Source organism: Mauremys reevesii, linkage group 14 (assembly GCF_016161935.1).
Source record: "Mauremys reevesii isolate NIE-2019 linkage group 14, ASM1616193v1, whole genome shotgun sequence".
NCBI classification, from domain to species: Eukaryota; Metazoa; Chordata; order Testudines; family Geoemydidae; genus Mauremys; species Mauremys reevesii.
The window spans coordinates 3524070-3630786 of record NC_052636.1 but is presented as its reverse complement, the minus strand read 5'-3'; the positions used below and the strand labels follow the sequence as shown (position 1 = coordinate 3630786).

Sequence of the window (106717 nt, the reverse complement as noted above, 5' to 3'; positions counted from 1 at the left end):
ACTGATTCCCGCTATGTGTTTGTCTCTGTTCAATGAATACATGGGGGCTTTTGCAAGAGCTAACACCTCATCTGCCAGTGTCACGGGCAGGGATGGTGTCTCTAGCCTCTGTTTGCCAGAAGCTGGGAATGGGTGACAGGGGATGGATCAGTTGATCGTTACCTGTTCTGTTCATTCCCTCTGAAGCACGTGACATTGGCCACTGATCTGGATGGACCATTGATCTGACGCAGTGGGCCCTTCTTATGTTCACAGTCTCTCTGAGGCATATCTACTCATTTGGACTCACTGGGGAGACACAGAAAGGAACAAGATGTGCTGAGGCAAGAAGGCCCAGTCTCAGAGCCCCCGGGGTCATGCTTGTCAAAAGCTAAAACTAGGCCCAGCCCATGAAAGGGGACACTCCCAGGAGAGACTGTATAAAGGCTGGAGCATCAAACAACTTTGTAAACCTGAGACAGCTGCCTTGGGGACAGTGACAGGGAGAATCCCCCAGAGTGACTCCTTTGATTCTGCTCTTCTCTCCTTTGGTTCATAGAATCATAGAACTGGAAGGTACCTCGAGAGGTGGTCTAGTCTAGTCCCCTGCACTCAAGGCAGGACTAAGTGTAATCTAGACCATCCCTGACAGGTGTTTGTCCATCTTGCTCTTAAATATCCCCAATGATGGAGATTCCACAACCTCCCTAGGCAATTTATTCTGGTGCTTAACCACTCTGACAATTAGGGAGTTTTTCCCTAATGTCCAACCTAAACCTCCCTTGCTGCAATTTAAGCCCATTACCTCTTGTCCTATCCTCAGTGGTTAAAAAGAACTATTTTTCTCCTTCCTCCTTGTAACAACCTTTTATGTACTTGAAAACTGTTATCTTGTCCCCTTTCAGTCTTCTCTTCTCCAGACTAAACAAACCCAGTTTTTTCAATCTTGCCTCATAGGTCATGTTTCCTAGACCTTCAGTCATTTTTGTTGCTCTTCTTTGGACTTTCACCAATTTGTCTTTCCTGAAATGTGGCACCCTGAACTGGACACAGTACTCCAGTTGAGGCCTAATCAGCATGGAGTAGAGCGGAAGAATTTCTTCTTGTGCCTTGCTTAAAATACTCCTGCTAATACATCCCAGAATGATGTTTGCTTTTTTTGCAACAGTTTTACACTGTTAACTCATATTTAGCTTGTGATCCACTATGACCCCCAGATCCCTTTCCACAGCACTCCTTCCTAGGCAGTCATTTCCCACTTGTATGTGTGCAACTGATGGTTGTACTCCTAAGTGGAGTACTTTGCATTTGTCCTTATTGAATTTCATCCTAACTACTTCAGACCATTTCTCCAGTTTATTTTCCAAAGCACTTGTAACCCTCCAGCTTGGTATCGTCCGGAAACTTGATAAGTGTAACAGAGAGACTTTGTTACTGGGAGGGTTTCACCATGTCTCAGAGGGTCCCACCCTGGTGGGAGGGGGCTAGGCCTGTACTGGGATAAGGTCACTCTGTGCTTCACAGTGTGGCAGAACCTAGAATGTCCATTAGCAGGGAAAAATCCTGGGTGGAATCGGCTTGTGGAATGGACAAAAGCCCATCTGAATTCTCTCATGTTGCCCTTCTCGCCCTGGTAGGCTACAGAATAATGTTCAGGTTTCACTCCAGATCCACCCGGGGGAAGGAAATGGCTGCAATGGAGCTGGCTCAGGTAAGGGATTATCAGGAGCTGGTGATGGGCTCTGCTTGGAAGAAGAGTGCTTTCCCTAAGCCACTTAAGGAGAGAGAGAAGACAACAGCCAATTTCCCAGCTCCCGAACCTTGCACACCTGCTGTAGTATAAATCCAGAATTATACCATCTTATAGAGCACAGGGATCTGCATAATGTCAGCTCATTAATATAGTTCGCCTTCCCCTCGATATGGGAAAGATATGCACAACGAGCTTGGGCTAACCAAGCTAAGTGTTTTTCCCCAGACACTTCACTCAAAATACACTGGAATACACTAGTTAAAATAAAGCATAAAACAAGTTTATTAACTACAGAAAGATAGATTTTAAGTGCTTATAAGTGATGATAAACAGATCAAAGCAGATTACTTAGCAAATAACCAAAACCTCAAACTAAGCCTAAGATACTAGATGGATAGAATTTGAATTAGCAATTTCTCACCCTGACTGATGGTACAAGCAGTCCACCAAGTTTCCATACACAAGCTAGAAATCCCTTTACCCTGGGACCAGCACTTCTCCCACTTCAGTTTTTGTTCCTCAGGTGTTTCCAGGAGTTCTCTTGTGTGGAGAGTGAGGCCAAGAGATGCCGTCACACCCCACCTTATGTACCTTTTCCATATGTTGGGACCCCTTTGTTTGAAACTGAGTTCCCACTCCAGTTCGTGGGAAAAATACAGGTACCAAAATGGAGTTCAGTATCATGTGGTCTGGTCACATGCCCTAGCATGCCCTGCTGAGTGCTAAGCTCTTGCATGGTCCATTGTCTTTGTTGATGAGTCATCAGCACTGTCTGGCTTCTTCATTGTTCTACCTGAAAGACTAGTTGTGGGTGTTACCCAGAGTAAGCACATTTGAAATACAGATACATAGTCAATATCCATAACTTCAGATACGAACATGATACATGCACACAAATAGGACAATCATATTCAGCAAATCGTAACTTTTCCAATGACACTGCACATGATGCATCTTGCACAAAATGCATCATAATTACCGTATGTCCTAATAATATTATAATCATACCACTATGCTGAATATGGGCTGTAGTGTCAGATAGGTCCTAATTTCAAGGCATAGGAGTTGGGAATGGAACTTCCCCTCTTTGTGGAACAGGAAATAACCCCCCAGCCAGGGCTGGGACAACTTCCCAGACTCCCAGTGCTGGAGCCTGAATCTACTGACACTTCATTAGTTACTACCACCCCCAATCTTTGTGGCAACTGCCAACTTCATCAGTGACAATTTTATATTCTCTTCTAGGTCATGGATAAGAATGTTAAATAACAAAGGGCCAAGAACCAATCCCTGCGGGAACCTGCTAGAAAGAAATCCACTCGACCATGGTTCCCCATTTACAATCCCAGTTTTTAATCTATTTCATGTATGCCGTGTTTATTTTGTATCATTCTAGTTTTTTAGTCAAAATGTTGTGCTGGACCAAGTCGTATGCCTTACAGAAGTCTAGGTATATTACGTCAATACTATTAGCTGCAACCAAACTTTTCATCTCCTCCAATAAGGATGTCCAGTTAGTTTGATAGGATCTATTTTCCCTAAACCTTTAATGGGTACTAATTATATTACCCTCCTTTAATTCTTTATTAATGAAATCCAGTATCGGCTGCTCGATTTATCTTGCCCAGTATCGATGTCAGACTGACACTCTTGTAATTAGCTGGGGCATCTCTTTTACACTTTTTATACTGGCACAGCATTAGCTTTATTCCAGTCTTCTGGAATTTCCCCAGTGTTCCAAGTCCTAAATAAAATCATTATTAACAGTCCACCACGCTCCTCCACCAGCTCTTTTAAAAGTCTTGGATACAAGTTATCTGGACCTGCTGATTTAAACATGTCTAACTTTAATAGCTGCTGTTTAACGTCCTCGTGAGGTCCTGTTGGAATGGAAAGACTGTTTTCGTCAGCATCTTATGATATGAGTACATCATCTGTTTTTCTCCAAATCCAGGAGAGAAATATTTATTGAAGACTTTTACCTCTTCTGCATTATTTTTGATAATTCTGCCATTTCCATCTAGTAATGGACCACTACCATTGTTAGGATTCATATACTTTCGAAAACTTCCTTCTTATTGTCATTGATTGGTCATTGATTTCTGATAGCTTCCCTTACCAATTTTCTACAGTTCTGACCTTCTAACTTATATTCTTTACTACTGACTTCCCCTTTCTTCCATATATTTTATTTGGAGAGTGTTGGGATTCCTACCAGGGAGCCACCAGCAGGGTCCAGAGACAGCCTCATCTCCTATATCAAGCTCTGGCTAGTAGGTATCTGATAAATGTGAAGACCCTGTCCCCCTGTCAGCTGGGAGACACAAGTTTCACTCTTGCTATCCTCTGATGCCTCCTGGCTGCTCAAAGCAAGGTGGGGTGGGACTCTGTTAACATGTGCCTCCCATGGCTTCCATTTACCTGGTGTTGCTGTTCCATGAATAGTGGGGTTGTGACTGGGGCACCAGGTACTGAGTGTTGGACTCTTGCTCTTTCAGGGGCTGGTGGCTTTCGAGGAGGTGGCTGTGTATTTCACCAGGGAAGAGGGGGCTCTGCTGGACCTCACTCAGAGAGCCCTCTACAGGGAAGTCATGCAGGAGAACTATGAGTCAGTAGTCTTGCTGGGTAAGGAGTGCTGTCACCTTGGTTATTAGAAGCTGTGGGGTCTCTAAAGAACCTGAGCAGTAATAACTTTATACCTTTATTCGTCATACAAGTTTTGACAGATTTCCTTGTCCCCCTTTATTTAGTTTATCTCCCAGCCATTAGAATAATATTTGGACATGTGCCTTTTTGGTGCCATCAGTCATTTTAAAATTGCATTGAATGTATCCTTATTGACTACATTAATAACTGCATTAATAACTGTAGCTTTCATGCCTTTTCCTCATTTTAAGAGGAAAATATGCCGTCTGTAGAATTCTAAATTAAGTAAATAGGTGTATGACTCATGCATGGCTTGTGTGACAGTCAGATGAGCTCCTCTTTTGATAGGAGAGCGTATAATGTTGCCATTTAGGACCCCACGGGTGAAGGGAGAACAGAGCCGTGGGAGGGGAGGAGAAGGGGGGAGTAGATAATTCTAGGGTGCCCAGATATGGGGAGGGTGTGTGCAGGCTAATAGCTAAGAAGCAGCAGGGAGGGAGGAAGTAGTGAGAGATGAGGAGGGAATAGAAGTTGTTCCCAAGGTGCCGGGAGGTGGTGCCGGCTGAGAGTAATGGGAAGAAGGGGAGGGGAGTGTGGAGGAAGGGCACCCAGGAAGTGGGCTGGGTGGGTCAGTGGGAGGGAGGAGAGGTTTGGGGGTCTGGAGCTGTGGAGGATCCCAGACCTTTAACCCCAAATCCCTACCGAAGCCTTGTTGCTTTAGAGCCTCCACTCCAGTTTTATTTCTGTTCAGTTTCACTTTATTATACATTTTTTCCCCAAATATTATTATTTTAACTCTTGACCTCCCTCTCCCCCTCATTACCCCCCTCCCCGTATAACCTCCCTGTCTCTGTGCACAGAGACCCTGGCCACCGATCCTGACTCCTTGCTGCATCCTCCCTCCCAGAACAGGGCCCCTTCCCAGGCACAAACGGGCACTTTGTTGATGATGTCACAGGGTGGTGGTGTAGCCTGGACAGTTTTTACACCTATAAGATGACGTATTGGGGCACAACTTGCCCTTGTACATGGCTACTCACAGTTAATTGAGAAGATGAAAATTGGTGAAACACACAGAAACTTGATTTAATACAGTTAGAATTAAAATGATAGGCAAGGATCAATACACATAACGATTAGACTAAGGTAAGTATAGTAAAGAGGGACACCATTGGAAAGATCGAGGGGCAAGGGAGACCATCAGAATGGAGGCCCTGCTTCACTTTACTTGGGGACCTGACAAAATGAAAAAATGGTAACTAGGAGAGGTAACTAGGAAAGGTATTTTATCTGCTTCCTTATGGTAAGAGGATGGCTATATGCCATATCTGCTCCATTACTCTCATTACAAGAATGTCAATAGCTGCCCCAGCCCATATGTGGCCTTTGGGAAGTCCATAATTAAGCATCAAGCATTAATACTCATGATTTACGTCACTTATTTATTAATAATTCCAATATACGAATGCATCCAACTGCTGAGAACCTGCATAGCAACCTAATTGCTAAAGCCTGCCTCAAACTTCCTTCTTTCAGAATCCTGTGGCATATTGCACCTGTTAGTGGTTCCTCGTTAGTCTCTCAAAATCAAGGTGCAAAATATCTGACCTGGGATTCTCTCCTTAGACCTATTCCGATAAATCCCAGACTTCAGCATAACTACTCCCACAAAGCCTCCACCTAATATAAGGTCCTTAACTGTAGCAAGCTTAATAACCCATTTATTTATGTTCACCTCCTTGCCCCTCCATGCATGTTCCAAGCTAATAAGCAATACTCTGATAATGACATTTTACCTCTGGTGAATATAAAATTTCCCACAAGACATGAAACTAGGTCATAAAATCAGGTCAGGGTCAACAGGAGTGAGAGTTTGGAGAGAGTCTTATCTACCCTGTCCCCATCTGCAGCAGCCACAAGCAGTCTTCCCTACAGGCTCCTTTGATCTTTTGAGCCTGTCCCGCCTGAGGTTGCGTGGCCCAGTTCTTGTTTCTTACCCTCTCCTTTTCTGGAAGAATTAGAGGCTGTTGCTCCTGAATTTTAGTCTTTAATTCCCCAGCCTTCCCCACACACTGGGGGAGTTTAATTCTCCCTCCCATTACACCTGAGTCACTAGATTTCCTAATACCTCAAAATGTGCTTTTGCAGTGTCACAGTTCTGGGGTAGCTAAGCCTTTGACCTGCCTCCGTGGTCTGCTCAAGGAATGTCCATGGGAGGATCTCAGCTTGGCTGAGTGATGCATACACGGACTCGTTATGTTTTTGGGAGCAGGAAGAACTGGGCTCCTAGATGCAGGGAGCTCTACTGGAGTGAAGACAAATGGACAGGCACAGGGAAAGGAAACTAAACTGTTTTCTACAGCAGCCTGGCTCAAGGGCATTGGCCAGTATGGACTATACTGTCGTCTTTGCTTCTCTGTCCTAATCTAAGGACTTTCCAATGCTGTGTTTCAGTTCACTAATAAACCCTGCTATGTTTTAAAAGTCTGCCCAGTGTCACAGCAAAATATTGCTGTGCGCATTGAATGAGGAACAGTCTCTGAAGAGGAATGTAGTTGAGCTGGACTTGCTGCCAGAGTTCACAGATTGAAGTAGGAGTGTTGAAGCCAGAGGCTTTGCAAGCACTGTTTAAAAGCCCAGGCATTACACAGATCCTATGGATCCATGACAGTGTGCTTAATGGGGAAAGGATATAAAACAAGAAAAGGATCTCAATTTGTATTTACCATGACCCCCTCATCAGTCCTCATAGGAATCCCTGATCAGCTCTAAAGTGTATTAAAACCTTCCTTAAAAGCTTACCTCTTATTTATCAGGTCATGTCAGTTTTGTTAGAGGGCCTCCTACTTCCCTGGTTCTTGTCACGCAGACAGCAAAAGAATATAATGCCATAATGCCATGTTTATTGGGGTTAGTTTCCAAACAAGCTTATTTCTAAGGGCTTGGCTACACTTGAAAGTTGCAGTGCTGGTGGAGGCTTTCCAGCATTGCAATTAGTAACTGTCCACACCTACAAGGCACATCCAGCGCTGCAACTCCCTGGCTGCAGCGCTGGCTGTACACCTGGTCTGCTTGGGGTATAACGAGTGCAGCGCTGGTGATGCAGTGCTGCTCGTCAAGTGTGGCCACACACCAGCGCTGTTGTTGTCCTCCAGGATATTAGCAGATATCCCAGAATGCTTTTAACTAAATTACTCTTTGTTTTGTTATGCAGCCTGTCTTTGTTTTGTTGTGAACTCGGAGCTCCGGAGCGCCGTTGCTCCCGGAGCTGCTTATCTAAAAAACAAACACAGCTCCTGTTTGCTGTGATCAATCTGTACCTGGCTGTGAACAATCAAATGAGATAATCCCTGTGAATGAGGCAGGCAGGCAGGGAGTGTTTGCTTGACAGAGAAAGGGAGTCCGTTTGGATGCAGGCTGTTTGCAATTAAGAGTTAAGACTAAGGGGTCGGGAACATTTTCTGATTTTTCAAGGCAGGAAGCTAACACAGAGTGTTGGCTCCAAAAATCCACTCTCTCTCTCTCTCCCCTGCTCCCTGTCACACTACACCCCACCCCACCCCCCTCTTTTGAAAAGCACGTTGCTGTCACTTGAACGCTGGGATAGCTGCCCATAATGCATCACTCCCAACAGCGCTGTAAATTCTGCAAATGTGGCCACACACCAGCGCTGGTAGCTGTGAGTGTGGCCACACACCAGCGCTGTCCCTACACAGCTGCACAACCAGCGCTGTAACTCCCAGCGCTGCAACTTTCAAGTGTAGCCAAGCCCTAAGCCCTTCACACCAGTCGGGCTTATCTTGATACGCCAATAGTCTGTTCCCCTGTGTTCCCTTCCCAGCTCTGATGCTCCAGAGCCTTGCCTGTGTTCCTGTTTCCCCCCCCCTTAAGAAACATGATTTCAATTTCCCTTCCCCCTCTATTTTATATAGTAATATTCTGAGCTATACCTTAACCAATCATTTTACTGAAATTTAACTAACCAATCCTAACATATTGTAACAATTCTCTAACCAATTATATCCCACTACCCTAATTAACTTACACCTAGGAAAATTAACTATACATTAGACAAACAATTAGAGAACCAGACAGATTAACACTAGAAAATTGGTGGCCATAAAGATAAAACAATACAGAAATGAGGGTTTCAAAACCACAACCATTGATAAGTGATTTCTTGCCAGACAGGCTGCTGTCAAACTAAGTTTTCTTTAACCATCTTCAGATGTGTTTCTTTATCTGGTGGTGATGGGCACTATCAGGACAGGATCATCTTCCTAACAGCCCAGTAGCACCTTATTTCAGTGTGACTGGTTTGGTATGTGAGGATGTGTATGTATGCTTCCCAGCTTATGGCTTCTTCTGCTGTTTAGCCAAAGGCCTTAGCCTAAGAACAAGGCCTCAGACTATCCTGGTGAGAGAAGGCCCATACACAGGCAGACTGTGATTTTGATTCTTTGTTTTTATACCCTGGTAACTAGCTAAGTGATAAAAATACACCTAAGTTCTTAAAGTCTAGGCTTTCCAGCCAAGGAAGCTGGTCTTTGGATGTTACTGACTAAAAAGGATGTTTACTTTCATGTCTACATATTCCTGGGACACAGGCGTTTCCTGCGTTTCATGCTGGCTGGGCGCCACTTCCAGTTCACAGCACTTCCCTTTGGCCTGTCCTCGGCTCCCAGAATGTTCACAAAAAGCATGATGCCAGTGGCAGCTTGATCATCGAGGAGGGATCCATCCCTTCTCTATCTCACTGGCTCTCATCAGGCAGGTCTCCAGGCAGGGCAGGGGGAAGCTCGATCTGGCGCTCTCACCTGCTCCCCTGCTGGGCTGCTAATAATAACAAAACATAAGTCCACGCGTCCAGCGCGCGCCGAGCATTTATTATTTTTCTCGGCGGCGACGCGACGGGCAGCTTTGCTTGCTGCATTTGGAGGCCATTATAGGCCATTTTTGATTTCTGATCACATGTAAAGAGCCACACACACACCATGGCGCACGATGGGGGCCACATGGCGGGCCATGCATCATACGCCATGAGCAGCCTTCATTTCTCTGCATCTGCTCTGCCTCTGTGGCTGGGGCCTCGCTCCATCAGCCAGCCCAGCACGCCAGCCTGTGTGTTGTGTGTTGTGTGTGTTGTCCCTGGACTGGACTGGGATCTGTGGTCGGTGCTGCAAGGGTGAGTTCCCATCCCTTCCCCCCCCCCCGCCCCCCCGTCTCTCTGACACTTTGGACACACAAATCCCACCAAAATGTATTACATCAATGGACAGGGCGGTGCCAGATCTTCAGCCCTTTGCTGGGAGGCGCTCAGCCTCTGGGACTTTTGTGTGCAGCATGCCAGTGATCTAGTATCCGCCCACCTGCCAGGAACCAAGAACATCCTGGCAGATCACCTCAGCAGGACCTTCTAGTCTCGCCATGAATGGTCACTCCATCCAGAGGCGGACAACCTAATCCTGCACAGGTGGGGGACGCTGCAGGTGGACCTGTTTGCATCCAGGCAGAACAGAAAGTGCCACGTGTTCGGTTCTCTGCAGGGAAGGGACAAAAGTTCCCTGTCAGATGCCTTCTTGATTCAGTGGTCGGGAGCGCTGATGTCTGCCTTCATGCCGGTGCCTTTAATCCACAAGATCCTGCTAAAGATGATGCAAAACAAAGCAAATGTCATCCTCATAGCCCCCACATGGCCTCACCATCGCTGGTTTGGCATGCTGTTGAGTCTTTCAGTGGCCACCCCACTGCAACTGCCTCTTCGGCCAGATCTGCTGTCCCAGAACTACAGCAATCTGCTGCATCTGTATCTGGCGAAGCTGCACCTGACAGCTTGGCTTCTGCGTGGATAAGCATGGACGAATGGCAGTGTTCTGATGCTGTCCAGCAGGTTCTGCTGGGCAGCAGGAAACCCTCCACCGTGGCTACCTATATGGCAAAGTGGAAGCGGTTCACGTGTTGGGCCTCTGACACATTTGCGCTGAAAAGGCCCCACTGCAGCACATCCTGGACCTTTGCTGCACCTTAAGCTCCTGGGCCTGTCGCTGTCTTTCTTCAGGGTACACCTGGCAGCCATTTTGTCGTTCCACACTCTGTTTCAAGGAAGACCTGGGGAGTATAGTGGATGAGATGCTGGATATGAGTCAGCAGTGTGCCCTTGTTGCCAAGAAGGCTAATGGCATATTGGGCTGCATTAGTAGGAGCATTGCCAGCAGATCGAGGGAACTATTTATTCCCCTCTATTTGGCACTGGTGAGGCCACATCTGGAGTATTGCGTCCAGTTTTGGGTGCCCCACTACAGAAAGGATGTGGACAAATTGGAGAGAGTCCAGCAGAGGGTAATGAAAATGATTAGGGAGCTGGGGCATGTGACTTATGAGGAGAGGCTGAGGGAACTGGGATTGTTTAGTCTGCAGAAGAGAAGAGTGAGGGGGATTTGATAGCAGCCTTCAACTACCTGAGGGGGGGTTCCAAAAAGGATGGAGCTCGGCTGTTCTCAGTGGTGGCAAATGACAGAACAAGGAGCAATCGTGTCTAGTTGCAGTGAGGGAGGTCTATGTTGAACTACAAGGGTGGTTCAAAAAAGGGGGGCAGAACAAAAATTCTTCTTCAAGTGCTGTCCCTGTGGGTGCTCCACTCTAGGTGGCGGTGCGTCCCGGCACCGTTGATCGGAGATTTTCGGTAGCAGTGCCTGGTTGGGGCGCACGCACCCAGATGGTATCTCCCGTCTAATTGGAATCTTCCTGAGTGTGTGCGCCCCACACCCTCCTCAGTTCCTTCTCAACCGTCCTTGGCCGAAGACGGAACTTGGGGCAGTGCTGCCTTTTCTTCCCTGGTCTCTATAGGAAACAGTAACAAAGAACATAGAAATAATTATTAGTTACATCCCAGTTGTTTCCCTTCCTTTAGTGTAGTTACATAGTTACTTAGTTTAAAAAAAAAATCCCTCAGGCTTGTCTCCCCTTGAGACTCTCTCCTCGGCCATCTCTAATTCATAATGCCAGGAGCTTTGGGATTCAAAAGGTGTATTTCCTGCCAGGACTCCATGCCACAGACAGATGGGCACTCACGCTGTGTGAAGTGCCTCCATTGCGCGAGCCTCAAGTCAAGAGCTCGTTGCGACAGGGATCTGCGGCTCAAAATGCTGATGATGGAAAACCCCTTACAGCCGCTTTCGGAGACTGGAAAGGTTAAACCCGCTCCCACACGCTCCCCAGCCAGATCGGAACCGGTGGGCAGCGTTGCTTCACCCTCCCTGGATCGGAGGCAAGAAGCAGAACAGTCTCACAGGAGAGACTTTAACAAGGGTAGGGGGTCTCCCGCGAGATCCCTACCCTCTGTGCTGACAGCACCAAAGGCAGGTGCCTCAGCTTTTTCTAATGCCTCAGCCGTGGCTCGGACAGAGCGCAGAGGCAGGGACCCGACCTCCCGTGTCAGGAAGGTCCTTGTGGCTCCGGTCCCCTGGGCAGCGCGAACGGCCGCGGTGCCGGCAGCGCGCGCCTCCTGGGCAGCGCGAATGGCCGTGATGCCGGCAGCACAATCCTCCCCTGCAGGGAGAAAGGCTCGGTGCCAACGTTCATCTTCCACCCGGGCACCAGTAGCAAACCCCTGCAGGGCACCTCCAAGCAGTCTGTAGCACTACTGTCACTTTCATTTTCTCCTGCTAATGAGCTAGAGCAGAGAGCAGGCTCAGCTCAGCCCAGGGAGCAGGAGCAACAGTTTCTCACTCAATGTGACCTTTCAGTGCCACCTGAGCCTCACTCTCCGCTCCTAGATACACAGGGCTCATTTTTTGAACCACCACTCTCTCCACCTGCACTGGTTTTCACTGACGGTGAACTTGATTTACAGCGGCAAGCGGAGTTCTTCCCTCCTGCTTCTCCTCCACAGGCACCTCTGCCACCTCAGGTCACGGCTCAAGGCCACCAGCCTCAGTTTCCCTACTTCGCCCTCCCATGGGCGACACCTGGATTCTCCTACCCTATGCCTTCGCCTCAGTGGTACCCTTGGCAACATCCTCCTACCAATCATCCTCCTTCTGTGCCTCAATCTCCTGCTCCATCCACTTCTAAGGTGCCTGAGCCCCCTCCTGAGTATGCAAGTTACGCACCATATCCTGACTCACCGACTCCTAACTCTCCATTAGCCCTGGACGGAGCCCTCTTCCCTCCACCTCCACGGGCCGTGGACGACTGTAAACAATTTCAAGAACTTTTCAGGAGGGTGGCACTCAGTCAAGATATCCCCTTTCAAGAGGTTCAGGAGACGCAACACAGACTCCTCAGAATCCTTCAACCATCTGCGCCCTCAAAAATCACGCTCCCTATAAACGAAGCACTCCTGGAGCCGGCTGACACTCTCTGGCAAACCCCAGTGTCTTTAGTACCAACTGACAAAAAGGCCGAACGTAAATACTATGTCCATGCTAAAGACGCTGACTTCCTATTTTCTCATCCACCACCAAACTCCCTTGTCATGGATGCAGTTGCACAGAGGACGAAACAGTCACAATATCGACCCACCCAGCAAGACAAGGACCTTAGACGCCTTGATGTCTTGGGCCGCAAGATTTATACGTCCTCCACACTACAATTCAGAATTGCAAACTATTCTGCTCCCCTCGCCAGTTACGACTTTGGTAATTACAATAAACGTTGAATTTGCCTCCTACTTTCCAGAGGATAGGAGAGCAGACCTCAAATCAATCCTGATTGAAGGCCAACTGATTTCCAGAATGGCCCTACAGGCAACTCTAGACACGGCAGACACAGCAGCCCATACAACTGCAACTGCTGTGGTTATGCGCAGATCCTCATGGCTCTCTGCATCTGGCATCCCCAAAGAACTGCAAACCAAAGTGGAGGATCTCCCTTTTGATAAGGACAAACTTTCTCCTACCCTCCTAACCTTCCCCGTCCCTCTTCAGGGACCCTTCTCATGACCACTTACTTCGCACAGAAGTGGCGCATCTTCTACAACTAGGTGCAGTGGAACCTGTGCCGACGCAAAATCAAGGGACAGGTTTTACTCCCATTACTTTCTAACTCAGAAAAAGACTGGAGGATGGAGGCCTATACTATCTATATGAACAAATTCAAAATTCGAGGATAAGATTCAAAATGGTCACACACACAACAATAATACCTGCACTGGATCAAGGGGACTGGGACATAGCCCTAGCCCTGACCTACAGGATGCTTACTTTATCAATTCATCCCATCCAGCTCACAGACGCCAGCTGCGATTCACAGAGTTCTTCCTTTCGGACCCACACATTTTTTTTTTTTTTTTGAACATTCCTAGGGCTGGTCGTGGGCTCAACAACATGGGGTGGGGCTGTCTATCTCTACGGCTGACGCCTCTCATCATCAACCCCTCCTATGAGACACTTCAAGCTACCCGTTTTTGCCCCCTCCTCTTTCACAGCCTAGCCTCCAAATCCAAAATCCAAAAAAAAACCCTGACACCTAAACAGATCAAGTTCACATCTCATCATCTCGACTCAATCAGAACAGCTCCCCGCTCCCATATCATCTCGCACGCAGCTCAATCACTCAACATGCTTCGCTTTTTCCAGTCCCAGCTCAACAGCTCCTTCTACAGCTCACATGGCAGCCACCACCTTCACCACCACACCTGGTACACACCACCACAGGCTACACATGAGATGTCCTCCAGCTGCTCACCCCCCATTCAAACCCACCACCAGACACCACCTTGATGCAACTCCCTCTCCCCTCCCAATATCCCAATCAACATTGGTAAACAAAAACAGAAACTCCTTTCAGTCCCTTCCTCCTCCTTTCCCTCTCTCTCTCTCTCAACTCTCGCACGGCTTTCCTGGGAGCTGGGGGCGCACTATACCAGGGCACACACAGGGCACAAGACGTCCATCGCATCAAAACATTAAACATCAATCTCCTCAAGCATAGAGCAAGCATGCAAGCATCTTCTCATTCCCATCCCTCTTCTCTCTAAAGAACAAAAGACAAAATCAGATACAATAGATGACAACATAAGTATGCATGTACTACATGCAGGAGAGCCGGAGCCATTCTGGAAGCCATTCCCATTCAAGCCATGGAATTGGTACATATGACATGAAATCACTCATCTACCTGCCAGGCTCTACTACTACACAGGCCTCCACAGCGCACTTGAGACAACACTCAGCACAACTGCAACTGCAGTACCTCAACAGTGCAGTCTTCTCTCCATCCTCTCTCCCTTCCCCCAGCATCACGACTCAGAAATCTTGCCATCCAGATGTCAAATGTTCATTTGCTTTTGCTCTGCACTGCATCCCTCCCTAGGGCATCCCTTCCCCCATATCCTCTCCAACCCTCCTGTGTTCCACCAATCCACCTCTCTCTTCTAGGTTTCTCTTGAAGATTGCGACAAAAAAGGCCCCTGTCCTCCTTATTGCCCCATTGATATTATTTTGATATAATATATATATATTAGAACCATGGCAAAACCAAAAGTCCTAGTGGGCACAAATCTGTGAAAAGGGGTGGTATAGGTAGGGTCTGAAGAGTTTGTTCTTGTTTGTTTGCTATGATTGCTGTGTGTATGTCTGTGTATATTTTTGTAGTTAGTTATTGTATTGTGTGTATTTATGTACTGTCTGTTGTATTTTGGTCTGTATGCTGTGCTTCTGGTGTATCTGTGACAGCTGTTGGCTTGCCCTGCCAGTCTGGCCATCAGTTACACATTGACATCCCCACAACCAGACCCAGCCATGGAGAGGCAAAGCATGCAGTGACTTCAGCAAAGCATGTGACTCCTTGTCCATTGTGCTGCATCCATCCCATGCCGTAATTTTTTTTCCTACAGGAGTAAAGTCTATATACACCTGGAAAATGACTTTGCTACAAACTGAAGCTCTACACAAGGGACTGAATGACCCATCCCAGCGGGGGATGTATTCCAGAGACTTAATTTGAACCTGCAGTTTACTCCATCACTGCTGCAAGCCTGAACTAAGAACTTTGCCATTACTGTATGTAATTGATTCCATTTAACCAATTCTACCTCTCATCTCTACCTTTTTCCCTTTGTAAATAAACCTTTAGATTTTAGATTCTAAAGGATTGGCAACAGCGTGATTTGTGGGTAAGATCTGATGTGTATATTGACCTGGGTCTGGGGCTTGGTCCTTTGGGATCGAGGGAACCTTTTTCTTTTATTGGGGTGTTGGTTTTCATAACCATTCATCCCCAGGACGAGTGCACTGGTGGTGATGCTGGGAGACTGGAGTGTCTAAGGAAATTGCTTGTGTGACTTGTGGTTAGCCAGTGGGGTGAGACCAAAGTCCTTTTTGTCTGGCTGGTTTGGTTTGCCTTAGAGGTGGAAAAACCCCAGCCTAGGGCTGTGACTGCCCAGTTTAAGCAATTGGTCCTGATTTGGCACTCTCAGTTGGGTCCCGCCAGAATCGCACTGTCACAGCCCCGGCTTGGCCAAGACAGATGTGGTATCTCTACCTACTCCGTATGTCCTCCCGTCACCCACGGGCTCTCTCAGTCCAGACCACGTTTCCCAGGACAACAGATGGGTTCTTCACCTCACAGCCTGGTTCCTTCATGGTTCCAAACCCATGAACTAGCCTGTTCCGAGCAAGTCCAATATGTCCTCCTGCACAGTAGGAAAGACTCCACTCATAAAACCTACCTGCAGAAGTGGAAGCGTTTCGCCCTCTGGTGCTCACGTAATCATTTGCACCCAATAACGTGACCCTCCCTAACATTCTAGACTACCTCCTGAAACTAAAACAGGATGGACTTTCGCTCAGCTCCATCAAAGTGCACCTGGCGGCGCTTACCACCTTCCATGACCTCTTAGACGGTTATTCATTCTTTACCACCCCATCATAAAACATTTTACCCAACAGCGGCTGCATGGAATCTTAACCTCGTTCTTCATGCTCTCATGAAACCTCCATTTGAGTCCTTGTCTACCTCTCATCTCCATATGTTCATGAAGGTGGCTTTCTTAGTTGCCATAACATCAGCAGGGAGAGTTGGTGAAATGAGCGCCCTAATGGCTCACCCTCCCTACACAATCTTCTCCAAAGACAGTCACTTTGAGACCACACCCCAAATTTCTTCCTAAGGTGGTATTGACCTTCCATCTCAACCAACCTATATACTTACCTACTTTCTATCCCAAACCTCACAAGACTCCGTGAGAGGCAACCCTGTATACTCTCGACGTCAGGCGAGCAATCGCCTTTTATTTAGACAGGACTAAACCATTTCCCAAGTCCCCACGACTCTTTGTTTCCATTACCGAAAAATCAAAGGGCATGGCTATCTCTAAACAACGTCTGTCCAAGTGGATCTCTGACTGCATCAGATCCTGTTACCATGTGCAAAATCTTCAACCGCCCAAAGACATTAGAACTCATTTCACTCGAGCCATGTCGACATCCTTTGCCTTCCTACACAATGTTCCCATTCCTGACATCTGCAAAGCGGCTATGGGGTCATCTGAACGCAAGTTTGCAAAATGCTACGCTCTCACACAAGACACCACGGCAGACACCATAGTAGACCATACAGTACTGTCTACAGTACTCACTGCCGCATCTCCAAAGTCCCACCAACCATAGTGGGTACTGCTACACATTCACCTAGAGTGGAGCATCCACAGGGACAGCACTCGAAGAAGAGAAAGTTACTCACCTTGCAGTAACTGAGGTTCTTCGAGATGTGTGTCCCTTTGGGTGCTGCACTTCCCGCCCTCCTCCCCTCTATTTTGGAGTACTACTATGATTCTCCACGGTAGAGAAGGAACTGAGGAGGGTGTAGGGCGCGCACACTCAGGAAGATTCCAACGAGACGGGAGATACCAACTGAGTACGTGCATCCCAACCAGGCACTGCTACCGAAAATCTCTGATCAACGGCGCCGGGACGCACCATCACCTAGAGTGGAGCACCCACAGGGACACACATCTCGAAGAACCTCAGTTACTGCAAGGCAAGTAACTTTCTCTTCAGGACCAGACTTCAAAGAGAAACGGCTGCGCTTCAGTTCATCTGCAAATTTGACACCATCAGCTCAGGATTAAACAAAGACTGTGAATGGCTCGCCAACTACAAAACCAGTTTCTCCTCCCTTGGTGTTCACACCTCCACTGCTATAAGAGAGCCTCATCCTCCCTGATTGAACTAACCTTGTTATCTCTAGCCTGCTTCTTGCTTGCAAATATAAACCTGCCCCTGGAAATATCCACTACATGCATCTGATGAAGGGGGTATTCATAGAATCATAGAATTCAAGATCAGAAGGGACCATTATGATCATCTAGTCTGACCTCCCGCAAGATGCAGGCCACAAAAGCTGACCCACCCACTCCTGAAATAATTCGCTCCCTTGACTCAGCTGTTGAAGTCCCCAAATCCTGATTTAAAGACTTCAAGTAGCAGATAATCCACCAGCAAGTGACCCCTGCCCCATGCTGCGGAGGAAGGCGAAAAACCTCCAGGGCCACTGCCAATCTACCCTGGAGGAAAATTCCTTCCCGACCCCAAATATGGCGATCAGCTGAACCCCGAGCATGTGGGCAAGACTCTCCAGCCAGACACTCAGGAAAAAGACTTTCAATATCCCAACATTGACCATGAAAGCTCATGCTCCAATATGTCTGTTAGTCTATAACGTGCCACAGGACTCTTTGCAGCTCTTACAGATCCAGACTAACACGGCTACCCCTCTGATACAAGGGTGGTGAAGCACTGGAATGGGTTCTGTAGGGAGGTGGTGGAATGTCCATCCTTAGGGGTTTTTAAGGCCCAGCTTGACAACCCTGGTAAGGATGATTTAGTTGATGTTGGACTAGATGACCTCCTGAAGTCTTTTCCAACCCTTAAAAAAAGACAGTCTTCGCCCATTCCATGATGGCGCATGGTTCTTGAAAGGTCTGGAGTACCTCTTCCCTCATGTCTGGGACCTGGTCTCCCCTTGAGACCTGAATCGTGTGCTGTCAAAGCTCATGTGTCCCCGCTTTGAACTCTTTGCTTCCTGCTCCCTCCTGCTTCTCTCCTGGAAAGTCTCCTTTTTGGTCACTATATCTTTGGCCCACAGGGTGTCTGACATCAGGGCACTCACATCAGAGCTGCCTTATACAGTTTTCTATAAGGACAAGGTCCAGCTGCGTCTGCACCCGGCTTTTTGCCCAAGCTCGTCTCCCAGTTTCATACTGGTCAAGACATATACTGACTGGTTTTTTGTCCAAAGCCTCATGCGATGGATGAGAAACGCAGGCTCCATACCCTGGACGTCAGATGGGCGCTGGACTTCTACATAGATGGAATGAAGCTGTTCTGAAAGTCAACGCAGTTGTTTGTTACTGTCGCAGACAGGATGAAGGGTTGCCCAGTGTCTGCCCAGGGAATCTCGTCTTGGATCATGGCCTGCATCCGCTACTCTGATGAACTGGCGAAGGTGCCCCTGTCGACTAAAATGATGGCTCACTCCACTAGGGTGCAGGCATCAGCAGCCTTCTTGGCGCAGGTGCCTATCCAAGAAATCTGTCTGGCTGCAACCTGGTGAGATAATGAGATGTTAATTAGGGTTAGTTTCCAAGCAAGTATATTCTGAAGCTCTTCACACCAGTCGGGCTTATCTCGATACACCAATAGAGTCTGTTCCCCAGTGTTCCATTCCCAGCTCTGACGCCGCAGAGCATTTACCCCGTAACCCTCTTCCCAGCTCTGATGCTGCAGAACTTTGCCTGTGTCCCTGTTCCCGTTCCCTATTCCCATTCCCCCCGTTAACAAACATTCCAATTTCCCTTCCCCCCTGTTCAACACCAGTTTATATAATAATATTCTCAGCTATACCTTAACCAATCATTTTACTGAAATTTAACTAACCAATCCTAATATGTTGTAACATAATTCCCTAACCAATTATATCCCACTACCCTAATTAACTTATACCTAGCAAAATTAACTATACATCAGACAGAAACAGTTAGAGAACCAGACAGGTTAACAATAGAAAAGTGGGGGACATAAAGATAAAACAATACAGAAATGAGGGTTTCACAACTACAACCATTGAGAAGTGATTTCTTGCCAGACAGAAACTATCAAACTTTTCTTTAACCATCTTCAGATGTGTTTCTTTATCTGGTGGTGATGGGCACTATCAGGACAGGATCATCTTCCTGCCAACCCAGTACCACCGTATTTCAGTGTGACTGGTTTGGGATGTGAGGATGTGACCCTTCGCTTCCCAGTTTATGGCTGTCCCTGCTGCTTAGCCAAAGGCCTTAGCCTAAGAACAAGGCCTCGGACTATCCTGGTGAGGGAAGGCCCAGACACAGGCACACTGTGATTTTGATTATTTCTTTTTATACCCCGGTAACTAGCTAAGTCATAAAAATACACCTAAGTTCTTAAAGTATAGGCTTTACAGCCAAGGAAGCTGGTCTTTGGATGTTAATGACTAAAAATGAGCTGGGGGTAAAACCATGGAATATTCTTTGTGACAAGTATCTGACAAATTCCACTGACCTCCCTTGTTTTCTTTGCTTTGAGCAGGGTTTCCAGTTTCCAAACCTGATGTGATCTCACAGCTGGAACGAGGGGAAGAACCGTGGGTCCCAGACCTCCAGGGCTCTGAGAAAGAAGTGCTTCCAAGAGCTGCCTGCACAGGTGAGGAATTGGTTAAACCAGGGGTCGGCAACCTTTCAGAAGTGCTGTGCCGAGTCTTCATTTATTCACTCTAATTTAAGGTTTTGCGTGCCAGTAATACATTTTAACGTTTTTAGAAGGTCTCTTTCTATAAGTCTATAATATAGAACTAAACTATGTTGTATGTAAAGTAAATAAGGTTTTTAAAATGTTTAAGAAGCTTCATTTAAAATGAAATTAAAATGCAAAGCCCCCAGGATTGGTGTCCAAGACCCAGGCAGTGTGAGTGCCACTGAAACTCAGCGCTCACGCCTGCCATAGGTTGCCTACCCCTGGGTTAAACCAACTCAAAAACTGTCTGTGAATACAAGAAACATTTGGGATGCTCTACAAAGACCTTGTGAGCTCTCCAAGTTCAGGATTGTTCCCTGCAGATGTGGAATCATTATGGCAGATGTCACTCATGGCTTCCCTCCTATTCTGACTGACAACTGGCAGCAGGTCCCTCCCTGATCTCACTTTCCTCTGAATGTTCTGGGGAGATGCAGACCAAAACTGATCCCTTCCGCTGTCTTCTGGGGAAGGGTTTGGGGAAAATCAGCTCCTGATAGGTTTGATCTCTCCCACACATATTTTGGATTGTCCATCCCTTTTACCATTACTCTCTCTGAGATTTTCTTTCTTTCCGGTGCAGGTAGTGATCTATGTCTGGATTCTCTCTGTCTCCCATCAGGTGATGGGATGGTGAGTGAGAATGAGGAGGAGAAACTCTGGCAGGAAGATGCTGAGCAAGTAGAACCACATGGGATGTTATCAGGAAGATCCAAAGGGAATGTTTCTGGGATTTGTGCACTCCCAGAAAAAGCAAAAGCCTTTGAGACTCCGCAGATGCCAGAGGAAAACTTGAGTAGCCACTCAGACCTTATTACTTGTGAGAGCATCAACGTGGAAGAGACACAGTACACATGCCATGAGTGTGGGAAAGGCTTAAGTGGGCGCTCAGACCTTTTCACACATCAGAGACTCCACAGCGGAGAGAGACCGTACATGTGTTCTGAGTGTGGGAAAAGCTTCAATCAGAGCTATACCCTTATCAGACATTGGAGAACCCACACTGGAGAGAAACCCTACACGTGCTCTGAGTGTGGGAAAAGCTTCAATCAGAGCTCAACCCTTATCAGACATAAGAAAATCCACACAGGTGAGAAACCTTATGGATGCTCTGAGTGTGGGAAACGCTTCAATGATAGTTTAGCCCTCATCTCACATCAGAAAATCCACACAGGAGAGATGCCCTATACATGCTCTGAGTGTGGGAAAAGTTTCAGTAATAGCTCTGACCTCATCAAACATCGTAGAATCCACACAGGAGAGAGACCCTACATGTGTTCTGAGTGCGGGAAAAGCTTCAATCAGAGCTCAATCCTTGTTAGACATCAGAAAATCCACATGAGAGAGAACTGGAACAAATGCCTTGTCTAGGGCAGGCCAAAAAAATCATATTTGCTAATTCCCACATAGTGATCTTTGTACAATTTTCACCATGGTCTCTTGGCTCCCCCAGATGAGTTGCCTGCTTCTGCCTTTTGCAGCTCACCCTTCTTCGGGGTCAGTTCTGTGATCTTTTCTGTCAGCTGCTTTCCTTTCAGTCGAAGGAGTGTGTGTCCCTCCTGCCAGGAATGTTCATCAGCTCCAGGTGGGAGAGAGGTTTGATCCCAACAAGCTACACTGAGGCAAAAACTACCTGTGCCTGACATCCACAAGGGCTGTACATGGTGTTGGCTGCTCAAGTTAGTGATCTTGGGATAAAAAGACAATTATAGTTGTAGAGCAGAAGCAGCCCAGATGCAGTGGCTGGCATTAGCTCCCCCCTTGACCTGACCTAAACTCCATCACTTTTCCTAGTCTAAACAAACCCTGAGCATCACGGTTATACTGTTCCCCCATTTCACAGCAATTCTTAGTCATCGAGTTCCCCCTTCAGCAACAAATTGTTTCATTCCCAGTTGCTCTGATGTTGCTTCAGGTTGTGCTGGAGAGCAGATATTTTTACTTCCTTTTTCCTCACTTAAAATATATTGAACTATAACAAAGAGCAGGAACAGGGCAGGGATAGGGGAAAATGTCATTTCACCCTCTGGAACAACAGAAGAAGATGGGGTAAATCAGAGGGATTCCCTTATTCCCCGTCACCATCCCAATCCCCCTGTTGTGCAGTTGGTTAGGTCAATATTTTTTCTCAAGGGCTGGGAAGACTCCCAAAGCAGTTGTGGCCCAGGCCGTGCAGGAGGTCGCTCCTGAAGAGATCTCCTTCCTAATCAGGTTTTCTATTATTTGGGAAATGCAATTCCTATCTAGGTAGAGATCAGAAAAATGGAAGTGACATTTCTCTTCAGCTCACCCCTGGGAGATGCTGCTGCAAATGTGTAGAAAATGAAATCCATGTTGAATGTGATATAGCTGCAGAAAGAAACCTATTTTTAATAGATACCGGACATTTGGTGTTTTACAGGGATTCTAAGCCGCACCTGAATTTAGTCCCTAATTTAATCTGTGCCACCAGATTAAAGAAATAAAAGGACATTTTGGGGGAGTTATACCTCACTATTGTTACTGATCTGTTGTGTGGTTGGTGAAGAATTCTACGTCAGAGAAGTGTAAAATTACTCCAAGGAAGATCAAAGATTTGACAAGAACTCAGGTAGAAATTGCAGGTGGTAGTGGTTGATTTTCACCCTGGAGATGGTGACCCGTGGCCCAGGTAAACTATTTTTAGAACACTACTCATTAGTTAAGTGGCATTGATCACGCTCCTAAAGGATGCCATGATTAAATTGGGCACAACTGTCTTTTTCAGCTGATTCCTTCAGAGCCATTCCATGCCTATGGGTCCCAATCTGGCTGCCTTGTTGGACAAGAAGCACTTCCCTGCTGGGCAAATGATTTGTAGCTAATGAGGGAATGTATCCAAGCCCAAGTTCATACTGCAGGATATATGAATACTGCGTCCAGCGTCTGTGGTTTGGTCTCTTAGTTTACTCTTGAATCTAATGCATTTGTATCACTTCTCCACTTCCTGCTACTCTGAAAGATTAGAAAGTGTGAAAATAGAGCACAGGTGTTTTTTCTCATGATACAACCTTCCCACATAGTGTGAGACCCCTTCCACCCACACTTACGGGAGAAGCCCCAGGAAGAAATGAACTCACAGAAATGGTAGGCTCCTTGGTTATTGTAGAATGTGACTTCACACAGAGCTCACTGGGTGGAAATGGGAATTAAGAGAAAACTGCCCTTTCAGTTTATATTTTGTAATCTTTGAATAAGTTGTTTCCAGCGACAGTGAAATCAAACATGAAGTTAATTAGTGTAAGAGGCTGATTCTGTGATAACTTTCAGTGTTACACTATGATTCGGGTTTTCTTCTAGTTCTCTCCCTGCCCCCTCCTACTATATCGGAAATGGTGGTTAATCCTGAAATTAAAACCTCACTCCAAAGGAATTAGAGTGGGGGAATATGTGAAAGAAATAGCCTGTATGAGAAGAGAGACCCAGTATGGACTGTAATTATTTCTGTTTAAAATGGAATTTATTTTGATAAATTTTAAAATCTTCTGTTAAGAGGAAAATTACTTGAGACAAGATGTGTAACCTTTTACCCATTCCCCACAGTGCTGGTGTGTTTTTGTTTGTTTGTTTGTCTCTCCTCCAGTTGTTGTTTTTTAATAAAAGAATAGTTTTGGTTTGAAAGCAATCTTTATTCCATTAGTTGAAAGCAAACAGATCCCTACGAAGCAACAGGCAATTTTCTTATACCTTCATAGTGCATTGTCTGCACCAATCCCCTCCTAGCATCACAAACACTGCACTTCTGTACATAGCAACAAATATTAATAGCTTTCAGCTTCAAATTGCTGCCTCAAGGTATCCCTGATCCTCCAGGTGCTAAGCCTCAGTGGTTCAGCCCTGAGTGAAGCTTTCACCCTTCCTCATGGTGCTTAAAATAGAATCATAGACTTTAAGGTCGACAGGGACCATTATGATCATCTAGTTTGATCTCCTGCACAATGCAAGCCACAGAATCTCACCCACCCACTCATGTATCAGACCTTTGTCTGAACCATTAAAGTCCTCAAATCATGGTTTAAAGACTTCAAGATGCAGAGAATCAGCTAAACCCTGAGCATGTGGGCAAGACTCACCAGCCAGACTCCCAGGAAAGAATTCTCTGTAGTAACTCCAATCCCACCCCATCTAACATCCCATCACAGGCCATTGGGCATATTTACTGCTAATAGTCAAAGACCAATTAATTGTCAGAAATTATCCTATTTATCCTATTAAACCATCCCCTCCATAAAGTTATCAAGCTTAGTCTTGAAGCCAGATGTCTCTTTTGCCCCCACTACTCCCCTTGGAAGGCTGTTCCAGAACTTCACTCCTCTGATGGTTAGAAACCTTCATCTAATTTCAAGTCTAAACTTCCTGATGGCCAGTTTATATCCATTTGTTCTTGTGTCCACATTGGTACTGAGCTTAAATAATTCCTCTCTCTCCCTGGTATTTATTCCTCTGATATATTTATAGAGAGCAAATGTATCTCCGCTCAGGCTTCTTTTTGTTAGGCTAAACAAGCCAAGCTCTTTGAGTCTCCTTTCATAAGACAAGTTTTCCATGCCCCGGATCATCCTAGTAGCCCTTCTCTGTCTCTGTTCCAGTTTGAATTCATTCTTCTTAAACGTGGGAGACCAGAACTGCACACAGTATTCCAGATGAGGTCTCACCAGTGCCTTGTAGAACGGTACTAACACCTCCTTATCTCTACTGGAAATACCTCGCCTGATGCATCCCAAGACCATATTAGCTTTTTTCACGGCCATATCACATTGGCGGCTCATAGTCTTCCTGTTATCAACCAATACTCTGAGGTCCTTCTCCTCCTCTGTTACTTCCAACTGACGCATCCCCAACTTATAACAATAATTCTTGTTATTAATCCCTAAGTGCATGACCCTACACTTTTCGCTATTAAATTTCATCCTATTACTATTACTCCAGTTTACAAGGTCATCCAGATCTTCCTGTATGATATCCCAGTTCTTCTCTGTATTGGCAATACCTCCCAGCTTTGTGTCATCCGCAAACTTTATTAGCACATTCCCACTTTTTGTGCCAAGGTCAGTAATAAAAAGATTAAATAAGACTATGGCTACACTTGCAAATTTGCAGCGCTGCAGCAGGGTGTGAAAAAACACCCCCTGCAGCGCTGCAAATTGCAGCGCTACAAAGCGCCAGTGTAGTCAAAGCCCCAGCGCTGGGAGCCGCGCTCCCAGCGCTGTCCGTTATTCCCCACAGGGAGGTGGAGTACGGACAGCGCTGGGAGAGCTCTCTCCCAGCGCTGGGGCTTTGACTACACTTAGCGCTTTGTAGCGCTGCCACGGCAGCGCTTTGAAGCGCTAATGTAGCCATAGCCTAAGATTGGTCCCAAAACCGATCCCTGAGGAACTCCGCTAGTAACCTCCCTCCAGCCTGACAGTTCACCTTTCAGTACGACCTGCTGTAGTTTCCCCTTTAACCAGTTCCTTATACACCTTTCCATTTTCATATTTATCCCCATCTTTTCCAATTTAGCTAATTCCCCATGTGGAACCGTATTAAATGCCTTACTGAAATTGAGGTAAATTAGATCCACTGCATTTCCTTTGTCTAAAAAAAATCTGTTACCTTCTCAAAGAAGGAGATCAGGTTGGTTTGGTACGATCTACCTTTTGTAAAACCATGTTGTACATGTTCCCTTCACAAATAAATGGCCAAAAGCACACTCAACAGTCATTCTGCACTGGCTCAGCCTGTGCTTGAACCGCTCCTTGCTGCTGTCAAGGTCCCCCATGTATGGCTTCATAAGCCATGGCATTAAGGGGTAGGCAGGGTCTCAGGATCACAATGGGCATTTTGACTTTCCCTACAGTGATCTTCTGCTCCAGGAAGAATGTCCCTGCTTCCAGCTTCCTGAACAGGCCAGTGTTCTGAAAGATGTGTGTGTCATGCACCTTACCGGGCCATCCTGCATTAATGTCCGTGAAATGCCCACGGTGATCCACAAGTGCCTGGAGAACCATAGAGAAGTACCCCTTCTGATTAATGTACGCCGTGACTAGGTGGCATGTGCCAGAATTGGAATATGCGTGCCATCTACCACACCGCTGCAATTAGGTAAGCCCATTTGTGCAAAGCCATCCACAATGTCACACACGTTGCCAAGAGGCACAGTCTTTTGGAATAGGATGCAATTAATGGTCCTGCACACTTTTGTCAACACATGTTCAATGGTCGACTTTCCAACCTCAAACTGGTTAGCGACTGATTGGTAGCAGTCTGGAGTAGCCAGCTTCCACCGTGCAATTGTCACCCACTTCTCCAATAGCAGGGCAGCTCTCATTTTCGTGTCCTTGCACTGCAGGGTTGTGGCAAGCTCATCACAGAGTCCCATTAATGTGACTTTGCTCACCTGAAAGTTCTGCAGCGCTGCTTGTCATCCAAGATGTGCATGATGATGTGATCCCACCACTCAGTGCTTGTTTCCTGAGCCCAAAAGTAGCATTCCGCTGTGATCAGCACCTCCATGAATGACACAAGCAATCTCATGTGATAGCTACTACACATAGTGAGATCAATGTTGAACTCCTCTTGCCTTTGTAGTTTAAGGAATAACTCCACTGCCACTTGTGATCTGTTAATAAGAGCGAGCAGCATGTTGGTCAAAAGTGCGGGATCCATTCCTGCAGGGATTGCTGGGCTGCAAAGCAATGCATCATGGGGCATTGGGACCTGCCTTCCCACAAGTCTTAGCGGCAGAAGAGGAAGAGATGCACCGCTCGGAATACTGCTGCAAGTGCCGCAAGTGTGAACATGCAGCTGACAGTGTGAACGTACAATAGCCCTCCCAGAGCTTGCACCCTACATCCCCACCACTTGCCCCAGCCCAGAGCCTACACCTAAACTCCATCCTATAGCCCTTGCCCACTTCTGCATCCCCATTCCCTGTCCCAGCCCAGAGTCTGCACCAGCACCCGAACTCCATCGCAGAGCCTGCACCTCAGACCCCCTCCCCCACCCAAACTCCCTCCCAGTGCCTGCACCCCTCCTGCACCCCAATCCCTTGCCCCAGCCCAGGGTCTGCACCCTAGATGACCTTCCCTCACCCAAAGTCCCTCCCAGAGTCGTAGGCAGGTATGGAGTGGAAATTGGGGGGGTGGGGGGTGGGCTCTGAGCATTCTTACAAACCTGCTGCCCCTGAAATTTTTACAAACCTGCTGCCCCTGTTGTCCACTGCACTCTTTGGTTCTCTCCAGCTGCTTCCTCTCTAGAGACTTTTTTCTACCACATCTTTCCTCTTCTCTTCTGTGCTCTCTTTCCCTGCTCCCATTTGTTTTCTGTGGGACCTGTCCCCATGGTTCTGTGTTGTGCAATATCATGTTTAACTTTCCAAATCAGCTGGGGCCTGGAAAATATTTCCAGGTGGTTGTTCCCTATGTAGAGTGCAGTGATCTCTGGTGTGTCCTCCAGGGAACCAGTTCAAAAAAAGAGCCACAAGCTGGTCCCAGTGCATCCCCCATCTGCTGTGTGGAGAGAAAATAACCTCCAGCCCAAGGCCCAGCTGCAAACCCCTTGCTGAATTACAGGCTGTCGTGGAAGCCCACTGCACAATGCTGTGCCCACAAATTCGTATTCCCAGCCATAGGTATACTTCCATAGAATCTGAGTAAAAGACATGGGGAAGGAAGCACAAAGTTAAAACCTGTGATGCTTATGGCCCACTACATGCATTGGTCTCTCCACAGGAAGGGGATTTATAGGCCCCTCTGCCAGTTGGTGTCAGCAGCAGCAAGGGCTGGGTTCAATGTCTAGGAGAGGAGAGCAGCAGAGAGAGAGAGTCCCGAGAGAAGGGAAGCTGGAGGGAAGCACTAAGGAGAGGGATAGCGATAGCGATAGCTCAGTGGTTTGCGCATTGGCCTGCTAAACCCAGGGTGGTGAGTTCAATCCTTGAGGGGGCCATTTAGGGATCTGGGGCAACAATCTGTCTGGGGATTGGTCCTGCTTTGAGCAGGGGGTTGGATTAGATACCTTCTGAGGTCCCTTCCAACCCTGATATTCTATGATTCTAATGAGTGCAGAGTGCAAACCAACCAGCTGAGGGTCTCACAGGAGTCCTGAAATGACAGTAGCTGCAGGTCCCATGGTGTAATGGTTCAGCCCTCTGGACTCTGACTTCTGCCATGTGAGTTCAAATCCCAGCAGGACCTCCTGGTGCTGTGTTGGTTTGCTGTAAAGCCTTACAGCTCAATGTGCTTGATTTCCTTGTTCCTAGGTGCATCAGGGTGAATTTTTTCCTTCCTGCTGGGTCACTGATGCCCACTAGAGCTAGGGCTTTGGTCTGGCTGGTTCACCAGGCAGCTGCTATAGGTTGGGGCCCTAGAACTTAACAGTCTGGTGAGAGATTCCTGCAAGTTGACCTGATGGTTGTTTTTCTTGCTGCTTCACCTGATGCCCACAAGTTTGGTCCTTGTATCTGCAGCTGCCACACGCTTCCTCTTGCCCACATGGCACTTAAGGGGAGCAGTACCAGGGTCAGTCTTAATAGTCAGGGAAAGGCGGGAGGGAGAGAGAGTCCCAGGCTAGAGCCCCGCACACCTTTCCTCCTCTGGGCCCTAGAGCAGGGGCATCTGGTGCTGACAGCTCTAAGGGAAGGCTTAAATGCCACAGAGCAACGGAGGGCAGGGCAAGAGGAGGGGAGGGCCATGCTCATGCGTGAATTCAGAGAGTAGTTGATATCCACTCTGCATACATATTGATAGAAGTGAGCAGATACTATGTTGCTGAATATGATAAATTTGATAGACTATTAACAGACACATCTTTATATAAATGATACCCAGAAATGGTTGATCTCAATATCAACTGTCAATTTCCTTGTTTAAGGAGACATCCATAGAAATATCAATATTTGGCCTTATAGGAATGAGGCTTCCCTCTACTGCAAATAAAGGAGAAATGTTCTCGTGTTTTACATAAATTTTCACCTTACAGCTGACTTACATGTTTCTCACTGTCCTGAGTTCCGCGGGTATACGGAGAAGCTCTAAGAGATGGTTCCCCTTGGGATCACGTGTTACGTGGATCCAAAGGCTGGGGGAAGCCAGACCCAACCTGTAGCCAAGAATACCAATCCCTAGAAGCTCCCTCCTATAGAGGACTCAACTGAAGGGTGGTGAAGAAGCTGGATGTTAGGTAATTTTGGATGAGTGCTTAACGTGATGGATCCGAAATTCATTGGGGTGTCCCCACACTGGTGGAAATGCTGCTGACTATGAAACTTCATGTCTCTTTTGTTTTTAGTGCTGTAATATTAGTGGCCAAATATGCTACTCACAAACATCCTCTCTCATGCACACAAACACTTTTAAAGAAAATCCTTGCAAGTCGTCAAAAGTGCTTGCTGGATCTCACTGCTCTGTTTGATAGAATGAGAAGAACACTCATATCAAGACTTCAGATCAAGCTTTTGGTTCCAAGCTATAGACAGAGGGACTACGAAGCAGAAATGAATAGTAAGTGCCTTTAGTGCCCATGCTGATGTGCACAGACAAAGTGTGAAGGAATAGCTGCAAATGCTTTTGCTTCATGGGCAATGATGAACTAATTGACAACCTGAAAAATGTTGAATGTGTGTCACTGTTGGTGCATTGAATTACAGATATGTGAAATTGCTTCCTCTCTTGGATCGCAATTTCAAGGCTTATGAAGGCAGTTTGTTCTGCAAACTAAACCTGTGGAGTCAAGTATCAGAGGGGTAGCCGTGTTAGTCTGGTTCTGTAGAAGCAGCAAAGAATCCTGTGGCACCTTATAGACTAACAGACGTTTTGCAGCATGAGCTGTTAGTTCAATCAGGAGGATGAGGCCCTGTTCTAGCAGTTGAGTGAAAACCAAGGGAGGAGAAACTGGTTCTGTAGTTGGCAAGCCATTCACAGTCTTTGTTTAATCCTGAGCTGATGGTGTCAAATTTGCAGATGAACTGGAGCTCAGCAGTTTCTCTTTGAAGTCTGGTCCTGAAGTTTTTTTGCTGCAGGATGGCCACCTTAAGATCTGCTATTGTGTGGCCAGGGAGGTTGAAGTGTTCTCCTACAGGTTTTTGTATATTGCCATTCCTAATATCTGATTTGTGTCCATTTATCCTTTTCCTTAGAGACTGTCCAGTTTGGCCGATGTAGGGGCATTGCTGGCATATATTACATTGGTGGACGTGCAGGTGAATGAACCGGTGATGGTGTGGCTGATCTGGTTAGGTCCTGTGATGGTGTCGCTGGTGTAGATATGTGGGCAGAGTTGGCATCGAGGTTTGTTGCATGGGTTGGTTCCTGAGCTAGAGTTACTATGGTGCGGTGTGCAGTTACTGGTGAGAATATGCTTCAAGTTGGCAGGTTGTCTGTGGGCGAGGACTGGCCTGCCAAGAACCAGTTTCTCCTCCCTTGGTTTTCACTCAACTGCTAGAACAGGGCCTCATCCTCCCTGATTGAACTAACCTCGTTATCTCTAGCTTGCTTCTTGCTTGCCTAAATAAACCTGCTCATGCTGCAAAACGTCTGTTAGTCTATAAGGTGCCACAGGATTCTAAAACTGTGGATTTTGTCAAACTTAAAGAAGAAACATCAGAACTTATTGCAGCTGAGATAAAAAATGTTCTGAATATGTATGGAAGCAGATAATACAAAGACAAACTTTGGTGGTCGATACAGACATGGAAGAGAACATTTGCCACCGAAGTGAAGATGAGCTTATAAAAGGGAAGTGATAGGCCTTGGATGTCCTGCTCACATCGTGCACAAGTATACTGAATTACAGGGGATACTATCCTGGTAGACGTTTAGAGCATTCTAATTAACATTTTTTGATATTTTCATATATTCTCTGTTTGTGTGGAAATACTGCAAAGTTTTTATGAGTATGTGGGACAAGAATATTGAAATATACTGGGATACATATCTGTTGGAAGATTATTACAACAAAATGTAATATGGCCTGAAAATTCTTAGCATGCGTAGAGGACAACTTTCTAATTCATAAAGTTAAGGAAACAACCAGGGGGGTATCCATTTTGGATCTGGTTTTGATTAACAGAGGGAATCTGTTAATCAAATTGAGAATGTGAGGGTGGTGGGGAACTTGGGAGAGAAGTGATCATGATCTGATAGAATTCAAGATCCTGTGGAAAGGAGGATATGAGAACAGCAAAACAAGATCACTGGACTTCAGAGAGGCGGATTTCAACCAACTCAGAGAAATAGTAGGCAAAGTTATCTGCATATTTGATCAATATGCTCTCTATTCCTACATCAAGGTGATTAAGGAAAATGTTAACATCAGGCTGAGAAGAGAAGGTTAGACTAGATGACTTTTGTGGTCCCTTCTAATCCTATGATTCTATCATTCTATGACCACCTCTGCTCATGTTTTCCTATCTCTCTCTAGAAAACACACAAGACCACCATTGGTAATCCAATTAATATATTGTTAAGGGAAAGGCTTCTTTGCAGAGGAGCACTGGAAAAAAATCAAACCACAAGTCTGGAGTTGATGAAAAGGCTGCTGTGAGTAGCATTGGCAAGGCGGTTGCTTGGACTACAATTGCTGCAACACAAAAGCCTGTGCCACACGTCCTTGTGATTTGCTGGGGATGTCTGCTCACAGAGACCCTGATAGTGTAATCTCTGCAGGTCTTGCAGGAAATAGAGTTACGATCCTTTCACCTTCCTTTAATTGTCATAGATGAAAAATGAAACAGTTAGAAGAAAAGTCTCAGAGAGCAGCAATGTGGCTAATCTGGCCAAGGCCCTGTTAGTATATAGGCCTGTGTGTTAGCCTGAGATAGAATTTTGAGTTTGATTTTGGATACTCTTATATCCTTACTAATATGTGTGAACAAAGAACAAAGCCAGATGGGCTTGTTAGTATAATGGAAAAGTGAAGGGATAGAGCTAAAGTGTTACTAGTGGGAGTGTAATATACAAGCATACGCCGTAAAGCTGCCTGGCTCCTCTCTCAAACCAAGATAAAGCAACTAGTTGGGAGGGGCAAGAACGGGGATGGGGGGGGGAGGAATAAGACACTAAAAGCCAAAGAAAAGCCTGGCCTTGACCATTACACAATCTCACTTCTTACCCCTCCCATGGGATACAAAAGAGGTGGCACCGAGCCCCCAGACTCATGACCAGGGGCATGCACTGCAGGTATATTTGGGGCTGCTAAGAAAGAGGCGGGGTAAAGGGGACATGGATAAAGGCTCTGCGGTGTCAGGGCTGTGAACAGAACACTGGGAAACAGACTCTGCTGGCATGTGGAGCTGTGGATATTCTTGCTTGAAACTAACCCTGTCAAGGTTCCTTCCCCACTCTGAACCTTAGGATACAGATGTGGGGCCCTGCATGAGAACCCCTAAGCTTAATTACCAGCTTATATCTGGTTGCTGCCACCACCCAAATTGTTAATGAGTCATTTGGGACACTCTGTCTACCTCCCCGCCAGAATATCTCCCTCCCAAATACTATAAAACTCTTCCCTGGGTAGCCTTGAGAGATTCCTCCACCAATTCCCTGGTGAACACTGATCCAAACCCTTGGATCTTAAAACAAAGAGAAATTAACCGTTCTCCCTCCTTTCCCCCCAACCCGTTCCTGGTGGGTCCAGCTCCAACCCCCTTGGATCTTAAAACAAGGAAAAATCAATCAGGTTCTTAAAAAGAAGGCTTTTAATTAAAGAAAGAAAGGTAAAAATCATCTCTGTAAAATCAGGATGGAAAATAACTTTACAGGGTAATCAGATTCATAGAGCCCAGAGGAACCCCCTCTAGCCTTAGGTTCAAAGTTACAGCAAACAGAGATAAACTCTTTAGCAAAAGGAACATTTACAAGTTGAGAAAACAAAGATAAAACTAACACGCCTTGCCTGGTTGTTACTTACAAGTTTGAAATATGAGAGACTGGTTCAGAAAGATTTGGAGAGCCTGGATTGATGTCTGGTCCCTCTTAGTCCCAAGAGCAAACAACCCCGAAAACAAAGAGCTCACAAACACAAGCCTTCCCCCCACCAAGATTTGAAAGTATCTTGTTCCCTTATTGGTCCTTTGGGTCAGGTGTCAGCCAGGTTACCTGAGCTTCTCAACCCTTTACAGGGAAAAGGATTTTGGTGTGTCTGGCCAGTCTCTGGCCAGGAGGGATTTTATAGTATTGTACACAGGAGGGCTGTTACCTTTCCCTTTATAGTTATGACAAACCTCAATAAACATCACATTGCCTGCACTTCGGATTGCTGGTCTCTTGATTTCTGCCTGAGTGACAAGAACCAGGGGAGGGAGTGAAGGGAAAGCCCCCAAACAGACATCTGCTGAGTAAAGAGGCGATTCAGGATCAAGCACCCAGTGGTCCCTGGCTGAATGTGTCTCCTCTCCCCATGGCTTGGTTGATCTTTTCAGGAAATGGAGAAGCCTTTGCTTAGCTGTACATTGCTTGCAAAAGAAACAGGCCTTTTTGGTGACAAGTGTTGAAAGGAGCCACTAGACAAATGGGGAGACAAGAAAAATGTCCCCATAACTGAACTTCTGTGGATGTTGACGCCACAGCACAGAGTGCTAACCACTATATGACCACGGCTGGTGTCAGAAAAGTCTCTACCAAAGCGTCTTTCCACCAGCAGAGGCCTCTCTGTGCACAGAACTCCTGGTAGCTTGATGTCTGCAAGCAGTGGAGAACTCTATTGCGGCAGCTCTTTGTCTGTTTTGTGGTGAACATCTGTAGTGGCTGTTAATAGGCGTCTAGATAGTGATTTTTGGAAACAGCTGGCTGAAGAGCCTTCCTACTAACCAGGAGATCCTGGCTTGGCCTCTCAGTTCTTCCTTACTGAACCTAATGTCTCCGTTGGCTCCTTTTTTGTATCTCTTTTCATAAAAAGAAAAGATCTGTCAGCACAATCCTTCTACGTGCTTGTTCAAGACAGAGAAAGCCTTCCTTGCAGCTATGTCTTGGTGTAATGGAGCATGCCTCACCACTGCAGTGCCTCCTGCTGGCCATCCTGGGAATTATATGGGCTACTCCAACAAGCCATCTCCTGAGTGGGTCTCCCAATAGGTCCTTTCCTGATTGGTTGGGTTCTGCACAGCCTCTCCAAGGCTGCCTTATCTTTTCAACTGCCTGTGTGGGCACCTCACCACACTTGGAAAGTGGCAAATGAAGTCTGGAGCTGATGGAAAGGTTACCATGACTCAGAACTGAGCTGAGGTTACCGCAACTGATATGCAGAGCACTAACCACTAAAGGATCACAGTGACTGGTGGGAGAAGCACATGTTAGAAGCCCACTGTCAACTCAGCTATGGCTTTCTGTGCACAGAGAGGCAGACACCTCAAGGTCTGCAAGTCTTGAGGGAAATGGGGAACATCTGTACTTCGGAATTTGCAGGCGTTGTCCTGGACCATCAAGTAGAACAGTTGAAAGCAGTTTCTTGAGGCAGGCACCATGGCTTAGCTGGCTAAAGCACCTGTCTAGTAAACAGGAGATCCTGGGTTCAACTCCCAGTGGTGCCTTGGTCTCCTTATGGCTTTCAACTGTTCCACTTTCTAGGAAAAAGAAGAGACCTCTCCCTTGGCAATCCCAGTAATTGCTTACTAAGGAAAAGGCTTCTTTAGAGAGAAGCATTGAAAAAAATCAAATCACAAGCCTGGAGTTGATGAAAAGGCTGCTGTCACTGGCATTGGCAAAGTGGTTGCTTCAACTGCAACTGCTGCAACGCAAGAGCCTGTGCCACATCCTTGGGATTCGCTGGGCATCTCTATGCACAGAGATCCTTATAGGCAATACTCTTCTGACACCTTCCTTTTCATTCTCATTAATGAAAAATGGAGCAGTTGGGAGAAAAGTCCCAGAGAGTGGCACCGTGGCTAAGCTGGCCAAGGCACCTGCCAGGTAAAGTGGAGGTTAGGGATGCAGCATCCAGTGGTGCCTTGCCAAACGTGTCCACTCTTTGCACCTTTTGGTCAATCTTTTGAGGAAACAGAGAAGACTGCTCCTGCCTCTGCCTTGCAATGCAAATGCTTGCAAAAGAAACCGGTTGTTTTTTCTGACAAGTGTTTAGGTCAGGTCAAGGGGGAAGCTAATGCCAACCACTGAAATTGGGCTGCATCTGCACTACAACTATAATTGTCTTTTTACCCCAAGTTCACTAACTTGAGCAGCCAACGCCGTGTACAGCCCTAGTGGATGTCAGGCACAGGTAGTTTTTGCCTCAGTGTAGCTTCTTGGGATCTCGCTCCCACCTGCGGCTGATGAACATTCCTGGCAGGAGGGACACACACTCCTACGACTCAAAAGGAAAGGAGTCAATAGAAAAGATCACAGGACTGACCCCAAAGAAGGATGAGCTGCAAAAGGCAGAAGCAGGCAACTTATCTGGGGGAGCTGAGAGACTACAGAGAAGATGGTGCAAAGATCACTGTGTGCGAATTAGGAAATAGAATTTATATATATATATATATTTGGCCAGACCTAGTTAAGGCATTTATTACAGTTCTCTCTCAGATGGATTCTCTGATGTCTAATAAGGTTTGAGCTGTGATTGAAGCTTTTCCCACATTCAGAGCACGTGTAGGGCGTCTCCCCTGTGTGGATTCTCCGATGTCTGATAAGGTCCGCGTTCTGATTGAAGCTTTTCCCACACTCAGCGCATGTGTAGGGTGTGTCTCCTGTGTGGATTCTCCGATGTGTGATAAGGTTTGAGCTGTGATTGAAGCTTTTCCCACATTCAGAGCATGTGTAGGGCGTCTCTCCTGTATGGATTCTCCGATGTTTGATAAGGTCCGCGTTCTGATTGAAGCTTTTCCCACATTCAGAGCATGTGTAGGGCATCTCACCTGTGTGGATTCTACAATGTGTCATAAGGCTTGAGCTCTGACTGAAGCTTTTTCCGCACTCAGAGCATGTGTAGGGTGTCTCTCCCGTGTGGATTTTCTGATGTCTATTAAGGTTTGAGCGCTGATTGAAGCTTTTCCCGCACTCAGAGCACGTGTAGGGCGTCTCTCCTATGTGGATTCGCTGATGTGAGATGAGGGTTGAACGAGCAGTGAAGTGTTTCCCACACTCAGTGCATCCATAAGGTTTCTCACCTGTGTGGATTCTCTGATGTTTGAAAAGGTTTGAGCTCCAACTGAAGCGCTTCCCGCACTCAGTGCACGTGTAGGGTTTCTCTCCTGTGTGGATTCTACAATGTGTGATAAGGTCCGCGTTCTGATTGAAGCACTTCCCGCACTCAGTGCACGTGTAGGGTTTCTCTCCTTTGTGGATTCTCTGATGTGTGAAAAGGTCTGAGCTCCCATTGAAGCTTTTCCCACACTCATGGCATGTGTACTGTGTCTCTTCCATGTTGATGCTCTCACAAGTAATAAGGTCTGAGTGGCTACTCATGTTTTCCTCTGGTATGGGCTGAGTCTCACAGGCTCTCTCTTTTTCTGGGAGTGCACAACTCCCAGAAACATTCCCTTTGGATCTTCCTGATAATGTCCCAGGTGGTTCTACTTGCTCAACATCCTCCTGCCGGGGTTTCTCCTCCTCATTCTCACTCACCATCCCATCACCTGATGGGTGACAGAGAGAATCCAGACGTAGGTCACTCCCTGTGCCGGAGAGAAAGGAAATCTTAGAGACAGGAATGGTAAAAGCGATGAACAAACCAAAATATGTGTGGGAGAGATCAAACCTATCAGGAGCAGATTTTCCATTAACCCTTCCCCAGAGGAGAAAGGGATCAGTTTTGGTCCGCATTTCACCAGGACACTCAGGGGAAAGCGAGATCAGGGAGGGACGTGTTGCCAGTTGTCAGTCAGGATAGGTGGGAAGCCATGAGTGACATCTGCCATAATGATTCCACATCTGCAGGGAACAATCCTGAGCTTGAAGAGCTCACAAGGTCTTTGAAAAGCATCCCAAATGTTTCCTGTATTCACAGACAGTTTTTTAGTTGGTTTATCTAATTTCTTACCTGTGCAGGCAGCTCTTGCAAGCACTTCTTTCTCAGAGCCCTGGAGGTCTGGGACCCACAGCTCTTCCCCTCGTTCCAGGTGTGACATCACATCAGGTTTGGAAACTGGAAACCCTACTCCAGGGAAAGAAAACAAGGGAGGTCAGTGGAATTATTGGGATACTTGGCACAAAGAATATTCCATGGTTTTAACCCCAGCTCATTTTTAAGCAGTAACATCCCAAGGCCAGCTTCCTTGGCTCAAAGTGGCAGGAGAGTTATTATGATTATAAATCATATTCATTACCTTAGTGCCTAGGAGCAACTAACAATGGGTCCCCATTGTGCTAGGCACAGTACAAACACAGAATAGTAGATGGCCCATGCCCTGAAGAACTTATGATCTAAATAGACAAGACAGACACAAAATGTGGGAAGGGGTAGAACCCACTGTTAGAATAGAGATATTCAGGCCTGCCTGTAAAGCCTATACTTTAAGAACTTAAGTGTATTTTTACCACTAAGATTCTTTTTTTTTATAGCCCTGTAACTAGCTAAATCACAGTCTGCCTGTGTATGGGCCTTCTCTCACTAGGATAGGCTGAGGCCTTGTTCTTAGGCTAAGGAGTTTGGCTAAGCAGCAGGAGAAGCCATAAGCTGGGAAGCGAAGGTTCACATCCTCACATCTCAAACCAGTCACACTGAAATAAGGTGCTATTGGGTTGTTAGGAAGTCGATCCTCTCCTGATAGTGCCCATCACCACCAGATAAAGAAACAGATCTTAAGATGGTTAAAGAAAACTTAGTCTGACAGCAGCCTGTCTGGCAAGAAATCACTTCTCAATGGTTGTGGTTGTGAAATCCTCATTTCTGTATTGTTTTATCTTTATGTCCCCCACTTTTCTATTGTTAACCTGTCTGGTTCTCCAATTGTTTCTGTCTGCTGTACAATTAATTTTGCTAGGTATAAGTTAATTAGGGTAGTGGGATATAATTGGTTAGGGAATTATGTTACAACATGTTAGGATTGGTTCGTTAAATTTCAGTAAAATGATTGGTTAAGGTATAGCTGAGAATATTACTATATAAACTGGGGTCAAACAGGAGGGGGAAGGGAAATTGGAATCATGTTTGTTAAGGGGGGAATGGAGAACTGGGACACAGGTAGGGCTCTGCAGCATCAGAGCTGGGAAGAGGGTTATGGGGTAAACGCTCTGCGGCGTCAGACCTGGGAATGGAACACTGGGGAACAGACTCTATTGGCGTATCGAGATAAGCCCGACTGGTGTGAAGAGCTTCGGAATATGCTTGCTTGGAAACTAACCCTCATCAACATCGCATTATCTCACCAGGTTGCAGCTAGACAGATTTCTTGGATCGGCACCTGCACCAGGAAGACTACTGATGCCTGCACCCTAGTGGAGTGAGCCATCATTTTAGTCGACAGGGGCACCTTCGCCAGTTCATCAGAGTAGTGGATGCAGGCCATGATCCAAGACGAGATTCTCTGGGCGGACACTGGGCAACCCTTCATCCTGTCTGCGACAGTAACCAACAACTGCGTTGACTTTCAGAACAGCTTCATTCTATCTATGTAGAAGTCCAGCGCCCATCTGACGTCCAGGGTATGTGGCCTGCATTCCTCATCCATTGCATGAGGCTTTGGACAAAAAACCAGTCAGTATATGTCTTGACCAGTATGAAACTGGGAGAAGAGCTTGGGCAAAAAAGCTGGGTGCAGACACAGCTGGACCTTGTCCTTATAGAAGACTATATAAGGCGGCTCCGACGTGAGTGTCCTGATGTCAGACATCCTATGGGCCAAAGATATAGTGACCAAAAAGGAGACCTTCCAGGAGAGAAGCAGGAGGGAGCAAAAAGCAAAGGGTTCAAAGTGGGGACCCATGAGCCTTGACAGGTCCCAAGGTGAGACCAGGTCCCAGACATGAGGGCAGAGGTACTCCAGACCTTTCAAGAACTGTGCGCCATCGTGGAATGGGCGAAGACAGTTTTTTGTTTTTTTTAAAGGGTTGGAAGAGACTTCAGGAGGTCATCTAGTCCAATATCAACTTAAATCATCCCAGCCAGGGCTTTGTCAAGCTGGGCCTTAAAAATCTCTAAGGATGGACAGTCCACCACCTCCCTACGGAACCCATTCCAGTGCCTCACCACCCTTGTAGTTCAACATAGACCTCCCTCACTGCAACTAGAGACCATTGGCTCCTTGTTCTGTCATCTGCCACCGCTGAGAACAGCCGAGCTCCATCCTCTTTGGAACCCACCTTCAGGTAGTTGAAGGCTGCTATCAAATCCCCCCTCACTATTCTCTTCTGCAGACTAAACAATCCCAATTCCCTCAGCCTCTCCTCATAAGTCATGTGCCCCAGCCCCCTAATAATTTTCACTGCCCTTTGCTGGACTCTCTCCAATTTGTCCACATCCTTTCCATAGTGGGGTATCCAAAACGGGATGCAATACTCCAGATGTGGCCTCACCAGTGCCGAATAGAGGGGAATAATTAGTTCCCTTGATCTGCTGGCATTGGGCTGCATTAGTAGAAGCATTATGCCATTAGCCTTCTTGGCAACAAGGGCACACTGCTGACTCATATCCAGCATCTCATCCACTATACTCCCCAGGTCTTCCTTGAAACAGAGTGTGGAACGACAAAATGGCTGCCAGGTGTACCCTGAAGAAAGACAGCGACAGGCCCAGGAGCTTAAGGTGCAGCAAAGGTCCAGGATGTGCTGTAGTGAGGCCTTTTCAGCACAAATGTGTCAGAGGCCCAACACATGAACCACTTCTACTTTGCCATGTCGGTAACCATGGTGGAGGGTTTCCTGCTGCCCAGCAGGACCTGTTGGACACCATCAGAGCACTGCCATTCGTTCATGCTTATCCACGCAGAAGCCAAGCTGTCAGGTGCAGTGTTGCCAGATACAGATGCAGCAGATCCGGCCGAAGAGGCAGTTGCAGTGAGGTGGCCGCCGAAAGACTCAACAGCATGCCAAACCAGTGTTGGTGAGGCCATGCAGGGGCTATGAGGATGACATTTGCTTTGTTTTGCATCATCTTTAGCAGGATCTTGTGGATTAAAGGCACCGGCACGAAGGCAGACATCAGTGCTCCCGACCACTGAATCAAGAAGGCTTCTGACAGGGAGCTTTTGTCCCTTCCCTGCAGAGAACCGAACACGTGGCACTTTCTGTTCTGCCTGGATGCAAACAGGTCCACCTGCGGCGTCCCCCACCTGTGCAGGATTAGGTTGTCCACCTCCGGATGGAGTTACCATTCATGGCGAGACTAGAAGGTCCTGCTGAGGTGATTTGCCAGGACGTTCTTGGTTCCTGGCAGGTGGGCGGATACTAGATCACTGGCATGCTGCACACAAAAGTCCCAGAGGCTGAGCGCCTCCCAGTAAAGGGCTGAAGATCTGGCACCGCCCTGTCCGTTGATGTAATACATTGTGGCAGTATTATCTGTCAGGACCTGCATGTCCAAGAGGAGGGCGAGCGACGGGGATAGGGTCATGAAGGGAACTCCTTGCAGCACCGACTTGGGATCCAGCCACCAGTCCAGGGATGAGAGGATGTGGCTGGGCACCGTGACGACTCAGTCCAGGGCGTGCCTGCTGGGGATATAGACCGAGGCCAGCCATGCTTGCAGAGGCCGCAGATGAAGTCGAGCATGGCTGACCATGTACGTGCATGCGGCCATGTGGCCCATCAGTCGCAGGCACGTGTGGGCCATGGTGAGCAGGTGGCTCTTTACGTGGGAAATCAGGTCCAATATGGCCTATAAATGCACCTCCGGAAAGCAGGCCCTGGCCCGCGAGTCGTCGAGACCCGCTCTAATAAATTCTATGCGCTCGACTGGCGTCAACGTGGACTTATATGTGTTTATTAGCAGGCCCAGGTCACTGCAGGTGGAGGGCACCAGATCGAGGCTCCTTTGCACCTGCCCCGGAGACCTGCCCTTGATGAGCCAGTCATTGAGATATGGGAAGATCTGGATCCCTCGATGTGTCAGATAAGCTGCCACTGGCATCATGCTTTTTGTGAACATTCTGGGAGCCGAGGACAGGCCAAAGGGAAGCGCTGTGAACTGGAAGTGGCGCCCAGCCACCATGAAGCACAGGAAACGCCTGTGTCCCAGGAATATGTAGACATGAAAGTAAACATCCTTGAAGTTGAGAGTGGCATACCAGTCTCCCAGATCCAGGGAAGGGATGATGGAGGCTAGATAGACCAAGCAAAAAAGACGGTTACTCACCTTTGTAACTGTTGTTCTTCGAGATGTGTTGCTCATATCCATTCCAGTTAGGTGCGCGCGCGCCGCGTGCACGTTCGTCAGAAGACTTTTACCCTAGCAACACTCGGTGGGTCGGCTGGGTGCCCCCTGGAGTGGCGCCGCTATGGCACCAGATATATACCCCGGCCGACCCATCCGCTCCTCAGTTCCTTCTTGCTGGCTACTCCGACAGTGGGGAAGGAGGGTGGGTGTGGAATGGATATGAGCAACACATCTTGAAGAACAACAGTTACAAAGGTGAGTAACCGTCTTTTCTTCTTCGAGTGCTTGCTCATATCCATTTCAGTTAGGTGATTCCCAAGCCTTACCTAGGCGGTGAGGTCGGAGTGAGATGTGGCGGAGTGCAGAACCGCCAAGCCAAAGGCTGCATCATCTCTAGATTGTTAGACCAGAGCATAGTGCGAAGCAAAAGTGTGGACTGATGACCAGGTAGCTGCGCGACATATTTCCTGGATTGGTACGTGGGCCAGGAAGGCGGCTGATGAAGCCTGAGCTCTGGTGGAATGGGCAGTGAGATGTCCCAAAGGAACATGAGCCAAGTCATAGCACGTGCGTATGCACGCCGTCAACCACGAGGAGATCCTCTGTGAGGAGACGGGCAGCCCTTTCATCCGGTTGGTCACTGCAACGAATAGTTGGGGGGACTTGCGGAACGGCTTTGTCCGATCAATGTAAAAAGCGAGCGCCCTATGGACATCTAGGGAGTGTAACTGCGGCTCCCGTGGGGATGAATGAGGCTTTGGGAAGAAAACCGGGAGGAAAATGTCCTGATTGGTATAGAAGGCCGATACCACCTTCGGGAGAAATGCCGGATGTGGTCGCAACTGTACCTTGTCCTTGTGAAAAACAGTATACGGTGGGTCTACCGTAAGAGCTCGAAGTTCGGAGACTCTCCTAGCCAATGTAATGGCTACTAGGAAAACTGTCTTCCAGGACAGGTATAGTAGTGAGCAAGTGGCCAGTGGTTCAAATGGCGGAATCATAAGCCTATTGAGGACTAGGTTGAGGTCCCAAGTAGGGGTAGGGTGGCGTACCTGGGGGTAGAGGCGCTCAAGTCCCTTACGAAACTGAGTAACTAAGGGGTGTGAAAACACTGAGTGACCACTTTCCCCTGGGTGGAATGTGCAGATGGCCGCCAAGTGCACCCGCAAGGAGGACAACGCCAGGCCCTGCTGCTTGAGGGACCAGAGGTAGTCCAAGATAGTAGGGATGGAGACCTCTGAAGGAGAAGCATTCCGCACCTCACACCAGCAAGAGAAGCGCTTCCACTTGGCCAGATATGTGGAGTGAGTGGAAGGTTTTCTGCTACTCAAGAGGATATGCTGTACCGGAGCGGAGCAGCATAACTCTGATTCGTCTAGCCACGCAGGAGCCACGCCATGAGATGGAGTGCCTGCAGGTCCGGGTGGCGGAGATTGCCGTGATCTTGTGTTATGAGGTCCGGGTGGAGTGGCAGAGTAATTGGGCTGGCTATGGAAAGGTTGAGCAGTGTGGTGTACCAGTGCTGTCTGGGCTACGCTGGCGCGATCATGATGAAATGAGCTTTGTCCTGGCGGAGTTTTAACAGGACTCTGTGAACCAGGGGGAACGGTGGGAAGGTATAGAGCAGTCGGTGTTTCCAGGACATGAGGAACGCGTCCGATATCGATCCCAGTGAATGACCTTGGAAGGAGCAGAACACTTGGCATTTCCTGTTCATGTGAGACGCAAACAGGTCTATGTGGGGAAAGCCCCACTTCTGGAAAATTGCATGAATAATGTCTGGTCTCAGCGACCACTCGTGACACAGGAAGGATCTGCTCAGGCGATCCGCTAGGGTGTTCCGAACCCCTGGGAGAAAGGACCAGGTCTATCGAGTGGGCTATGCAGAATTCCCAAAGTTGGATGGTCTCCTGACAGAGGGGGGAAGATCGAGTCCCTCCCTGCTTGTTTATATAATACATGGCCGTTGTGTTGTCTGTAAACACCGAGACACAACGGCCGTGCAGGCGGTTCTGGAATGCCTGGCACGCAAGGCGGATCGCTCTTAGCTCTCTGACATTGATGTGAAGCGCTAACTCCTGCGATGACCAAAGGCCCTGAGTGCAATGGTGTCCGAGGTGAGCTCCCCATCCGAGGGACGACACGTCTGTCGTCAGGGATAGTGAGGGTTGGGGTGGATGGAACGGTAACCCTGCACAGACTTGGGATGGGGATAGCCACCAGTCCAGGGAGCGTAGCGCACTCAGTGGAATGGTGAGTATTGTGTCCAATGGGTCCATGCCCGGATGATACACCGAATTCAGCCACGTTTGGAGGGGGCGAAGGCAGAGCCTGGCGTATTTGGTCACATAAGTGCAGGCCGCCATGTGACCTAGAAGGCTGAGACAGGTACGAACCGAGGTCGTGGGGAAGTTCTGCAGACCTCGTATGATTGCTGCCATCGCCTGGAATCAAGGGTGAGGCAGGTAGGCCTTGGCTAGAGTGGAGTCCAGGGTAGCTCCTATGAAGTCTAGCTGCTGAGTGGGGACCAGAGTGGACTTTTCGGTATTGAGCATCAGGCCTAGATGTGTAAATGGGTCCCTGACGATGCCTACGTGCTGCCCAACTTGCGCCTCGGAGGTCCCCCTGATGAGCCAGTCGTCCAGATACGGGAACACGTGAATCCCCTGTCGGCGGAGGTGTGCAGCGACGACGGCCATGCACTTTGTGAACACCCTTGGGGCCATGGAGAGGCCAAACAGAAGGACCGCAAATTGGAAATGTCGATGGCTGGCTACAAAACGAAGATACCTCCTGTGCAGAGGAAAAATGGCGATGTGAAAGTACGCGTCCTTCATATCAAGGGCAGCATACCAGTCTCCAGGATCCAAGGACAGGATAATGGTCCCTAGGGAGACCATGCGGAACTTCAACTTTACCATGAATTTATTGAGGCCTCGCAGGTCTAGGATAGGTCTGAGGCCCCCTTTTGACTTGGGGATCAAGAAGTAGTGGGAATAAAACCCCTTGCCCCTTTCCTCTTTTGGTACCTCCTCTATCGTTCCGATGGTGAGGAGCGTCTGCACCTCCTGTAAGAGGAATTGCTCGTGAGAGGGGTCCCTGAAGAGGGACCGGGATGGGAGGTGGAAAGGCGGGGGTGAAACGAATTGGAGGTGGTATCCATGTTCCACTGTGCGTAGGACCCAGACGTCTGAGGTCAGTTGGGACCACGCCGGGAGGAAGTAGGAAAGGCGGTTGGAAAAAGGAGGCAAAGGATCCTGTGTAGAAACTGGGACGCCGTCCTCGGGCAAACCTTCAAAAGGTAGATTTCGGCCCCGCTGGTGGCTTGGAGGGACCGTGGTTCTGGCCCACCTGGGGTCCTGACTGTCGTCTACGCCCACCTCGACCATGTCGCCTACCGGAGTCTTGCCTGTGTCTGGGCATAAAGTACGGGCGGTAAGGTTGGGGGCGGAAAGGTCTGCGTTGGGTCACCGGTGTGTGCATTCCCAAGGTACGCATGATGACCCTATTGTCTTTCAAGCTTTGAAGCCTGGGGTCCGTTTTCTCCGAGAACAGGCCCTTGCAGTCGAAGGGCAAGTCCTGGATTGTGTATTGTAACTCTGGCGGGAGATTGGAGACCTGCAGCCAGGAGATGCGCCTCATGGTGATGCCGGAGGCCAGAGTCCTGGCTGCCGAATCGGCCGCATCCAAGGAGGCCTGCAGGGAGGTTCGAGCCACCTTCTTCCCTTCCTCCAGGAAAGCAGCAAATTCCTGGCGTGAGTCCTGCGGGAGCAGCTCTTGAAACTTGCCAACCTCCGTCCAGGTGTTGTGGCTGTAACGGCTCAGCAGTGCCTGCTGGTTTGCTGCCCGGAGTTGTAGGGCGCCCGCAGAGTATACCTTGCGACCGAGCAGGTCCATCCGCCTAGCCTCCTTAGACTTTGGGGCTGGCGCTTGTTGGCCGTGACGTTCCCTTTCGGGACAACCAGGGAGGAGGGGGGAGGGTGAACGTATAGGTATTCTTACCCCCGAGAGGGCACCATGTATTTACATTCCACTCCCTTCGCTGTAGGGGGGATGGAGGCGGGGGACTGCCATAGAGTGTCAGCGTTAGCCTGTATTGTTCTGATGAATTGCAGAGCTACTCTGGTGAGAGTGTCTGCAGACAAGATGCTGACTACTGGGTCTTCCACCTCGGGTACTTCTTCTACCTGCAGGTTCATATTTAATGCCACCCTCCTGAGGAGGTCCTGATGGGCTCTTAGATCTATTGGCGGTGGACCCGAGGAGGAGGTCCCTGCCACCGCCTCATCCGGCGAGGAAGAAGATGAAATGCCGGGGACGAGTGGGTCCTGTACAGCCTCCGGGTCCTGAGCAGGCTCGTGCTCGAGAGGTGTCGGTGAGGTCGGAGGATGGGTTTGCGGGTCCTCCGTCTCAGTTGGAGGGGGACGGCTTACTGTGGCCTCTGGCGCACGTGGCTCCGACGACACAGTGTGAGCGGGAGGCAGCGGAGCACCTTGGGCCTGGTGGTATGCCCAAGGCATCCAAAAACCCCATTGCCGAGGATCCTGGTCTGGGTACCGGGCTTCTTGGAAGACCCCCGCGGGTACCTGCGAATCATGCTCCTCGGCGTAGTAACTGTCCGCTCGGGACAACACAGACGCGTGTCTGGAGGGCCACGGAGGAGCAGAGAAGCCTTGCGCAGACGTGCTCACAGATCTTGTCCCCCTATGCACCGGGGATTGGTGCCGCAAAACATCGCGGTAGCGAGAGCGGGATCGGGACCTTCGACCAGGCCGGTGCCGGGAGGTCGACCGAGATCTCGAATCCTGGTGTCTTGAATGGCTCCGAGAGGTATGGTGCCTGTAGCGGTACCGGGATCTGGAACGGTGCCATGAGTACCGAGCCGGGGAACGAGAGAACGATCAGTGCCGTGAGTCTGACTGGTGCCGTGTGACAGAACGGTGCCGGGACTGCAAGCGGTGTTGAGATCGAATGTGAGAGCGGGAGTGTCGTCGAGACCTGGAACGTCCATGAGACCGCGAACGTGAGCGGTGCCGGTCTGCTGCGCTGACAGAAGTTGGTCTAAGCAAGGCTGGCTTGCCAATGGATTGAAACACCCGCACCGGCGGTGCCGGGGGTGGAGGCAATGCCGAGTCTGTCAGGGCAATCAGGTCTTTTGCCGCTGCGAACACCTCCGGTGTGGATGGTACGGTGAGCTCTACCGCAGCGGGTGCCGGGGAGGTCACCGGTTCCGGACTCGACGGCCTTTGCGGGGCCGGAGTTGACGGTATCAGCACAGTCAGCGGTGCCGCGGCAGGTTTCGGTGCCAGGCGGTCCGATCTAGGCGCACTCTGTGGTCTTGGTGCGGGCGGTGCCGAGGTGGCAGCGGCCTTCGCTTTCTTTGCCTTCGGTGAGAGGGAGCGCCTCTGGGCCGATTTCGGTGCCGGCGGCGTCCGGTGCTGAGAAGTCTTGTGCAGACTGGAGTGGCCCAGTGCCGAGGAGGTACTTCTTGTCTCCGACTGCGCAGTGGTCGGTGCCGAAGGAGGGGTGAGAGCCGCCTCCATGAGGAGCTGTCTCAGTCTTATCTCCCGCTCCTTTTTAGTGCGCGGCTTAAAAGCCTTGCAAATGGGGCACTTAGCAGATAAGTGCGATTCCCCAGGCACTTCAAACAGGAGTCGTGTGGATCTCCTGTTGGCATCGGCCTGTGGCAGGCCGAGCACGGCTTGAAGCCTGGGGAGCCAGGCATGCGCTCCGGCACTGGGCGCGGGGAAGGGGCTAATCCCCAAACCCCACTAACTAATACTACTCTAACTATACTAATAAAACAGTAAATACAACTAAAATAAAATATATATATACACACACAACTATGTACAGAGGAATGAACGAGAAAAACTATGAGGAAGCTAGGGAAGTGGAGGTCAGCTAAGCCGCACTCCACTGTTCCAACGACCGACACGGGCGGTAAGAAGGAACTGAGGGATGGGTGGGTCGGCTGGGGTATATATCTGGTGCCATAGTGGTGCTACTCCAGGGGGCCCCCAGCCGACCCACTGAGTGTTGCTAGGGTAAAAGTCTTCTGACGAATGTGCACGCGGCGCACGCACACCTAACTGGAATGGATATGAGCAAACACTCGAAGAAGAATAGTAAGTGCCTTTAGTGCCCATGCTGATGTGCACAGACAAAGTGAGAAGGAATAGCTGCAAATGCTTTTGCTTCATGGGCAATGATGAACTAATTGACAATCTGAAAAATGCTGAATGTGTGTCACTGTCAGTGCATTGAATTACAGATATGTGAAATTGCTTCCTCTCTTGAACCGAAATTTCAAGGCTTATGAAGGCAGTTTGTTCTGCAAACGAAACCTGTGGATTTTGTCAAACTTAAAGAAGAAACATCAGAACTTATTGCAGCTGAGATAATAAATGTTCTGAATATGTATGGAAGCAGATAATACAAAGACAAACTTTGGTGGTCGATACAGACATGGAAGAGAACATTTGCCACCAAAGTGAAGATAAGCTTATAAAAGGGAAGTGTCCTTGGATGTCCTGCTAACATCGTGCACAAGTATACTGAAATACAGGGGATACTATCCTGGTACACGTTGAGAGCATTCTAATTAACATTTTTGGATATTTTCATATATTCTCTGTTTGTGTGGAAATACTGCAAAGTTTTTATGAGTATGTGGGACAAGAATATTGAAATATACTGGGATACATACCTGTTGGAAGATTATTACAACAAAATGTAATATGGCCTGAAAATTCTTAGCATGCGTAGAGGACAACTTTCTAATTCATAAAGTTAAGGAAACAACCAGGGGGTTATCCATTTTGGATCTGGTTTTGATTAACAGAGGTAAATTAGTTGGGAATGTGAGAGTGGTGGGGAACTTGGGAGAGAAGTGATCATGATCTGATAGAATTCAAGATCCTGTGGAAAGGAGGATATGAGAACAGCAAAACAAGATCACTGGACTTCAGAGAGGCGGATTTCAACCAACTCAGAGAAATAGTAGGCAAAGTTATCTGCATATTTGATCAATATGATCTCTATTCCTAGATCTAGGTAATTAAGGAAAATGTTAAACAATATCAGGCCGAGAAGAGGAGGTTAGACTAGATGACTTTTGTCATTCTATGACCACTTCTGCTCATGTTTTCCTATCTCTCTCTAGAAAAAACACAAGACCACCATTGGTAATCCAATTAATATTGTTAAGGGAAAGGCTTCTTTGCAGAGAAGCACTGGAAAAAAAAATCAAACCACAAGTCTCGAGTTGATGAAAAGGCTGCTGTGAGTGGCATTGGCAAGGCGGTTGCTTGGACTACAATTGCTGCAACACAAAAGCCTGTGCCGCACGTCCTTGTGATTTGCTGGGGATGTCTGCGCACAGAGACCGATAGTGTAATCTCTGCAGGTCTTGCAGGAAATGGAGTTACCCTCCTTTCACCTTCCTTTAATTATCATAGATGAAAAATGAAACAGTTAGAAGAAAAGTCCCAGAGAGCGGCAATGTGGCTAATCTGGCCAAGGCCCTGTTAGTATATAGGCCTGTCTGTTAGCCTGAGATAGAATTTTGCGTTCGATTTTTGATACTCTTATATCCTTACTAATATGTGTGAACAAAGAACAAAGCCAGATGGGCTTGTTAGTATAATGGAAAAGTGAAGGTATAGAGCTAAAGTGTTACTAGGTGCAGTGGGAGTGTAATCTACGAGCATACACCGGAAGGCTGCCTGGTTCCTCTCTCAAACCAAGGTAAAGCAACCAGTTGGGAGGGGCAAGGACGGGGATGGGGCGGGAGGAATAAGACACTAAAAGCCAAAGAAAAGCCTGGCCTTGACCATTACACAATCTCACTTCTTATCCCTCCCATGGGATACAAAAGAGGTGGCACCGAGCCCCCAGACTCATGACCAGGGCATGCACTGCAGGTATATTTGGGGCTGCTAAGAAAGAGGCGGGGTAAAGGGGACATGGATAAAGGCTCTGCGGTGTCAGGGCTGTGAACAGAACACTGGGAAAAAGACTCTGCTGGCATGTGGAGCTGTGGATATTCTTGTTTGAAACTAACCCTGTCAAGGTTCCTTCCCCACGCTGAACTTTAGGATACAGATGTGGGGCCCTGCATGAGAACCCCTAAGCTTAATTACCAGTTTACATCTGGTTGCTGCCACCACCCAAATTGTTAATGAGTCATTTGGGAAACTCTGTCTACCTCCCGCCCAGAATATCTCCCTCCCAAATACTATTACCCTTCCCTGGATAGCCTTGAGAGACTCCTCCACCAATTCCCTGGTGAACACCGATCCAAACCCTTGGATCTTAAAACAAAGAGAAATTAACCGTTCCCCCCACCAGTTCCTGGTGGGTCCAGCTCCAACCCCCTTGGATCTTAAAACAAGGAAAAATCAATCAGGTTCTTAAAAAGAAGGCTTTTAATTAAAGAAAGAAAGGTAAAAATCATTTCTGTAAAATCAGGATGGAAAATAACTTTACAGGGTAATCAGATTCATAGAGCCCAGAGGAACCCCCTCTAGACTTAGGTTCAAAGTTACAGCAAACAGAGAGAAACTCTTTAGCAAAAGGAACATTTACAAGTTGAGAAAACAAAGATAAAACTAACACGCCTTGCCTGGTTGTTACTTACAAGTTTGAAATATGAGAGACTGGTTCAGAAAGATTTGGAGAGCATGGATTGATGTCTGGTCCCTCTTAGTCCCAAGAGCAAACAACCCCGAAAACAAAGAGCTCACAAACACAAGCCTTCCCCCCACCAAGATTTGAAAGTATCTTGTTCCCTTATTGGTCCTTTGGGTCAGGTGTCAGCCAGGTTACCTGAGCTTCTCAACCCTTAACAGGGAAAAGGATTTTGGTGTGTCTGGCCAGTCTCTGGCCAGGAGGGATTTTATAGTATTGTACACAGGAGGGCTGTTACCTTTCCCTTTATAGTTATGACAAACCTCAATAAACATCACATTGCCTGCACTTCAGATTGCTGGTCTCTTGATTTCTGCCTGAGTGACAAGAACCAGGGGAGGGAGTGAAGGGAAAGCCCCCAAACAGACATCTGCTGAGTAAAGAGGCGATTCAGGATCAAGCACCCAGTGGTCCCTGGCTGAAGGTGTCTCCTCTCCCCATGGCTTGGTTGATCTTTTCAGGGAATGGAGAAGCCTTTGCTTAGCTGGACATTGCTTGCAAAAGAAACAGGCCTTTTTGGTGACAAGTGTTGAAAGGAGCCACTAGACACAAATGGGGAGACAAGAAAAATGTCCCCATAACTGAACTTACATCTGTGGATGTTGACGCCACAGCACAGAGTGCTAACCACTATATGACCATGGCTGGTGTCAGAAAAGTCTCTACTAAAGCGTCTTTCCACCAGCAGAGGCCTCTCTGTGCACAGAACTCCTGGTAGCTTGATGTCTGCAGGCAGTGGAGAACTCTATTGCGGCAGCTCTTTGTCTGTTTTGTGGTGAACATCTGTAGTGGCTGTTAATAGGCATCTAGATAGTGATTTTTGGAAACAGCTGGCTGAAGAGCCTTCCTACTAACCAGGAGATCCTGGCTTGGCCTCTCAGTTCTTCCTTACTGAACCTAATGTCTCTGTTGGCTCCTTTTTTGTATCGCTTTTCATAAAAATAAAAGATCTGTCAGCACAATCCTTTTAAGTGCTTGTTCAAGACAGAGAGAGCCTTCCTTGCAGCTACGTCTTGGTGTAATGGAGCATGCCTCACCACTGCAGTGCCTCCTGCTGGCCGTCCTGGGAATTAAATGGGCTACTCCAACAAGCCATCTCCTGAGTTGCTCTCCCAATAGGTCCTTTCCTGATTGGTTGGGTTCTGCACAGCCTCTCCAAGGCTGCCTTATCTTTTCAACTGCCTGTGTGGGGCACCCGCCTCACCACATTTGGAAAGTGGCAAATGAATTCTGGAGCTGATGGAAAGGTTACCATGACTCAGAATTGAGCTGAGGTTACCGCAACTGATATGCAGAGCATAACCACTAAAGGATCACAGTGACTGGTGGGAGAAGCACATGTTAGAAACCCTCTGTCAACTCAGCTGTGGCTTTCTGTGCACAGAGAGGCAGACACCTCAAGGTCTGCAAGTCTTGAGGGAAATGGGGAACGTCTGTACTTCGGAATTTGCAGGCGTTGTCCTGGACCATCAAGTGGAACAGTTGAAAGCAGTTTCTTGAGGCAGGCACCATTGCTTAGCTGGCTAAAGCACCTGTCTAGTAAACAAGAGATTCTGGGTTCAACTCCCAGTGGTGCCTTGGTCTCCTTATGGCTTTCGGTCTCCTCCGCTCACATTTTCCTATGCCTTTCTAGGAAAGAGAAGAGACCTCCCTTGGCAATCCCAGTAATTGCTTGCTAAGGAAAAGGCTTCTTTAGAGAGAAGTGTTGAAAAGAATCAAATCACAAGTGTGGAGCTGAAGAAAAGGCTGCTGTCACTGGCATTGGCAAAGTGGTTGCTTCAACTGCAACTGCTGCAACGGAAGAGCATGTGCCACATCCTTGGGATTTGCTGGGGATGTCTATGCACAGAGATCCTTATAGGCAATACTCTTCTGTCACTTTCCTTTTGATTCTCATTAATGAAAAATGGAGCAGTTGGGAGAAAAGTCCCAGAGAGTGGCACCGTGGCTAAGCTGGCCAAGGCACCTGCCAGGTAAGGTGGAGGTTAGGGATGCAGCATCCAGTGGTGCCTTGCCAAACATGTCCACTCTTTCCACCTTTTGGTCAATCTTTTGAGGAAACAGAGAAGACTGCTTCTGCCTCTGCCTTGCAATGCAAATGCTTGCAAAAGAAACCAGTCGTTTTTTCTGACAAGTGTTTAGGTCAGGTCAAGGGGGAAGCTAATGCCAACCACTGCAATTGGGCTGCATCTGCACTACAACTATAATTATCTTTTTACCCCAAGATCACTAACTTGAGCAGCCAACGCCACGTAAAGCCCTAGTGGATGGAAGGCACAGGTAGTTTTTGCCTCAGTGTAGCTTCTTGGGATCTCGCTCCATCAGCCGCAGGTGGAACGTTCCTGGCTGGAGGGACACACACTCCTACGACTCAAAAGGAAAGGAGTTGATAGAAAAGATCACAGGACTAATCTCAAAAAAGGGTGAGCTGCAAAAGGCAGAAGTAGGCAACTTATCTGGGGGAGCTGAGAGACTACAGAGACGATGGTGCAAAGATCACTGTGTGCGAATTAGCAAATGGAATTTAAAAAAAAAAATTTGGCCAGACCTAGTCAAGGCATTTATTACAGTTCTCTCTCAGATGGATTCTCTGATGTCTAATAAGGTTTGAGCTGTGATTGAAGCTTTTCCCACATTCAGAGCATGTGTAGGGCGTCTCTCCTGTATGGATTCTCCGATGTCTGATAAGGTCCGCGTTCTGATTGAAGCTTTTCCCACATTCAGAGCATGTGTACGGTGTGTCTCCTGTGTGGATTCTCCGATGTGTGATAAGGTGTGAGCTCTGACTGAAGCTTTTCCCACATTCAGAGCACGTGTAGGGCGTCTCTCCTGTGTGGATTCCACAATGTCTGATAAGGTGTGAGCTCTGACTGAAGCTTTTCCCACACTCAGAGCATGTGTAGGGCATCTCACCTGTGTGGATTCTACAATGTGTCATAAGGCTTGAGCTATAATTGAAGCTTTTCCCGCACTCGGAGCATGTGTAGGGTGTCTCTCCCGTGTGGATTTTCTGATGTCTATTAAGGTTTGAGCGCTGATTGAAGCTTTTCCCACACTCAGAGCACGTGTAGGGCGTCTCTCCTATGTGGATTCGCTGATGTGAGATGAGGGTTGAACGAGCAGTGAAGTGTTTCCCACACTCAGAACATCCATAAGGTTTCTCACCCGTGTGGATTCTCTGATGTTTGAAAAGGTTTGAGCTCCAACTGAAGCGCTTCCCGCACTCACTGCACGTGTAGGGTTTCTCTCCTGTGTGGATTCTACAATGTGTGATAAGGGCTGAGCTCCGACTGAAGCTTTTCCCGCACTCAGAGCACATGTAGGGTTTCTCTCTTCTGTGGATTCTCTGATGTGTGAAAAGGTCTGAGCTCCCATTGAAGCTTTTCCCACACTCATGGCATGTGTAGTGTGTCTCTTCCATGTTGATGCTCTCACGAGTAATAAGGTCTGAGTGGCTACTCATGTTTTCCTCTGGCATCGGCTGAGTCTCACAGGCTTTTTCTTTTTCTGGGAGTGCACAACTCCTGGAAACATTCCCTTTGGATCTTCCTGATAATGTCCCAGGTGGTTCTACTTGCTCAACATCCTCCTGCCGGGCTTTCTCCTCCTCATTCTCACTCACCATCCCATCACCTGATGGGTGACAGAGAGAATCCAGACATAGGTCACTCCCTGTGCCGGAGAGAAAGGAAATCTCAGAGACAGGAATGGTAAAAGGGATGAACAAACCAAAATATGTGTGGGAGAGATCAAACCTATCAGGAGCAGATTTTCCATAAACCCTTCCCCGGAGGAGAGAGAAAGGGATCAGTTTTGGTCTGCATTTCACCAGGACACTCAGGGGAAAGCGAGATTAGGGAGGGACGTGCTGCCAGTTGTCAGTCATGATAGGTGGGAAGCCATGAGTGACATCTGCCATAATGATTCCACATCTGCAGGGAACAATCCTCAACTTGAAGAGCTCACAAGGTCTTTGAAAACATCCCAAATGTTTCCTGTATTCACAGACAGTTTTTTAGTTGGTTTATCCAATTTCTTACCTGTGCAGGCAGCTCTTGGGAGCACTTCTTTCTCAGAGCCCTGGAGGTCTGGGACCCACAGCTCTTCCCCTCGGTCCAGATGTGACATCACATCAGGTTTGGAAACTGGAAACCCTACTCCAGGGAAAGAAAACAAGGGAGGTCAGTGGAATTATTGGGATACTTGGCACAAAGAATATTCCATGGTTTTAACCCCAGCTCATTTTTAAGCAGTAACATCCCAAGGCCAGCTTCCTTGGCTCAAAGTGGCAGGAGAGTTATTATGATTATAAATCATATTCATTACCTTAGTGCCTAGGAGCAACTAACAGTGGGTCCCCATTGTGCTAGGCACAGTACAAACACAGAATAGTAGATGGCCCATGCCCTGAAGAATTTACGATCTAAATAGACAAGACAGACAAAATGTGGGAAGGGGTAGACCCCACTGTTAGAATAGAGATATTCAGGCCTGCCTGTAAAGCCTATACTTTAAGAACTTAGGTGTATTTTTACCACTTAGCTAGTTACAGTGCTATAAAAACAAAGAATCTAAATGACAGTCTGCCCGTGTATGGGCCTTCTCTCACTAGGATAGGCTGACGCCTTGTTCTTAGGCTAAGGAGTTTGGCTAAGCAGCAGGAAAAGCCATAAGCTGGGAAACGAAGGTTCACATCCTCACATCCCAAACCAGTCACACTGAAATAAGGTACTATTGGGCTGTTAGGAAGTCGATCCTCTCCTGATAGTGCCCATCACCACCAGATAAAGAAACAAATCTTAAGATGGTTAAAGAAAACTTAGTCTGACAGCAGCCTGTCTGGCAAGAAATCACTTCTCAATGGTTGTGGTTGTGAAATCCTCATTTCTGTATTGTTTTATCTTTATGTCCCCCACTTTTCTATTGTTAACCTGTCTGGTTCTCCAATTGTTTCTGTCTGATGTATAATTAATTTTGCTAGGTATAAGTTAATTAGGGTAGTGGGATATAATTGGTTAGGGAATTATGTTACAACATGTTAGGATTGGTTCGTTAAATTTCAGTAAAATGATTGGTTAAGGTATAGCTGAGAATATTACTATATAAACTGGGGTCAAACAGGAGGGGGAAGGGAAATTCGAATCATGTTTGTTAAGGGGGGAATGGAGAACTGGGACACAGGTAGGGCTCTGCAGCATCAGAGCTCGGAAGAGGGTTACGGGGTAAATGCTCTGCGGCGTCAGAGCTGGGAATGGAACACTGGGGAACAGACTCTATTGGCGTATCGAGATAAGCCCGACTGGTGTGAAGACCTTCGGAATATGCTTGCTTGGAAACTAACCCTCATCAACATCGCATTATCTCCCCAGGTTGCAGCTAGACAGATTTCTTGGATCGGCACCTGCGCCAGGAAGGCTGCTGATGCCTGCACCCTAGTGGAGTGAGCCATCATTTTAGTCGACAGGGGCACCTTCGCCAGTTCATAAGAGTAGCGGATGCAGGCCATGATCCAAGACGAGATTCTCTGGGCAGACACTAGATAACCCTTCATTCTGTCTGCGACAGTAACAAACAACTGCGTTGACTTTCAGAACAGCTTCATTCTATCTATGTAGAAGTCCAGTGCCCATCTGACATCCAGGGTATGCAGCCTGCGTTTCTCATCCATCGCATGAGGCTTTGGACAAAAAACTAGTCAGTATATGTCTTGACCAGTATGAAACTGGGAGACGAGTTTGGGCAAAAAAGCTGGGTGCAGACGCAGCTGGACCTTGTCCTTATAGAAGACTATATAAGGCGGGTCCGATATGAGTGTCTTGATGTTGAGGGATAGCTCAGTGGTTTGAGCATTGGCCTGCTAAACCTAGGGTTGTGAGTTCAATCCTTGAAGGGGCCATTTGGGGATTGGTCCTGCTTTAAGCAGAGGGTTGGACTAGATAATCTCCTGCAGTCCCCTTCCAACCCTAATAATTTATGATTCTATGTCAGACACCCTATGGGCCAAAGATATAGTGACCAAAAAGGAGACCTTCCAGGAGAGACGCGGGGGGGAGCAAAAAGCAAAGGGTTCAAAGCGGGGACCCATGAGCCTTGACAGGTCCCAAGGGGAGACCAGGTCCCAGACATGCGGGTAGAGGTACTCCAGACCTTTCAAGAACTGTGCGCCATCATGGAATGGGCGAAGACACTTTTTTTTTTTTTTTTTTTTTTAAAGGGTTGGAAGAGACTTCAGGAGGTCATCTAGTCCAACATCAACTTAAATCATCCCAGCCAGGGCTTTGTCAAGCTGGGCCTTAAAAACCTCTAAGGATGGACATTCCACCACCTCCCTATGGAACCCATTCCAGTGCTTCACCACCCTTGTAGTTCAACATAACCTCCCTCACTGAAACTAGAGACCATTGGCTCCTTGTTCTGTCATCTGCCACAGCTGAGAACAGCCGAGCTCCAGCCTCTTTGGAACCCACCTTCAGATAGTTGAAGGCTGCTATCAAATCCTCCCTCACTCTTCTCTTCTGCAGACTAAACAATCCCAATTCCCTCAGCCTCTCCTCATAAGTCATGTGCCCCAGACCCCTAATAATTTTCACTGCCCTCTCCAATTTGTTCACATCCTTTCTGTAGTGGGGTGCCCAAAACTGGACGCAATACTCCTGATGTGACCTCACCAGTGCCGAATAGAGGGGAATAATTAGTTCCCTCGATCTGCTGGCAATGCTTCTACTAATGCAGCCCAATATGCCATTAGCCTTCTTAGCAACAAGGGCACACTGCTGACTCATATCCAGCTTCTCATCCACTATACTCCCCAGGTCTTGCCTTGAAACAGAGTGTGGAATGACAAAATGGCTGCCAGGTGTATCCTGAAGAAAGACAGCGACAGGCCCAGGAGCTTAAGGTGCAGCAAAGGTCCAGGATGTGCTGCAGTGGGGCCTTTTCAGCGCAAATGTGTCAGAGGCCCAACACGTGAACCGCTTCCACTTTGCCATGTAGGTAGCCATGGTGGAGGGTTTCCTGCTGCCCAGCAGGACCTGTTGGACACTGTAGTAAGAGGAGGCCCTGAGATATAAACCTTGGTATCAAGGCCTGGTATAAGGCCTGAGGCCTGAACTGAAGTAATGGTCAAGACTTTGCTAATATAAAGCAAAGTTAAGCTGTGAGCCAGAGGCAGGCCCTGCTCACAGAAGCTGGCAAGGAAAGGGCTGATGCTGCAAGAAGATACGTACTGTGATAGACTCAGGCCAGTTGGGTACAGCAGAATAGCTGAAGGCATATATACTGGCCACTGGATTAACAGTTTTCTGTTCCCTGACTGACCAGAGCAGGGGCTGCTCCAGGCTAATGGGAACACCTGACTCTAATTAACCTGTAAAGAGTCAGGTGAGGCCATTCAGTTAATGTGACCACCTGACTCTAATTAAGGCCCTGCTGTTACTATAAAAAGGGCTCACTCCAGTCAGGCAGAGGAGCCAGGGAGCCAGAGGAGAGGAAGTGCGGCTGAAGGGCTGGTTACTGAAGACACCCTAAAACATCGTTAAGGGAGCCCTAAGGTAAGGGTGAAGAAGGGAGAAGCAGGAGAGCTGTGGGGAAGTGGCCCAGGGAAATGTAGCAACTCTGGCAGTGAAAGGTTGGCTGCCAACAACTGCTACCATTAGGGTCCCTGGGCTGGAACCCGGAGTAGAGGGCAGGCCCGGGTTCCCCCCAACCCACCACTATAGGAACAGCTCCTGGAAGGGGAAGTCAGGTCCCTGTCAGGACAGGAGGCTGAACAGAGACTGTGGGAGTTCTCTCACCAACCTCCTTGCAGCCTATGATGAAAAGGGCTCAGCAGACTGTAACCCTGGCCCTAGAGAGAGAAGGGCTACGTGGAGGGTCGCAGTGAGCCACTAAGGCGAAGCATAAACCGCCTAGAAGCGCAGGACCCACAGGAGCAAGGTCAGAGCTCTGCCACAACTGGTGTCAGGAGTGGGATCAGTGATTGTTCACAGCGTGGCAGAACAAAGAGGTGGTTACTAAAAAAAAAAAAAAAACCCAAAAAGAAAACAAACAAACACAGAAGGGTGCACTGGGGTTTTCGGTTGTGGGGTTTTTTGTTGTTGTTATTTGTACCATCATGGAGGAGGTGGTGAGAGCACTGGTGCAAGCCACAGTGGCCCAGCAGGAGGCAACCTGGGCTCAGGCAATGGCACAACAGGAGTCCATGAGGTTACAGCAGGAAACCAACCAATTATTAATGAGCCAGGCGACCCAAGATCGAGCCCTCCTGTGCGAGGTTGTGGACCAGCTGAAGATCCTCACCACCCAGGCCCAGGGGTCCAATGGGACGCGAATCCTGAGGGCCACCGGTTGTCTGCCAAAGATGACGGCAGATGATGACATAGAGGCATATCTCCTCTCATTTGAAAGGACTGCACAGCATTAGGCATGGCCCCTGGAGCAGTGGACCAGCATTCTCACACCTTTCTTGTGCGGAGAGGCCCAGAAGGCCTACTTTGATCTGCCCACTCAGGATGACGCTGACTATTACCGGCTGAGGGCAGAGATCCTAGCACGATCCAAGGTGACAGCAGCAGTATGGGCCCAGAGGTTCCAGGAGTGGAAATACAGGGAGAACAAACCTCCAAGGTCCCAACTATTCGACCTCATACACCTTGCTCGGAAGTGGTTACGGCTTGAGGCATGCAGCCCGGAGGAGATATTAGCGACTTTGGTCATGGACCATTACATGCGGGGGCTGCCGCCAGATCTCCGAAAATGGGTCTGCCAGAACGATCCGTCCACCTATGACGAAATGATCACATTGGTGGAAAGACGGATAACAGCCAGGGTATTAACCCAACTACCCAAGAAAGGCCCATCACAAAACAAACATTTGACCCCGACCATGGAGGGTCGGGCGGCCAATCTCTCAGGAAGTCCTAGGTGGAAGAAGAGGGAGGTCGAAAACCAGTCAGGAACCCAGAAAGAAGGGAAAGGGCTGAGTGGGGGGAACCCTGGGACTAAATCTCCTAACCCACGTGATAGGGGAATGACTAAAAACAATTATAGGTGTTATGGGTGCGAGGAGTTGGGGCACATAGCTGCCCAGTGCCCCAATGTCATAGAGCCAAGGCAGTGTAACCTGGGGAACAGGGCAGAACCATGCAGCCTACTCAATATTGTAGGGGTCACAGTCACCCCACATAAATATACAAGGCAGGTAAAGTTGAATGGGGTAGAAACCATGGCACTCAAAGACTCGGGGAGTGCTATCACCCTGATTTCGGGTCAATTAGTGAAGCGCAGCCAGTTAATGCAGGCCAAGCGTACAGGGGTAACCTGTGTCCACGGGACTGTTAGCTACTACCCCACCATACCAGTAAAAATTGAAATTCAGGAAAATGTCACTGGTGTGAAAGCAGGGATAGTCCCAAACCTCCCATACGCCGTGCTCATAGGTAGAGATTTCCCTGGGTTTGGAAACTTGCTCCCACCGGAGGAATTAGAGGGAGAGGAACTCCCCGAAATTCAGGAGGTTTCCGCAGCAGAATGTCACCTCCCATTTTTCGCAGAAATGTCCCAGGAGCTATTCCCTGTCCCGGGGAAAGGCAGGAAGACCAAAAGAGAAAGAAGGGCGGCCAAGGCCTTGGGTACCCGAATCCTGACACAAGGACAGAGGGTCGCCTGTGTAGGCAGACGTACACGGGCAACTGAAGGGGAGGGCCCTGAGACAGAGGAGGGGTCAGAGACCACTTCCAACCCCAACCTCACGGAGCCAGCCGAGAGGGCGGAGACAGATCCCCCAGAGTTCAGGCTGTTAAACCCAGAGAGAGAGACTTTTGGACGGGACCAGGTGGAAGACCCAAGGTACGAGAACGCCAGGAAGGAGGTGGCTGAGATAGATGGCCTTTCCCTCTATGGGTACCTCCGGGGGCCAGGGCCTTATTTTGTGATCAAGAGGAATCTCCTATACTGGGTCGTGCAAATGCAGGAGCAAGAGGTACACCAACTCCTAGTCCCCCGGAAACACCAGAAGGCAATATTATGCCTCGCTCACAGTCACCTTTTTGGAGGACACTTGGGAGTGGAGAAAACCCAGGTGCGAATCTTACACAGGTTCTTCTGGCCGGGGGTACATGAAGACGTCCGGCGGTACTGTGCCTCTTGCCCTGAATGTCAACAGCACAGCCCTCGTCCACATCTAAGAGCTCCTCTGGTACCCCTGCCGATCATCGAAATCCCATTCGAGCGGATCGCCATGGATCTTGTGGGGCCGTTAGAGAAAACGACCCGAGGCCACCAGTATGTGCTTGTCATCCTAGACTATGCAACCAGGTACCCAGAAGCTGTCCCCTTACGAAATACAGCTTCCAAGAGCATTGCCAAAGAATTAGTGGCAATCTTTGCCTGAGTAGGGCTACCAAAAGAAATCCTCACAGACCAGGGAACACCATTCATGTCCAAGTTGATGAAGGATTTGTGTTCCCTGCTCCATGTCCAGATGCTGCGGACCTCAGTTTACCATCCACAAACTGATGGTCTGGTGGAAAGATTTAACCGAACCCTCAAGGCCATGATAAGAAAGGTGGTAAGCAAGGATGGGAAAGATTGGGACAACCTACTACCGTACCTCATGTTCGTCATCCGTGAGGTCCCCCAAGCTTCCACTGGATTCTCCCCCTTTGAGCTGTTGTATGGACGCAACCCCCGAGGCATCCTGGACATAGCCAAGGAAATTTGGAAGGAGGAACCCAGTGAGGGGAAGAACGTAACAGAACATGTACTACAGATGAGGGATCGGATAGCCCGGGTCACTCCCATAGTGAGGGAACACCTAGAGAAGGCCCAAGAGTCCCAGAGAACCTACTACGACCGCCAAGCCAAGCTTCGTCAGTTTCAACCTGGTGACCGAGTAATGGTACTGGTACCCACAGCCGAAAGTAAGCTGTTGGCCCAGTGGCAAGGGCCCTATGAAATAGTTGAACCAGTAGGGAAAGTAAATTACAAGGTGAGACAACCAGGACGTCGAAAAGTAGAGCAGATATATCATGTCAACCTTCTGAAACCATGGCATGCGCGAGAGGCATGCACAGTGATTCGAGAAGGGCTGCACCCAGGGAACAAAAATCCTGAACAAGTGAGGGTGTCTCCTGATCTAACAACAGCACAGAAGAAAGAGGTAACTGAGATGATTGCCCAATATCACGATGCATTCTCGACAAAGCCAGGTCGCACAACCGGGACATATCACCACATCTTCACAAACCCTGGGGCCAGAGTAACTATGAGGCCCTACCGGGTGCCAGCAGCCAAAAGGGAGGAAATAAAAGCGGAAGTCAGGAAAATGCTGGAGAAGACACCCTAAAACATCGTTAAAGGAGCCCTAAGGTAAGGGTGAAGAAGGGAGAAGCAGGAGAGCTGTGGGGAAGTGGCCCAGGGAAATGTAGCAACTCTGGCAGTGAAAGGTTGGCTGCCAACAACTGCTACCATTAGGGTCCCTGGGCTGGAACCCGGAGTAGAGGGCGGGCCCGGGTTCCCCACAACCCACCACTACAGGAACAGCTCCTGGAAGGGGAAGTCAGGTCCCTGTCAGGACAGGAGGCTGAACAGAGACTGTGGGAGTTCTCTCACCAACTTCCTTGCAGCCTATGATGAAAAGGGCTCAGTAGACTGTAACCCTGGCCCTAGAGAGAGAAGGGCTACGTGGAGGGTCACAGTGAGCCACTGAGGCTAAGCATAAACCGCCTAGAAGCGCAGGACCCACAGGAGCAAGGTCAGAGCTCTGCCACAGTACCTAAAAGGTACTGAACATTCACATACTTGCACATTCCACACAGATAACAAGGAACAGGCTGGCCCATCCCAATGACAGGGGCAAAAGGGTAATATGATGGATAGAATTGTTTTGATCGAACCAACATGTACAAGGTGAGAGGCGGCACCTTAATACGTAGAGGGGTTGTACCTTGCTATGTGGAAGGGTTGCACCTCATACGTCAGGAGCGATGTGTAACTTGTTTGTACCTGTGTATAAGAATGCATCCCTGGGGCAGTGTCTTTGTCCGGCCGAGGGGGCAGTGGAAAGTCCCGCCACTGACTGAGCCGGGTCCATTGCCAAGAGGCACTTTCTCGTAGTATGCCCTGAATTAGGCTAAGAAACCTACAGGGAACTGCAATTGTGTCCGAGGTTGCAATAAACCTAGCCGACGTAGCTTTGCATCTTACTGGACTCTGGTTATTGGGGGTTCTCGTCGGGTCTGCTGTGTCAGCTATCTGCGCAGAGCTGGGGCAGCACACAGAGGGAACACATGCACGCAGCCGAGTGATATCAACATTGGAGAAAGCAGAGCACCACACCGGTACCACTCTGACAACATTGGTGACCCCGACCGCTGATCTGGTGAGTAAGCGAACCTGCCGTGGTAAGAATCGCAATCCAACATGGCAGCAAACCTCAAGCTAGGGAACCCCCTGATCCCCTCCCTTATGATCCCCACAGAGTTTGATAACTCTTGGACCCGCTGGATTGCCAGTAAGGGGGGTCCATATGAATTGAAGAATGGGGAAACATGGACTGGCATATGTAGAGCGATGGTAGAGCGATGGTAGAAACCGAGGCTCTAAAAAATAAAAGTAAAAAAGCAATAATTCTGCAAGTTAACAGTAACAAAGAAAAAGTTAAAAGAATCAAAATAAGCTACACAGTCCTGGAATGCTCCCACCCCCCTTGCAGGGTGGCAAGCAGCCCAGAGACAGCCAGTACAGGAACAGAGTGAAACACTGGAAACAGCTGTAAGGAACCTACAAAAAATACATATGCCGTCCCCTGTTATAAATATAAATATTAGTGGTAAACAGCAGGCTTCAGGTAGCTACCCTGTGCCTGAAGAATGGGGACAGAAGTGGAAAAAGGTGGCCCAAGTAAAATTAAAAAATGAAACTGGGTCCACTGCATTGTAACCACCACCTTATGATAAAAGCTAGGTTCCGGTTAAACTTAAACCGCAACCTAGACTGGTGCCTGTCAGAACGGGACAAGTAAGTGCACAGAAGGAAAGAGTAGCAAACAATACTCTCACTGAATTGGTAAATCAAATGAAGGAAAAAATGGAACAGTTCACAGAGCACATTAGGAGACAGGAACTGCGACTTGATCGCAGGAGAGTAAATAAAAAAGAATTTCAAAGTAAAAAACTGAAATTAAGCGGGTTAACACCTAGAATTAATGCATTAACACATGGAGTTGCCCAAAAACAGTTAACTGCAGCAAAAAAGGGCACACCCACTATCCATTTGGCATGCACACAAAAGCAACAGACACTGGGGGAACAAATTCAGGTTTTACAAGAGCAGGTAACTACCCCCAATCTCCTCTGAAAGCCAGGATAAATACCAGGGGCGCAGTTCCCAACTGTGCAGGTTCCCAATTGCTTTGACCCATAGAACCACACTCCGCACTCATAATTTGAAAATAGAACCTTCTTTTTTCAAATATTTTTACATACCAGTTAAGTTTTGTCTTGATATGTTTTCTCAGTTTGCTAAACTTGCTGCTGCTGCCTGTACTTCCAAATACCTTGATAGAGTTAATCTCTCTTGGCTCAGGTCTCGCTACCTTCCTAGGTTGCTCTTCACTCCCCTTCCCTTTTCCCCCGCCTCTGCTCACTTCTGCTCTCTCTCTTTAAGTTAAAAGTTATAGTTTTTACAGAAACCTCCAAAATATAAAGCAATTGAAAACAGAACAAAACAAGAAACAAAAAGAAAACAAGGTAAAAACTTTAAATCCAGTAAATTAATTATTTTAACCCTTCAGGAATGCAATAGCTGGAATTATTCCTAACTTTCTTGAAGATATGGTTGCCAAGCAACAGAAGTGCACTCTCTGCTTCTAATCCTAACCACTAACTAATATTTGAAACATGGGCTTTTCTTATTTCCATACAGCAGAGTTTTAAAATAATGTTAAATATAAAGCAAAGCAAAATTCCTGTTTACCAAATTAATACAATACATTTGGCAAATATTAATATATATTTTTATCAAATATATGCTACAAGTTTTAAATAAGGTAATAACTTGTTTATTCAAATCTTTAACCCTTTTTACTTTTTATTTTTGGTTGTGTTATTTTGTATTGTTATGAACAGAATTCTGGCGCCATTTGTCCTGTATGTCATGTGTGTCTTGTATCTATGTTGTGTGTGTCACATGACTTTTTTTTTATTATTATTTTTATTTTGTTGCAACAAAATTCAATTGTATACCCTTTTTAAAAAAATATAAGTATATGTGGTACCACACTATTTTAAGATCATGGTTGGAGTATAATCATATTATTAACACCAATTTTTTGTGCAAAGTTCAAAAAGATTTCAGCTACAAGTATATGTACATATATTTTTGCCTCAACAAATAATGCAATTGCAAACAAAAAGAATTCTCTTTTATCAATCACAGTTTTGTTTTTTAAGTTTTTGGTTGTTTTTTTTTTAAATTTGTTATTCAAAGAAAATTGTTAGGGGAAACCTCAACATTAAGGTAAAGATAATATTAACAAATGTCAATTTCTTGTTTGGGCTTTTTATAAACTTGTTTGCACTTTTAAATATAGTTATAAGAATGTCATAACCAAAATGTTTTAAAATAACGATTTATGCATAAAGCTAACCAAACAATTTCAACAGGTTTTCACATTTTCAACAGGTTTCCACCTTTGGCTCCCAAACATAACAAAGCATCATAAAAGTAAATACTTTGAGGGTATTTGAGGGTATACATGTATCTGTATTTAAAATTTATTTTGGTTTAATTTTATATGCTTTTCTTTTATGTTATGTTATGTTAATGGAAAGCAATGGTTGTTAAGGTTTGTGCTTCTAAACAGTTAACAAGAATGAAGTTGGTATTACAAGCAAATTAACTCTAAAAAGCTAGTTAAAATTATGTTACTAACTCTTTTGCTGAAACAAGGTGTTCAGCAAGGGAAAGCAATATACCTTCTCATGGAAGATCGTAAACATTTATTTTAGCCGTTAAGCATTACATTTAGTATGAAATATTAGTAATGCACCCCAAATGAAAATGAATGTCTATACAACAATTGCAAAAGTATAGCTTGTGTTATAAAAGGCTTGGTCCCTATTACATTGTTTTTATTACATTGTAAAGAAACTAAGTTAAAACTATGTATTAAGTTTGGGTTACTGAAAACAAACAAAAAAACTTTACTATGTTATCTAACAAAAGTTGTTTAAGTTGTATCCCACAGACCAAAGACGCCAAAAAATATCACACCCTGAAGACACCAGTTCATATCTGTATACAGTGAAGAAACCCCCAATCATCAAGAAAAGAAAAATGAAGTGTTTTATAAATAAGAGACTGGTCAAATACACCTCTATCTACCATATATGGACAATTAATTTAACAATTAATTTAAAAACCACTAGCTGGACCAGGAAAACTGTCATTTAATTTCAACTTGGTTACTGTGTAAAAACAACTGTATTATTGCTGTACTACTGTATTATCATTGTACTGCTATATTATTGTTGTATTGTAAGATTGCTGTACAATGTGTATAACTTTGCTAAATTGTTTAACCAACACACAGGTAAAAATCAACAAACGAATAGCAGCAAACAACATGAAGACAAGGAAAAAACAAATTGGTAAAGAAACTAAGTTACATAGTAACTACAAATTGGGTAAACAAATTGCCTGTTAGTACCAGTCATAATTTGGGTCAGTAACACTGCATCCTAACTGAGGCACATGTTATTCAAAACAATCTTGTTCAGTGTCTGGGTACCAATATTAAATCCTGACACAGCAATATTTGATAAATTGGTTACTGTCTGTTCAGTAGGTTATCTGGAAGACAGCATCCATAAGAAACAACTGGATCTACAGCAACCAATGGAACAGAGAAGCTACCCACTTCTGTTTCCTGACCAGAGGGTGACAACCAGCCTTAAGGATAACCTATAACATGAATGGACAGTACATGTAGTAACTAATTACAATATATTTATATATAAAGGCCTCAGTGGTAGTGTCACTACTCCAAATTTTTGTTTTACTTCTCATATACATAGCAGTGTGGGACACATTATCACAATCCCTATCCCAGTATTTTAAAACACTCAGCCCACTACTAATAATGAGAGAGATAGTCACTGGAATTACCCTAATAGGAGTGTGTTTCTATCTGTGTCACCAAAATAAAAGGGCCAGAGTACACCAGCAGACTGGAAAAACATGGTTATGCTTGAATATAAGGTGGTGTCATATGTACACATACATACTATACATATATGCCCATACACGCTACAAATATATATGCCATATCCATATAATTCATATATATTAATTATTTGGGAGTGCCTCTAAGGCTCAATCATAATATTACATTCCTCAGTCATGGTCCCGGGCCTAACATTCCCAGGCCCACCATAAGGGACTAAAAAAATAATTGGATAATAAAATCTGCCTAACAGTCGTACGAGGGAATGTGCAGACTAAACAGACAGATGGGGCATAAGTATATGGATGGTAAAATAAGGTAACCACATAACAGCGTTTAGCCCACTGGGTTATCTTTAGTCCATGTATTATGCTTTTCCAGGACGATGGGTAAACATCCTCCCCATAAAAAGACAAAAAGTGGAGGAATGTAGTAAGAAGAGGCCCTGAGATATAAACCTTGGTATCAAGGCCTGGTATAAGGCCTGAGGCCTGAACTGAAGTAATAGTCAAGATTTTGCTAACATAAAGCAAAGTTAAGCTGTGAGCCAGAGGCAGGCCCTGCTCACAGAAGCTGGCAAGGAAAGGGCTGATGCTGCAAGAAGATACGTACCTAAAAGGTACTGAACATTCACATACTTGCACATTCCACACAGATAACAAGGAACAGGCTGGCAAATCCCAATGACAGGGGCAAAAGGGTAATATGATGGATAGAGTTGTGATCGAACCAACATGTACAAGGTGAGAGGTGGCACGTTAATACGTAGAGGGGTTGTACCTTGCTACGTGGAAGGGTTGCACCTCATACATCAGGAGCGATGTGTAACTTGTTTGTACCTATGTATAAGAATGCATCCCTGGGGCAGTGTCTTTGTCCGACCGAGGGGGCAGTGGAAAGTCCCGCCACTGACTGAGCCGGGTCCATTGCCAAGAGGCACTTTCTCGTAGTATGCCCTGAATTAGGCTAAGAAACCTACAGGGAACTGCAATTGTGTCCGAGGTTGCAATAAACCTAGCCGACATAGCTTTGCATCTTACTGGACTCTGTGGTTATTGGGGGTTCTCGTCGGGTCTGCCATGCCAGCTATCTGCGCAGAGCTGGGGCAGCACACAGAGGGAACACACGCACGCAGCCAAGTGATATCAACATTGGAGAAAGCAGAGCACCACACCGGTACCACTCTGACAACAGACACCATCAGAGCACTCCCATTCGTCCATGCTTATCCACGCAGAAGCCAAGCTGTCAGGTGCAGCATTGCCAGATACAGATGCAGCAGATCCGGCCGAAGAGTCAGTTGCAGTGAGTTGGCCGCCGAAAGACTCAACAGCATGCCAAACCAGCGTTGGTGAGGCCATGCAGGGGCTATGAGGATGACATTTGCTTTGTTTTGCATCATCTTTAGCAGGATCTTGTGGATTAAAGGCACTGGCACAAAGGCAGACATCAGCGCTCCCGACCACTGAATCAAGAAGGCTTCTGACAGGGAACTTTTGTCCCTTCCCTGCAGAGAACCGAACACGTGGCACTTTCTGTTCTGCCTGGATGCAAACAGGTCCACCTGCGGCGTCCCCCACCTGTGCAGGATTAGGTTGTCCACCTCCGGATGGAGTTACCATTCATGGTGAGATGAGAAGGTCCTGCTGAGGTGATCTGCCAGGACGTTCTTGGTTCCTGGCAGGTGGGCGGATACTAGATCACTGGCATGCTGCACACAAAATTCCCAGAGGCTGAGCGCCTCCCAGCAAAGGGCTGAAGATCTGGCACCACCCTGTCCGTTGATGTAATACATTGCGGCAGTATTATCTGTCAGGACCTACATGTCCAAGAGGAGGGCGAGTGACGGGGATGGGGTCATGAAGGGAACTCCTTGCAGCACCGACTTGGGATCCAGCCACCAGTCCAGGGATGAGAGGATGTGGCTGGGCACCGTGACGACTCAGTCCAGGGCGTGCCTGCTGGGGATATAGACCGAGGCCAGCCATGCTTGCAGAGGCCGCAGATGAAGTCGAGCATGGCTGACCATGTACGCACATGCGGCCATGTGGCCCATCAGTTGCAGGCACATGTGGGCCATGGTGAGCAGGTGGCTCTTTACGTGGGAAATCAGGTCCAATATGGCCTAAAAATGCACCTCCGGAAAGCAGGCCCTGGCCCGTGAGTCGTTGAGAAACGCTCTAATAAATTCTATGTGCTCAACCCCAGAGGCGTCAACGTGGACTTATATGTGTTTATTAGTAGGCCCAGGTCACTGCAGGTGGAGGGCACCAGATCGAGGCTCCTTTGCACCTGCCCCGGAGACCTGCCCTTGATGAGCCAGTCATTGAGATATGGGAAGATCTGGATCCCTCGATGTGTCAGATAAGCTGCCACGGGCATCATGCGTTTTGTGAACACTCTGGGAGCCGAGGACAGGCCAAAGGGAAGTGCTGTGAACTGGAAGTGGCACCCAGCCAGCATGAAACGCAGGAAACGCCTGTGTCCCAGGAATATGTAGACATGAAAGTAAACATCCTTAAAGTTGAGAGTGGCATACCAGTCTCCCAGATCCAGGGAAGGGATGATGGAGGCTAGAGAGACCAAGCAAAATTTCAACTTCTTGAGAGATGCGGAGGTGATGCGTGGTCACCTGTGCTGCGTGGTCACCTGTGTGTCTTAGGCCCCCTTTGGCCTTCAGGATTAGGAAGTAGCAGGAGTAGAATCCTCTTCCTTACATGTCTCAAGGAACCTTCTGCACAGCCCCCAAGTCCACGAGCTTTTCGACCTCCTGAATGAGGAGTTGCTCATGAGAAGGGTCCCTGAAAAGAGACGGGGAAGTGAGAGGGTGGGAGGGAGGAACGGTGAAAAATTGCAGGTTATAGCCCCGAACTATTATGTCCAGGACCCAGCAGTCCAATGTAACCTGCTACCAGGCCGAATGGTAGGGAGAGAGGCGGTTGAGGAAAATGTGGAAAGGATCCAGGTGGCTGTCTGGGGCTTCGCTCTTGGGCGCATCCTCAAAATGAGCATTTTTGGCTCACTAGATGTTTGGCGGGTTCAGGTTGCACAGGTGAATGGGAGGAAGAAGGGCATTGATGACTAAAACTAGCATCTCTTTTTAATGCAGAGCCATGATGGGGTTGCCAGTCTTGTCAGCTGGGGCAGACTGTGATATGTGCATGCCCAACAAGCGAAGGGTAGCTCTAGTGTCCTTCAACCTGTGCAGCCTGGTGTCCATCTGTTCGGAGAAAAGACCAACCCCGACGAAGGGGATGTCTTGAATTGAAGTCTGCATCTCCTGGGAGAAGCCTGCTGTTTGGAGCCAGGAGCTGCGACACATAACAACCGCCAATGTGACCACCCAAGCCACCAAGTCCACCGCGAGCCATGTCATCTACAGGGAGCATCTGGCTGCCATGGTAGCCTCCTCCACTAGGGTGCCGAACTCTTGGGCTAGACCATGTGGGAACTTTTTGAGACCGTCCCAGAGGTTAAAATTATATCTGCCCAACAGGGCCTGATGGTTTGCTACCCAAAATTGTAAGCTCGTGGTAGAATAAACTTTTTTCCCAAATAGGTTGAGCCTTTTGGCCTCTTTGGTCTTGGGAACTGAGGAGGTGTGACCTTGTTTGTCCTTGTTGTTGGCTGCAGACATAACCAGCAAGCCCAGGGGTGGGTGGGCATAAAGGTATTTGAAACCTTTGGCCAGAACAAAATTCTTCTTCTCGGCCCATTTCGAGGTGGGAGGAGTGGAGGAGGGGGTTTGTCAAAGGATCTTGGCTATCTTGAGAAACCCTTCATGCACAGGCAGGGCAACCAGGGTGGGCATAAAGGTCAAGAGGACATTGAAAGGGTGTCCCCTCCTGCTCCGCCATCTCCTGCACCTCCAGCCCCATCAGGCCCAGAAACCTTCTGCAAAGGCTTTTGGAGTACCTCCAGGAGAGCTTCATGGAGATGTCTGGGGATGGAGCGGAAATCCTCCAGGGACATGTTAACAGACTTTTCCAGTAACTTTACTGGCCGCGAATGCATCCCAAGTCCTCAGGGCAAATTAATCATTAAAAAACGCTTGCTTTTAAACCATGTTTTATATTTACAAAGGTACACTCACCAGAGGTCCTTTCCATGGCTTCATTGTCTGGGATAGTGGCTTGGGAGGGCTGGGAGGGTAATTCCGTCAGGGTGAGAAAAAGCTCCTGGCTGTTGGGGAGAACGGAGTGCTGTGTGCTCTCTGCAAGCTCGTCCTCCTCTTCCTCCTCCTCATCTTCCCCGTCCGCAGAATCCTCAGGCATGGCTGAGATTACCACTCCCACCTCGGAATCCACGGATGGGGTGGGGTAGTGGTGGCGGACCCCCCTAGAATTGCATGCAGCTCAGCATAGAAGTGGCATGTTTTCGGCCCTGCCCCGGACCGTTTGCTTCTTTGGTTTTCTGGTAGGCTTGTCTGAGCTCCTTAACTTTCACACGGCATTGTACTGAGTTCCTGGTGTGGCCTCTCTGCATCATGGCCTTGGAAATTTTTTCAAATGTTTTTTCATTTCATCTTTTGGAACAGAGTTCTGTTAGCACGGAATCTTCTTCCCATACAGCGATCAGATCCAGTACCTCCCATCCAGTCCATGCTGGAGCTCTTTTTCGATTCTCAGGAGACTGCATTGTTACCTGTGCAGATGAGCTGTGCGTGGTCACCTGTGCTGGTGAGCTCTCCACGCTGGCCAAACAGGAAATGAAATTCAAAAGTTTGCAGGACTTTTCCTGTCTACCTGGCCAGCGCCTCCGAGTTCAGATGGCTTTCCAGAGTGGTCACAATGGTGCACTGTGGGATACCGCCCCGGAGGCCAATACTGTCGAATTGCAGCCACACTAACCCTAATTCGACATGGCAATACCGATTTCAGTGGTACTCCCCTCGTCGGGGAGGAGTACAGAAATCAGTTTTAAGAGCCCTTTATATCGATATAAAGGGCTTCGCTGTGTGGACGGGTGCAGGGTTAAATTGGTTTAATGCTGCTAAATTCGGTATAAACACATAGTGTAGACCAGGCCTGAGCTATCTCTCCCCCCTTATTACCTACCACTTCCCGAACGGTTCCTAATATTTGGTTAGCTTTTTTTGAAGGTCACTGCATATTGAGTGGATGTTTTCAGAGAACTATCGACAATGGCACAAAGATTTCTTTGTTGAGTGGTAACCAATATGGCTCTACCATAAGCTCTTTCATGACCAGAAAATAAAAAGGAATCCTATAAAAAGTGGCATCATGGACAAATGACATCAACAAGACAAAGGTTTTAATGCCTTAAAGTGAGCAGGGCCTAATGAAATTCATCCTGGGCTACTCCAGGTATCATAAACAAATAGTTAAGGGTTAAGGTCTCTTTTACCTGTAAAGGGTTAACATGCAGTACCTGATGACCACCTGACCAGAGGACCAATCAGAGACGAAATAATTTCAAATCTCTGTGGAGGGAAGCCTTTGTCTGTGTTCTTTGTTAGAGCTCTCTTTGGATCTAAAGTTCTCCTGTTCTACTATTTAATAGTGAGTATTAATTAGAAAGGCGGTTCCTGTTTGCTGTTACTTTGCTTTCACTGAGAAGAAAAAGAGATTGATAAGTTTAGACCCTGTATTGTTCCATCCTGGTTTAGAGAGACAGACTTTTTCTTTTTTTTTCTTAAAAAAATTCAAAACTGACTGGTGGCAGCTTTTACTAGATCTAAACTAGGATTAGTTTAGAGGAGGCAGGTCCATTGGAACCCAACAGCTCTAAGTGGGGGTGAGACTTGACATGGTGTGGGCAGCGGAGGATTTTTTCTGAACCAGACAGCCATTGCTATTCTCTTCTCCTAAAGCAGGACTGCAGGTTAGGAGGGAGAGATACCCCGAAGGCAAACAGACAAGGTTTTCTAACTGACTTTGTTAGAAGGAGTTTTTTTTCAGCTGGGCTAAGCTGAAGGGAGCTATTCTCTTCTTCTAGAGCAGGAAAGCAACCTGAGAGAAGAGGGAGTTTACAGTATTTCATTTTCTACTGGTATGTTAGGAAACCTGAGAGAAGAGGGGGTTAGAAGATTCAGTTTCTACATGGTTTTTGTTAGAAGAGATTTTCAAGAGGTGTGTTTTTCTAGGAGGCTTGTTAGAAAGGAAAGTGCTAGAAACAGGACAAACCAGTTTTTTTTTTCTCTTCAGTATATCAGCAAAGCAAGCTAGCATTTTTGCAAAAAAAAAAGTTTTTTTTTTTTTTTCAGTCAGTGAATAGAAAGGGTAGGAAAAGTGAACCAAGCAATACAGTTCACTGAATGCAGAGGCACCAGAAAGCACAAAGACATGGAGAAGCAACAGGCCAGAGAGGCTAACCACAAGAGGGAGCTGGAGAAACAAGAAGCTGACCACAAAGCCAAAGAGGCAGCCAAAGAGGCTGAGCACAAAAGACAAATGGAGTTAAAAGACAAAGACCTACAAGCAGGCACTCCCATCCCTGTTCCTGAGCTCCACTGGAAGAGCAACCAGCGGCAGAACCAACGCCAGCACTGGAGTCTCCAGCCTCAGGGAACAGTTCCAGACTGAGCAGGAAGAAAGTGTTCTTCAATGTCAAATACCTTGTTGTTTACATACTTAGTAGTATATGTAAGTGCATGTGTGTTTGTTAATCTGTTTATTTTAAAGGTCATAAACAAATAGTTAAGGTTAAGGTCTCTTTTTTTGTAAAGGTTTTTAACATGCAGTACCTGATGACCTGACCCAGAGGACCAATCAGAGACAAAATAATTTCAAATCTCTGTGGATATTTAATAGTGAGTATTAATTAGAAAGGCGGATTAGTCTTTTGAGTTGCTTTCTATATTTGCAATTGTGTGTTTGCTAAAGGAAATTCTTTATTCCTGTTTGCTGTTACTTTGCTTTCACTGAGAAAGAAACCAGAGATTGATAAGTTCAGACCCTGTATTGTTCCATCCTGGTTACAGAGACAGTGACTTTTCTTTTTTTATTCTTTAATAAATTCTTTTCTATTAAGGACTTGGTTGATCTTTCTTTGGGTGATTCTCAGGAGGCAGGGGAAATGGTTTATTTCTCCTGGGTAGTACTCCATGGGATTTGGGGGATCTAAACTAGGATTTTAGTTTAGAGGGAAACCAGTGCAGGTCCCCATATTGGAACCCAACAGCTCCAAGTGGGGGTGAGACCTATGACACCAGGAATTAGCTGAAGCAATCTTGGAACAGTTAACAATGATCTCTGACAACTCCGGGACAATGGTGAGGTCCCACAAGACTGGAGAAGGGCAAACATAAAACCTGTCTTCAAAAAAGGGAACAATGAAGACATGGGGAATAGAGGCCAGTCAAGCCTAGTTTAGATACCCAGAAAGAAAAATGTATTAAACAATCAGTGTATAAGCACCTAGAGGATAGTAAAGTGATGTTATAGCCAGCATAGATTATCGAATACAAACAATGCCAAACCAATCTAATTCCTGCTTTAACAGGGGTACTGACCTTATGACACTCTAGACATGACATATCTGAATTTTAGTAAGACTTTTGACAGAAGACCCCATGACATTCTCATCAGCTAACAAGGGAAATGTCGTGTACTTGAAAGTCTGTACTCAAAGAGTAATTATTAATGGCTCGCTGACAAAAATGGGAGGATGTATCTAATGCAGTCCCACAGGAGCCAATCCTCACTCTGGTACCACTCAATATTTTTATTAATGACTTGGATAGTGGAATGGAGAGTGTGCTTATTAAATTTGAGGATGACACCAAGCGGGGAAGAGTTGCAAACATGTTGGAGAACAGGATTAGAATTCAAAATTACCTTTATAAATTAGAGAATTGATCTGAATGAACAAGATGAAATTCAATAAAGACAAGTGCAAAGTACTACATTTTGGGGAGGGAAAATCCAATGCACAACTACAAACTGGGGACTAACTGGCTAGGGGGCAGTACTACTCAAAAGGATCTGGGGGTTATAGTGGGTCACAAACTGAATCTGAGCCAGCCATGTGACTCACTTGTGACAAAGGCTAGGTTACCAGGGGAGGTTTTAAAGACAGGTTGGACAAATACCTCAGTGTTGGGGGGGCTGGACTAGGTGACCTCTCATGGTTCATTCCAGCCCTACAGTTCTACGATTCTATTCTGAGGAAATGTTTGGTCATTTTATTACACCACTGACCCGGCCCACCGCACTAGCACTAAGCCGAGACCTTTTCGAAACCGTCCCAGTAACAAAGTCTGGGAACCAAATATGAGACAAGAGCAGAACAAAAGGAGTGACTTGGGGGATTTCCCCTGACATGGTCCCCGGGGTAGCACACTCCCACAGCCGGGGGCACACACAGAGTCAGGAATTGACTTTTCCTTTCCCTGCACCTCACCTTGTTCACTGGAAAGGGAATCTGCCCAGGGATGCTGCAGTAAGTATGTGGGGGTGGTGGGGTGTAGGTTAGAGAACTGGGAATCTCTCCCCAATTATTTCTCCCACTGTCCCTATCAATCTCTCTCTCCCTTTTCTCTTTGTGTTTCCACTAGAGGGGGAGGTCCAGGAGATGGGACAGACAGCCATTCCTGGGTGTTCACTCCCCTATGGCTGGATCGGCTCCTGCAATTGCTAAGGGGAGGAGAGATGTGGGGTGACGAGAGACTATTTGTGCAGAGTCACTTTCATACCCATCCCTAGCACCGGGGCCAGCTTTAGGAAGTGCGGGGCCCAATTCGAACATTTTCGGCGGGGCCCCAGCAGAGATGACTTAAAAAAAAAAATGTAAAAAAAAGCCTTTCATTTCTTCCATGTATTATTTATATAGTTATGGAAAGTAAATAAGAACAAAATTATATATTATGTACATTGTGTCATGTTAGGATATAGATATTCAAGCCTGTCTGGCCTATACTTTTAGAATTTAGGTGTATTCTTATCACTTAGCTAGTTATAGAGGTATAAAAGAAAATCAAAATCATTGTCTATCTGTGTAAGGGCCTTCTCTCACTGTGACAGTCTGAGGGTACGTCCAGACTACCCGTCATATCGGCGGGTAGCGATCGATCCCCGAATGTGCTCCCCGTTGACTCCGGAACTCCACTGGAGCAAGCGGTGGTAGTGGAGTCAACGGGGGAGCCGCGGACGTCGATCCTGCGCCGTGAGGACGGGAGGTAAGTCGGAATAAGATACCGTAGCTGAAGTTGCATATCTTACATCGACACGCCCTCCCTCCCCCACTCAGTGTAGACCAGGTCTGAGGCCTTGTTTAGTCACAGTGAAATAAGGCAAAATGGGGCTGTTAGGAGCCTAGAACATGTAAAAGGATATTTAGTTTAATAGTTTTCTGTCTGGTAAGAACTCACTTATCAATAGACACAGCTGGAAAACCCTTATGTTTATATAGCTGTAGTTGTGAAATCCTCACTTCTGTATCGTTTTGTGTGTTTATTTGCATGGTCTCTGTCTGGTTTTGTAATTGTTTCTGTCTGCTGTATAATTAATTTTGCTGGATGTAAACTAATTAAGGTGGTGGGATATAATTGGTTAAATAACCACGTTACAATAAGTTAGGATTGGTTACTTTTCAGTAAAATGTTTGGTTAAGGTATAGCTAAGCAGAACTCAAGTTTTACTATATAGTCTGCAGTCAGTCAGGAAGTAAGGGGGAGATGGGAACAGGGACTGGAGATGCGGGTATTGGGATCATGTTTTGCTAAAGGGGGAAATGGGAACAGAAACAGGGACACAGGCAAGGCTCTGTGGTGTCAGAGCTGGGAAGGGGGACACTAAGGAAGGAAACTGGAATCATTGCTTGCTGGAAGTTCACCCCAATAAACATCGAATTGTTTGCACCTTTGGACTTTGGGTATTGTTGCTCTCTGTTCATGCGAGAAGGACCAGGGAAGTGAGAGGGTGAAGGAATAAGCCCCCTAATACGTCATATATTATAAATGCATGCATCCGACAAAGTGGGTATTAACCCACGAAAGCTCGTGCTCCAATACGTCTGTTAGTCTATAAGGTGCCACAGGACTCTGCTGCTTTTATATTATAAATATCAAGTTGATTAAGAGAAACTTTATTGTACACCTCACCTATATGTTTTTAAAACTTTATCTTCCTTGCTTTTTGTTCAGCAAAATCTTTCAGTATATTGCCTAACTGTAAGCTCTTCATTACTCTGCATTCAGATGACATGATTGCCAAACTGTTTAAATCGGTCTTCCTGCATTGTTGATTGCAGATATGTTTTAATTAGATTTAATGTGGAGAAGCTCCTCTCTCCTGAGGCTACAGTTACCGGAATAGTCAGGAAGATTCAAATTGCTATGTTGATTGGTTATTATATGCCAGATATTGAAGCATTTTTAGGGGGGGTTCTACAATCAGACGAAATAATTGGCTTTAATGCTTCTAGTTCTTCACAAAGCTTGTAGCCATATATGTCAACTGATTTTACAGTTGAAACTTGTTCATTTTCCTGCACTAGTTTCACATCTGTCAATGCAAGATCCAGATCTGCAGCAGATTTTCATATAGTGCCCTTGGGAAGATTTTTGAATTTGCATAAAAATCCAAATAAACTCACATGCTTTTGTAACTGTTCAAACCTTGGTTGAAGTCACTGTAAAGCTTTGTCTAAGACTTGACTGAAGCATTGCACTCTGTAAGCTTCTTTTGGATCAGAAAAAGGCTCGTCTGCAGACTCGTACTCAAATTGTTTTTTTTCGTTTGCGCAAGCTTTTAGTCTGGAATACTGGAGTCACATCTAGATCTTTGGCAAGTTCATTGGCACCAAATAACACTTCTTGAAAACCCTTCTCTCTGTACATTTTTAACCAGTTACAAAGCTTTTCGAATGAAGAAATACCTTCAGAAATATCCATTGTATCACGCTGTATCTCTTTGCTCACAAAATTCACTTGGAAAAGTAAATCATGCCAGAAAACTAGCGAAACCAAAAACTTATAATTCTTCATTTGAATAGCCAGCGATTCAGCTTCACTTTTTACTTGAGCATCATCAATTGTTTCTGCTACCTCTACGAGTGCATCATAAAACTCCCCTGCTTGGTACCACAGAGCTTTGACATTTTGCATTTTACATTCACATCGTGTTTCGCAAAGAGGCTTTACAGAAAGGCCAGTAACACATTTTCTAAAAATAGTCCATCTTTTAGTAGATGCAGAAAAAAGGACAAATATGCTGCAAGGCTCCAAAGAAACTCATCACATCAGGACATGTTTTGGCCAAGTCTCCCAAAATGAGATTATAATTGTGACATGCACATGGTGTAAAAAAAAAGCTCTTGGGTTTGTTTTCAAAAGTCGTGCTTGTACACCTGATATGTTTCCTTCATATATGCACCGTTGTCATAGCCTTGCCGATGGATATTTGCAACGTCCAATCCCAGGTCTTCGAGTTCACTTAAAAGGATATTGTACAAATATTCACCTGTGCTGCTTTCTACTACTATGAACTTAATGAAATGTTTATATACTCCTGCCGGAATATTTGGTGATACACCATCAGCCACATACCTAATTATCAATGACATTTGTTCTTGGTGACTAATGTCAGAAGTGCAGTCGAGTATAATAGCAAAATACTTAGCAGCCTTAATTCGAGCTATTATTTCATGTTTAACAGCATTCCCTACAATATTAATAAGTTCATTTAGAATGTTTTTTCCTAAATAATGGTCATGTATTTCTTTGTTCTTGATTCTTCGTAAATGTTCCTGCATCACTGGGTCAAACTTTCCCAGTAATTCAATAACTCCAAGAAAAATTCCATTTTATGATGTTCCCAACAAGCACGAAATGATGTTTTGTTCTGCTAGCAACTGAACGACAGCGACTAGTCTCTCAAAAACTGGATGCCAGCATTTTGCTTCTTGGTCAATAAGTTTTGGTTGTATTGTGTCAATGTTTTTTTCAGCAGATAACCTTTGCTGAAGGTTGCAGCAACTAAGCACAGCTTGTAAACGTCCTTTTGAGTTTTCATGCTCAGCCAATCTCGTATGAATATTAGATTAGTCATTAAAACCATTAGATGCTAATGAACTTGTCACATTATTGCAAAAAAAATCTTACAGTAATAACAAAAGATCTTGTCGGCTCACACTGAGTATATCACCCATGAACGAGGTACAATTTCACCATTTGAAAGTTTCCTTTTGCAGTGAAACTTTGAAAAGTGTTTCCCAATCTTATTTTTAGGGAAATCTTCTACAATAATTTTAGGCGGCCCTTGTTTTACTAAATACTCCCTGATACACTGGCTAATGTATTCTGGCCAAGATCTTCAGATATTTCTATTTGGTCAGCAGAGTTGAAGTTGCCTTTCTGCTCTGGATCTAAACCACTTGCATCTTTATTATCAGAAAAGTATTCTTGATCCTCAATACCTTCAGCATCAGTTACAACCCTTTTTGTAGTCTTCTCTTCACCGTGACTGTCTTGAGTGTCTTCTTCAGACTGATTTGGCTCTTCAAATTCTTCGTCAATGCTGTCGTTCTCTGTCTGTGTTGTATGTTCTACTGGATAATTTTCAACCATATCTGCATCTTCACTGAGCTCTTCCAGTTCAACAGTAGAATCAGGTCTGCTAAAATACTTGCTTAAAGCACCCTTTTACTTCTGTCTTTCAACTGCTTTTGCCTTGTATATGGCGCTTTTCTTACTCCCACTTGAGTACTTTCTACAAATGTCTCTTGATCTCTAACCCATATTGACAGATGTCACCACATTCTAAAAGAATATTAATTATAGATTTTCACTTTCATATTAGGAAAATAATTTATGTTTTGATAGTTATAAAATAAATAATTGGAGATATACCTATCTCCTAGAACTGGAAGGGACCTGTGATGGGATGGGATCTGAGTTACTACAGAGAAGTCTTTCCTGGGTGCTGGCTGGTGAGTCTTGCCCACATGCTCAGGGTTTAACTGATGCCATATTTGGGGCTGGGGAGGAATTTTCCTCCAGGGCAGATTGGCAGAGGCCCTGGAGGTTTTTCGCCTTTCTCTGCAGCATGGGTTACTTGCTGGAGGATTCTCTGCAGCTTTAGGTCTTCAAACCACGCTTTGAGGACTTCAGTAATTCAGACATAGGTTAGGGGTTTGTTACAGGAGTGGGTGGGTGAGATTCTATGGCCTGCATTGTGCAGGTCAGACTAGATGATCATAATGGTCCCTTCTGACCTTAAAGTCTATGACTCTATGAGACCTTGAAAGGTCATCGAGTCCAGCCCCCTGCCTTCACTAGCAGGACCAAGTACTGATTTTTGCCCCAGATCCCTAAGTGGCCCCCTCAAGGACTGAACTCACAACCCTGGGTTTAGCAGGCCAATGCTCAAACCACTGAACTATCCCTCCCCCCAACTGATTTTCTTCAATAATGTTTATTTTATTAAAATTTATAATATATTTCCTTATTTTTATATTAGATGAAATTAAAACAATAGGCCTAATCAGTTTTAAAATATATATTTGCAATAGTAATTAACAGTAATGAACTTAAGACTTAAAGCAGCAAGCGAATAGCATAGTTCATTTGCGATATTTTAAGTATATGAAATACCAAAACAACTGTTGTTATAAGTGTTAAGTGTTTTCGCATCACGGAATCAGCTGGGGCTAGCTAATGCATAGTACATAATTATTATTATAGAGACAATGTATAACCATGGTTAAGTTCAACTTACCAGTAAAAATGCAAATAATCCAGCAAGAGGAGCTATGTGACAGGTTGCCCAGCAGCTCTGGGTTGCCTCATTCCGAATGCACTCCACACAGCCGTGACATCATGGTGCGACCCAAACACGGGCTGTATGCTGTGGCCAGCTCTGGCCCCCGGAAGGGCTGGGGCCAAGAGCGGAAGGGCTGGGACTGAGGGCAGTGATGAGCTGCTAAAATCTTAGCAACCGGTTCCCTATAAAAGTTCTGATTTAAGGGATGTGCCACAGTACGTATTTTTTCTACCAGCAGGATTACCATAGGTCCGTATTTTCCTGGGCGGAGATTGCCTGACATGTCCGGGAAAATACAGATGTATGTTAACCCTACCTAAAGTTTTTTTTTTTTTTAACAAAGATGGGCCTGAACTAGAAATGAGCTCCGTTTCACGTGTGTGGGTCCCCGCCACTCCCTGGGGGTGTGCTAGGGTGACCAGATGTCCCGATTTTATAGGGACAGTCCTGATTTTTGGGTCTTTTTCTTATATAGGATCCTATTACCCCCCCACCCCCGTCCCAATTTTTCACACTTGCTGTCTGGTCACCCTCGGGTGTGCACATGTGTGGGTCCCAGCTGCTCCCTGCCCCCCTTCATTGAAGCAGGTGTGCAGGGTTACTGTCCTGGGAACTGCAGGCACCAGTGGACATGGGGCTGGCTGGAGGCAGGGCAGGGGCTGACTGGAGGTAGGGTCTGACTGCAGGCAGGGCAAGGGGTACAGGGCTGGCTGGAGACAGGGGTGTGTGGGGCAGGCTGGCTGGCTTCAGGCAGGGCAGGGGTTGGCAGGGCTGGATACAGAGGAGTGCAGGACTGGCTGGCTTCAGGCACAGGGGTGCAGCAGAGGCTGGCTGGAGACAGGGCAGGGGGTGCGGGGCTGGCTGCAAGCATGGCAGGGGGTGCGGGCAGGGATGTGTTTGGGGCTGGCTGGCTTCAGGCAGGGCCGCAGAGGGGTGCGGCAGGGGCTGGCTAGAGACAGGGTAGGGGGTGCAGCAGGGGCTGGCTGTGGGTGCGGGGCTGGTGCGGGCAGGGGGTGCGGGGCTGGCTGGAGACAGGCTGGCTGCAGGCAGGAGGTGCAGGGCTGGTTGCAGACAGGCTGGCTGCAGGCAGGGCAGGGGATGCGGGGCTGGCTGCAGGCAGGGGATGCGGGGCTGGCTGGAGACGGGCTGGCTGCAGGCAGGGCAGGGGGTGCGAGGCTGGTGTGGGCAGGGAGTGCAGCAGGGGCTGGCTGGAGACGGGCTGGTTGCAGGCAGGGCAGGGGGTGCAGGTGCGGGCAGGGGGTGCAGGTGCGGGCAGGGGGTGCAGGTACAAGGTACCCTGTATGGTGGGTGCCCCCTCCTCCTCCCTCCCTCCACCGGGGTAGCAGCAGCAGCCTGGGGCTCGGGGGCTATTTAAAGGGCCCGGGGCTCCCCTGCTTCAACCGCCCCAGCCCTTTAAATAGCCGCAGGAGCCCTGGGGAAGCGGTGGGGCTTCAGTGGCTATTTAAAGGGCCGGGGCAGTAGAAGCAACGGGAGACCCAGACTTTTTAAATAGCCCCCAGAGTCCTGCAGCCCTACCCCAGGGCTCCAGCAGTGGGGCTCTGGTGGCAATTTAAAGGGCCTGGGGCTCTTGCCGGTAAGCCGTACGGGGGCTTGGGCATGGGGCCCTCTTAAGCGCGGGGCCTGATTCAGGGGAATCAGTTGAATCGGCCTAAAGCCAGCGCTGCCTAGCACGTTCTCTGAGGTCTCTATCAATCACCTGGAGTATCTGGCTCAGATGTTGGTGTGGGCAGAGCCTAGGGCTGGCCCAACGAGCAAATTGCAGCTGGAGAAAGTCCTCACCTTGCCTGGGCACAGAGGAAGCTTCACTCCAAGTCACTCCCGAGCCCAGACCCCACCGGGGGAGCAGCAGCTGCTCTATCTGGGCTCCCAGATCACAATGCAGGCAGCAGCGTCTGAACCAGGAAGTTCAACCCCAATATCTTGAGAAGAGAGAGAGAGACACAGTCAGATAGACAGAGACTGAAGGTTTCTCCCAGCTTTAGCAACAACTGAAACCTCCTCCCCTCGTTCACATGCACATCTACCAATGTGATATATGCCATCATGTGCCAGCAATGCCCCTCTGCCATGTACATTGGCCAAACCAGACACTCTCTACACAAAAGAATAAATGGACACAAATCTAACATCAGGAATTATAACATTCAAAAACCAGTAGGAAAACACTTCAATCTTCCTGTTCACTCACTAACAGACTTAAAAGTGGCAAGTCTCAAAAACAGACTCCAATGAGAAACTGCAGAACAGGAATTAATTTGCAAACTGGACACCATCAAATTAGGCCTGAATAAAGACTGGGAGTGGATGGGTCATTAAAAAAATTAATTTCCCCCTAATAATTTCCCCCTACTTTTACTCACACCTTCTTGTCAACTGTTTGAAATAGGCGACCCTCATTAACACTACAAAAGTGATTTTTTCTCCCTTGGTATCCTACTGTTGAGAATAGCCCACTTCCACTTTAATTGAATTGTCTCATTAGCACTGACCCCCCACTTGGTAAGGCCATAACTCCCATCTTTTTATGTACTGTGTGTGTGTGTATATATATCTGCTAGTGTATTTTCCACTCCATGCATCTGATGAAGGGGGTTTTAGCCCAGGAAAGCTTATGCCCAAATAAATGTGTTAGTCTCTACGGTGCCACAAGGACTCCTCATTGTTTTTTCCTCTCTCCACAGGGAGATATCCTGATTTTGTTTGCCCCCATGTTAATCTGGAGTCACTCCATATTCTTCCTTGAAGTGTCTCTTGAGTAATGCTGGTCTCAGTGAGACCAGAAACATGGCTCAGGAGGGAGGAGGCCAGAGTCCTTTCCTCTTCCCTCACTCCCTCTCCCCCTTCTTCTGAGAAGGATTCACAGCAACAGTTTTCCCTCCAAAACCTGAAGATCCTCCAGTTTTGAAAATGGGGAGAGAAGCAAAGCCTGAGAGAAAAACTGCAGCTACTTATACACTGGGAGGGTAAATTAACTACCAAACGTAGCCCATAAATCCAGCTTTAGCATTTATTTTATGCAGCAGTAACGCCAGGAACCTACAGGCCTGTATCCTATATGATATTGGCTTGAGCAGTTAGCATAAGGCTTGAGGCCTATGAACTCTGGCATAGATAAATGGCCTAACAGTCATCCCTAAGGTTTGGAGAACTGGAAACAGAGTGTCTAAGGAGCAATTTTATTCGTAAAGAAACCAGCCAACCAGAGGAACATGAGCTAACACCGGCTTTTCGGTAGAACATCCTGAGATGTCTGACCACATGGCAATGAATTGACATTTATGACACCAAGATGAGGTCATTAATACACTAACCTATAGGAGAAGGACACCCCAACATTAGTAGGGAGAGGAAATACAAATAAAGAAGAGAGGAGAAACCCCTTCTGAACATGCACTACACCTAGCAGTGTCAGCAGAACATATTATCGGCTACACAACTCAAAGGGGTCTGCATGTTGCTGTAGACAGATCAATGAAAAGCTCCACTCACTGCACAGCTGCCAGCAAATAAGCGAACATGGTCAGATTCACAAGGAATGGGATGGAGAATAACACTGAACATATGTGTATAAATCAAGGAGGCAGCCTCCAATATCCTGGGACCACCACGGCTACTACAGCACTGCACACGGGATATTTTAAATCTATCTTTGAGAATTGGGGAAGAAATAGGTCTAAAAAGAAATATTTTATCACGAGAGAAAAGCACCCAGATTTGAAGAGATTTTATATTAAGTGAGAGAGAGTAGTTGGACAGTTTGATGGGATTGTATATGGAAGTTCAATAAACAGACTAATAATTTCCCTCCTCCCCCACACCCACACCATTCACATGGGGAGCAGGGAGCCCTTTGGGGAGGTGCTTTAAGAGGGTACGTGAGGGGAGTATGGATCAGGAAAACTCCCTGGCAGTGGGGAGGAGGCAGCAGCAGGAGCGGGCGGGTGACTGGCAGCTGGGGGGAGCTGCGTTGGGCAGCTGGGGGTACCAGTAGCCAGGACTGTGTAACCTTGGGCTGGACAGTCTCCAGTGGGAACTTTTTCCTCCTGTCCCCTTCCTTGCCTAATTGCTGACAGAGAATGGCCACCTCATCCCACCCCAGAGGCAGCTGTGTCTGAGGGCTCTGCAAGCTGCACCCATTAAGCCCCTTCTCATTTGGGGAACGATTCAGGACAATTTCCAAAAGAAAGAAAGAAAATTTGCTGCAGCTCAAGCGGGTGGGAAAAAAAAGTTGGAGAATTAGAGAGAAAATGGGGCAAAATCTGAAAAGGAGGCAAGAAAGTTTCAAAAATTACTCCATCAGAACCAACCCTTCATAGAGCAGTTGCTGCATTTACACTTGAAAGGAGACGTCCTGTCTCTGACTCCTGCCCATGGTAGGAGGTGGTGACCCAGTGTAACTAACTTGAGGCTGATGCGAGATAGGCAAAGCCGAACCAGGGTTCCCCTACATCAGTGGTTCTCAACCAGGGGTCAACAAGGGTCAATCAACTCATCTAGCTATTTCCCTAGTTTTACAACAGGCTACAGAAAAAGTACCAGCGACGTCCATCCGTACCAACTAAATCCCCCCGCCCCGGACACTGACTCGCACACACGGCTCTACCCCCCAGGCACGGGCAGGTGCCTGCAGCGTTGACACCTCCGGGGGTTCAGTGTCTCGGTCTCTGGTGCGAGGGGGACACTCACTGCCCGACACCGGCCCCCGGACTCACCCCTCGGGCAGGAGACACTCCTCCCCCCAATTGCCAGCTGGCCCTAGGGAGGCAGGACATGGGTGGGGGGGGACGCACTGGCCAGACCCCGGGGAGCAGCCGGTGCCCAGAGACCCCAGGGCTGAGGCTCCCCCTGCAGCGCAGCGGCCAGGCCTGGTGCGTTAAAGTGCAGCCCCCGCCCGGCCCCACGCAGGGACCCCAGTGGGGCTGGGCCCCTCCCCCCGGCACCCCCCGCGGGGCCCCAGGGCAGAGCCTGGCCGGGCCCGGGGGGCGCTGGGCTCCTGCGGGGCAGCAGCTCCGAGCCCCCGCGGGCGCTGCCCCGGGAGCAGATCCCGGCGCTGCGAGATGCCGGGTCCCGCCCCACGGGCACTGGGGCAGAGTCACCGCCCGGCCCCGCCCCCGGGGCTCGCTCCAGGACCTGGAGGCTGCAGCTCCGCAGCGGGGCGGGCGGAGCCCGGGGCGGCCCCAGGGCGGCTCCAGCGGGGCAGGGCCCGGGCCGGGCACGGGGGGGTTAATGAAGGGCTCTCCCGCCGCGATCTGCGCATGCCCAGAGCCCCAACGGCACCAACCCTTCTCCGGCCCGGGAGAGGCTCCAACGGCCCCGGCGCGAGCCAGACAGAACCGCAGCGGCCCGCGCGCGTTTGCAGCCCGTCTCCGCCTCCCTCGCCGACGTCACTTCCGCGTCAGGGAGAGTCCGGAACTACATCTCCCAGCCTGCCCCAGGGGCGCTTCCGCCCTCTCCGCAGCCCAGGTAAGGGAGGGGGTGCAGCAGCTGTTACTGCGCATGCTCTATGCGAGTCTCTCATGTTCTCCCCCCTTCTCCGCCTAACGTCACTTCCGCTGTCGCCTCCGTGTGAGCAGGGCCCGGCTGAGACGCTGCTGCTCCCCAGGTAGGTAGGTAGGTGGGGGGGGCGGGGCATTAACCCCTCCGTGCCCGGCCGGGGGGGGGTTTCTCCAGCTGGGCGCCGCCCCCCGGGCAGCCCCGGGCTCTGCCCGCCCCAGCCCCGCCCGGAGCCCCCGGGGAGTGAGAGACCCGCTGGGGGGGCGGGCACGTGACTCTGCCCCGGGGAACCCGGGAGAAGCCTCGGAGCCGCCTCGGCCCCAGCGGAGCCGCAGCAGGATCCGCCCCCCACCCCCCCCGCTGGGCCGGGGCCTGGGGGGGCGGGAGGGGGAGAAGCCGGAGTTGCGGGGGGTGGCGGGCGGGCGAAGGGGGGAGGGGGGTTAATTGGCTCCTGTCCCTGTTGGTGCCACTTGCCTCTCGCCCCCGATACAAATTCTCTCCAGTTCTGCCCCTTTTCTCGCTCAGTGTCTCACCCGGGCTGTAAAATCCGGGGAGATTCGCTCCCCCCCTTCTCGTCCAATGATCCGCGCTCTGGTCTCCTTCGATTCCCTCCCCGCCCCCTTCTCTCCATAATTCTCAAATGTCAATTTAAAATCTCCTCCAACGTGGAGGATTTTTCCACCCATTTTATTTGCTGTCCTGAGTCGTTCTCCATCCTAGTTGTTGCAGGGGGTTCAATTTCCCAGTGGTCTTTTTTCCTCTCCCCTTTGAGAATAATTTGTTCCCTCCTTTATCTCTGTTAAAAATGTTTGCTGATAAAAGAGACCAGCCACATATTTAATACCCATCAAAGCCAGAGGCCTCCCCCTATTTGGGGGATCAGTGGTTCCCAGCTCGTAATGGGAGAGTTGGCTGGATCCTTTTCTCTTCTCCAGCTGGCAGATGTTCTCTCTGGGTATGTCTACACTACCTGCTGGATCGGCGGGTAGTGATCAATCTATTGGGGATCTATTTTAGCGTGTCTAGCGTAGACACGATAAAATTGATCCCCGATCACTCTGCTGTCGACTCTGGAACTCCACCGAGGTGGAAGCGGAGTCAACGGGGGAGTGGCAGCGGTCGACTCACCGCTGTCCTCACAGCCAGGTAAATCTACCAAAGATACGCCACTATTCCCGTAGCTGAAGTGGTGTATCTTAGGTTGACTCCCCCCGCTAGTGTAGACCTAGCCTCTGAGTGAAGCATGGGTCCAGAAGTATCCCAAACCCCATGACAAATGGTCTCCCTGAGGGGTTGCTTCCCACAGGGCTAAGATGTAGCTTCCTCTGGGATGTCTCCCTGGTCAGGTTAGTGGATTCTGGAGGTTTGGGGGGGCGGGGCGGAGTTCTGATGTGCCCAGCCCTGAGGCTATGGGTCCTGGAGGTGGGTATCACTGAGGGTTTGTTGGTTGGGGAACAGCGGGGGTGAGCATCTCTTGGGGAGGGCGAGGGGTTAGAGGGTGCCTGGTGCTGTGCCAGGGGCTCTGTCTGGGATTCCCCCGCAGACTCCTGGGATTGTTGCCATGCCCAGTGCAAAGTGTGGGGGGGGGGCATCCCCGACACGAGGTCATGGGATGCTGGGCAAGCAGAGTGAGGGGGTCCCATGGAAAAGCATCAGGGGGTCCCGCTAAGAGGAGGAGGGAGTCACAGGCAAACAGGGCATATCCTGGTGGAGGGCAAGCAGGGGTCCTAGGCAGGCAGTGGGGGACTGAGTTCCCAGTGCGGGGTCCCTGGCTCCTGGGGGCTCTTGGTGGGGGGAACCCTTTGGGATTCCCAACCTGGCAGTGAAAGTCTGGTGGGGGTTCTCTGGCCGGTGGGGCTCTGAGGGGTATCTGGGGTCCCTGACCAGGGACTCTGGGGGCTGGGTCCCTGGGAATATCTGGTGGGACCCTGGCTCGGCAGTCTGGGTTCTGGGGGACCCTGGCTGGGGGCTCTGGGGGCTGCTCCTAACCATGCTCCTTCTCCCTGATCGGCTTGTGCCAGAATCCTGGCTCCAAGCACTACCCAGCATTCCCCGGCCAGACCAGTCACTGTTATAACTTTCTATCCGCTTATCAAACATTGTGAGGTGAAATCACAGATTTTGCTTTTCTCCCCTCTTGAAAACTGCAGCCCTGTTAATACTAAATTCCGAGCCACAGACTCCAGGTAACTGGAAGAAACCAAGGGAAAATGCTGGGTTCTGGCATTAAAATGACTCTACACAAACAGCCCCCCCCCCCCAACCGCCTCATTTCTCCTCCCATTAGCAATTTCAGGGGCAAATCCAGCCATGGGGGAGCAAACAACCCAGAAGTGGGACTTTCCTATCAGATGGGCAGGGAGAAAGAAGGAGAAAGAGAGATTGAAAGGGGCCATGGGAGAGAAGAGTTTGGAGAGCGATTTCCAGATCTCTAATCTGCCCAGGCATGTATTACTGCACCTTGTGTAGAATCATTTCCCTATGGACAAGATGAGGATCAGACAGAGGAAAACCCAGTTCCTGACTCCATATCCCTCCTGCTGGGGTGTGGCTGCCATGGGGTCAGTGTCCGAGGGAATAGTCAAAAGTGACTCCTTTGGTTCTGCTTTATTCTAGCCTTGTGTTCAGAGACTTAGTTACACGACGTGGGGAGGCAGAAGGGAAGTTAAAAATGTGTCTGGGCTTAGCCTGGCAGGGTGGGCCAGGTCTGCACTATAATAAAGAGATTGAGTATTTTCCCAGGATGGTAGAATCTAGGATGTCTGTCTGCAGGGAGAGAGCCTGGGGGAATCCTGATGTGAAATTAACTGAAGCCTGTTCTGAAACCTCCACTATTGTCCTTCTCACCCAGACAGGTTGCAGAAGGACGTCCATGTTTCGCTCCAGCTCATCCCATCCTCCCATGGGCCAGGGGAGAGAAATGGCTGCAGAGGAGCCAGTTCAGGTAGGGCTTATTGGGGGTGGGGTGGGGATGTTACTGGTTGGTTCCTGCAGGAGGGAGAGGGACAGCAAATACACCAGAGATGGGAAGGTTTGCACAGTCTGGTTTGCAGGTTGGAGCAGGGCAGGAAATGAGAGGGTGGAGAAAGGGAGGAGGACAGGTTGTGGCAAACCAGCTGGGAGTTGTTTAATATGCAGCCTAGGTTAGGGGGCTTATCCCTTCACCCTCTCATTTCCCTGGTCCTTCTTGCATGAACAGAGAGCAACAATACCTAAAGTCCAAAGGTGCAAACAATTTGATGTTTATTGGGATGAACTTCCAGCAAGCAATGATTCCAGTTTCCTTCCTTAGTGTCCCCCTTCCCAGCTCTGACACCACAGAGCCTTGCCTGTGTCCCTGTCCCTGTTCCCATCCCCTGTTCCCATTTCCCCCTTTAACAAAACATGATCCCAGTTCCCCCATCCCCAGTCCCTGTTTCCATCTCCCCCTTACTTCCTGATTGACTGCAGATTATATAGTAAAACCTGAGTTTTGTTTAGCTATTCCTTAACCAATCATTTTACTGAAATTTAACTAACCAATCCTAACATATTGTAACATGGTTATTTAACCAATTATATTCCACCACCTTCATTGGTTTACACCCAACAAAATTAATTAGCAGACAGAAACAATTACAGAACCAGACAGAGACCATGCAAATGAACATACAAAACAATACAGAAGTGAGGATTTCATAACTACATCTATACAGACGTAAGGGTTTTCCAGCTGTGTCTATTGATAAGTGAGTTCTTGCCAGACAGGATGCTATCAAACTAAGTTTTCTTTTACATCGTCTAGGCTCTTCCCTTTCTCCGGAGGTGATAGGAATACAATCCTGTCCTGATATTTCTAACAGCCCAATAGCACCTTATTTCAATGCGACTAGTTTGGAATGTGAGGATGTGACCAGACACTTACCAGCTTATGGCTGCCTAACAACATCTTAGCTGAAGGCCTTAGCCTGTCGCAGTAAGAGAAGGCTATTACACAGATAGTGATTTTGATTCTTGCTTTTATACCTCTAACTAGCGAAGTGATAAGAATACACCTACATTCTTAAAGTATAGGCCTTTGCAGACAGGCCTGAATAGCTATATCGTAACAGCCTAGAATCTTGGAACAGATCTGTGAGGTTTGGAGGTGGAAATGCTCTAATTTGTTGAACAGAAAATAACCCACCTACATGGAGCTAGGAAAACTGACCAGACTCATAGTGCTGGAGCCTGACCTGACTAACCAGCGGCTGCTGTGAGATATGAAGGGGGCACCCACTAGTCAGGCTTAGGGGAGATTCCCCCTCCCTTCATATGCAGCTCCTCACAATGGAGGAGGGTGTTGGGCTTCCTACCAGGGAGCTCTTCTTGGACCCTGCTAGGGGCTCCATCTCCTGTATCGGTCGGTGGCTGGTAGGTGTGTGATGGATCTGCTGGGAGAGACAAGGGGCTCTCTGTTCGTCCCCTCAGCCTGGTGTTTTCTGGGTGGTCTGAGTGGGGTGGGGGTGGGACTCTGTTGACTGCAAGCCATTCAGAGCTTCTGTTTGGCTCCTGTCCTCCACGTATAGGGGGGCTGTGAGTGGGGCAGCAGGTACTGAGTGTTGGACTCTTGCTCTTTCAGGGGCCGGTGACCTTCGAGGAGGTGGCTGTGTATTTCACCAGGGAAGAGTGGGCTCTGCTGGACTCTGCTCAGAGAGCTCTCTACAGAGACGTCATGCAGGAGAACTTTGAGAATGTGACCTCATTGGGTAAGGGTTACTGTCCCCTCGGTTCTTGGGAGGGGAAATGAAGATAAGGTTCACACGAGCCTCACAATGCCATCTCTACTCTATCCTGTTTCAACTTCACCCCAATATGCCAGTGACACACACTATCCAAAGTGTTCTGCAGCAGGGGAGGGTCTCTGGAACAGAGCACAGGAGCCATATCGCACAGTGTCAAATATCTCTGGTTTGCGCAAATAAAACTGGGGGTTAGGTCCAGTATAACGAACAGAAGTTAAGCGAATCCAATTTCCCCATAGGTTCCAGGGAAACTTTTTTCACCAGACACACTGGGACTGAAGTAAATTTAATGTCTTCATTATATTCTTTTTTCAGCAAGAGTCCAAAAAGACTGAGTATCTTGGAATTTGTCTTCTATATTTTCCAAGATATTCAGTCTTTTTGGACTCTTGCTGAAAAAAGAATATAATGAAGACATTAAATTTATAGCTTTTTTTAATGTCTTTTGAAGATTCTGCAAGCTTGTACTAGGGCTAGTTGGAGTAGATGTTCTTCACTTTTTCAACTGTTGAGTCTTTCACTGTTGCACCGCATGCTTCTAGCCAGTCAGTTGAGTTGCTTGCAGAAAGATAGTGAGCATTTGCTGGTCTCGTTCGGAACCAGTGTTCAGCTTGAGGACGAACAAGTGACAATGCACTTAACATTCGCATCCCAGCTTGCAGTGTGTGGTATCTCTTGCTTAAATAGAAAGTAGGATGCCACAGCCATGTTTGTTCGCATGAACTGTGTTGTGTCTCCTAGACAAATTAGAGGATTGGGCCAAAAGAAACATGATGAGGTTCAACAAGGACAAGTGCAGAGTCCTGCACTTAGGACGGAAGAATCCCATGCACTGCTACAGACTAGGGACCGAATGGCTGGGCAGCAGTTCTGCAGAAAAGGACCTAGGGGTTACGGTGGACGAAAAGCTGAATATGAGTCAACAGTGTGCCCTCGTTGCCAAGAAGGCTAATGGCATTTTGGGTTGTATAAGTAGGGGCATTTCCAGCAGATCGAGGGAAGTGATCATTCCCCTCTATTCAGCACTGGTGAGGCCTCATCTGGAGTACTGTGTCCAGTTTTGGGCCCCACACTACAAGAAGGATGTGGATAAATTGGAGAGAGTCCAGTGGAGGGCAACAAAAATGATTAGGGGGCTGGAGCACATGACTTATGAGGAGAGGCTGAGGGAACTGGGATTGTTTAGTCTGCAGAAGAGAAGAATGAGGGGGGATTTGATAGCTGCTTTCAACTACCTGAAAGGGGGTTCCAAAGAGGATGGATCTAGACTGTTCTCAGTGGTAGAAGATGACAGAACAAGGAGTAATGGTCTCAAGTTGCAGAGGGGGAGGTTTAGGTTGGACATTAGGAAAAACTTTTTCACTAGTAGGGTGGTGAAGAACTGGAATGGGTTACCTAAGTGGAATCTCCTTCCTTAGAGGTTTTTAAGATCAGGCTTGACAAAGCCCTGGCTGGGATGATTTAGTTGGGTTTGGTCCTGCTTTGAGCAGGGGGTTGGACTAGGTGACCTCCTGAGGTCCCTTCCAACCCTGAGATTCTATGATTCATTCTTAACAGCCTCATTAAGTACTTCTAAAATTGGCTTTGAAAGTGGGCTTATAAGGCTTTCTGCCTGTTGATGCACTCCAGAGGCCTGGTGTTTTGCAGCCTTTCCACATAGTTTGTCAGCATTGGCTTTGCTGATCGGTTTGACAAACCAAGCTTCTCCACTTTTACCAATTATAGCATTGGGAAGCTTTCCTTCTTCATAAGCTTTTTTTGCAGTAGCCATCTTTTGTAACCCCATGTAGACGGGCGGACTCACCCCTGCGGCGCCTCCTGCTGATGTCTTCCAGGAATTAGCTCGGTTCCAGCTCCAGAGCGCCCTCTGCAGGCCGGTGATCCGTCTGTCCTCTGGCCCCATGTCCCTCCCTGGACCCGGTGCCCTTTTACATGGGTGCTGCCACCTGCAGTAACCCCTCTTCTCTCAGGGTCTCCCCTCCCTGGGGACCCCCCACCCTCTATCTCCACCTTGCCTCAGTATATGGCTACTGCCAGTCATTGTCTAGCCCCACGTCCTGGGGCAGACTGCAGTATCAGCCACTCATCACTAGCAAGGAGGGTTTGGACTTGCTGCCTTGGCCTACCCCTGGGCTGCCCTCTGCAACCCCCAGTACCTATTAGCCCAATGCTAGGCCGCAGCCTGGGGCTTTCCAGGCTGGAGCTCCTCAGCCTTTCCCCAGCCCTGCTTCACTCCCTGTGTCTAGCTCCCTGCAGCCAGGCCCTTCTCCCTCTATAGCTAGAGAGTCTCCTTGGGCTTCTGGCTCCCAGCCTCTTATAGGGGCCAGCCGGGCCTGATTGGAGCATGGCCACAGCTGAGCCTGCTTCCCCCAATCAGCCCAGGCTTCTTGCCCCAGCCACAGCCCTCTCCTGGGCTGCTTCAAGCCCGGCAGGGCAGGAGCAGAGGACCACCCTACTACACCCCAATAAATGGGAACACTGTGACCGACAAACATCGGGAACTGCCTTTAGGTTTTGGAGACACTGTTTCTTCAGTAGGTAGCTGTATTTGTGCTTCGGGCTGGTCGGATGTAGATATACCACTTGAACCTTCAGATGACATGTTGAGATGTTCTTGATGTGTTCTTCACCTTGGGTAGTTTTTGAGGCCTTTCAGTGGAAACATTGTTGTATTGTTTTTTGTCTTTTCATTTTCACTTTGACCTGCAACATATAAAAGAGATGAATAAAGTAAATGTTTTGTTAGGATAATGCAAATTTAACATAAGGATAATGCAAGTTGCACCAAAACACATAACAGGTCTAGATTTCTAAAAAAAAATTAAAAAATGTATTTAATTTAAATTGACTTTTGAAAAGTAAGCCATCATGGGATAAGAGGGAAGTCCTCTCATGGATCAGTAACTGGTTAAAAGATAGGAAACAAAGGGTAGGAATAAATTATCAGTTTTCAGAATGGAGAGAGAGAAATAGTGATATCCCTGAGGGGTTGGTACTGGGACCAGTACTGTTCAACATATTCATTAATGATCTGGAAAAAATGGGTAAACAGTGAGGTGGCAAAATTTGCAGATGATACAAAACTATTCAAGATAGTTAAGTCCCAGGCAGACTGCGAAGAGTTACAAAGGGATCTCACAAAACTGGGTGACTGGACAACAAAACGGCAGATGAAATTTAATGTTGATAAATGCAAAGTAACGCACATTGGAAAACAATCTCAACTATACATACAAAATGATGGAGTCTGAATTAGCTGTTAACACTCAAGAAAGAGATCTTGGAGTCACTGTGGATCGTTCTCTGAAAACATCCACTCAATGTGCAGCAGCAGTTAAAAAAGCAAACAGAATGTTGGGAATCATTAAGAAAGGGATAGATAATAAGACAGAAAATATATTGCCTCTCTATAAATCCATGGTACGTGCACACCTTGAATACTGGGAGGAGATCTGGTCACCCCATCCCAAAAAAGATATATTGGAAAAGGTACAGAGATGGACAACTAAAATGATTAGGGGTATGAAACAGGAGGAGAGATGAAATGACTGGAAATTTTCATCTTAGAAAAGAGACAACTAAGGGGGGGATATGATAGAGGACTATAAAATCTTGACTGGTGTGAAGAAAGTGAATAAGGAAATGTTATTTAATCCTTCACATAACACAAGAACTAGCAGTCACCCAATGAAATTAATAGGCAGCAGGTTTTAAAAAAACAAAAGGAAGTACTTCTTTACACAACATAAAGTCAACCTGTGGAACTCTTTGCCAGAAGGTGCTGTGAAGACCAAAACTATAACAGGATTAAAAAAGTACTACATAATTTCCTGGAGAATAGATGCATCTGTGGCTATTAGCCAGGACAGGGAGGGATGCAACACCATGCTCTGAGTGTCCCTAGCCTGTTTGCCAGAAGCTGGGAATGGGCAACAGGGGATGGATCACTTGATGACTACCTGTGCTGTTCATTCCCTCTGAAGCACCTGGCCTTGTCGGAAGACAGAATACTGGGCTATATGAACCATTGGTCTGACCCAGTGTGACCATTCTTATGTAAAAATTAATTATCATAAAAATGTTTAGTACAGAAACTCCCCAACATAATGACCTCTCAAGATAGCAACAATGTGAGATAACAACCTTGGCAAATGCATTTTAAAAATCTTGGCCTACTAGGAAACACATTTATATACATTTCCATTCCCAGTCACAAATCTAGCATTCTGGAGCAAAGTTACTAAAATATAGTCCAACAAACATGTTTATTTTACGTGCCCCTCACTTTTCCCTCCACCGCACCCCACTCAGTGTTGTCCTTGGTCAGTGGACACTCAGAGTTCAGAGGTGTTTTCACATGAGTACACCTCCCACGTGGGGGGCAAGAAGGCACCTTGCTCGTTCCTTCAGCTGTTCGCTGTTCGCTCTGGCCACGGCTGTTTGTTGTGCCACTGTTCACTCCACCACACTGTTGCCAAGGGCCCTGCGCAGTCACCTTCTGCTGCCACCTGCCACTGTGACCTCTGCGAGTTGGTCTCTTGAGGTTGCAACAGCTCTCAGTGATTTCAGCTCAGCTCTCAGTGGGGGAACCTCGCTGCTAGTGCAGTCTGGGTCGTCTCTTCCACAGAAACGCTGTCCCCACAACAGGACTAAGCACTTAGACCTGATTATCAGTGATTTCAGCTGCAGTGGTCACTTAGCAGAACAAAAGACTATCTGTGGAGACTAATCAGCTCTGTCTTTAAACAGTGGAGAGGGACAGGTCCCCACCCTCTCTTTTGATGGCCTCAATCCCCACAGGCTAAGTACAGTTCTATTGCCCTTTACTCATACAATAAAAACAACATTATTTCATTCACTCTCCCCCCGCATTCAAGTGGTTTGTAACCCAAACCCAGGCAAAATCTATCACTTGGGCAACACAGCTCTGTTTGCTGGATACCCAGGTAGATTAGGTGTGAATGTAAATACGATCTGGTCCTGAAGCCTTTCCCCCCAGCCCCAGCTCATCACTGGCTGTCAGGGAGAGCTCATTTAGCCTTTGCTTACAAATCATCGTTTGAAATTATTAGGTTGCCAACATCACCAAAATGAATGTACTGACATTGTCATAAAAAAAATAGCTGTATAAGGAAGCTAGTCCATGTTCATACTTTTCAAATCTATTATACTTTTTCAGATACACATTTTATCATGCACTGTATATGCTTTTAAAGTGTGTATTAATGTTTCAATTTCAATTCAAATTTCCAAACAGTCACTAAATTGGCATGTAACTAGTTCACAAAACTAGGGGGGTTGGGGAAATTCAGGGGGGGTGTAGGGAAATCACTGCTGCTAAATGATGAACTAGCAATTGGCTGAGCCCTCAAGGGTTAACTCTCTCTCTCTACACAAGGCAGCAGGAATGGAGAGAGAGATGTGCATTTCCCTTAAGTACACTGCCTTGTTAATTAGATCAGCTTGCTGAGAAGGCAGCTGCTGCAAGTTCCCTCCCTCTTGAACCCTGGCGTGTCCCCCCTGCTCTGTGGAAGATGGGGTAAGCGGGGTGCAGGAGGGAAGGGGACACCTTGAAATTAGCTCCCCCTTCTCCTCCCCGCACAGCAAGCAGGAATCTTGGGGAGGAGCTCCAAGGTGGAGGGCAGGAGCAGCACATGGCAGTGGGGGGAGGGACAGCTGAACTGCAGGGAGCTGCTGCACAGGGAACTTGGGGGATCGGGGAGCTGATAAGGGGCTGCCGGTCCACCCTGGTTCCAAGCCCCCACCAGCTAGCTGCAATGGGCTGCTCTTCCTGCAAGCAGTAGACAAAGCAGGTGGCTCCCAAATGACGTTAGAAGGGAGCATTACACAACTTTAAACGAGCATGTTCCCTAATTGATCAGCAATGGAACAACGTTAACTGGGGCGACTTTAAGTGAGGAGTTACTGTATATTTTTGGTGGGATTATGTTTTCCAATGGGCTGCAATATGTGCTAACCTGACGTCTAGTACTGCTGAGATCCTGCATTCATGGGTGGCAGGTTTGTATAAATTTGGTGGTGCCCAAGTGGCTCCATCCCATCCAGAGAGGGGCCCTGCACTTCAGGGGAACATGGGATCCAGGGTGGCCTGGGGGGTTAGCGGGGTGCCTGGCGCCAACAGCAGCAAGCAACCCTGCTCTGCCCCGCCCCGTCCCCCCCCCGCCCCCACTCCACCTCTTCCCCGAAGCCCCCGCCCCTGAGCAATGCTAGGAGCCGGGGAGGTGGAGCGAAGTGGGCTGGGGCCAGGTCACTCGCTGCTACCAGTGCCAGCCCCCCACCCCGCTAACTCCCCAGGCCACCCTGGATCCCGTGACCCCCCTGAAGCACAAGGCAGGGGTAGGCGCCACCACGTTGTGCAACGCACACTTGACAAAATTAATGGACTTAGTAATGGACATTGGGGGTGGGGAGCAGGGTATTATGTCATTCAGTCATTCAGCCCATAAAATAGCACACATCTAGCCACACTGAAAAACCCCCAGACACCTAGCTAATAATAATAACAATAATAATTTCAAGTCATATAATTAATGAAAAATGTGTGTATACTGTATATGAGATTATTATATGAGAAATGAAAATGAGCTTGCTTTGGGATTTTACAAGGCATTTAACCACATTTGGTACCCTGAGTAACGATAACACTTTTTGCAAATCACGTAAATAGGGAACCCCTGGTCCCCTTCCCTCACCCTATTGCAAAGGCATGGGTTATTGCTGGCTGCCCTAGGCCTGCAGAAAACCCTATGGGCAAAACATATGGAAAGAAGAGAATCAATTTATACAGAGGGCTGGAGGGGGACTCCCATAGTGCATTAATTAACAATAAATACATTACATTACAGAGATAAGGACCTGTAATGACATCTTTACTTCATGAGACGCTCTAGAGAGGAGTAATGGGAGGGGCAATCCTAGGGGACCAAAGGGGCTGGTAGAGGGAGCAGACAGAGAACAAGGGTAGAGGCAGAGTCACTGCAGGGTAGAGCCAGTCTTCTGCCTCGCCCCTGTGGATGGAAACACTGATCACTATCACTATAGGAGGGAACAATTGAATGGAATTCCCAGAGGAATGAATGACTTGAGGACAGTTTCCTGAAGGGACCCTTACCCTTGCAGAGCTTTTCTAGCTCCAACATTTACATTTCTAAACAGGGTGATTGGCCCACAGAAATAAAAATCTGTACATCTTCCATGTGTTTTTGGACCAATGGAAAAAAGCAGGTAGAATTCAAGTGACTTTATAATCGCCTATGAAACTGAGTTAACAAAATAAATGAGCTTATGAAAAACCAGAAAATATACTTCTCAAGTGAAAAAACTGTAAATGGACTTCTTGGCAAAGAAATTGTAAGTTTTCTTACAGGAAAAGCTACAAACTGTCTGGAAAGGAAGAGTAGATTGAATTACTTGCCTCAGTGAAATTAAATACCCAGAGAATTTCTGGGCCTGTGATGATGATGACCAGGGCTTGCTCACCTGTGGCTCGCCCCGTGCGGTGGCGGCACAGCCAGACAGGGCTGCATCTGCAAGCAGGTGCCCTGCCTCAGGTGTAGCTCCCATTCGCTGTGCAGGAGCCACCCAGTCAATGGGCTGGGGGGGGGCGGGGAGAGAAAGGGGCAGATTGTAGGGAGCTCTGGAGCCAGAGAGGCAATGGGGGGGGGAGTTGTCTGGCACAAAGTGGGGGCTCTCTGGAGAGGGGGGGCTATTGGAGGTCTCTCGGGGGGGCAGAGGCTTGTGTGGGTCTCTGTGGAGTTGGGGAGAGTGATGGACGGAGCCAGTCGTAGCCTGGGTCTGCTCTGCGGTGGGGGAGGGGAGGGGAGGGGTGTTGCTCAGGAAGTCCCCTCTGTACTGTGTATTTTATGTCAGCCCCGGGGTGCCCATTGCTGTTCCTTTCCCCGCCCGTGGCTCCATCTGTCTGTCCCCAGAACCCCCCAGCTGTGTCTCTACAGGGACAGACTCCTGGGGCTCTCTCTGCCTGCGGCTCCCTCCCCCTCCCTGCTATGGAGAAGTGGCCAGGCAGCTCTGGCACTGCCCCCTGCAGCTCCCATTGGCCGGGAACCCCTGGGAGCCAGGTCAGCGCTGGGGCCTCTCCGCAGCACACAGCCATTCTGAGGATGGGGGCAGCTGCCCCTGAGGTGAGAGTGCCCCACTTCTTTTTTTTTAAATAGAATCTCAGGGTTGGAAGGGACCTCAGGAGGTCATCTAGTCCAACCCCCTGCTCAAAGCCGACCCATGGTGTGGGGCCCCCCAAAGCATGGGGCCTGGGGCCCAAACATTGGTGGAGCTGAGCCCACCTTCATGAATATTGGTGGAGCATGGGCACCACGGGCCCATATAACTCGCCGCCTAGTCCTGCATTCAGTAATATCCCTGCCCTTCCTGTTCCCTTTCTCCACTGAACTCAACCAGCCCATGCTTACGGTTCCCAGCTTTCCCAGGACTCTCTCATTGTCTCTGGTCCTGTCTGTCAACATGTCACGGAGTTCCTGGGCGATGCTCTGGAACTGCTCCCCACAAAGCAAGTCAGGACTCCTCTCCCTTGGAGCAGACTGTTTTCAGGGCAAGAAGCTCACACGTCTTCACCTCCTGGGTCTCTCCTTGGAGCATTCAGCATCCTCTGCCCCTCTGTGCACTTCCCACAGCGAGCCTGCCCCAGCAGGGTCCTGGGGAAGCCACAGGGTCCTGCACCCCCACTTTGCAGTCAGACATGACTCTCAGCCAGCCAGTAAAACAGAGGTTTATTCGATGACAGGAACAGGGTCTAAAACAGAGCTTGGTACAGCGAACCGGACCCCTCGGCCGGGTCCATTCTGGGGGGCAGTGAGCCAGACCCCCACGTCTGCACTTCACTCTTCGTCCCCAGCCAGCTCCAGACTGAAACCCCTCCAGCCCCTCCTCCCCTGCTCAGTTCCTTTCCCGGGCCAGGAGGTCACCTGACCTCTTTGTCTCCAACACCTTCAGCTGGCACCTTTGCAGAGAAGGGGCCCAGGCCATCAGTTGCTAGGAGACAGAGTGTCAGGCATTTAGGTGCACTGGCCCTTTGCTCTGTAGCAATCACACACCCTTATTCCACCACCTAGATACTTAAGAACTGCATAGGGGACACTGAGGTACCAACACAGTATTCAGAGGAAACATTAAGAACATTCCCAGTTCATCACACAGCAAGAAGCAGTTCCAGGGAGACTTGCCCTCTCTCTGGAGACTTCAATTTCTGGGACATGGATTTACTTTCTCTGTGTTTTAGGAGCCTCTTTCAAATTGAGTGTCTGTGACATTAAGCACAGTGCAATCTGGACTGTTGAACAGCTGTGTCCCCTCAGTTCCCAAGCTGGGGTGCCTTTTACACTGCTCTACTGTGAGAGCAGCCACTCCTGGGCAGTTCACACACAGTCTCCAGCGTGTAACTCGCTCCCAGCTACACAGTATTGAGTGCTGCTAGTCAGCGACTCACAAATTACAGTACACCACTGGAGAACCCCAGAAAATTCTCTGCTCCCAGACTTCCCCCAGAAATGTGCATCTTGTCCTATCCAGCACACTCCTGAACAACACAAGCTCATAGGAAGTCTGTCATTTCATCAGTGGAAAATGACATGCGCCAACCTTGTTATCCAAAATGGAGTTTCTAACACACTTTAATCCAAACACACTGGTTTGATAAAACAATAAAAAAAAGATTTTTAACTACTGAAAAAAAAAATTTCAGTGACTACAGGTAATGAGGCATAAAAGTCAGAATTGTTTACAAAAGAAAAGCAAGGTAAAACACAATCTAACGTCTTAGCCCTGGGCTACACTAGCGGGGGGTTTCAAACTAAGATACTCAACTTCAGCTATGCTATTCGGTAACTGAAGTTGAAGTATCTTAGTTCGACTTACATGGCTGTCCTCACGGTGGCGAGTCAACTGCCGCAGCTCCCCCATCGACTCTGCTTACTCCACCTGACGAAGTGGAGTACCGGCGTCGATTCGGAAATCGATTTATCGCGTCCAGATGAGATGCGATAAATCGATCCCCGATGCATCGAACACTACCCGCCGTATAGTTAACAAGTTAAAATGGATTCAAAGCAAGTGTTTCTCTCACCATGTGCTGAGACAGGCTGACTTTCCTTTCAGCCAGGACTCCCCCTAACCTGCCCCTGCTGCCCAAGTTCAGCTCTTCAGGAGTTGTCATGAGCAGAGGGAAAGGGGGGAGGGAGAGAGAGTCTCAAGCATTTTCCTCACCTCTTTTTATAATTCAGTCCTTTGTACTAGAAACCACTTCAGTTCTCAGCTGAGTCATGGTGACAGGCTGTCTGTTGGAGATATGAGCTTCAAGTGGTCCCTGTGATGGAATGTAAATGTCTTCTTCACACCATCCCCCTCCAGAGAATGGCTGTTTGACCAGCTGTTGGCCTTGCTGTCTCTGAGGAACTGTTCTGGGTGTTCCCCAGAATTGTGACTTTTTCAGTAATCTCATACTGTAAAATCTCATAACTTTACATACAGTGTTGGTACACATTTTAACAGGAGGATAATATTCAGTAGATTATGCGATTTCAAGTGATAAACCATACTGTGTTCAAAATTGATCATAATTTTCTAGAAGAGTGAACATAGGGGTACAGACTGACACAGTGTCTGTCTGTGTGTGTTTCCAGCAGATATGTGGGTATTTCATTCCCTCATAACGAGAGTGTTCGGCATCCTCAAGGACCTGGGGAGCTGGTCCTGTGAATTCACTGGTTTACGAAGTGTGACACTGTATGGAATTGTGAGGCACTTTATATCATTATTAATACCAATATGATAAAATTACAATGGATCATGCTAGATATGCCATATAAGGTGTCAGGGAAAATGTTATGATTTTCCAAGTATGATCATTTTGTTTCTGTTTGTATAACCTTTGTATTGTGAGTTATAGATATGTAGGGTATATCTGTATTTCCAGACTTGTGCAGCGTTTCTGGGTGACACCCCCAGACATATTGGCATCAGCACTGCCTAGCCTGTTCAGTGGCCTATCCAGGGTCATCAGCTGTACAATGAGCCCATGGAAAGGACCAAGGGGATACACCTATTGAGTCAGCAAGACATGCAGGGGTATGCCTGCGTCATGAAAACTCCAAGGCTTTTCCATGCCATATGCTGTGAAGCTTGTGTTTGGGAAACAAGAAGTACAAGCCACATGGCAAAAGGAATATAAAGGGCAGCTGCATCATCTCATTTTGTCTTCAATCCCTCTTCCTCCCTCTGGAGCAACTTCTCTACAAACTGAAGCCTTGAACAAAGGACTGAATGACCCATCCAACCTGTGGATGTGTTCCAGACGGACTTTCATGCCAGCAACTCACCAGTACATCTAACAGCACTATATATAGATTATGGAATGTATCTGACTTCTCTCTCTCTCCTTCCTTCCAACATTTTGTTAGTGCACAGAGTTTTTAAATACCTTCTCACTGTACTGGACCTAGGTGCTGGTTGGGAGTCAGAAAACTGGAATGCAATAAAGGGGGCTGCGTGATTTCTTTTTTCAGCTTCCCAATAACAAGTTTGGGGGATCAGAAGCACAGTTTGTGAGTGGTCGGTGAGTTTAACATCAGTGTTAACCACCAGTTTTGGGAGCATCTGCTGTCCCTTTTTTCAGCCTGCCTTGACCTTGGCATTTTCAGTGAGGACTGCCCCAGACACACCAGGTCACACTAAGCACTGAAGATAAATTAATAGAATGTTTTTTATGATGAAGTCTTATGAAATCAACTGAACTCCTTTGTTTTCTTTCATCTGAGCAGGGTTTCCAGTTTCCCAACTTGATGTGATCTCCCAGCTGGAACAAGGGGAAGAGCCATGGGTTCCAGACCTCCAGGGTTCAGAGGAAAGAGAGATCCTGAGAGATCCTTACACAGGTGAGGAAACATTAGACCAACTCTGAATCTGTAAGTGCCTGAAGGAAACATTTGGGATGCCCAACAAAGCCCTTGGAAGGTCTCTCAGTTCATTATTGTCCCTAGCAGGGGTCGTATCCTCAGGGTAGATATAGCTCATGGCTTCCAAAAGATCCGAGCAGAGACGAGGCAGTAGCTTCCTCCCTTCCCCTGTGAAGTTGGGTGGGATGTGAAGGCTGAATTGATCCCCTCCTCTCTCCTATTTTTGGGAAAAGTTTGGGGGAGTGCAGTTCCTGATTTTTATTTGACCTGTCTTCAGCACTTGTTTTGATTTGGTCTTCCCCTTTCCATCCCTGTTTGAGGTTTCTGTCTCTATCACAGCAGGTGATGCAATGGTATGTGAGAAAGAGGAGCAGAATTCTCAGCAGGAAAATGTTGAGCAAGTGGATAAACACAGAGCATTATCGCAAACATCGAAAAGGAATGTGTCCAGCAGTCATGAGGAGGGAAAATCCTGTGAGATTCAGCACAGACCAGAAAGAGAGCAGGGAAACCAGCCAGAGGAGAAAGTGGGTAAATTTATTTCCTGTCGGGGAACTCAGAAGGTCCTCAAGGAAACCACAACACAGCAGGCAGTCCTCAGGGGAAAGAGAAAAAATACATGCACTGAGTGTGGGAAAAACTTCTTTAGAAGATCAGACCTTTCTGATCATCAGAGAATCCACACAGGGGAGAGGCCCTACAAATGCAGTGAGTGCGGGAAAAGCTTCACTAACAGATCAGGCCTCTTTCAACATCAGAGAATCCACACAGGGGAGAGGCCCTATGAATGCCGTGAGTGTGGGAAACGCTTCACTAACAGCTCATCCCTTTCTGAACATCAGCGAATCCACACAGGGGAGAGGCCCTATGAATGCCATGAGTGTGGAAAATGCTTCACTCACAGATCAGCCCTTTCTCAACATCAGCGAATCCACACAGGGGAGAGGCCCTATGAATGCTGTGAGTGTGGAAAATGCTTTACTAACAGCTCAGACCTTTCTAAACATCAGAGAATCCACACAGGGGAGAGGCCCTATGAATGCAGTGAGTGTGGGAAAAATTTCACTTACAGATCAGTACTTTTTCACCATCAGAGAATCCACACAGGGGAGAGGCCCTATGAATGCCATGAGTGTGGGAAAAACTTCACTCACATATCAGGCCTTTTTCACCATCAGAGAATCCACACGGGGGAGAGGCCCTATGAATGCCGTGAGTGTGAAAAATGCTTCACTACCAGCTCAGCCCTTTCTGAACATCAGAGAATCCACACAGGGGAGAAGCCCTATGAATGCAGTGAGTGTGGGAAAAACTTCACTTACAGATCAGGTCTTTTTAACCATCAGAAAATCCACACAGGGGAGAGGCCTTATGAATGCCATGAGTGTGGGAAAACCTTCAAGTGCAGCTCGCACCTTATTAGGCATCAGAGAATTCACACAGGGGAGAGGCCCTATGAATGCAGTGAGTGCGGGAAAACCTTCACTCAAAGATCAGGCCTTTTTCACCATCAGAGAATCCACACAGGGGAGAGGCCCTATGAATGCAGTGAATGTGGGAAAAACTTTGCTCACAGATCAGCCCTTTCTGATCATCAGAGAATCCACACAGGTGAGAGGCCCTACGAATGCAGTGAGTGTGGGAAAAGCTTCACTCAGAGATCAAGCCTTTTTCGCCATCAGAGAATCCACACAGGGGAGAGGCCCTATGAAATCCGTGAGTGTTGGAAAACCTTCTCTTAGCACTCAGCCCATGTTAGCCATCAGTGAATCTGCAAGGGAGATCAAGACCATAAAAACCTCTAGGGCTATCAATACTTTTTTTTTTCTTTGATACCTTTCCTGATTCCCACATAGTAACTTTTTTAAAGCTGTTTGAACTATTTGCAGCACCCTTATCCCTCAGCTTGTCCAGGTGAGTGGCCCATTTTTCCTTTTGCAGTTCGCCCAGTTTTGAAGTGGACCCATTTGTCCTTTCTGTCAACTCCGTTGTCCCACAAGTCATTCGAGTGTACCTTTCCTATCAGGAGCCAGGGAGCATCACATTTATACCATTCCTCCTATTGCAAAGTTATTGTTAGAGTCACCAGTGATACAGATTGTATCATTGCCAGTTGTTCTCATGTTGCTCTAGGTAAGTGGTCCCCAACCTTTTTCGTCTGGCAGGCGCCAGATGAGCCACAGAGGACCGTGGCGGCGGATGAGCATCCAGCGAAATGCCACCGACAAGCGGCAACAGGTTGGGTGCATTGGATCTGCCCAACCGGTTAAGATCCGTCTAAACTCAGCAAAACCCCTTCCCCGAATACAACAATACCCCCTGTCAAAACAAGCTGAAGAGGGAATTCATCCTGTGATTATTTCCCTAATAAAGCAGGGAGTCATTGTACCAACAGTCAGTGAATGTAACTCTCCTATTTTGCCAGTAAAAAAGTCTGGCAAACAAATTTGGTGTTTTGTCCAGGACCTTGGTGCTGTCAATGTGGCTGTCCTCCCTACTTTTCCTGTTGTCCCTAACCCCACAACTATTCTTTCCTGTATTCCCCCTTCTGCTGAATATTTTACAGTTATTGATCTTTGTTCGGCATTCTTTTCTATCCCTATTCATAAGGATAGCCAGTATTTGTTTGCATTTACTTCTCAGGGACTCCAATATACTTGGACCAGATTGCCCCAAGGTTATACTGAATCCCCCACCTTATTTTCCCAAATCCTGAAAAAGGATTTGGATGATGTTAAATTCCCAATGGGGTCCACTCTGATCCAGTATGTAGATGATCTGTTATTAGCGTCTGGCTCTTTGAAAGCATCAGAAATTGATTCCCTTGTCTTATTGCAGGCCCTGGCCCAAAAGGGTCATAAAGCCTCTAAATCTAAATTGCAGCTCTTTCTGCCCAAAGTCCACTATTTGGGACATGATATTTCAGCTGGAGAAAGATATTTGTCCCCTTCACGAGTTCAAGCCATTCTCCAGGTACCCAAGCCAATCACGAAAAGACAGATGCGTGGCTTTTTGGGCGTGGCTGGCTATTGTCAGCAATGGATCCTTTGGTATGCTACCATCGTTCGACCACTGCTGGCAATGACCCTTGATAAAGTCCCCGAACTCCTCTCATGGACCCCAGAAGTTGCTGGGGCCTTTGTCCAAAGTAAATGGGCCCTCGCCCAATCACCAGCCTTGGGCCTTCTAGACTACAAAAGCCCTTTACCCTGTTTTGTCATGAAAAGGAGGGAGTGGCCTTAGGGGTCCTTACTCAGACTCATGGAAATGCGCAACGACCTATTGCATATTATAGTTCACCTTTGGACCCCGTAGCCTTTATGTTTTTCTGGCTACCCGGAACTGTTAGTACTCCTACAGTGAGACCCTCTCCCTCGTCTGATGTCAAGTCCACTGTGCCCCGGGACCTTCCCGTGCGTGGAGCCAGGCTGCAGCCATTTCAAAAGGACAGAAGGGATATTCGTTTTGCAGAAAATGTAGAGATGCAGGAGTTCCTGACCACAAAGGACATTAAAAATTGGCCTTGGTGGAAAAGGCGGTATATTGTAAATTGGCAGAGAGGAACTTGTGCCTATCGTGTTTGGGAATGCGGAGTTCAATGGTTTGGAGGGTTCCTCCCAGGAGGTGCCATTTGTGAATACGGGCAGGTGCCATCCAGATGTACTGCCTTCCCCAATTGGCTATCAGATGAGGAATATCAAAAACGTCTTTCCTCCACCCGTAGGTCCACCATCACTATCACCCCCATACCAGTTACTGCCGCCAGCTCTACGAGTTATCCTGACACAAATGGAACTGGGTATTCTACTCAAGCCCAATGGCCAAAGCCTTCACATTTAAGTAACCTCAGAAGTTTTGTTCCGAAAAATTATTTTTTAAACACCAACAGCACCAGTATGCAAGAATGATTAAGTGGGGGGCAAATGGATTAGTAAAAATAAGAATATACAGTATTACTGCAGCCAAACCCAACAAACGGAAGATTATACTTAATGGGGCATATGGTGAAACCGATATGTTGGCCATCCCTGGAATCTGTAATATACCCGACAAGCAGGGTCATTACTGTTATTTGGCCACGCAGCTGATAAATGATCAGACATATTCCCAACGACTGTGCTCGGCTACAGATGTAATTACCTGTACTAAAAACACCCCAATAACTGTTAATCTAACTTGCACCATATTGCAATATACTCCTACCTATGGCATTGATGTAAATGACTCTCTACCCTTTATAAAGGTGTTTAACCAAGAGATGTGGTATAATACCTCACAGAAAAGGGATATGTTAGGACACCGGTGGACTATAATTAATGCCACATTAGGGACCATTAAATTCTCACTGCCATTATCTAGTTGTGAAATTACTTCGACCTATCCAAATTGCTCAAAAGAGGCTGCCATTAGGTTGGCGCAACAAAGGGCCTGGATCTCCCCCAGGAAGAAAAGGGATTTAACCGGACACCTATGGGAAGTTGCAAA

The 106717-nt window shown here is 47.6% G+C and overlaps 1 protein-coding gene, 2 long non-coding RNA genes and 1 other non-coding gene across 8 annotated transcripts; 3 read left to right on the top strand and 1 right to left on the bottom strand.

Moving 5' to 3' along the window:
* Positions 1-20776: 20776 nt before the first annotated feature.
* On the top strand, positions 20777-104678 carry LOC120381431 (zinc finger protein 135-like). Of its 5 annotated transcripts, none has more exons than XM_039499627.1 (3): positions 20777-21349; positions 51615-51621; positions 102885-104678. In XM_039499627.1, exons 1-3 carry the CDS (start codon positions 20830-20832, stop codon positions 103972-103974), a joined length of 1617 nt encoding a protein of 538 aa, XP_039355561.1. In that variant the 5' UTR covers positions 20777-20829; the 3' UTR covers positions 103975-104678. The 5 variants fall into 5 exon arrangements, with proteins under 5 accessions (XP_039355561.1, XP_039355560.1, XP_039355558.1 ...); XM_039499628.1 differs by lacking the exon at positions 51615-51621 and adding an exon at positions 46830-46835 and having other exon boundaries at positions 21232-21439; positions 102890-104678; XM_039499626.1 differs by lacking the exon at positions 51615-51621 and having other exon boundaries at positions 20777-21471; positions 102916-104678.
* Positions 34581-34654, top strand: TRNAT-AGU. The gene has a single exon. It is a non-coding gene; the product is annotated as a tRNA-Thr (tRNA).
* LOC120381489 lies at positions 79870-85407 on the bottom strand. The gene is made up of 3 exons (XR_005588088.1): positions 85316-85407; positions 81814-81953; positions 79870-80195 (listed from the first exon to the last, which is right to left on the bottom strand). It is a non-coding gene; the product is annotated as an uncharacterized LOC120381489 (long non-coding RNA).
* LOC120381473 lies at positions 85570-90165 on the top strand. Its single transcript, XR_005588071.1, has 3 exons — positions 85570-85636; positions 88379-88471; positions 90128-90165. It is a non-coding gene; the product is annotated as an uncharacterized LOC120381473 (long non-coding RNA).
* Positions 104679-106717: the final 2039 nt, after the last annotated feature.

What these genes read in the sequence shown, in the direction of transcription:
- LOC120381431 (XM_039499624.1), top strand. Translation starts at nt 20,830, where the DNA reads ATGTTATCAGGAAGATCCAAAGGGAATGTTTCTGGGATTTGTGCACTC. An exon ending in ATGAGAGAGAACTGGAACAA is followed by an intron (nt 21,492 to 102,851) that starts ATGCCTTGTCTA and finishes GAGAAAAAATAC; the next exon opens with ATGCACTGAGTGTGGGAAAA.